At 34.6% G+C, this 144179-nt stretch overlaps 4 protein-coding genes and 2 non-coding genes across 8 annotated transcripts; 4 read left to right on the forward strand and 2 right to left on the reverse strand.

Moving 5' to 3' along the window:
* Nucleotides 1–9015: 9015 nt before the first annotated feature.
* LOC101216081 lies at nt 9016–13014 on the forward strand. Its single transcript, XM_004142494.3, has 2 exons — nt 9016–9479; nt 11090–13014. The coding sequence occupies exons 1-2, from the start codon at nt 9368–9370 to the stop codon at nt 12643–12645; spliced, it is 1668 nt and encodes a 555-aa protein (XP_004142542.1). The 5' UTR covers nt 9016–9367; the 3' UTR covers nt 12646–13014.
* Nucleotides 13015–25232: 12218 nt separating this feature from the next.
* LOC101207174 (probable inactive ATP-dependent zinc metalloprotease FTSHI 5, chloroplastic) lies at nt 25233–98767 on the reverse strand. Its single transcript, XM_004142539.3, has 19 exons — nt 97596–98767; nt 95214–95685; nt 94791–94991; nt 94423–94716; nt 94056–94325; nt 89690–89779; nt 89472–89603; nt 72048–72221; nt 70544–70665; nt 62821–63022; nt 55053–55181; nt 53813–53995; nt 41945–42064; nt 40918–41103; nt 40745–40819; nt 36189–36248; nt 35958–36065; nt 35232–35312; nt 25233–25602 (listed from the first exon to the last, which is right to left on the reverse strand). Exons 1-19 carry the CDS (start codon nt 98609–98611, stop codon nt 25531–25533), a joined length of 3987 nt encoding a protein of 1328 aa, XP_004142587.1. The 5' UTR covers nt 98612–98767; the 3' UTR covers nt 25233–25530.
* Nucleotides 98768–102490: 3723 nt separating this feature from the next.
* On the forward strand, nt 102491–102562 carry TRNAG-UCC. Its single transcript has one exon. It is a non-coding gene; the product is annotated as a tRNA-Gly (tRNA).
* A 912-nt stretch (nt 102563–103474) lies between these two features.
* TRNAG-UCC lies at nt 103475–103546 on the reverse strand. Its single transcript has one exon. It is a non-coding gene; the product is annotated as a tRNA-Gly (tRNA).
* A 12382-nt stretch (nt 103547–115928) lies between these two features.
* Nucleotides 115929–126674, forward strand: LOC101206933 (kinesin-like protein KIN-1). Of its 3 annotated transcripts, none has more exons than XM_031880456.1 (16): nt 115929–116301; nt 116383–116566; nt 116651–116753; nt 117229–117272; nt 117673–117702; nt 117781–117903; nt 118033–118058; nt 118214–118295; nt 118542–118583; nt 118669–118702; nt 118816–118891; nt 118962–119181; nt 119259–119350; nt 119831–119942; nt 120016–120195; nt 126328–126674. In XM_031880456.1, exons 2-16 carry the CDS (start codon nt 116453–116455, stop codon nt 126490–126492), a joined length of 1443 nt encoding a protein of 480 aa, XP_031736316.1. In that variant the 5' UTR covers nt 115929–116301; nt 116383–116452; the 3' UTR covers nt 126493–126674. The 3 variants fall into 3 exon arrangements, with proteins under 3 accessions (XP_031736316.1, XP_004142586.1, XP_031736317.1); XM_004142538.3 differs by having other exon boundaries at nt 116431–116566; XM_031880457.1 differs by lacking the exon at nt 117229–117272 and having other exon boundaries at nt 116431–116566.
* A 15134-nt stretch (nt 126675–141808) lies between these two features.
* On the forward strand, nt 141809–142691 carry LOC101215838 (MLP-like protein 328). The gene is made up of 2 exons (XM_004142493.3): nt 141809–142115; nt 142223–142691. Exons 1-2 carry the CDS (start codon nt 141923–141925, stop codon nt 142483–142485), a joined length of 456 nt encoding a protein of 151 aa, XP_004142541.1. The 5' UTR covers nt 141809–141922; the 3' UTR covers nt 142486–142691.
* Nucleotides 142692–144179: the final 1488 nt, after the last annotated feature.

Consider the following 144179-nt stretch of genomic DNA (forward strand, 5'->3'; position numbering starts at 1 on the left):
GTATAATCCCACCAACTCTAATGGACTAGGTGCTTTTATTTGATGAAGACAAAAAAAAAACCCACTAGAAAAAGTGGATTGTGAGATGTTGGGACATAATGAATTTGAGACATACAATTTTGCATGGAATTTCATTATAAATATGGGCCTTCATTTTGATGAAGAGAACTTTTTGTACTTTTAATGAATTTGGCCTGCTGAATTTAAAACTTAAATAATATAACTCCTCTCATGTCCTAAAGTCCAATCTCACGATAAAATCTAATTTTCTTATTTTTCATATCTTTCTCTCTTTTGATTCCTCCATCAATCAGGTCCACAACCCAATTCTAAGTCTAAAAAACCCAATTCTAAGTCTAAAAGATAGTAGGTCAACTCTAGTGGTGGTTTGGGTTAAGTACACATGAAGATCTTCAAGAAATTAAAGCTACGAAGGTAAATTTACCTTAAACTCTAATTACCATATTACATGTTAATCATCCTAGCAATTAGTGTAGAATTTCGATCCAGTTTACGTTGCACATGTCTAAATTCCCCCAATAACAAATATAAAGTAAATTTGTATCTATAGCACTAATTACCATAATAAATCATCTAACCTTATCCATATATTATAGGTTCTTGATGTTATTTTTGTTGGACACGGTCGACCCGTTTGTCGATATGTCCCTATTTTTCATTCATTATATATTGTCATTGTAGTTGGCCAAGGTCAAATAAATAAAAAAAACAAAAAAGAGAAGAGTATTAGAATAGTCATGAATGTGATAACAACAAGTAAGAAGAAGAAGAAGAAGAAAGGACAAAAATGATGATTAGTTTAGTAGCCGATGGTCGGCCTCCCAGCAGCCGGCCGGCACGGAGAATATTAGAATTCATTTTTGTTTTTCAATAATAATAATTTGAAAGTAAACTTTTCTTCTCAGCAATCGTTTCATGAAAGCATATTCGAAGCATCCAACAAAGACTTCCACTACTGCCCCCACCTTCTACCTTATCTATTATCCAATCTTACTTTATACTTTTATACCTAACCTATGAAAATGCATTTTTAAATGTATATATATATATAACTATAATCAATATAGTTACATATCTTAAATTCAAAATATTAACATGTTTAAAAAATACATAAATATAGCAAAGTTTGATTGACTTCTATCACTAATACACTTTAGATTCTTTAGTATAAGTTTGCAACTTTATTATATTTACAAGTTGTTGTTTAAAATATTGTTGTACACTTAATTATTATTTATTAACGATATAATGAAAGAGTACAAAATAGTTAAATTAAAACTTTAAAATTATTATTTAAATTAAAACTCATTTATAGTTAAAATTTAGTCCATGTCAATTTAATAAATCCTCATAAATGTAATTTGAATTTTAAGATAATTGCAAAATTCATCCCTAGTTTATTTAATTAAGGGTAAAACAGAAAGAGTACAAAATAGTTTTTAAAATATGTTTTTAAAAGGCATATTTTTATACTTAATCCAATTTTTGCAATTTAGATTTGTTTCTTTCTATTTTTATTATTTTTAAACAAACCGTTCTTTCCATTTTTAAATTATAGTTTTTGCCAAGAAGCATTTGAGTCCAATTTTAAAAACAAACCAAAGTTTTTAACCTTCAAAATTTAATTTAGCATTTTAAAATATTCTTTTATAAAGTGGAGATAAGTATAGGAAAATTGGAGATGATAGCATTTTAAGAATATGATATAGTAGTTATAGTATATTGTTTTAGAATTTTGTAAATATGACAAAAATTTTACTTTTTCATCCTAAGTTTGATATTATTCCTAAACTACCTTTCAATAACTTATTTCTATTTCTCTTTTTAATACTCTACTTATTATTTATTTATACTTTCACGTTTTAAGGTCCTAATTATTTGTTTATTCTTATACTAGAAATATTATTTATTCTTTTTGTCTTAATCTTAATTTTAAAATATCAATAGTACAATAATTGTAATATGAATAATATAATATAATGGTTGTTGAATTGGAGTAATTTAAGTTCATTTGTGATTTTTTTTTTTTTACTTTCTTTGATGTGTATTTTGAGTTGAATTTGATTCCAAATAATTTTGTTTTATTTTTTTACATTAATTTTTTGGTTTCACTTTGTCTCAGTTTCGTATGTCGGTGTTGTGATATACTTATATTATATGTATTAGTTGGTTAATATACTTATTACGTGATTTTCATTTTTTCAAATTTTGTGCAGTTCATTAGAGTGTTATTAAGTATATGAATAATGTAACTCAATGTATCATTATCAAGTATATCAACAATATATTGTTAAAGCATATCAGTAAAGTGAATCATTATCAAGTATATGAATCACGTTTATAAGTGTATATCAATAGTGTATCAAGTGTATAAATAGGACTTCAAGTATATCATGTGTATTTAATCAATCAACTGTATAAGTGAAGAATACTAAATGTATATGCAGTGTATCAAACATATATTAGTATGTTTCGGTATCGAATGTATCAAAGAGTATCAGGTGCATCAAATTTATCAATCAAATGTATCGAGTGTATCAAGAAGTATTAGGTGTATCAAAGGGTATATATTAGGGGTATCAGACGTGTATTAGGTATATCAGACATGTATAAGGTGTATCAAACGTATAATAATAACGAGGGCATTTGTGACATTTTACCTCTTAATGTGTGGGTTGAGCTTCGTTTTTGCTATTTTTGTAAATAGTAAAATGTGTGTGCTATGGACTTAATTATTATAACTTATTTTGCAATTTTTACGAGTGTCCCATAAATATATATATATATATATAACTTATTATAGAAGTAAAGTAAATAGTAAGTTTAATTGTTACATCAAAACAATGATTATCAAATGAAGATAGACTATCACTTTTTGTTTTTGTCTTTTTTTTTTAGCAAGGAGTGTGTGGCTCTCTATTAAAAAAAAGTAATTACATTAATTGAGTAAAACTTTTATGCCTCATTAGATTTTATACATATATTTAATATTCTTCTTTCTTTCACACAATTTCACCTTTTTTAAATTTACTATATTATTATTGAAAACTTCAAAATTCATCTTACATTGATTTTTTAATACTTTAAAAGAGTCGGAGATTTTTAAGTATGTAAGATAGAACAATAAAAATATAGCTTAATTAATTAATAAATTAATATCAAGTGTTTAGTATTATTAATTTTAATTATTTAGACTTTAAATTTTTTAACTAATATCTTTGAAATTTATTAATTTATGTTATCTTAACTATTTAATATAAATTATTGTGGCTAATTATCAATATTTTAATTAATTTAATTATGTTTAATTAAAAAGTATTTGTTTCTTATTTTATTAATTCAATGACTAATTAACATAGCAACAATTAATTAATGCTAAACTCCCTTGGCTCTTCCATTTAACTAAATAATTATTAACTTTTAGTTTTTATATTCAAATTATTGAATTGAATAAAACCATTTAACTTTCAATTAATTATCATGCACGTTCAAATTCACACATTAATTATTTCAACCACTTAAATTTTTTATATTTAATATCTATATCCATGGAAAAGTATCCAATTTTTTATATTTTCTATGTATTCTAAACGAAACTATATTTGCAACCATCCCTATTTGAAAAAAAAAATCAATTTTCATGACTTATCAATGTCTCACGATATGATTTGACCATTGAACAACTCGTAAGACTAGACAACACTAATTTTTTTCAATCCTGAATGTTTTATTAAAGTTTAAAGATTATTTGAACAAAATTTAAAATCAAAGAGGGTGGAATGAAAGAAACTCAATTTCAAAATTTAAACTTAAATCACTTTTTGATAACATGTGGGTTATGTGATGAAACTTTGAGATTTAAGGTTGATACTAACTAAGCTATAGTCTTAGCTTAAAAGAAATTTGAAGGATTGATTTTAAAATATGTATAATATGAAAGGAAAGCAAGACATCCTCATGTCATCCACCGCTAGCCTGCTTTTGCACTCCACCGTCTACCTTTACGCTTTCACTTCATTTTTCTAAAGCAAAATTAGTTTTAAAAACTCTATTATGTGCTTATTTACGTTTTCAAAAGGAAATACTTTTGAAACTTTTAAAAACAACATGGTTGAATAATATTTAACATAGTTGGTGGCAACGGCTGGGCACGTGATGGTTGCAATGGCTGAGCACAGTGGTGGCTATGGTGGGTGGATTCGAAGATGACTGGACACAAGGGACTCTTGTTGTAGAAGCACGACAGCAACTACGATGAGTTTTGGCACGAAGAGTTGAAGGCGACTACGACTTTCTTACCTCAAAAAAGGCATCAGCAGACACAAATTTTGACCAAAGGCTCAGCAGCTTTGCCGTTCTATTTTAAGTTTGGCTGTTGTTTAAGCTTGCTTAGTTTTGTAGTATACTTTTGCCATTGTTTTATATCTCCCTCTCATGACACTCGCATATATAGAGTTGTTTTGTGTGTTTCTTTCTGCCTTGACGTGGAGCTAGAGGACCCTCACATTTTTTCGTACTTAATACATTGCTTTTCTCCACAAATAAAAAATTTCAACTCAAATTTATGACTATTGACAATGAATATATAATTTGTACATTTAATCAAATTTGTTCCAAAAGATTCGTTTGTTGAAATGGACTTGTTTGACAAAATAAATTTAAAAAGTAGAAAAAAAACAAGTTTAACCTACGTAATATATAATATATTGATATACACTTGATATACTACTGGTACGTACTTGATTCACTAATAGACCATCGATACACTTGATATATATTTGATACACACTTGATTTACTAAATATTTTTGAATTTATGATAAAAGTATATTTGAAATTTTTGTGAAATGATTGAGAAAAAAAGAATATAGACTATGAATATATATTATTATAAGCAAAATTAAAATATATAATCTACACTATATATGCAAATTACTACAAGAAAAATTGTTTACGACGATAGTTATTTTCTGTTGTAAATAAAATCTGTGATAGTTATTTACAGTCATAGAATCGCTTGTTGTAGAAATATCATTGATGAAAGTTTTAGAAAACTATCACAATAAATGTTTTCATGACAAAAAATAAATGTCATTATTTAATATTTTATGACAACAAATAACTGTCATTATTTATTTTTATGACAACAAATAACTATCATTCTTTGCATACTGACGACAGTTATAAAATGTCACGAATTTAATATAATATGACATTTTTTTCTATTCAAGGATATGTTAATTGTGATAGTTTTTATAAAATCAAATGTCATTATTTCGATATTGGTGACAAGTACAAAATGTTACAAATTCGTATATTATAACGTTTTTTTACTGTCAAGGATATGTCAATCGTGACACAATTTTTATAAAATAAAATGTGATTGTTTCAATATTGACGACAGTTATAAAATGTCACGAATTAGTAGTTTGACATTTTTTTTCTGTCATATATTCCTCAATTACTATACATTTTTTACAATAAAATATATTTTCTATTCTTCTTGGCCGCTCTACCATTACACTAACCAATTCAATCACAGAGTTGTTCTAATACATCACACCGATATGAAAACAATGAGTCAACACTTTAATATATATACATTATTATACACTTTGTAATATTCGTACACTAGGATTGACTAATAACCATTTTTGGTAAATGATAGTTTACATTCATCTTTTGTCACACCCCGTCCTGAGTACATACTTACATGACCCAAAACGTAGCGTGAAGTCCATTGATGTCATTATTCTTCTTAACAACATCAATTGACCCTAACTACTACTCTTTTACAATGTTAAACAACTTAGGTAAATTAAAACTTGTGCAGCAGACATTACGAGAAACAACTTGAACAACTTCTTATACTTTAAACAAGTAGTCGAGGCTAAATTCCATTGATTACAAACTTTACTTATAGACCAAACAAAATTTATACAACAACACTTAACCTTATGCAAAACTATGTACATGATAAGATTAAAACTTACCCTTAATAACTAAACTATCAACAACTTCAATTCACACAACAGTCTAAAGACAACGGTCAGGTTTTCGGATCACAACCTCTACTTGAAAAGTGAAAAACATTTTGAAAGGGTGAGCTAAAAAGCCTAGTGAGTGATGGTTTCATAAAATAATAAAAAATTAAATTAAGAAATATAAAACATATAAATATGAAAGATGATTATGAAAAATCAATAAAAGGAAGAAAAAAACAAAAAAAATAATCGTGAGTTGAACAAGACTAAGAGGAAAAAATATTTTCCATCCATGCATCCCTACCAATGAAACAAATAACAATTAAAAAAAAAGAAATAGAATCAAATAAAATATCAACAGATCTATCTTTCTCGATAGTTTTTCAAAATTTTGCCTAATTTTAATAAACATTTCTTAAAATTTGAAAACAAAAAACAGAAACAGTTATCAAACACATCTATTTCTTAAAATATGAAAAACAGAAACATGAAATATGAAACATAAACGTTATCCTATGGACCTTTAATTGTCTTTAATTAGTTTATCATTTTGAACACTTATGTACATGAATATGTGTATAAGTTCTATTAAGTGTATATTAGTGTAAGTTTTTGCAATTTACTTTAAATTATGTACATGGTTAGAAAATTTTAAGTTCTATTAAGTGTATAATAATTAAATTATGTACATGAAATAGGAAACGTAAATATGTGTATAAGTTCTATTTAGAGGTAAGTTTTTGCAATTTACTTTAAATTAAATCGAGAACAAACTAGATACGAAACAATGTCATTTTGTCCATGAACTAGTCCAAAAAAAAAAAAAATTAAAACCTCATACTAGGTGAAGAAAAACAATAAAAGAAGACGTGTGAAAGTTAGAAGCCGATGAAACTCAATTATTTTTCTTATCTTTTTTTTTAAAAGAAATCAGTTTGCAACGCCTCTTTTTTTTTTCATATTATAAATTTGACAAATATGACGGTAATCAAACAGTAATCTGCTTTTAAATTTGTTATTTTTTATAATTTAAAAAATATAAGTGATATAAATTCTATTATCATAATTTTCTTTCTATTTTTCCAAACTCCCAATTTCTTTTCTTGAAAACATCAACCTACCTCGATAAAGAAGTCCATTACCATCTCTTTTTCTTCTAGAAGTGAATGTTCGGTAATTTCTTCTTCTAAAACGCATCGCGATTACTATCTTTTTGTAGAAGCCAAAGTTGGTAATTTTTTTTTCTAAAATGCATTAACCTACATCAATAAGGAAATCAATTAATTACCATCTCTTTGTAGAAGTGAATGTTTGGTAATCTTTTTTCTCTAAAAAAGATCAACTTAGGCCAATAAAGAAGTTATTAATTACCATCTCTTTGTAGAAACAAATGTTTGGTAGTTTTTTTTCCTCTAAAAACCATCAACCTACATTCAATAAAGAACTCGATTAATGTTCGGTAATTTTTCTTCTAAAAAAGCATCAAAGTCGATTACTTATCCTTTCGTAGAAGCAAAGGTTTGGTGTCGTCACATTCTATTTCTACCCACATGTGTGAAACTAAAATTAAAAAAAGAAAGGCTCAACAACCTAAAGTGTGTATATCATCATCTATTACAGATAAACGATGATATTTTGTTATATTTGTAGATAATTTTAACGGTTTTATAATTTAAAATAAGAGTTTTTTTTTATAAAAAAATAGGGTTTTTTCACTTGAATTTTTTTTTTTTTGCCAATTATTCTACTTTTTATGATTTTTCTTTTAATATATTTTAATAATGTATTTTAATGTTTGTTCAAATTTAAGTTATGTACCAAATTTTAAATTTAGTCATCAAAAAGTTAATTTTCTTGGATATTAGTTAAATAATAATATTTATATAGAAAAGAGAAGTATGAACATAATTATATGATGATAGATTCTACGGATGGTCCTACGGATAAATCACCTGGACCTTATAGATAAATTAAAAATTAGCTTTTATGGTCTAAAAAAATTAGTAGGTGTTATAGCTAAGTTCAAACTTTAAAAAAAAAATCATATAGACTAACTTCTTAAATGAATCGAATTACTTAGTGGAAGCATGTTTACACGTTTGCGAGTGAATTTTGATAGAAGTAAGACAAAGATAAACATTATATGTAAAACAAGCTTTGTATGGGGAGAAAAAAATGAGAAGAACTAAACCTTGAAGACATTCCTGAATTGATCAATGCTTCCTTCTCCGCAGTCCGACGAGCAGCCACAATCTGTTCATATCTTACTCGAACTCAAATCACATTCCAATATTATAATCAACGATGATGGTGTGATCCTTCTCGTTTTATGAAAATTATATTTATTAAACTAATAGTATTGTTTTCAAAATTTATATGGGTTTGAATCACATCATCTAAAAATTCAAACACTCCCTTCAACACATATTTTATAAACCAATTCAATTTGAAAACCATTAAATATAATTTGAATTGCCAAAAACATCATGTTTTGTTTAAAAAAATGAAACTTAATTTTGCCTAAAAGAATTTAGAATGTATTAAAATTGGACCAAAGTTAAAAAGAAATACAAATTACATAAATCAAATTGTTAGGTTTACCCAAAATAATATTTATAAGGTCGTTTTAAGAATAGAACCAAACGACAAAATGTTTACATTCTATAGAACAATTTCAAAAACAGAAAAAGTCCACAAGCTCAAATAAAAAATACCAAAAATGCCCTGCAATTAATTGACATCGAACGTATGATCGTTTAAATTTGGTAAATGACCGTTTAAATTTAAATTTCAACCATTTTTTTAAAAATATTTTAAAATATACAGATAGAAAGAAAAAAACCGCAAAAAAAGAAAAAAAAGACCTATAAGAAAAAACAAAGCTGAAATTTGTTTATAAATAATAAATTTCATAAGCTTTTTTATATTATGACACTCACTCTAAATATTTTGAGTGTTTGTTGTGTTCATGAAAATTAAACTTATTTATAATAATGAAAGAAAAAAAAAAGTAAAAAGGGTGGCAATAAACAATGGAGATTAAACTTTTTCTTTTTTGGAAATTAATAATGGATTGATTTAAACTAACTTATAGTATCTGGGCACAGTGTTCCAAATAGTTTAGAACTCCTTCAAAGTCAGAAAAGAAGAACAATTTCGTTGGAGAAGAGCAATCTCTCTTTTCTCCCTTTGTTCTCTATGTGTGTAAGCCATATGGGTATTCCTCGAAAATAGCAAAGGAGTTGGGGGAATAAAGAAATAGAAGGCAACGTTTGTTGAAAATTCTTTGTGGGTTTGGTCGCTTTTTTCCCTTTTTTTTGGGGGGGAGGGCTTTGAAGGGTTTTCAGGAGGATCAATTGAAGGATGTTTGGGTGGGAGTGTTGGTGCTGGAATGGCGTCGTTGATCCTCTTGACTTTTGCCTTTCTGACTCTCAACCCTTCTCTTTGCCTTCACCTCTTCCAAAATGGCCTCCAGGTATTACTTCTTATTCTTGATTCATCATTTCAACACCACCCCAATTTCCCGAGTTTCTGAATATTCATTTCCAAGTTCATGTTCCAAGTTGTTTGGATATCTGTGTTTTTATACTGCTTTCTTTCTGAGTTCTCTGTTTTGGATTCTTTTCTTTCAACCCGTTGGTGGATTTTTGTTTTTTTTTTATTGTTTTACCTTTCTATTTTAAACACCCAAATTGAGATAGTTTTTGTTTTTTGGGATGAACAATCTGATGTTGAAAGTTGTTTGGATTGTTGGTTTCTTTCTGGGTTTTAATTTTGTTTTTCTTCCTTTTTCTATATTATTTTAGCTTTCACTTTTGAACCAACTCTAGCTAGTTTTTACATGTTGGTATGATAAAACTGATGTTGGAAGTTGTTTGTATTACTGGTGCTTTGATGCTAGTTTCTTCTGGGTACTCTGTTTCGGTGGATATTTTTTCAGCTAGTTATTGCATATTGGAGAAAGTTGTATGGATTGGTGGTATTTTTCTGAGGCTGGTTTTTATCTGGGCAAGTTTTTTGGGTTTTTTTCTTTCAACCCTTTGGTGTGTATATATATCTAAAATATCTCTTTTATTTTAATTTTCTCTTTCTTGTGATGCTTATTATCAAATTTGTAAAGACAAAATGAGTGAATACAAAGTTAGCAACTTCTCCGTAGCGGGAATCAAGAGAAATTGTTGGGCATCCTTTTTTTATTTTTTTATTTTTATTTCAACTCTCTGGCGGATCTACTATGTTGTTTTTCCTTCTCTTTCACTTACTGCATAAAGCCATATCAATTTGTAATCCCAAAACAGAGTTGTTGTTTCTTGGGTTTGAAGAATTTCTCTTTGTTTGGAGATTTGAGAGTAGTGATTGTTATACAAATTTCTTGAGTTCCATCTTACGACTGGAGCCATTAGCTTCTGCATAACTCGACTAGTCAAAGGATTTGTAACCTTCATAAAAAATGTTGATCTAGGTCTGAATCTTCTTTTGTTTCGCCCCCTTATTTGTGATGCTATGATATCGACTAGGTGTTGTACTAAAAAACTTCAAATACGTGGTCAGGATATATTTGATCTTTCATTCTCACACATGTGGACTTGAATATTAATTGGATTCAGAAAGTCTTAGCATATTAAACGTTTATATCAATTGGGGAAAATGACCGTGCAAGAGTTCTAATTGGACCTCTGTAGTACAATATTAAAGTACTTCTAAACTCAAAGGCCTAAGGCTCGATTCACAAATGACCATCATTTGGTTTTTGTTTTTTTGTTTTTTGTTTTTCATACTTTCCTATATTAGTTTTTTGCTTTGTTAGGAGTGTCTTCAAAATCTAAGCCAAGTTTTGAAAACTAAAAAAAATAGTTTTTAAAAACTTGTTTGGAAATCGGTTCAGAATTCAAATGCTTTTTTTAGTGAAAATGGAAACCACAGTAAACAGTGGTGAGAAAATAAGTGCAGCATTCTAAAACCAAATGACGGGGTATTAGCTTAAGATTTTAGGTGGTGTGTTTGAACTTCGACTTTTATATATTCTCTTAATACCATTTATTTTTGCAGCCATGTGAAGCTTCTTTTTGTGAATTTGTTCACTAGGGAAAGGTTTTTCCACCGGAAGAATAAGCCTTGGAGAGATAGAAGTTTACAAGATCTCAAAATTAAAGAAAGTTTGGCGATGCAGCCAGGGTGCTGTATTTTACAAGCCTCAAGCAATCCCAGACGGCTTTTTCTGCCTTGGACACTATTGCCAGCCTAGTGACCATCCATTGAGAGGGTATGTTCTGGTTGCTCGTGGTGCTTCGGAAGTTGATCATGTTGACAATTCGGTCAGGGAATCTCCCGCTTTAAAGCGACCAGTAAACTATACATTAATCTGGAGTTCTGGTTTAAATGGAGTGGATCCTGGCTTTATTTGGCTGCCTAATGCTCCGGAGGGTTATAGAGCCATGGGATTCTTGGTCACTGACAGGTCGGAGGAGCCTTCACGTGATGATATTCGATGTGTGCGAGCTGATCTTACAGAGAGATGTGAGACTGGTGACTTAATTGTTACAATTAAGTCCAAATCTCAATCATTTCAGGTTTGGGAAACAAGACCCTTCGAAAGGGGAATGTACAAGAGTGGTGTTTCGGTGGGCACGTTCTTCTGCTGCACTTCATTGAAAGAGTATCTGAATATTTCCTGTTTGAAGAATCTCAATTCCACATTTGAAGGAATGCCAAATCTGAACCAGGTTCAGGCACTCATTGGACATTACGGCCCAACCGTTTTCTTTCACCCTGACGAGGAGTTTTTCCCATCATCAGTGCCGTGGTTTTTCAAAAATGGTGCTCTTTTGTATCGAAATGGTAATACAAAGGGTGAGCCTATTGACATGAGAGGCTCCAATCTGCCTTGTGGAGGGGAAAATGATGGTGCGTATTGGATTGATCTGCCAACAAATGATAATGCAAGAGAAAATTTGAAGAGCGGGAACATCAAAACCGCGAGACTCTATGTTCATGTTAAACCAGCACTGGGAGGAACTTTTACTGATATTGTGATGTGGGTTTTCTGCCCCTTTAATGGACCAGCAGCCATCAAAGTTAGTTTTCTTAATATCAAACTGAAAAAGATTGGGGAGCATGTTAGTGATTGGGAACACTTCACTCTTCGAATCTGCAACTTTTCTGGGGAGCTATGGCAAGTGTACTTCTCAGAGCATAGTGGTGGGAAATGGGTGGATGCTTCTGACTTGGAATTTATTCATGGTAATAAGCCGATCGTGTATTCGTCAAAACACGGTCATGCTAGCTATCCACATCCCGGGAGTTATCTTCAGGGCTCAGTAGCTGGAATTGGAGTGAGGAATGATGCAGCTCGGAGCAAGTTTTTTGTTGATTCAAGTTTAAAATATGAAATCATTGCTGCTGAATATCTTGGTGATGGCTACATTGCTGAACCAGATTGGTTACAGTACATGAGAGAGTGGGGTCCAACCGTTAAGTATAATTCGAGATCAGAGATTGAAAGACTAATCGATCTCCTTCCTCCATTTGTCCAATTTTCCTTGGAAGATCTTCTCGCTCTATTCCCGACCGAGCTCTATGGTGAAGAAGGACCAACTGGACCAAAGGAAAAAAACAACTGGTTTGGAGATGAAAGATGCTAGAGATATACCATACAGATTCATCAATTAACAACACCACAACATGAATAGCTATCAGTTAACTTTCTAAAGTGGCCATTTCTTCATCAGAACATGGTGAAAGTGAGTAGATAGGTCAAAATATTTAGCTCGATTATTCTGTTACAGTTCTTGCTGATCTCACTGCAAATACAACTCATGAATTCGGATTTTGAGGGGATTGTGTTATTGAGATCAATTGTAGTCTCGCCTCGGCTTGCAGAAAAGAATTGTATTGTATATTTCATTGTAAAAGTATTTAAGTTTATAGTTCATGGAATGAAACGTTTATGAGTTCAAAGAAAAGAAGATTGTGAAAGAATGAATAAAAGAAATTAGGCTTTCTTATGAATACACGATATAATAGTGCTGATACATAGTAATGACCTGGTAAACACACTTGATTACTTTGGTGGTGGTTTACACAATTCTATATGATCCACACAAAAGTTTTCTACTTCTTCATTGGGTCATCAATAGTTTGGTATCAACTTCTCCATTTACGGTCCATGCTCTACTTCACAACAAAAAGTGCCCAAATTACTGGGAAGTATGTACTCTCACTTTATCGTTCAGGGAAAAAGATCGATAACACACTATCCTTTCCTAAAGACCAAAAAATACTCAATTTTATCAAAATCCATAGGGGAATAACCAATTTTATCAAAATCCATAGGGAGTGATTGGTGTCACAATCGTAGCTTTTCAACTTCGAGACGGACGATTGTAAGGAAAAATGGTTACTTGCAAAGAGTACAACTAATGCTTGGGCGGGGATTCAACCGGTATGCCTCCTCTATAGTACATTTTGAACATTTTCAGCTCTGGTAGGTTTGCATATGAAAATGCCGAAACGTCACATTCAAGCTTTATGACTTATAATGAAATGCAACTACCTAAACTAGATATGAGAATTAAAGATAAGATAAACTGGGGGTAATCAGAGCATATAACCAAATGTAAACACACTTTGGAAAAATATGTCTGGGACATTTGGCGCGCACCTTCGGAATCAAATGCTTGGGAATTAAATAACTGTGGGCTAATTTGTTTTTTTTTTTTTTTTTGTCAATTGTACAATCTAAATTTATCATGTACAAAATATTTAATTGATTTTTTTAATATTTTGTGCATATAATTCAACTTATTGACTTATTGATATTTTCATGCCAATAAAGTAAAAACAAAAAAGTTTAAAGTTCAATAACAATATTTTGATTATAGTTGCATTAACATGAACGGTCTAATTAGGAATATTTATAAAATATAACAAGTTATGTTATCAAATGAAGTTTACAAAAATTTCAGTTAAGCAAAACATTAAAAAGTGTCTAATAGCTAGGTTTCAAAATAAACATGACAAAAGGGTCATGCAAAAGCGAAAATCGAGTAGAGTTACATTTAGTGATAGTTATAGTTAGCTTCCTATGATGCATATGCAATGTAATATTTAAACCGCTTTTATAAAAAAATTTAAATAAAAAAGAGTTTTTTTTTAAAAAAAAACATTTTTTTCTTGAGTCAAAAAATGATAATACAAAGATGAAACTAAAGTTTTTGAACAAAAATGCACCATTTTCTATTTTTTATTTGAGTACATATACAAAAACTAAATAAATTTTTTATTTACTCGCTTAAAATAATAAAAAATTACACCAACTATTTTGACTAAAAAATCTTATTTAATACATAAAATACACCATTGTGAACATTATTAGATAAAAATTCTAGCGTCGGTGAAGATTTCGTCTTCTTCATAATTCAATTTCGATTGTTTCTTCCATCAATTTCGTTGTTATCAATATCGTTCTTCAATTTAGTTCTTTAGTTTATTTTAAAATTTTGTTTTATATACAACTTTCGGTTAGTTGTCTTTCTCAATTACTTTATTTTCTTCAAATTTCAATCAATTACTTTCGTTTTTCTTTTCTTCAAATTTCGTATTTTACTGAGATTTTGCTTACACATATATACCACTTCATATATGATATATGTATTCTTTCTTCTTTCGTTTTATACATATACTTTTTTCTTAAAAAAATTGTTTTTTTTTTCAGTTTCGTAGCATATATTCTGGTCATGTTCCTCCTATTTTGGTTCATTTTTTATTGTTCAATTTATTTTCTGTCATGTTCAACATATAATTTTTATTAAATGTCCCATCGTTCGTATATACTATGGTATATCATTGAATAATAAAATTATGTTCTGTGATTTGTAACATATATACTAGTGCATATATTCAATAATACATACACATATTTTTTTGGTCATATTTTGTGATTTTTTTACTGTTTATATATACCAATATATACATAGATTATATATTTATTTAGTATTTCTTTTTTATATTTCTTACATATATGCTACTGAATAATTCATTTATGTTTTGTGATTTGTTACATATATACCACTACATATATTCAATAATACATACACATTTTTTTTATGTTCTGTGCTTTTTTCTTACTGCATTTAACATGGATTATGTATCCGATCAGTATTTGTTTAAATTTTTACATATATATTACTGCATAAAACATATATCTTATGTGATTTGTCACATATATATACTAATTCATATATTTAATAATACATAAATGATGTTATCTTCGGTATACTCAATATACCATAGTGAATTTCGAATACAAAATATAAATTCTTATTAACCTTAAATGAACAATATACACTATAATATACTTGTAATTACTATTGTTTCAAACATAACTTATTATTTATTAAATATAAAATGAATATTTGAAATAAAATACATAAACCAGTTTAACAAATTGATAGCATAACATTTCATTCCTAAAATATTTCATATATACTATTCATAAACCAATTTAACATTGAACAATTTTTTTTTCATGCAATTCCCTGGATATTCAATTCTTTCATCAAAGTCCTTACATGACATACATTTTCAGTTTTCCTCAACATTACATATAACAGAGAACAACTAATGTTTTAATGACATATATTACATATATTCATCACAATTTTTTTTCATTCATATTCATGTAAACATGAACAACTTTCATACATAATCAATATTATTTGAAACATAATGTATTATTTACTACGTAAGATATGCATATTTAAATAAAATACATAAACAAATTGATAATAATACAAAATGAAATAAAGAATAGACACAGAGAAATTGGAAAATGAGAGAGAAATTGGAAGGGGAGAAATTTTGAACAAAATTATAAAAAGAAAACTAGTTAAGGAACAACTTTTATTATTAATATTACTATAATATAATTTAATCACTTACCATATTAACATAAGATATCTAATAAATGCAAATCTTAAATATGGTCCACTTTTTTTTTTAATATATTATTAATAATAAAGATGAGTAAATTAGTCATTTGGCCTTATATTTATGTAAAATATTAGTCGATTTAGGACATTTCTGGCAAATTTATGAAATTTAAGTCAATATTGTAATATGGTATATAGTTTTAGGTCATCTTAGTTAAAGACTCTAAATTTAATAACTAAAATTTAGAAAAAACCTTCCACTTATCCCCACGTCGGCTAGGTCATGGTTTTATATTATGGGTCAAACATGGGCTTGGCAAGTACACATGATTCCAAGCCGAAGGGCTAACCAGCCTCTACTCAGTTTTTTTTTTGCTCATTGTAGCATTGGTTCATTCTCCCACTCTTGTTATATGGTCAAAACCTGACACATTACATACTTTTTGCTTTGATTTAAGAATGAATGCAAAGCCAAATAATGTTTTTTTTTTCTTTTGGGTTTTTTCTTGAATTTATCAATAAATGACTCTCTTGCTCTTCGTCCCAACTCACTCTCCCTCCAACTAGTTCATTCTTGATCTCGGTCATGCTCCAACTCGCTCGGTGGAAACTAGACTCGCTAGGTAACTTCTAACTTTGATTTAAAACATTAAAAAAATATTAATTATATAGATTTTAGGTTAATTTTCATAAATAGAACAAATCGGCAAAATATTTATAACAAAATAAAAAAACCCATAAAAATGACCATTTTTTAAAAATATTCTAGGTTTGCCCTTCTTCTTCTACGATTTTTTTCTTTCCATCATCTTTTTCTCTTCTTCTTCTACATTTTTTTTTTCAAACTGTTATTTGGTTTAAGATTGTGTATCAAATATAAAAGATATATTCTTTTAATTTTTTTTTGTCAAATTGTGGTTGTTCCAAATATAAAAAATCATAAAAAAATTGTTGTATATTGGATAGCCAAATCTAAACGATCGTCTAATCTTCAAAAATTGTTTAAATTTAGGTAACCAAATTTAAACAATCAAATCTAAACGATCGTGTACCAAATCTAATGATCATTTTTCAAATATAAATGATCATTTTTCAAATATAAACGATCATGTACAAAAAATTATGAAAAATATCATTTAGATTTGGATACCCAAATTTAAATATCGTGTACAAAAAAAATATATTGAAAAAAAATCGTTTAGATTTGACTCAAAATCTAAATGATTAAATTTAAACGATCATAAAAGAATAGCCAAATCTGAACTATCATTTGTCAAATATATTACACATTTGATGCCAATTATTCGTAGACATTTTTGATATTTTTCATTGTAGGTTTGTGAGTTTTTTCTGTTTTTGAAATAGTTCTATAACATGTAAATATTTTGCCGCTTTGTTATATTTTTAAAAAAGACCCCTATATTTTATTTTGAAATATATCATATAATCATCTAATTCTTGCATGTCTACAAAATTAGTTAAAAAAAAATTAGGCTCATACTACAAACTTATTTACTTTTGTAAAAATAACATAAAAAGCCCAACCCACGTGATACATCTAATATACACCTGATATACCACTGATACACTACTATATAAACTTGATACACTACTAATATCCACTTTGATACATTTGATACATTGATAATATATACTTTATACACTTGATACCCTTTTAGTAGACACTTGATACACCTGATATCCTTATAAGAGACACCTAGCTAATACCCTGATATATACTTGATATACACTCGATACACGCTTGGTACCTAATACACACATGATACATGTGATATACACTTGGTACAACATTTGATACACACTTGATATACACTTGATACACACTTAAAATACCAAATATTTGGTTTTATGATAAAAGATTTTGAATTTTTGTAGATTTAGGAAAAGGAAAATATATTTTTATTGTAAAAATATAAACTACAAGCACATACTATTACATCCCAAACTGAAATAACTTACACCATAAATACAAACTATTATAATCCAACTACAATAATTTAGGAAGTCACTTCTTGTTTGTAAGCTTGGAAAATCAAATATTAAACTTCTTAAACTTAAGGTGCTAATGCAAGACTTAATGGAAAACCAAACTTTTATTTTACTTTATTTCTCTCATTTTTTTTATAACTTTTTCTTTTTCTTTATTTTGTATAAAGAGGAGGCACTGGTTCGGTGTTTTGTGTGTTTTTGTTCTCGTGTTAGAACAACATAAAAACATTACTTGAGACTTAGTCTTAGTAATCCAACATCTTTGTTCGCAATTGCAATACTTCACTAAGTACGTTCACTGTACATAATGTGCTTGCCATGTCTCTCTGTATTGCAAGGTAAATTATAAGCGATATGTCATGGATCATGATCATAGCATGCGAAGTGCTCACCATGTACCTCTTTATCGCAAGTCATTGTTGAATCCAACTTTTCATACTGCTTGTCCAAGTGCAAGCGAAACAATAGATTTACCTGGGTAACCCAGGGTCAAACATAGGAAATTATTTCAATATATTAGTTCTAGGGTGTTACTCATCTGTTAAGCGTTATGATGATTGCAATAAAAGAAGGTATTAGAAAAACTAAAGTTATTTACACTGGCCTAGAGACTCATGCATAGAAAGATAAATTATGATAAAATGGATGATTAAGTGAACTAACTTGCATGCCAGAGAGATGTGAAGGAAGATCTACACACTATTGGATAATTAAGCAATGCAAGAATCTTGATGCGAAATAACTTGCATAATTAGATCATGATTAAGGCAACATTCTCTCGAAGTGTTTAGACGCCACACTTTCTCACCCTTTAAGATGCAAATGACTGTGCTCAATTAGACAAGATATATCTAGAAGACTTTACTTATAATACTTATAGAACTTCTCGTTTAAGGATAGCAACTTCTTGGTGCCTAATGTCTGCACTTTTTTGCTTTTCGGAATATAAATGTTGGAAGTTATCTCGCTAAGGTTAAGTTTGTTACTAAACTTCTCCTTGCGTGCATTAGTCTTATCCTCGTTACTCGCTCTCTTGTGTAGTTGGTGATTGACATTGCCAAGTGATGAATATAAATCAACTAATGCGATAAGACTTATATGCTAAACTCCTTATTAAAAACTTACCACAAACCTAACTGCTAATAACAGATTGACAAGTGAAAATTCAAGAGATGATGGATTAAAAAGGTACAAACATGTAATATATATATATAAAGAATGGGCCTTAGGCCACCGTACAATATGAACAACATATATTACACAGAAATACAAAAGTGGAAAAAAAGAAAAGTGAGTTGAGATACAAGTTAGGGGAAACGTGGGATGACTTTTCTCCTATGAAAATCTAAGCATTTGCATTACACTCTAATCGAAAAGATGAAGAAGTGTTGTACATTCGGTGGTTAGACTAGTCCGTGCAACCAACTCTCTAGGTTTTTTGTCCATTCAGGGTCTTTTGTATGTAGTGGTCCATTCAGACCTCTCTTTTTGGCCCATGCAGGCCTCTCCTTCTTGGTGAAGATGAGATGCTTTTACAGGCAATTTAGGTGAAAAACATCTAATCTTGTGATCTTGTCAGTGCCGTCTTCGTTCTTATGAAGTCACATCACTCCAACTACCATCCTTGTCTTATAGCAAGCATTTCTCACGTGATGACATGGTTCCTTACCTAGAGATGTTAATTCCCAGGTGAGTTTCCATCATGTGATCTGTGCGTGAAGTGGCCTTTGTGGTTTGCTTCTTTCTTCTTGTTTACTTATCCTACATTTAAGTATGAAAATTGCGTAAAACAGGCACGATACTTATGTAAGATGTATTTCTAAATATTTATGTATTTACAACACAATTTACACATTCTGATCATCCTCTTATGCATTTTGCCTCGTTATTCCAATAAAAAGAGCTATAGTAACAGACACCTCTATGTGTTATCAGGCACAATCTATATAATGTTAACTTTGTCTTGACATACTAACGATGGGGTTCATGGAGGTAGCCGATTACAAGCAACATTTCTTTCAAATGTGCTTCAGCTACTCATTCCTTAAGGACACCTTCATCATAAAAGAAATCACAAGTTACCTGACCGCCCTTGTGTTAGATTTTTTGTCCTAAAACTCATGATTTGTAAATAATAAACTCTTCTATTATTCAATAAACCTGCCATGAAGGTATTATTTAATAAATTGTTATTGAATAAACGATTTGCATGTTATAAACTTTGAATATAATAAACTAAAGTTCATTTATTATATAGTATGAATACTAGAACTTTATGTAGTGACATAAAAGCGGATCAAGTTTGAGTTAATAGCCTACACTAATCGAGTTATTGCTTTACTAAGCGACTTTGACTTTATTAGCAAAATTTCTTGACTAAACAACTCTTACTCAAACATTCTCACTGGAAGAAGTCTTTTTTGTTTATAGTATAAGATTGAGGTTGGGCAACTTGTTCTGGAGACACTACAAATGTGATCTGCTTTGTATTTAATGAAGATGATGTGATCCTAAATCATCCATCTGAATACATGTAAATCATCCATCTGAATACATGTGAGTGGAGGCATCCAATGCAAAGAGTTTACACAAGACCAAACCATGAGATAGTTACTTTTACATTATTTCAAATTCAACAACCTAGCTTACTCAAATTTAAACCTGAGCTAAGTATGAACTTTTGTTTCTTTGAGATTACCTTTATATATGCATAAGGGAAGCTAAAAAATGTTGATCCAATAGACCTCCCATTTCAAAGGTAAGACCGGGTAGATAGTTGGAGACATAGGGTGCAAGACATAGTTCACTCCTTTCCGGTTCCACAGATAGTAGAGAGGTTGCTCCCTTAAGTGTTGAATATAAAACTTGAACAAGGAGCCTGACTCTCTCATTAGCCTAAGAGGGGTCGATTTAGTGGTTAATCCACAAATCAATTGTTTCTTAGAGGATCATTGAGACTTAAAGAACAATTTGTAATTTTGGGAGTAAAAATAGTAGTTTGACCTAGCAGAAATTATGAACAACTTGTGATAGGTCGATGTTATGCGCTGCCTCAATTGTCACTTTATGTGATCAAGTGGAGGTATGTCGCCTAGGCACCCAACGCGTATCACATCGTGTGATAAATGCGCTGGACGCCTAGTAAGTAGAACAACTTCTTAAATCACAATTTTAAATAGCAAAATATGAATATAATGGGACAAAAGACTTCATTGATATTTCAAAATAATAGAGTACATTCGGTACTTAATACAAGATCTCTCTTGAGATAATAAAATACATTGTAACAACATTTAGACTTTTCTCACCTAGCCTCTATATGCTATATATGCCAGTGACCAATACCAAAATGATGCAATCTCAGGGTCCAATAGGCGGTCAAAGCTGCAAGTTCAATGCTTTCACTACCTATAGGGGGGAGGGGAATTAAAAAAAAAACATTGGAAAGGTTAGACAAAAATGTCTAGTGAGTGAGATATTTTATCAACACATTTAATAAATCAAGAAAACATTTTGTCAAATCATACATGCGGTACAATTGTTTTGTGTTTCTATGTCTAATACAAGTCCTTTCAGTACGTTAGGCAAGTAACATAATTTATAATCTCATTATTAACATTTACAAAACACATGGTAGATCGTTTCCTTTTTAAATCAAGTTTAAGACCATATCTCGTAGAAACGCCTTCATTATCAATTATCTCATAATCTCATTATAATGCAGAATCATTCTGCAAGTTAATTACATCTTTGTACCAATTTCCTCAACTCAAGCGTTTTCCACACTCTTTTGCCAAGTTGCAGCTATGCGGAATAATCTCAACACATTTAACAAGTTCCATCAATTTTACTATGAATAAGGCATCTTTTGATGTCAGGTCACACAAAAAGCAAAAGATATCTCATACCAGATCACACAAAAAGCAAAAGATATCTCATCGCATAAGGTACATAAGATTATCTCATTCCAATCTTATCAAATCTCATGCATTCTCTAAAATACATTATTCCATCATATGATTCCAGTTCATAATAAGTCCAATTCATTTTTAAGTTGTATGCATTTTAGGAATTGGAGGACATAAGAGAAACCATATGGTATATATGGTCTTAGTAAAACTATATTTAGGAATTTCAAATACATTTTAGAAATCCTTTTCATTTTGGAAACATTTTATAAACAAGACCACTCACAGTCATAATAGTGAGTTGCTATCCACAAGATCCCTTGCACCTTTTGACTGAGTTCAGAATTGGTTAGAATCTCTAGGAGACCTTGGAAGTTCCCTGTAATTTTTCTTAGGTAAAATCAAGGAAAAAGCAACCTAAAAAAGAATTAGCATCCATATATTTATAGATCCTTTTTAGTGAAGTTTTCCAATAACGAAATGATTACCTTTGCCGACAGTGAGGATTGGTCCAATCCTATATCGCCACGTGCCTCTGTCCATTCCTTATCCCAATTTTGGATTGGGCAAAAAGGTCAAATCAATTGCTGGCTTATTGATGCAAAGCCTAAGCCATGACTTCTTGGTGAAGTAAAACTCAAATCGCCTAACTGCTCATCGCGTCACATCTTCTCAGTGAACATCTTTCATCACATAATTGATAACTTGTAGAAATACAAGTTATTGTAGCCTCTAAGTAAAATAATGAGGTCTCATCACATGAAAATAACAATAAATAGAGGGAAAAAGTCAGCGGTTTAATTCCTCTTTGAGAAGCTTACCTCAAACGAAAATCATGCATGTTTTATCCTGCTTTAGTGTTCTTATCACAGAATATTAAGTAAAGATGAGTGAAGCCCAGAGAAGAGAACATGGTATGTGAGATGATTCAGGTAACCTCTTCAACGCGAGGAAGCAAATGTTAGGTGGTCAAGCCATTAGCAGACAAAAGAGGTTGGAGGAAATGTCAGACAAGGACAATCGAGATAGGCTGTGCAACATAGCTATAACTTTTTAGAAGCTTTAATGGTATGTGTCGGCATGTCAATGCCGCTTCATTTATATAATTAGAGTTTTCCTCCTTAGAAGAGTATGCACACTTTGGCTGGAAAAGCAAGTTCCTCACAATTTCCATTTCCTCTCCATTACTTTGAGTTTTAGGTGAGAGCCGATGAGAATGAGAGATCAAACTTTGTGGTGTTTCATCTTTATTGTATTTCCACTTTTGTGTTTTTATATTGTGTTGCTTTGTAAACAGGATGTTACGGCTGAAAGGTATAAAATATTGTGTATGAAAGCAATGCATTTCTTCTTCCATTCTCCCATCTTTCTTATCTATTCCATATGTATGATTGAATAGTTAGACAACAAGGAATGAAATATTCAATACTTAGAAAGTTATATTGAGTGTAGTAAGAGTTTTGTTCAGTTAAGTGTAATCACCAAATATGTGAGAACCATTTTTAGCTGAGCAAGTGGAGAAGAGAATGCAGCAATGCATTCTTGTTGCTAAACTCATCATTTTCCACATTACAGAGAGGTCAATGTGTGTGGCAAAAAGAACTGAGAGGTGTGTACCTTAAATTGAGGATTAGCTACTGTTACTACATTCACGATGATTAGATATAACACGTCATTTAACATATGTATTTGCATCCCAAAAGGCTAGCAATTATGGTATCGCACTAAGAAGTGCTCGCCTCAATTCGTGGTTGATAGATGTTTGTGTCACCTTTAAGTATTGAAGCATCAATCATTTTATCTAGTAATTCAATTTTTCTTTCCCACCTTGTCTATGATGAGATCATCTTTCACTGCGTCACATTACCATGTTCACCTTGCACTGCTAAGCACCATAGTGTAAATAGCTAGGATAATTCATATGTTCTTCATATGTCTTATTGTACAACCTATACCACATGATTTTGCACACAATTAGATAAACTAGGAGCTTGAAATTCCCTGAGTTTGACCTTGGACTAACCAGGTAACCTCCTATCGCTTATACTTGGGCGATAGAAAAGAAAGCTTGCACAACAATGTTTTATTATCATGAGTAGCAACACACAAACATGAATGAACATTTTATCGCATGACCCTATTCTGCCATCCAACAATCGGTACTTTTAGAGCTAGTAACGATAATCCTCGAATATAGAGAGAACTTAAGCATGAAATGAAACCAAGCAATAATCTTCTCGCAAAATGTGATTTACTTTTTCTTGAGTTTTCTCACACAATATTCCTACCGCATGACCTTCATCGCATAGGTAGTACGCGATCACAATCTCACACTCGACTTACTAATTATGTTTTGTTCAAGTAGAGACAAATATATCTACAGTGAGGAGAGTGAACCTCAAGCTATAGTGGATAGTCCGATTAGTTAAGAAATGTTGGTTAATAATAAAGTTAAATGGTTTAACTGGTTAATATAGAATCGTTGGAGCACATGATATTTGAGCCTATTAGGTCACTATATTAGATTGTAAAGGAAATTAAACTTATAATAATGTGATTGGAAAATAAGAATGGTTTGAATTGAATTAGACCAACTTATTCCATCAATTTAAGGAAAATAAGAATGGTTTGAATTGAATTAGAAAATAACTCTCAACATGAACATTTGCTTTCAAACGGTTCAAATTTCAAACTGCGACTTACATTATTGCCTATGCATAATGCAATTTTCAAATAATCTTCTTTTTTCCTTGGAAGAAGACCAACTTTGATTCATTTAATCAAATCTTGATCCTTTTCCTTGAAATATATATCAACCACAATGTGAAATATTTGAATCTTCTACCCCATATTGAAAAAAACAAAATAAAAAATGTATGTAATATTTGTTAGAGATATATAATTAAATTTACTTTAATCGTGCTTAATTTTTTGGGTAAATGATAAATTAATCAAGTAGGAGAGCAAGTTGATTTAGAAAGTTCTACATACAATGTTTTTCTACCTATTTAATATTAATTTTTATTTATTACGCTTTTTACATGTATTTCAAACCTAGAAGTTTCAGTGTTAGTAATATATAATTAAATTTATTCACTTGCTAGCTTTAAAATTTTTGAGTTAATTGATGGTTTAAGTGTTTTAACGGTGATGCCAAATTGCATGGACATCAATTTCGTAACGGGTGGTTTGGATGAAATCTTCTGACAGTAAAGGGCCAAGAGATTGCAATTCGTATGCACGATTTCTCTTCTGCGCATTGACTTTATTCCACTTCGGAAGCAGTGTTGTTCTGTGGGAAATTAAGTCCCTACGTAGTTAAGGAGGGTTGTCCTCACAAATCAAAGATCGGTCTCACTGAACCTTTAGAAATATAAGAAATGGGTGGTAAAAAGATTAACTTTTCATTCATAAATTATTCCTTTGATATTTCAAAACATCATTGTAGATATTTGAGTTCAAGAAGCGTTACAAAATCCTGTGGCCAAGCAAAAATGGTGCCTCTTCCCACACAAAAACCTTGTTCTGTACACCAATTACATCTCACCTCTGGCCACAGCACATCTAGATTACATCTCATCCCTACTTGAATTAATTATAGGATGAAAAATGGCAATGAAAAATATGAGCAACCCATATTCACCCTTTTTGTAATATATGGTTTAGTTCCAAATCGCACTCATTTTTCTCCTGGACTTGAAAGAGCAGTTCTCGATGAGTTTGCACTTTCAAGAAATCCACCAGTCAATGGCTGCAACCAAAGGAAAATATTTTAGTATATCTGATGAATAATTCAAACGTACGAAGTTTTGGCGGACACCACAAGAAACTTAGAACATTTTAATCAAAAGCCACAACATCAAAGAAAACTGCATACTTCCAACCACCATGATAAGAATACTTGCAACCTTTAATGTCAAAGAAATGTGCATGTACACAATAAAGTCAGTAGATTGCTCTCTCTTAAAAGTCTCTTGTGGCTTATGCAAGAACAAATCAATCAATAGGTGATGGAGAAGGAAAAGAAACACGATAATTTGAGCAGGAATAGTATTCTCAATCAACTCACTATATGACAATATTTCTAAACTATGCGGCATTTTTATGAGATTGATACAACGTAAAGATACATGAAAAAGATTTTTTTATTCCCTATGACAGCCACCAGATTTTCAGTGAGCGAGGAGACGAAGAGATGAAGAATAGGAGGATTGATAAGACTAAAGATAAGATAGTCCAGCAGCCAATAGGAGGGCACGCGTGATGGTACATGATGCAAACCCATTTTGGATATCAACATTGGCCCTGGCTTCACCCAAATAAAAAATCCTGGGCCAAACAGCCCAAATTCAGCACCTTGTTGTCCAATCCATACATTGTCCCTATCCCCCAGACCTTAACATGTGCAACATCTTGAAGCTTCTTTCAAAATTAAAGACGATTACAACAAACCCACACAAATTCAATTGGATCATGATGGTACATGATGCAAACCCATCTTGAATCAACATGTTTGTCCTCAGCAATGTGCTTCCTAGAAAAAATTTGTATGAGATCAAATAACCTAGGACTGGTCCAAACCAGAGTACCCTTGGCTGCAGATTTCTCAGTGTTGGCTACAATTGGATTGGTAGCCCTAACTGATGGATTTTGTTCATGTCCAGTTCATCCAAGTACTATTTTTTTGGAAAGGAGACCAAACTCTTTATTAATGATAAAATCTCAAAGTACAAGAGTTATATACATTGAGAATAATAAAGAAGCACAAAGCAAAAAGCCCTAGAAGATAAGAAAGCCCTAGGGGATTAGAAGGTGCACCAAGACATCTCAACTAGGTTGACACCCTCTTAGTACCAAAACATCACATCCCATATCTAAGCATGTACAAAGCAAAGAAAATAAAATTAGAAAGTACAAACTATGAAAGTCCAGAAAAACAACATAGGCCGAGACTAGGAAAGAAGACTAAAAAGATGATGTAAAAATAGAAACAAAAACTACAGCTGCTGAGAGATACAAAAATGAGGTTGGAAACAATGCTGGACGAAAATTAAGAGGCTGGTTGGGAGAGGAAAGCTGCCCAGTTGAGATAAATATCTTGAATAGAGTAAGCCTCGAACTCCTTGTTTAAGAAAACCCAAGCTGCTGCACTTCTTTATGCAGAGAGGACTTTTCATAACGACTTTTCTCTGTCATGGAATATCCTCTGATTTCCTTCAAACCACAATTTCGAAGAGGATAGCTTTTAGCAAATTTAACCATAGTCTTGGATTCTTGGAGCAGAGGACCCTCTAGAAGATGGAGAATCAAGGAGTGATGAGGGCCATAAAAAACCTAAACAATGTTGAAGATGGAGAAAAATCTGTTCCAGAAAAAAGAGAAAGGGCAAAATAAGAACAGATGAGCTGATGTCTCATTAGCTTTGAAACAGAGGAGGCAAACTTAGGGAAGAAAGCACTTGTTGGGGGCCTTCTTTTGAAGTACATCAGCATTGTTGAGGGACCCAAAAATCATCACCCAAAGCAGAATATTAACTCTCCGGGCTGGAGGACTTCGATAAGGTTTTAAATAAATGATTATCCATTGGGCAAACTGAATGCAAATGGACCGAGAGAGATTTAACCATAAAACAGCCATGGGGTCAATAGACCAAACCTTGTGATCTTCTAAATCAAGAACTTGTTCACCTAAGAGAAGGGAGAGTAATGATTCAAATTCGACAATTTCAGCATCTTTAAAACTTCTAAATGGTAGGGACCAAGAGAGGGTAGCAAAATCCCAATGATCGGCAACTGAGCCTTGGGAAGTAAGGCTATTCTGTTAAGTAGGGAAAAAAGGCCTTTGAGAGGTGAGGTTCCAACCCAAATGTCTGACCAAAAACTTGTTCTACTGTCATTACCAAGTTTAGTTAATGCTAGAGATTCCACCGAACTCCATACCTTTGAGATGCTAATTCATGGGCTCCTTAAATTATTTTCGGACTTTTCCAATGTGAAACAATCAAAAGGCTTTTTACTATGGATGCTACTATTGAAAAGAGAGACAAAGAGTTCACACCAATTTACGTGGAAACCCGAGTACCGGGAGAAAAACCACGATTGTTTGTGTTGTTATTATTTTCTAATGAATAAAGCAATAGGTACAAGGGAGAATAAATAGAGTACACAATGGAATAAAAAAGGAAAAGATTTAGGAAAATAAGGAATACATTCCCATAATCTTTCCATAATTATTCTAGGATTCTAACAAGGAAAAAGCCTAGAAAAAAAGGAAAGAATTCCAACACTCCCCCTCAAGTTGGGACGTAAATATCAATGAGGCCCAACTTGCTAACGCAGAAGTCGAAGTTTGGTCTGAGAAGCCCTTTGGTAAGAACATCAGCAACCTGTTGACTCGAAGGGATGTACGGAATGCATATGCTCCCACTGTCAAGTTTTTCTTTGATAAAATGTCGATCAATCTCAACATGTTTAGTTCTATCATGTTGAACAGGGTTGTTAGCAATACTAATAGCGGCTTTATTATCACAGAAAAGCTTCAATGGTGTCTCACATTCCTGATGAAGATCTGTCAAAACTTTCTGAAGCCAAATTTCCTCACATATTCCTAAACTCATAGCTCTATATTCAGCCTCAGCGCTGCTCCTGGCCACAACACTTTGCTTCTTACTCCTCCAAGTTACAAGATTGCCCCAAACAAAGGTACAATAACCAGAGGTAGATTTTCTGTCAACAACAGATCCTGCCCAATCCGAGTCAGTGTATGCCTCAACGGTCTTTCTGTCTGTTTTTCTAAACATCAGCCCTTTACCAGGTGTTGATTTTAAGTATCTCAAGATTCTGTTGACAGCTTTCATGTGTTCCTCATTAGGGGTCTGCATAAACTGGCTGACAACACTCACAGCAAAGGAAATATCAGGACGAGTATGAGATAAGTAAATTAATTTACCCACGAGGCGTTGATACTGTTCTTTATCAACTGGAACTTGATCATCAGAGTTTCCTAGTTTGCAGTTGAATTCAATAGGAGTGTCAGTGGGACGACATCCTAACATACCTGTCTCAGTTAACAAATCAAGGATGTATTTTCTTTGAGATACGGAGATACCTTCTTTAGATCTGGCCACCTCCATTCCAAGGAAATATTTCAAATTTCCCAAATCCTTGATTTCAAACTCATCGCCCATTCTCTGCTTTAGTTGACTGATTTCTGCCTGATCATCTCCAGTCAAAACAATGTCATCCACATAAACTATTAGAACAGCAATCTTTCCTGTTTTGGAAACCTTTGTAAATAAAGTATGATCAGAGTGTCCCTGCCTGTACCCTTGGGACTTGACAAAGGTAGTGAATCTGTCAAACCATGCTCTGGGAGACTGTTTCAGACCATATATAGATTTCTGGAGTTTACACACATGCTGACCAAACTGGGCTTCAAATCCAGGCGGAGGGCTCATGTAGACTTCCTCTACGAGGTCTCCATTCAAAAAGGCATTCTTAACATCCAGCTGATATAAAGGCCAATCTTTGTTCACAGCAACAGATAGCAGAACTCTAATAGTATTCAACTTAGCAACTGGAGAAAAAGTTTCTGAATAGTCAATACCATAGGTTTGAGTAAATCCCTTCGCAACTAACCTTGCCTTGTGTCTGTCAAGAGTACCATCAGCTTTGTATTTGAGAGAGAACACCCATTTGCATCCCACAGTTTTGTGTCCCTTAGGTAGAGTACAAATGTCCCAAGTACTATTCTTTTCAAGAGCTTTCATCTCTTCCATGACAGCATTCTTCCATTCAGGATACTTTAAAGCAGTGTAGATATCTTTTGGTATTATGGTAGAGTCAAGGCTTGCTGTAAAAGCTCTGAACTGAGGAGAGAGACTATTGTAGGAAACATAATTGCAAATGGGGTGTTTAGTACAAGACCTGGTGCCTTTTCTCAGAGCAATGGGAATGTCAAGAGAGGAATCATACTCATCTGATTTTCCTGTATGACCCTGTTCCGCTTCATTATTACGGGTTTCTATTCTGACCTCAATCTCATCACCACTGTCCTTTTCTTCCACGTTTTCAAGAACAGCAACATTAGACCTGTCATTCTCACTTATCATATTCTTAGTACAGGGTTCAGTAGGGTTTTCCATACCTTGATCTCGAGGAGGTTCAGAGTCTTGGACTGGAGCCGGCGGCTGACTAGTAGGGGAACCGACTTCCTTTTTGTGATTCCTCCTGTAGTACGTTTTCCAGGGGACTTGGTTTGTGGGTAGGACTATGGAATGAGGAATGATGTTAGACACAACACTAGGAGTGGGTTCGATGAATTCAAAGGTGTTGTTAGACTCTTCACTCACACTCTCCCCCTGAAGATGGCTAACGGGAAAGTAGGGTCGATCCTCACAGAAAGTAACATCCATAGTGACAAAGTATTTTCTGGATGGTGGGTGAAAACATTTATAACCACGCTGGTGAGGGGGATACCCAACAAACACACATGCCTGAGCCCGAGGGGTAAATTTGGTTTGATTAGGGCCAAAATTATGGACATAAGCGGTACACCCAAACACACGAAGAGGAACCTCAGAAACATGACGAGTCGATGGGTAGGACTCCTTAAGACAATCTAAGGGAGTTTGAAAATGAAGAATACGAGAAGGCATTCTATTGATTAAATGAGCTGCTGTAAGAATAGCATCTCCCCACAAGTATGAAGGAAGGGAAGTAGAAAGCATAAGGGAACGGGCTACTTCCAGAAGGTGACGGTTTTTTCGCTCGGCCACTCCATTTTGTTGAGGAGTGTAGGCGCACGAGTTTTGATGAACAATCCCCTTGGAAGCAAGAAATTCACTAAGGTTATGGTTTTGGAATTCCCGACCATTATCACTCCGAAGAATAGCAATTTTTTGATGGAATTGTGTTTCAATGGTGTGATAGAAATTTTGAAACATAGAGGAAACCTCAGATTTATCAGTGATAAGGTAGACCCAGGTAAGACGGGTATGATCATCAATGAAGGTTACGAACCACCGTTTTCCAGATGAGGTTGTTATCTTGGATGGTCCCCAGACATCACTATGAACAAGAGTGAAGGGTTGGGTTGGTTTGTATGGTTGTGAGGGAAAAGAGACTCGATGTTGTTTGGCCTGAATACACACATCACAAGATAAGGTAGTCATCTCAACTTTAGAGAAGAGATGTGGAAATAAATGTTTCATATATTGAAAATTAGGGTGGCCTAAACGAAAATGCCACAACATACAATCTTGTTCAGAAGTAGTGAAATAGGAAGATAAGAGGCTAGTCCTAGGAATGCTACTAGAAGAGGTATCGTCATCAAGGAGGTAGAGTCCCCTACTATGCCGGGCAGTGCCAATCATCCTCCCCGAGCTCAAGTCCTGAAAAGAGACAGAATCAGGTAAGAATATTGCTTTGCAGTTTAACTCATGAGTGATCTTGCTTATCGAAAGCAAATTATAAGATAGTTTGGGCACATGCAAAACATTATGTAAGGAGAGCCCTGCACAAGGAGAAATCTTCCCCTTTCCAGCAACGGGGGCCAAGGAGCCATCTGCAATTCTAATTGTCTCGTTCCCAGCACAAGGAATGTAAGATACAAAATGTTCAGAGGACCCAGTCAAATGATCTGTGGCACCAGAATCCAGAATCCAGGGGTTCTTCCCATCAATACTAACAAGACCGAAGGAATGAGGTATACCTGATTGGACAATGGCACCTAAAGTGGCAAGACTGAGATCAGTTTGGTTTTTGTGTGGATCGGATTGTTGAGGAGGTTCAGCAGACTCACTCACATACGCCCGCCCTGTGTTCTGTTTGTCGTTGGAAGGGCGTTTCTTACTTCCTGGGGGACGACCATGTAACTTCCAACATTGTTCTTTGGTATGCCATTGTTTTTTGCAATGCTCGCAGACAGGAATTGGTTTTCCATTATGCTTGTCACTGCTACTGTTAGAAGATCTTGCACTAAAAGCAGCAGAGTCAATAGTAGGGGTTGCGGAAATATTCATAGCACTTGTGCGATCTTCCTCGAGGCGGATTTCAGAGCAAACTTCCATCAGGGAGGGAATCGGTCTTTGACCTAGTATACGCCCTCGAACTACATCAAACTTAGGATTAAGACCAGCAAGAAAGTCATAAATCCTGTCATTCTCTTCAATTCTCGAGTACTGTACACCATCAGTGGGATCACGCCAGACTAGTTCTCTGCATAGGTCCATTTCTTGCCATATAAGAGAAAGCTTATTGAAAAAGGATGTGACATCCATGGTTCCTTGCTTGCATTCATGAACTTGCTTTCTCAGCGTGTATAGACGAGAGGCATTCTGACGTTTTGAGTAAAGTGTCTGGGCTGTGTCCCAAATATCCTTGGCTGTTGCAGCAAACAATAACGGCTTGCCAATTTGAGGTTCCATACTATTGATCAATATGGATCGAAGAATAGAGTCTTCTTGTGCTCTAACATCTCTACAAATAATTGTGCTCCAATAGGCAAAACCTTCCATAGCAAATCTCTAGCCCATTTTGCTAGCAAGGCAAAACTATGAGTTTTTGAGACCCCCACCCTTTAAGGGGAGAGAAACCAAATTCCAATTGACAAGATGATTAAGCTTGCTACCGGAATAACCTTTCCAAAAGAAATTTCTTGTGATTTTTTCCAAGGAGACTGCCACATTTTGAGGGAAGTATAGATAATAAGTTCGGAGGCTTGCCAAGATTGCATTGCACAAAATTTTCCTTCCTCCTCTAGAGATGTTAAAGCACTTCCATCTAATTTCTTATGAATACGATCAATCACCAATTGCCATAACTCTTGACGCTGAGGATAGCCACCTAAAGGAAGACCTACGTATATAATAGGTAAATTCTCTGCCTTGTAGCCAATACGGTTAGCGGTTTGCAGTAGGATGTCCTCGGGTATATTAACTCCACTAAGAGTTGATTTTTCCCAATTAACTTTCTGCCCCGAACACCATTCGAAGGGTCTAATAGCTTCCTTAAGCTTGAGAAGCATTTGATCATCAAATTTACAAAAGAAAAGAGTATCATCAGCAAATTGCAGCAAGGGGAGGTGTATCAAATCCTTACCCACAAGGAAGCACTCATACTAACCACTGAGGTGAAGCTTGTTGATGATGGCTGCTAAAACCTTACTTACAAGGAGAAAAAGGAAGGGCGAAAGGGGGTCCCTTGACGAATACCTCTTGAAGCAGTTATGTGGCCCCTTGGCCTACCATTGATGAAGATGAAGAATTTAGGATTCGACAAACAGCCCATCATCCATGCTGTCCATTTGGGGCAGAATTTTTTCAGAATCAGAACCTTTTCTAAAAATCCCCAATCAACTAGGTCAAAAGCTTTTTCAAGGACTAGTTTCAAGATCCAACCCTTTTTCTTTTTGGCTCTGTAATCCTCCAATACCTCATTAGCAATCAAGATAAGATCAAGAATCTGTCTTCCAAGCACTTTGGAAGGAGCTGATGATGGAGTCCATTACTAATTCTAATCTTTCTGCAAGAATTTTTGCAATCACCTTGTAATAAAGGGTTGTGAGACTAATTGGGTGAAAGTCCTTCATAACTAAAGCGTTATCTTTTTTCTGAACAAGGCATATGAATTTTTTTTGAACGCAAGTGTTTAGCCTTCCATCTCGTGAAAATCATCCAACAAGGACTTGAAGGAGTCCTTGAAAACGACCCAATGTTTGATAAGAAATTCTGATGTAAAACCATCCAAACCCAGAGCTTTATTTCTACCAAGTGCTTTCACTGCCGAGAATAATTCCTCCATCATAAACTGAGAGATAAGGGCTGCATTTTGAGCTGGAGTTACACAAGGCCAATCATTAATATGAGGGATGAATCTAACTCCAGGGATTTTTGTATAGAGGTTCTAAAAAAATCCAATATAAGTCGTTCAACTTCATGTGAGGAATTAATAACCGCCCCTTGATCATTTTTCATTTCTGAGATAAGATTTTCTTCTTCTTTTTGCATTCAGAAAGCGGTGGTAAAACCTAGTGTTTTTTCATCCCCAACAGACAGCGACTTAAGTTTGCTTTTCTGAATGAGGTTGCGTTCTTCAAACTGATAAATGGATAGGATTTCTGCCTTTATTGCAGATCAGATACACACTTCTACCTCATTTAATCCAACAGAATCTGCTGTAGCATCCAAAAACTCCAGCTCGGATAAAAGAAGCTTCTCATTTTCTTTCATTTTAGCTTGCGTGGAAGAATGCCAAGCTTTGACAGCCTGCTTAACCTTCCTCCACTGTTCATGTAGGATACAACCACCCCAGCCTTGATGAATGAAGTTGCACACAGTGGATTCAATTAAATGATTACATTCACTGGAGAGCAGCCAACTATTGCAAAAACGAAAAAGGGGTAAGGCCTCATAATATAGCACCGGCCTCCAAAAAAATTGGGAAACGATAAGAGAATATAGAGCTTCTCTTGAAGCTGAGAATTCTTCCAGAGTTTGCTTGGAACTTAGAGACTTTAAGCCGGCCTCTATCAATGTCTACGTGCTTTTTAAAGAAACGGTCAGCTGGAAAGTTGAGGAGTTCGACAATGGCTTCCTAGAGCCATCAAATTTGGTCATCGGAAAGGGATAGGGTCCTGTGGGCGTGCATGTCTTCAATGATGAAGCAGTCCTTTTCCTTCCAAATGCAGTAATGAGAATGGTTGCTCTTGCAGCTGAAAACCTCCATTCTGAGAGAGTTGGTGGTGGACGGAGGAGTTGGCTGCCGGAGGGGAAGGAGGAGAGGGGAGAGAGGAGAGAGGGGAGAGAACCCTACCTTTATCTTTTATAACAATAATATTCTTCATCCAAGTACTACAGAATATTGATAAATTCTTTTAAGCCTTTTTCAATTATGTTGCTCAATAATTGCATTGGCCTATGTTCATTTGCTTAGAAACCCAAATCAACGTTAAACTCCTAAATTTCAAGTGAAGTTAAAAAATTATTATTATTATTAAAATTAATTTTTTTTTAAAAGAACCCCATAAATAGCAGCCATTAAAAATTAACAATATCACTTGCTTCGAATTTAATGTTGTATTGAACAATGTTTCTGGTGTTTGATACCATAAATCACGTGGATTACATTATTTAAGTGTTGACACTCAGCAATCAACGTTTTAGCAGCAACAATCATACATATCAAGGTGCCCTATTACAAATGCAAGCAAACAAGTCACTTAAAGATAATTCAAAAGCAGAAGGATCAACCATTATAGAGTTGTGAATTTGCAAGCAGAGGAGCACTAAATCCTAAAAACGTAAATCTAGTTTGAATAACAATGCACCGAGAAGAAAAGGAATTAAAATCATAAATAGACTGAAAACAACATATAATATACCTCTCTATCGTAGTATTCGGAAAGAAAAAATGGTTCTTTCTCCCTAATTCCTCCATTGGTTTCAATTAATCTCTCCAAAACCTGCCAAGAGGAAGGCTACTCATTAGTGTAATTGCAATCAAATGTCATCAGCGTCATTCAGAACCATTTTCAGCTGAAAAGCAAATGAACAATTTTTTTATCCAGATTGAAACCAAAAAGATAAATTATAATACAGGTTTCACTCCGTGTAAACTCGAATGAAATTAATAGATAGATAAAAAAAAAAAAAACAATCTCCTGAAGTTGGATCTAGCATAATTCAGATAGCCAATGAACTCACTCACATGACATGAATAGCATCTCAATTTATCACCCAACAGTCAAGAGTGTTGATTTGCATCAATTTAATTATGGCATGAACCTGCCACAAGACTTCTTATGTTTGTAACCTTAAAGTTATTTATGCTTTATAAGAACCGTAAAAATATGTTTTCAATCGGGAATTTAAATGTTATCCCTAGCACTGAACAGTGTGAAGAAAATTTATCATTCAGAGAGCTAAAACAAACCCAGAATTTCTCAAAGAACAACCGATGGTTATACTCATGTTTTTTCTTCAATTATGTGAATATCTTAAACAATCTATTGGGCACTTAATAGGAATGGAATCTAATAGATCAAGAACCCAATTCAAAGAAAATATAAAATAGGATTCAAATAATTATTAGAAGATTGAAGGGTTACCTTCCCAGTAAGAATTTCAAACTCTAGTAATTCTTCAACAAACTTTTCAAGAACTTGACGGTTCTTCCCCAACATTTCCTTCGCTCTAGAATATGCTAAATCATAAATCTAGAAAAGCAAAGTGAGCGTGGTTAATTAAATAATCCTAAGCCAATTAAGTCCCCATGTAGGAATCAAATAAGATTAACTCAGTCAATTATTTGTAAATTTGAAGTACAATTGAAAATATACCTTCTCAACTTTAGCTGCCACTTCATATTCACAGTTATCACCCATACTCAAAAAAGAAACCTATGTCATCATCAAAGGTGTATGACATCACTAAATGAGAGCCACATAAAGACGGTTGAGCAGATAATAAATAACAATGAGAAGCCCGTTGAAAAGATTAAAAAAACAAAAATAGAGTGAACTTTTGAAGAGAACAGTGGCAATATGACATAACACAATGATAACTAAAAATAAAAAAAGGTAAGTTCTCTCTCCCTTTCTCTCTTCCCTCTCTCCTACTTTCTTTCTCCTCCTCCTTCCCTTCAATTTTTTGCCGGTCGATTACCTTATCCGGTAGACACTGCTAGTCATTGCCTTGTTCTTGGACATTACCCTAGCTACCATTCTTACTTTCTCAAAGATGGAACTAAAAAGCTGCAAAATCGAAAACCTATTTTTCTGTATCTGGCATGAAGATAAAGCTTTTCACATTGAAGATGTTGAAGCTAATATTTCTGTCTTTATCAATCCTTCAACTTAGTTGGTTCATCGAAACGGTGAAAGATTTGAATAAGAAATCTACAGAAGATTATTTCTATAAGAAAGAAAAAGTTGAGTGTGGAAGGGTTGAAGCTTCTAAATTCAGATCCAAAAGTGGGTGGGTTCTGAGATGCATTGCATGGCCTCGTTCTGGAGGGAGATCATTTATATCCCCATTAGCGAAGATAAACAAGGGTGGAAAAGTTTCGGAAAAATGTTGGGAGACTTCAAGAACATCCACGACTACAATTTCTGGTTCTCCACCCAATCCATGTTCAACTCCTTTATGAAGCAACCGAACAGAAATACGAAAGGAAGCTATGCAGAGATAGCAAAATCAAAAGAGTCACCCAAAACCTCTTTCTTCCATACCACAAAACAAAGTACAAGCAAATATTGGGTGATTAAAAATCCGGTAGTCTTCAAAGCCGATTTTGATAATCTTTGGGTTGTTTCAAAACTTTTTGAATTTGATAGTCGGGTAAAAATTAATGAGGCATTAGAACTCTTTTTCGACTCAAAAGTTATCATCAACCCATTATTTGCAGACAATGCTTTGATTGAATTGGATCGTGGTCCTTTGAAGGAGTTCATTGAAAATCGAGGCAAATGGCAATCTTTTGGTGTCTTTCATTTAAAGTTTGAAAAGTGGAACAATCTGATCCATGGAAGCCCGTTATATTCGAAAGGCTATGGAGGGTGGATCTCAATAAATAATCTACCTCTTGATTATTGGTGTAATAAAACTTTTGAAGTGATTGGAGCTCATTTTGGAGGTCTAGAAAATATTGCAGCTGAAACTATCAACTTCATTAATGTCTCAGAAGCCAAGATTCAAGTGAAGGAAAATCTGTGTGGTTTCATTCCGGAAACCATTGAGATTTCTGATGAAAGAAGAGGAAACATTTTTTTAATTTTGGGGATATCTCTGTATCCAATCCACCCAGCAAATTTCAAGGTGATTTATTTACTCACGATTTTTCTAATCCTTTAGATATTGTTAGATTAAGCCAAGTTGTGAAGGACGAAGGCTTTGAGGAAGGTTCATTTAGCTCCAAGTTTGACTATCTCCTTCATTCGAACTCCATCCCAAGCACGCAAAGGAACCCTTATGAGTTGTCTGAAAGGTTGTTCAAACATCTTCAACAGAGATCAATACCATCTCTCCGTAACTGCAATGCATAGTCGGATTCTGGGAATTCTTCCCTTCAACATCCGGCTAATGTTAGTTCCGTTAGTAAACAGTGGGCAGACGACAATCGGAAGTCTGAGAATTCCAAGAGCCGTTCAAAATCAGAACCACCAATCAGGAGAAACTCGGCCTTCCCGCCAAAGGAAACTCCTTTAATTTTATTCCTTTTGAAAAATCACTTGTAGGAGACCAGCAGTCACTTATCTATAGGAATATAGATAATAATAATGTTTCTATGATTAAGAGTGCCAGAAAGAATTTAATCTCCACGAAGGCCAATGATAAAAGTAATAAAGTTCAGATGGGAGCTACATTTACTCTGCCAGAAAATGAGAAGTTGTTATTAAAGAAGAAAGAAAAGCGTGCAGAAGACAGCTGTGTTATCAAAGGCTCCTTCCAACGTCTTCTAATTTTGAAAATAAGGCATGTGAAAAGTCAAAAAATGGAGAGCAAAGGTCACCTATCTCTAAAAATAAAATTAAAAAAAAGCAGCTGTATTTTTCCTATTGATAACAGCAACGCCAGCAAGTCAGTCGACAAAGAAATAAGTTCTTCTCCTCCCTTGTCAGCTCGGTTTAACATAGCTACAAAGGTTTCTTGCCCCCCAAAGTTCTACTTGAAGCATTTTATAAGGAAAAAGACCTCCTTCAACAATGTTTGGACTGTTCTTTTCAATTCCGAGACTCTTGGAGCTTGTTCATTCAAGGCTCAAGAGAAGTATTATCAGGGTCATCATTCTTTCAAGTCTTCTTTCACTGAAGCAAATCCAGATCTTTTGGAAGTTTCCAGCTCTCTAGTCCAAGCTACTGGTTGCAATAACAGGCGAGGTACATTTAACTCTCTAGAAAAGTGTGAGCAAAATACAAGTAAGGTGCAATATGGGATTGCTAATCCAGAGGAAAATAGCAGTCTTGAAGATCAAGACTCAGATGTTGAATCAGCCCCAAGTGTCAGTAGTGAGGAATTGGAAGAGATTAAAGAAGGAGAAGAGGTTGAGGATTCTGAGATTTTGGAGAACATAATCAGCGATGTCCGCGAATTGTTTGTGGAGGAAGGTGTAGAAGAAGAACAACCTTCTCTCCAGAAATTCAGAGAAGAAATCCCACAGCACTTGCATGACATCATTGAAGCTTGCGATATTTCTTTCCTTTGAGTTCTTTCAACTTTATCTTCAGCATTGAAAGTAGTCTTGAATGTGATAGTGCTTCGAAAGTACTTTTGGAATAAAAGGGAGCTAGGAGTTGATTAATATAAAATAAAAAATAAAAAATAAAATTGAAAAATTGGTAGTTAGGAAGCAAATTAAGCTGACAGGAGGTTATGGTCTTGCTACGAGTACCAAAAATTGCAGTTTTGATCCAAACTCTTCAAATCCTTATGGAGTTCTATTGTAATTTGATGATTATGAACCATCTGTATAAAGATTTCTGGATACCTAATGATTATGGTCTGTATGATCATAGAGTGATTGTGTATTTGGCTGGAACTTATTTCTTTACCAGAGTTTATTTTGGAGCCTTGATCTTTTGGAGGTAATTTTGTGTGGTAAGCCGATTTTCAGCAGACAGTATGCCATGTGAAAGAAGAAGTTGATTAGATGTATAGCAGAAAGTAGTTTGCGAGGTTTCCAGTTTCAAGAAAACCCGAAGGTTGAAGTAGTGAGTGAGCTTCAGATTCTTAAGGGGCTTTAGTCTCACTGGAAAGAAGGGGTTATAATCAACCAATGTTAGTGGCCGTCGGCTCCTGTTGGAATTTTTTTTTTTTCATTCATTCATTCCTTTGTATTAAAGCTGGAAAATTCTATGAGATTACCGAAGTCTATGTCAATTTGTTAATCTAATTTGGAAAATGGATTTTGATCACGAATTGTGTTTGGGAAGGTCCTAGAGTTTTTTTACCAGGCAAGCTTCTCCACATAAGACCTCGATGGAGTCGTCATCTCTTAGCCTTCTCGTGGTGTTCCTTCTCCAAGGATCTCAAGTTTGTCTCAGCGCGAGTTGATGGATGTCTCCTATAGCTTTTTATTTGTGTTTCTTTATACTTCTTTTGGTTTTGTTTTGATTTGCCTTTGGAAATTACTCCTTTATTTTGGTTTTTAGCTTGTTTGGATATGATGAGGGTGCTATGGGGGTGTCAACCTAGTTGAGATGCTCAGGTGCACCTCCTGATCCATGGTTACCTATGTTCATTGTATAATTCTCTTGTACTATGAACTTTTGTCTCATTATTATTATATTGTTAAAGACACCGTCTCCTTTTCAAAAAAAAAAAAAAATGACATATAACACAAATGAATGTGATTTTGAAACTTTGAAAGATGTATAGTATGGATAAGAGTTACTTCGAGTATAGTTCAATGAATAAGGATCAAATTACCACAAGGTCAATGATTCAATACCCATAATTGATGAATTCAAAAAAAGATATTAATACGAAAAAAGGATTCTCCTTTAACGTTCTTTGGTCATTTAGCATGATAAAGGTTATTGCCGATTAGGCAAGTTGGGTTGAACATTACCAATTGTTTGGGATATTATGCTTATGGTTGAATTGATTATTTGCTTTTAAAGTTATCAGATTTTATATCAAGAAAGTTTGCATTGAGTCTTCTCCCTTCTACATCAATAATAGAACTAGAAGTTGATGAGTTCTTAAGTTAAAATCTAAGAAGTCCCGCTCCCTGCCACTACTGATCATAAGATGCCATAAACCTAATATTCAACACGTGCGGTCATTGTAATTGACAGATCCAATATCTGAAACACTTCGTGGAGGGAACTTTATCTATTCAACAATAATAGAAGAATCACACAATAAGTTTTGGATGTGAAAGAAAGAAATATACTGCATTGTTTCGGCTGTAAATTGCTGGACTATCATCTGGTCCCCAGCCATACTGAAGCACCATTCTTGTTGCAATCTACCACAGAAGAGATTTAGTACAGTGTGTTATGAACAAAAATTAGGTAGCTTATAAGATGACTGACAAATATTCCAAGAGAGCTCTCTGAAACTAACCTCTTGTGCCTGCTTTAACTCATACGAAGATAGGAAATTTTCTTCTCCAAAAGGAAGCAGCATTTTAGCTGCTATATATGAACCAAAGCAAAAAACAAGCTTCTTTTCTAGGTACGATCTTGATTCTGAATTCCCATTAATGGATCCTTTGTCTCTTCGCTTACTGATCTTTGTACATCCAATACCCTACAAAAGAGGCACAAGTTCAAACACAATAAAATCACCATGGTGTCTTCAAAGCTCAAACACAATTCTCCAAGATAGTGCATATTTGCCTAGAGTTCTTTTCTTTTTTCTTTTGTAATATTAATAACTGTAAGTGCACGAGCCAATTGATTGAAAGTAAACTAATGAGAAAGTAGATCTCAAACACCATATCATGCCAAGTTTATCGAATATTTTAATATTCTAGCCGGATGGTAGCCATAACATGCTTTGAACTTCCAACCAGAAAGCAATCAGTGCTTTCCCTCTCTTTGAAATTTACTATTACTTTTGTCTAATGTATTCTAGACAAGCGATCTTCCACAGGCTTTCAATTTTTCCTTTCTGTCCTCAAAAAAGTATAATAATAATCACCATCTTCTTCTCCCACGTATTTTATATTCTATAAATATTCTACGCAAGTAGTATAAAAAACTTTAAGTTGATACAATTTTTATAAAAACAATTGTTCACACGATCAAATGAACTGTAGACCATATGAGGTCATCCTATACCAGTAGGTTGAAAAATACTTCTTTGTTACATATTAGTTGGTATGGTAAATTTCAGGTGGGGAATATCTTATTGTTATCCCTGTTTATGAAATTTTTTTGATTATCGATACATTTATTAATCATTGTAACCGAAAAATAATAAGAAGCAATAATTGTATTACAATATAAGACAGAGGCGTTTTACCCAAAAATGTATGGCTGATGTAACCATACAAGCAGAATACCACATATCTCTTTATTACCACTGAAAACCAAAACTTTTTATGCAGAAGAACTTGTTCAAGCTTTTGGGTAGGAAAATGTCTAACCTGCCAAGACAATGGCTCAAGCCACAAATTATCCACGACATCAAAATTCGGTAATAGAAGGGCAATAAGACCACGACCAGCTGCCCAAACAGCATGTGGAAACTTTGTCTCCCTTGTCCACTAGAGAATAGACTTCATTTAATTAGTTCATATTAAAATGGTAAAACTAATGCTTACAAGATTATGGTGTGCATGCTTATTGGAAACATGTTAAAAGCCAGTACGTTAAATATAATACACGAAGGAACTGTCAAATATCTGTTGGAACACCAGAATGTGTTCGAATTTATTGATACCAAACTAAGAAATACAAAGTAATCAAAGGAACTCAAGACATATCAATAGAACTCTAACCCTCTACCCTTCCTTTCTTTCAAGGAATGTTGCAGCCCAATATCTTCACCAAAATACTTCATGCCTTTCTTCCCTCCTCAACTTCCTATTTGTAACCAACTAACTACCAACAAATCTAATAACCTTTATACCCCTACCCTATATTAATCTAGGTATCTAACAATATCACCATATATACTGGACACCACAAACAAGTATATGTTTTGATTAACACATAAAATAAACTTTGATATCCAATACTGTTAATGAGGAAGGTTCACTTTCCATTTACAAGAAAGGTTAACATATCTTTTTTGAAAATGAAACAGAGTTTTTCATTGATATAACAAAAATAAGAGAATGATTACAACAAGACAACAACGGAACAACAAGAACCCAACAATGACTCCAATAATCAGATACAAGAGCAACCACCCCAAAGTTGAACAAAATAAAAGAGAACCACACTAAATAAGCAGGCCACAACCAATAATTACAACAGGATAATAACAATTCAAAAACAAAATAGAACTAAGACAAACTTTCAACTTCGTAAGCTGCGGAAGGAAAAAAGTTTGATTTTCTAACGCCTGAGAGGGATCATGAGCAAATCTTCAAGGAAGCAAATGTCTTGCAAAATCCTGAACATTCTTTCACAATGGATCTTAGATGAGCTGGAATTTCGGAATGGGGCAATGCTGTTCTATTGGAAAGTTCTTCCGTATCTGAAGACAAAAACTGTTCCTCATAAAACAGAGCATTTAAATCTCCTCCCTGATTGCCTAAAGGCTCCGGGGAATCTTGAACTAAACCTTCCTCGGCGGCAACTAAATCTTCGATACTCACATTAATAGGTGAACCAACATCGGAACCCATCTTCTTTTTCTGGGATAAAGTTGAATGGTAATGGTAAAATGTTGAAATGTAGTGGTAATGGTAGTGTTGAAAGGTACAAAGCCAGATTGGTTGCTAAAGGGTATATGGAGTTGATTATCAAGAAACATTTGCTCCAGTTGCTAAAATCAACTCTATTCAAATTTTTTTGTCTGTTGCAATTAACTTTGATTGGTCTCTCTATAAATTGGATGTTAAGAATGTCTCTCAATGAATTAAAATAAAGCTCTCACGTTAGGAAAGGTAAGTTCTCTCCCCTCTCTCCTCTCTCCTTTCTCCTCCTCTACCATCCTCCCCAGATTAGTTAGGCCTCTCCGACGAGCCCGTCAACATATAAATTGTTAGCTACAAAGTTAATCAATCACATTATTGTGTTTGGAAAGAGAACAAAGACTTTTTTGTTGAAGATGTGGAAGCTAACAAATCCATATCAATCACCGAAGCTCAACTCCGATGGACATTGCATACCATTTCAGATCTCCTCAATAATCCAATAGACTGCTTCTTCCAGAAAGATGGTGGATTTGACAGAGGGCGACTGAAGATCTTCAAGTTCCAAGACAAAACGGGTTGGATACTTAGCTGCGACATTTGGGCTTATTCAGGTCATATTGCCCTTAGAATCTGCTCAGAAGTTAATTTGCGAGGCTAGTCTTCATTCTGTAAAATGCTGAATAAGTATGTAGATATAGTTGACTACTCCAGATGGTTCTCAGATATTTCTACTAAAGCTCCCTTCCAACCTTCGGTGGAAAAACAAAGTTATGTTGCTAAATCCAAAATCTCCAACCAAACAATACCCGGTTCAAGTCTTTCTAACTCCCCTGTTCCAAGGTCTAAATTTAAGGTACCTGGCCAGATTCCTAGTCAAAAAAGGAAGGTTCAAGTGCTAGTCCATCCTCCCCCTTCAAAACAGAAGCATTGGTTGATTAAGAATCATGAAGTTCTGAAGGTCAATTTCAAGAATTTATGGATTATATTAAGATTATTTGCCTCAGACGACTGGAAACTGATCCGTAAGATGCTGGCAGTTCTTTTCCAAACGAAAATTGTTATAAATCATCTATATGATGAGAATGCCCTCATTAGCATTGACCAAGGGTCAATATTAAATCTCATCTATGAGGAAGGAAAATGAAAGGCCTGAGGAATTTTCACCTCAAATGCGAAAGATGGGATAACCTCAAACACAGCCGGCCACTTGTTCAAAAAGTCTATGACAGCTGGCTCAAAATTAAAAACCTTTCTTTGGATTAGAGATGTATAAGTACCTTTAAGGTTATTATGAATCATTTTGGAGGTCTCTTAGATATAGCCTCCGAAACTCTGAATTTAATCAATGTTAGTGAAGCCCGAATTCAAGTTAAGAAGAACTTATGTGCCTTTGTGTCGTTCACGATTGAAATCACTGATCTAAAGAGGGGAAATATCTACCTACATTTTGGAGATTTTGAATTCCTAAATCCTACTAATCCCTTCAAAGCCCCTACCTTTTGAGATGATTTCAAAAACTCTCTTGATTGTTTGAGAGTTAGAGAAGTTATGCTAGATGAAGATATTGATTCTTCCTTCTTTCGATCAATCCAGAAAATCCCAAAATCAGTGTTTGCAACTCTCCATAGAAAATCCCAAAATCAGTGTTTGAAATTCTGAAGAATTTTCTGACCATCCCACCGGCGCCGAAGAAGAAGACAATGACCAACAGTCAGGTTGAAGACGAATTGAATGTGCGGGCATCTGAACCGGCCCCATTTTTTAATTTTGCTAAACCCAAGTCAGACAATTGTTGCAAAAAGGTAGTGGGGTCAACTTTTAATGATTATGCTTTTAAATTTCCGGTAGTCGAAGAGTCCTTCAGTGAATCATTAAATGGGGGGAATAAAGGAAAAAAGGCCCACTTTAATAACTCTTTGAGGGAAAACGATCTTTGCCCAAGTAATTTGGATGACAACTCAGCAGATTTATTGCAAAAAACATTTCAAAACCAGATTCTTCACTTTTTGTTAGTGCAGAAGGCCAATTTTCTTCAGAATTCGGTATTTCCAACCATTTCAAGAGTGCCAAAGGTAGCAAGTCGTCTCATGTTCCAAAAATACTTAAGCATTATATCCGCAAGCAAACCTCCTTCAATTATGTGTGGACTGCCCTTCTAAAATCTGAATTAAATGGGGTTTGTGACCTTAAAATTCCCCCTTTAGACTCTTTTCGGTATCAACCCATCAGCACTCTGTTTCTGCCAATAACCTGGATCTTCTGGAAGTGTACAGCTCTAAAATTCAAGTCCCTGAACATTTATTAGGTCAGTAAAAGTTGATCCTTTTTCAAAGTGTCTCAATTTTTCTAAGTACACCATCTCTAATTCAAAGGCATCTTTTATGTGAGGCTCCCCCTGAAAAGATGATTCCTCTCTCAAAACCCAGCTCGAAATTTTCTCCTGTCAGTGTTAGTAGTGAAGATTCAACCGAACCCAGACCTTAAATTAGACTAAAAAATTGAAGGAATAGACCTAAATGTTTTGTTTAATGTTGAAGGCTTCCCCCCAAAATAAAATTTCCCTCGATTTGCCTAAAGATTTGTTGTAACTAGCAGTGATTGTGGAATTATTCTAGCTTAATTTAGAAGTGCAGCCATCCCTTTTCTTCTTCCAGCTTTTATGAAGATTGTCTCTTGGAACACTAGGGTTTGAATGATTTCTCCAAACGTGCAGCACCCAAGAAGTCCATCTTTAATCTCTCCAGATTTTTCTCTTCGTGTGGGGGGCAACTAAAGCCACTTTGCTGATGTTGATATTTTGAAAGAATTTTTCGAGCCACTTCTGGGTTTCGGACTTGGCATGATAGCTTCGAGATTGCCCATTGCATCTTCTTGCTAGTCTCTAGATTCAAATGTTTTCTTTTTGAGAGAGATATTTCGTTGTGCTTTATATTTAGATATCTTTGTTTTGGTTCTATTTAGCTTCAATTTTCTGTTGGATTTCACTCAATTTTTTATTGATACCCCCATAACACCCTCATCATATCCAAACAAGCTAAAAACCATTGCAAATGAGTAATATCCAAAAGCAAAACAAAACCAAAAGAAGTACAAAGAAATACATATACAAGGACTAAAACATCCATCTAAAAAAGAGGCGACTGATTAGGCTAATCAAGTCTTAACAAAAAACCCTCCAAATTCTTCGATCTATACTCCTTAATTGCTTCATTAGCTATCAAAGCTAGGTCCGAATCTGCCTTCCAGCCAAAAAACCCCCCTAAGCATCAGAAATTGTTGACGAAGCACTTTCCTTAAACAATTAGCAAGAGCTCTAGCCAAAATCTCGTCAATCCTAGCAATGATCTTCTTGTTAAACTGGATATCACCAAAAACCTCTTTATTCCAAACACTAAGTTGACCTTTAAGAATTCTCAGCTTCTCCATTATTCTAAAAGTCTCCCACCTTCCTTGGGTTCGCACATTCCACTAAGAAGTGATATTCCCTATTTCCCTTTAAAGGACGAAAGGTCAAGCCACATATTCTCAAAATGGGAAGGAACCAAACCGCAATTCAACCTACCATTAGTCAACATAAGAGGCCAGTGATTCCAAGTGACTCTAGACCCTCTAACCTGCTTAGGGTTCCAAAACCTCTCAATCCAAGCTTCCGATACAAGGACTCTATCAATTCTCATAGACGCCCTACTATTGGCCCAAGTAAATTTACCTCCAACAAGAGGAAGGTCAAATAACCCACAATTTTCGATAAAATTGTTGAAACATTTTATAGATCTATGAATTCTCCTTCCTGAAGCTTTTTCGTCCAAGGACCGAAGTACATTAAAATCACCTACTACACATCATCTCGATCCACAGTGACCAAGAAGATCTCTCAACTCCTCCCAAAACAAATTCCTACCACTAATCCTTGGGGGGCCATAAACTCCTATGATCCATAACTCTTCACCATCACCATCCAGAAAAGCAATAGTAATGGAATGTCTACCATGAACCACTTCAATGGCAACACACAATCTCAAGTTCCACAATGCCAAAATCCCACTAGACAAACCTTTAGCCTCAAGGACCTCCCACTCCACCCTCCTACGCTTCCAAATACTAGCAATCCTCCAGCTGCAAAACTCACTTCTTTTTGTTTCCATTGAAATAACAACGTCTGGATTCTCTTGTCTAAGCACCTCCTTCACAAGCCTTCTTTTAGTCTGACCCTCTAGGCCCCCAACATTCCATAAAACAATTTTTAACATAACGAACTCGACAACCCTATCTCCTTTTAGGCTTTCTTGCCCCCATAGTTCACCAAACTGTCCAGTTTTTTTAATTCCCTAGACAGATTGTCACTACCCTCCTTACGTTTCAACTTAACACCTCCCTCCTCCACAGACAACTTAATGTCATCCTTACCATTTTTACCTTCTTTAGCCTCCACTCCCTTAATATCCGTTGAAACCAAAATGTCCCACCTCTCATCATTTTTAACTTCACCAAGCAAGGCACCCAATGTTTTCGAGAGGGTTTGATGGCCTAATAAAATACCCACGAAGTAGTCGTTGGTAAGGGCCCTCCACTGCCTCTTGAACCGACACTCGCTTAGACCATATGATTAAGCACTGACCACCTCTCTCCTAAGGAATTGAGAGGCACAAGAAGTAAGGCACAATCCGAATAACCTTAATAAGGATATGGATTCAAAAAGACAAGAGAGGAAAAACATTTGACTCCTAACTGACGAACACCTCCACTCCAATTACCAATTATCGATGACACAAAATTAGGAGAAAAGACACCACCTCCTCTCTTAGACTCTCCCAAACTCCCTGGAGAACAAGAAACCAAAGAAAGAGGACTTACCTGATATGTCCTGCCGCACGAGCTGTCCACCAAATAGGAGTTGGGAGGAAACCCACTTGCCTGACCTGCAAGAAAAATGCATTCCAGAGACGATTCCAACTTCTTCACGATACTAACCTCCAACTTCGACAAGCCCTCTTCACAAGTACACTTTAATTGGCTCAATAAATTTCTTGACAGGCACCGGCAAAAATGAACACTCTCTTGGACCATCCTCATCTTTGAAAAAGTCTCCCAACTCCACCTCTAGAGAATTCTTTCTAACTGGAGTCGACAAAAACAAATCATCATTAGAATAACTTACAATCGATGGGTCCAACGGAAATTTCCAGCGTCGAAACCCGAATCCGATGGCCCAGCTCTGAACTCCTTTTCCAAAAAACCACTAGATGCTCTTCACCTTCCTTAGTAGGTAAATTTCTAGCCCTAAATGCTGATGGATTGGACTTGAACCCATAGAATTCCTTTGAATCTCATCTTGGGACTCAATTTTAGACCTCGACAACCCACTTTTAATATTTCCTTTGCACAACAAGGATTTCTTGAGAGCACCCAAAGAATGATTTGAAGAATAACTCGTCTACTTTAACACGGACAATCTTAAGGTCGCTACCACCTCCTAAATCAACAGTACCCAAAGGCTTGCCTATACCCTTCTTAAGCCCACTATTGGCCTTAAACCTCCACAGGCCTACTGGAATTCAAAATAGTCACATGACTTCCCTTATCCTATTTCAATTGTATCTATTCTTGTTTCAGTTTAAGCAGATGTTCTTGCTTTTGTTGCTGCAAAATCGATCAGATCATGAAATCAATTCATTACGTTATTAGATAAGTGGCTTAAGATGAGAAAGAATGAGATTGTAACCGGATCATGAAATAAAGAAATATGCGGTATTCCCCTTCAGACCCATTCTAAAAGACCAAGGTACTGCTTAGTTTGTACCTCTTTCTGACCTGTTTTGATTTTCTTTTTCTTCTCCCCAACCTACATAAAATCTCACTGAAAAGGAGAACTCCTGGTGATTCACAATGCAACCCACCCGAATAAACTCATCTTCATTACCATTTTCCTTATTCCTTTAACCAATTAGACTTAAAAGAAGATTCTTCGTTTTCAGCAAGACAACCACACCAAGAAGCCGGGGATTCGATAAACTAAGAACGGAGGAACGTCAAGCACTGTGACCCATCCTGCACAGAATTTATGTTTCCTCTCCTTTTCAATCTTTAATCTTCAATCACACGAAAATCACAAGGTTGAAAGGATAAATCTTGACTTTGAAAAGATGACCCAAGCCAGATAAGATCCTTCACCTCTAAAACTGTGTCACAAATTCCCACCACCAAATTTGCACAAAAAATCTTGAATCCACAACTAATGTACGAAAGCTTCTCAAATAGTTACTTCAAGAGTCCCCAATCTGTCGAAGCCTTAAATTTCTTAATTATAATCATTCACAGACGAACAAACACAAAATCCATAACCTTGTCTATATCCTCTATCGCCACCTTAACCTCCTCTTCAACTATCGGGAAATTTTTTTAATATGGTCGACCACAGTTCAACCTGTTGTTCTTTAGATTAGCAACCAGCAACTGAGAACCCTCTTTTCTCTTCCGAGTCGAGCCCTTTGGATGTTGGATTTCGTTACTAGACTTTTGAGTAGCTATGCCTGGACCCAGAAGAAGCGCCAAAATCTCCCTTGCTAATGAACGCCAACCACTTTCTCTACTACCTTCCTAAATGAAAGCCCTTGCTTTCCTTCCCTTAAATGAGTCTAGGCAAATAATAGTGAACCTTCTTCCCATATTCAAAATCTCCCTTGCTAATGAACGCCAACCACTTTCTCTACTACCTTCCGAAATGAAAACCCTTGCTTTTCTTCCCTTAAATGAGTCTAGGGAAATGATAGTAAACCTTCTTCCTATATTCTCCAACACCTGAAAAAAGATGATGCCAAAATCCAGCTTTTTTCTTTGCCAAGAACCCATAGAGAAACTCGCATCCGCAGCTGCGTTTAAACGGTCCTCTACCCAAGTCAATGTTCCCAAATCCAAGTCCAACTTACCGCATTTCCTTCCATTACGTTCCTCAATATAGATCTTCCTATTGCTCCCTACCATTCCGACCTAGAACTCCTCTCTATCAAGCGTGAACTTACACATCTTTTAACAGAACTCACATTTTGAGAGAAAAGTTAGAGAGAGGTAGAAAGAAGGATAATTATTTAAAGGTCCTAAGAGATATAAAAGATTAATTGGGAAGTTTTAACTATTTAACAGTGAACACGATCAGGCATTGCTCATTCTGTAAATGTTGTAAGTCAGTTTATGTCTTCTCTTATAGTGGATCATGGGTTGCAATAGAACAAACTCTATGTTATCTAAAAGTTGCACCTAAATGTGGGATCTTATATAAATATCATTGACATACGAGAGTTGAATGTTTTTCTGATGCTAATTAGGCTAGATCTTGAGAAAGTACGAGATCGACTTCTGAATATTGCTTTTGTAGGAGGAAACTTGGTATCGTGAAAGAGTAAAAAACAGAATGTAGTTTCTCGTTAGAGTGCTGAGTGCTGAGACAATATATAGAACTATGGCACAATCTATGTGCAAAATAGTGCGGATACACCAACTGTTATTTGAGATGGGCTTTAGTGTTACTGTGCTAGCTAAATTATGGTGTGATAATTAAGTTGCACTCCACATTGCATCTACCCTAATGTTTCATGAATGGACTAAACATATTGAGGTGGATTGTCACGTTATTCATGATAAAATACAAGGGTTGGTGTCCACAATATAACGTGAAGACTGAAGAACAAATGGGAGATCTTACCAAAGTTGTAAATGGAGCAAGAATAAGCTATATGTGCAACAAGCTAGACATGATTGACATATTTTCTCCAACTTAAGGGGAGCGTTTATATATATATGGGTGTTTTTTTTTTTTGAAAAGGAAAAAACCTCTTTATTAATATTAATATAATAATAATGAGACAAAAGCTCATAGTACAAGAGAATTATACAATGAGCATGTAGCCATGGATCAGGGGATGCACCTAGGCATCTGAACTAGGTTGACACCCTCAGAGCACCATCATCATATCCAACCAAGCTAAAACCCATAACAAAGAAGTAATGCCTAAAGGAAAATCAAATACCGAAAGAAAGGGTTATAATTGATCAAAGATAGTGGCCGCTGACTCCTGTTGGAAAGGTTGTGTTATTTCTTGATGTAATTCAAGTCTGAATTTAATTTCTCAAAATGAATTCTCTGCCAATTATGGCTAAGATAAGGGGTATTTATTGAGAATTTGTAAGTAGTTACAATTAGTTGAAATAACTGTTTATGAAACAGCCTTAACTGTTAAACAGTTTAACTGTTTAAACTGTTTTACTAACTAACTACAGCTGTTTAACCATAGCTTTATTCTATATTACATCATTTCCTTCCTCTGAATAAAAGTTGTGGATCTTTGTTTGGAATTTCGTTTTTTGGTCACTGTTTATCCCCTTCAGTTTGCACTTATGCTCTGCCGCTGGTGACTCCTTACAGATCCTATTTGCTTTTTCTCAACCATTTTGTATTATTGTCAGAATTGTGCTTTGGAAGATTCCATAGATATATTTAGGGTAAGATTTTTAGCACAAGTCCCCAGTGGAGTACCACTTTTCAGCTTCCTCGTGGTGTTCTTTCTCCAATGACCTCAAGTTCGTCTCGATGCAAGTTTTCGGTCGCCTTTTATTTAGAAGCATGTTTAGTCTTGTATTTGTATTTTTATTTCTCTGTACTTCTTTAACCTGAAATTCACTCACTTCTTTAACATTCAAAATTACTTGAGACAAAATTTCCAAGAAGCTACTTTCTGATAAACAGCTAAACATCTTCTTTCGCAATTCGTACTGACTGCTGGAAATCGTCTTGCCAAACTTAATTACCTCCGAAAGATCAAGGCTCCACAATGAACTTTGATAAAGAAATGAGTTCCAGTCAAATACACCGCTTCTTTATGATCATACAATCCATATTCAAATGTAATTGGTGTAATACCAAAGTATGTTTCTTTGAAAATTTCTCTTATCTTCCCAATGTGGTGAAGATGTTTATTTATACTAGAACTTTACAGTTGTGTAACTGTTTAGTTGTAACAACTTTAACAGCCTTTGGTTAGTTATCTAGGTGGGATATTTAGTTAGCTTATTTAGTTACATCAAATCCACCCCATCCAAAATCAACTCGTCCCTGAGTTGAACTAATCAGCAAGCTAGAACTCATCTGGGGCGTGGTAGGTCTTCAAGTCTGCTTCATTAAAAACAGGGCTGATACGTAGGTTGTCAGGCAGTTCAATTCTGTAGGCATTATCACCATACTTTGCTGGTACTTTACAAGGCCCAAGCTGTCTGTCGTTTAGTTTATTATACGTTCCTGTTGGAAATCTGTTTTTCTTCCAATGAATCATCACTAGATCTCCCTTTTTGAACTTTACTTCCCTTCTTTTCTTGTCTTTATCTTGTTTATAAGATAAAGTAGTTTTACGTAGATGTTCATGTACCTCTTTGTGCAGACTTTGTATTCTTTCAATCATATTTTCTGCTTCTATGTTGATATCTGCATTAGATGGCAGATTGGCAAGATCACACGTAAGTCTAGGACTTCTAGTACAAACAATTTCAAAGGAGCAACTCCCGGTTGATCTGTTTTTCATATTATTGAATGCAAATTCAGCTTGAGCTAGTGCTAGGTCCCACTGCTTTGGCTTTGAACAACTTAGACAACGAATTCAATTCCCCAAGGTTCTATTAGTGACTTCAGTTTGACCGTTTGTTTGTGGGTGTGCTGTAGTACTGAATTTCAGTGTGGTATCTAGTTTCTTTCACAGGATTCGCCAAAAGTGGCTTAAAAATTTCACATCCCTATCTGACACAATAGAAATAGGTATGCCATGTAGTCGTATTATCTCTCAAAAGAAGAGATTAGCAATATAGACAGCATCATTAGTCTTCTTGCAGGGTAGAAAATGGGCTATTTTGCTGAATCTGTCTGCAACTACCATTACGGCATCATTCTGTCTTTGTGTCTTAGGTAGCCCCAGTACAAAATATATTGATAAATCCTCCCATATAGACACAAGAATTGGGAAAGGGTTGTATAGTCCAGCATTGGTTTTTTTATTAGTCTTTTGAAGGACCTATTAAACATAAAGTTGAAGGTTCAAAGACCTATTAGACACCCCTCCTAAAAGCTCATCGACCTATTAGGTAATATTGAAACGCCAGGGATCTAGTATACATATTTTAAACTTTAGAGACCTATTAAACATAAAATTAAGGATTTAGGAACACGGTACACTATTGAGTTCAAGGACCAACTCAACATGATCCTGAAATTCATCCGGGACTAGACTTATAATTTAATCCAATGTTTTTCAGCAATAATATCTCATAAAAAAACGTTTTTCAGCTAATAACTACCATGCAAACAAAAAACTGTACACAACAGAAACCATTTTTCTTTTTAACATAGCTGAGAACAATAAAAAAACTAAAGTAATCCTATACCCTTATCTATCCAAACTCAACTTTTCATAAGTTGACTGTACGTCATTAATGTTTCTTCATCCTTTTATGCATCAAAAAGTAATCTTTAAATACTTGAAAATTTGTAATAGTCAAGTAATGAATTGCAACTGGATATATAAAAAATACTAAACCTACAACTTTAAGATGACAATAACTAACTAACACAGCTAAAAACTTAAAAACCAATGTGAAGTAGTTTCTTACATCAAGAGGAGGATTGAGAAGTTCAATTCCATTGCTTATTTGACCGTATGGTTCCATCAGATCAACCACATTTTGAAGATCTTCTTTAGACAGTGTTAATCCCAGATGATTTACCAACATTTTGTTTAGTTTTTTTACTATTCTGGTTTTCTGCACCCACTCAGGAACAACACCACTGAAAGTCTGTATAACAAAGATTTTACACAGATCAATCAAGAAAAATAAATTCTCAAATAAAAAAGAAAGAAAAATTGAATGAAGTGATTATTTACTTAATGTTAAGCATATTGTAGCTTTCAAGCTCAATGATAATAAATGATATCATCAAGAAAATCGACAGTTGGAAATGTGAATATATACCACTAAAACAATGAAAATAGGAAATACATCTTCTGATTCTTTTTTTCTTCCGCTTGCCAATAATCGTCAAAAAAGTAGCACCATGTAAAAGTATATTGATTAACAGCTCAATTACAATGCATAACGGTTTTAATTGATATATGAAAAATAACAAAATGTTCAATAAACAAACTCTAGAAGAAAAAAGACCAAAAAAATCAACGAATGAAATCTAGGGGAAAGGAAGGAAAAAACTACAAAAAGACCAATTACACAACCAAAAAAAGGGAAGAAGAAGGAACCTAAAATAAGCTACAAAGCAACTCACCAAACCAACCAACCACAAGGAAAATACTAGGACAAAAGTAACAGACACCCACGAACTAAATCTAATCGCCTCCCAAAGCTCCATAGTGATTTTCAACCCCCAAAAGATCTTATTATACACTTAAAGCCAGACACCCAACTCCTCTCAGAATCCAAAGTCTAGAATCCCTTCCCCCATGACGAGTCACCTGGTCAGAAACAAAAGAAAGGCAACAAACATCTCAACTCCCCTCAATTAGTGGGCGGTGACAATAACCCAGGGAAACAGAGAAAAACCTATCAAAATGGGGAAAAAGCAGAGGTTGCCCTCCAAATAAACTTTACCCAACTTAAGTTTCCAACAGCACCATTAACACTTCTTCACTTTGAAGAGAGACAAAGAGACCTTTCTTTTGCTAGAAAAAAAAATTGTCAACAATGACATGATACACAATCGGACAAAGCCAATTATATTTTTTTCTTTTATGGTTTTAAAACATAAAAACACTAGTGAGCAAGAAAAATTAATAAATGTCTCTGGCAATAACAATAATAATATTATTATTATTTTAGTGAACAAAGCAGAAATTCTTACTGCAAACCAGCTACAGTAGCTAATCAGTTCATCGGTGTCAAGGAACTTGCTCCGAAAAGCACTTGCTTCCAAGGCAAGTGGGACACGCTTTAGTTCCACAGGTCGTAAAAGGGCCGTCTTCTCAGCAACCTAAAAGTAAAATATCCCATTTAGTAACCAAAAATAAATAAAGTGTAATTAAGAAGGAAAATAGTCCCATGAGATTAGTCAGTGTGTAAACTCATGGATATCAAGAAATGAAGAAGAAAAATAAAAAAAGTTTTTAAATGACCTTATTGTTGTATATATTTATATGAATATTAGGGCTCTTACACGCATTCACAAACATGTTTTTAAAATCAACCATTATTTTTTAACATGAAACAACTTTTAACTGATTAGTAGATACTAGAAAACAACCTCCCAATAGACACTCGAACCATAATTCTGCGAGGAGAACATTTGACATATTTTCCATATTAGATGTGATTTCTTGGGTAAAATCGGGTCTGACAAAAGTAGAAACACATTAGCACTTAGGGATCGATCAAAAACCCAATCAAAATTGAACAAGAAAAAATCCTAACCTAGCAGGAGAACAAAACGGGGCTGGTCATAAAAAGATGAGGAATATCTTCACTAGCCTTCATACGTAGTGCACAGATCGAAGGAAGGAGGCATTTGTTAGGGGATTTCTTTTGCGATATTTTTGAACAATTGAGGGACCCGAAAACAATAATCCAAATCAAGATGTTAATTCTCTGTGGGCTGCTTGATTTCCATACAGCTGTAAAAAGAAGGTTATTCATCAACGAATCCGTTTATTTTTCAAATGATTCATATCGTCAAGTGTACCCATTCCAAATTTAAGTCCAATCAAATGATCCGCAGCTGCCAATATATCTCGCTGTAACAAAAATGTATTGTTCTCAGGTATATCAAGATTAAGTCTCTGGTTCAGATTTCGTCGACCAATCCTTCCTAATTCACATCTTTGTTGAAAGAATTTCTTTTGTAATTCCTTACATAAGGATTCAGAAAATACCGGATCTCCGCCTACACAAGAAAATTGTTGATAAAACTCCAAAATGGCATTTTCTTTGGGGAGGCAGTTTCTAGGTGAGCCGAAAGAGGCTTAACAGTGAACCAGCCATGGTGATCAATGGACTAAAATCTATTATCGTCGAAATTATTCACTTTTTCAGCCGAGAGGGATAATAAAGATTGACAGTCTCCACCTACACAACAAGCCACAGCCGAGTTTCTTGTTTTTTTCAGGTCCGACCTTTGTACTATGCTGGATGCTTTTATTATTGCTTCTTTATTGTTTTGGTTGGTAATGCTCGGGAAATGATCTTTGGCACTATTGGGGTGTCAACCTAATTGAGGTGTGTGGGTGCGCCTCCCGATCCCTCTAGGACTCCCTTGATTACTACTTCTTTATGGCTCGTATAAATCTCTTGTACATTGAGTTCATATTAATAAATAAGTATTTGTCTCCGTTTCAAAAAAAAGAATCATAACTACATTAGGGTTGCAGATTTTTATGAACTTATAGAGGGCTGCACATTTGGAAGAGTCATTTAAACCCCTAGTGTTCCAGGAGACAATCTTCATGAGAGCTGGGAGAAGGAAGAGGAGGGTTGGACTGCTAATTTAAGCCAAAATAACTCCATGATCATTGACTATTGACATCAAAACCTTTGGCAGATCCAAGGGAACTTTATTTCGCGGTGAAGCGATCACCGTTAAACAGAACATTAAGATCCACCTCTTCAATTTCTGAGTCTAATTTAAGGTCATACGCATTGAGAGTAGATGTCTTCTCAGCAATCTAAATCTAAGAATCCAGTTGGTTTTCTAGATATTGAAAATGGCAGTTTTTCCGGAAAGGAAATCTTGCAATTCTATTTTATTTTGTTGGTAAAGAAATAAATTTTTCATTGATATTTAAGAAATTGCTGCAGTAAAAAAAGTTGATAAGTTTCCTTAAGAGGTTACTAAAAGATGCAAAATGAAATGATAGAACCTACAAATTATCTATGTTCAATACAAGTTGGACACTCCAAGTTTTTGGACACTTTTTAGGCACAATAAACACATGTAAGATTTTTTCTTGTCAAACAGAAACAGTGCTTCTCATTGATATTATGAAAAGAGGGTATTACTCAAGATACAAAAAGTTTGTAAAAGCAAAGAAAAACAAAGGGTCATTGGACGCACCCTGATATCTTATGTAGGTTAGCACATCATTAGTGTCACAATCGTAATCCTTCAAACACGATGTGAACGATTGTGCGACACTTGTTCTAGCTCGACGAACAAGTCAGCCGATCAAAATCCGCAAATCGCGGACAACTTTAACACATGCTTCAACCTCCCCTCACGTTCTTGGAAAATATTTTTAGAAAACGTGAAAGATGATTAAATTGATTGAAAACATTGTTAAAACAAGCATTGAAGATTGTCAATTGCAATAAGAAAGCATAGGTTGCAAAGAGTACAACAAGGCTTGGGCGGGGATTCAACAGGTTTGACTCCCCTATAATACATTTTTAACATTTTCATCTCTGGCAGGCTTGCATATGAAAAATGCCGAAACGTCACACCCAAGCCTATCGACTTGAAATTGAAAGCAACTACCTAAACTACATACAAGACATAAAGACAAGATAAATTGGGGCTAATCGGAGCATACGGCCATAGGTAAACACACCTTGGACAAGTATGTCCGTTACAATTAGCACCCTCATCATTTCCAATTACAAAATACAAATATAAGAAAATCCTAACAAAAACAAAGTTCAAAGTGCAATACGAATTTAGAAACCAAATCCCATGAAACTGATTCTCTCAGTTGTGGGGCACAAGAATAAGGAGTATGGCGACGGCATTATTGGCTAAATGGGGGTAGAACTGTAGAAGTAAATTCATAACGCTGATTCTCTTTGGTGTGAAGTTCTTCAAATCATACATAGAAAAGGCCTTTATACTTGGCACACGTCTGAAATTTTGTCTCATGTCTTCATAGTCCTTGGATTAGTAGACTTTTTTTTTTACGTGAAACAGTCAATTAGAATTTTATTGATTGAATGAAATTACAAAAGAGCAAAAAATTCCATGTGAAATTACATAATGCTATTCCATTCTTAAATACAGGGTTGTAATCACAAGGGGGGGAGGGAAGGGGGATGAATTTGCACCATGTAAGCAACGTATATAAAAGATGATCAAAGAAGCAAGTGATACCCTATCTCTTTATCATCAAAGATATGATGGCTCCCTTCGTTCCAAATGAGTCATAAGTAGGTCTTAAATCATCAATTGACCCAAAAGCTTATGTTGGTAGGTGAAGGTAAATTTAATATAATATCCAACAATAGGCTATGATAACAACTGTCAATAATATCACTTTCTTTTCTCTAAAGAGGTGACAAAGAAGCATATTCAATCGAGTGAGATGGTCACTTTGGGAAGACCATTTGATAGTTGAAGCATAGAAAAGCTTCCTTACTGCTTGTAGGCTACCCAAAAAGCTCCTTATTCCGACAGCCGATTATAGATAAAATTCAAGGTAAACTAAGCAAGTCAAGGAGGTACAACTTATCTCGTGGTGGGCGAATCACACTATGCAAATCAGTCCTTTCCAATCTCCCAACTTACTACATGTCAACTTTCCTCGTGCCAATTTCAGCTTCTAGTACTTCGGAGAAAATCATGAGAAAATTTTCCTGGGAAGGTAACAATGGGGGAAAGTTGAACCACTTAGCTATATGGTCTATAATCACCCAAAGACAAAGAGATGGGAGCCTCGGCCTAAGTAATTTGAGAATAAAAATATGAGTCTTTTATCAAAATGGGGATGGAGATTCATGTCAAAACAGAATTCCTTGTGGCACAAAGTAGTTACAAGTACTCACGATAGTCACCCCTTCCTTTGGCACACTAGCGGGAAGGAGAATTGAGTTTGAGAAGCTCATGGATTAGCATTTCAAGGGAATGGCACAAGATTGAAGCACTAGTCACTGTCAGAATTGGTAAAAGGCGCATCAAGGCGCGTGCCTAGGCTCAAGTCGCGAGGCTGGGACTTATTCGTGAAGAAGCGAGGCGTTTTCAATAAAGCTTGGTTTAGGCATGCGCCTTCTTTGAGGAGCATTAGGCACATTAGGCGTGGACTTTTTTATAAGTAGTGGGCTGGGCTTTAATAAAAAAAATAATTTATATAGGTTTTCTATACCTATTGCGTGAAAGTTAAGAAACAACTCTTCTTCTCCCACGCGGCTTCTCTTCTTCAACAAACATCTTCCTCTACCTCTTCGCCTTCAAAGAATCTCTATCGCCGGCGCTGGCCTTCAATGAATCTCTCCGGCAAGGGCCACCAGCCACCCTTCTTCACACAAAACGTCAAAAGCTTCCCAATATTTGGTGCTGCCATTACTCTGTTTTTTGGTGCAAAAACAGAAGAAAAGAGAAGACAAAGAAGCTTCCCAAAATCATTGCCATTACCGGTTAGGTAAATTTTCAATTTTTTTCAACATAAATACCTTATGTTTTTTTTTTCTAACATGGAGTAAGCTGCTGTTTTTTTTAAACTAAAACGGAAGTGCAGATTTAAATACCTTATGTTTTTTGAAATACCTTATGTTTTTTGAAATACCTTCTACTTTCTAAGGTAGAATTACTTTAGTAGATTACAGCAGAATAACTAAAATAGAAGTGCAAATTTAAATACAGTAGTTTTTACTTTTTTTTATAATATTACAAATCAGTATGAATTACTTCAAAAAAAATCTGATTTATTTTTTTGTTAATTTAAAAAATAATTGTAGTGAATAATTATTTTGATAACTTAGGTCATAGATGGCTGATGAAAGATCGAGGAAAGATCCAGTGTGGAAATATGGTTGATTGCAAAATGCAGATATAAAGACGTTTGTCTGTAGATTTTGTTCGAAAGTAACAAAAGGAGGGGTATATAGGATGAAACAACACCTCGTTGGTGGTTATAGAAATGCCACAACTTGTAGAAAATGTTCGAATCATGTGAATGACGAAATTAAAGAGCATATGTCCAAGAAAAAGGAGATTGAAGAACAAAGAAATTTGGTTGTGAACATTGAAGTATAAGATTATGGTATCGAGGATGAAGATGAAGGGAGTGTTAGTGTAAACAACAGAGCAACACCAAGTGGCCCGAGCTTGAAAAAGCCAAGACAAAAGGGTCCAATGGATGAATTTTTTACTCCCAACCCAGAAACCGTGGTTCAAAATAGAAAGAACAAAGGAAAACAAACTTCGTTGAATGCGGCATACAAGAAGGAAATGAGGGAGCACACCATGCAAAGAATTGCCCGATGGATTTATGATGCAGGAGTGCCTCTGAATGCTTGTACATATGATAGTTTTGCCCCTATTTTCCATCTTCATTAACGAAAAGCCAAGATGAAGGATAGTGGCTTCTAGAGGTATTTGACAAGGAGATCCACTTTCGCCTTTCTTATTCCTGCAAGTCAGCAAAGTTCTAGAAGCTATCATCAACAAGCTGCATGAAAATGGCCAATTTGAGAGTTTCATGGTTGGTAAAGATAGAGTGCACATTCCCATCCTCCAATATGCCGATGATACTATCCTATTCTGTAAAAATAACGAAGCTATGCTTCAAGTTAAAGGAGGCTATCAACTTGTTTGATGGAGCTCAGATCAGAAAGTGAATTGGGACAAGTCTGCACTTAGTGGAGTTAATGGGGGGACGAAGAACTACTTCAAATGGTAGGAAAACAAAGCAGTAAAGTGGAAAAGCTCCTATTTCTATATTTAGGTCTTCCCTTGAGAGGCTAGCATAGGCAAAAAGTTTTTTGGCAACCCATGATTGATAGAGTACACAAAAAATTGGATAGATGGAAAAAGTTGAAACATACCTAAAGGTAGAAGACAAACCTTAAGCACTTCAATCTAGGCTAATCTTCCAACCTACTCCTTGTCTCTCTTTGCCATTCCAGAAAATGTAGTCTCTACTCTTGAAAAGCTAATGCAAAATTCCTTTTAGGAGGGGAACTCTGGCAGCAAAATAAATCGCTTGGTGTCTTGGAGTAAGGTCACACCTTCGCAGCTGAATGGGAGGCTGAGACTGGGAGGTATCAGAATTCAAAATACGGCACTCCTTGATAAATGGGGAAAGTGAAACACCGCACTGAGGAAAGTGATTAGAAGTATCCATGGCAGTGAAACTTTTGATTGGCACACTCTAAGCAAATCAGGGAATAGCTTAAGAAGCCCCTGGATCAGCATCTTAACAGCATGGGAAAAGGTGGAAATTTTGGCATCCTTCAAGCTTAGTAATGGAAGAAGACTGGCATTCTGGGCAGATTCATGGGCTGGAGAAATCCCTTTAAAAATTCAATACACAAAGCTATTCAAAATAGCCTTGCTGCCAAACGGTTCAGTTGCTGCCCACTGGGACAGTGACACAAATTCTTGGTCTATAGTGTTTCAAAGACTACTCAAGAATGAGGAAATCCAAGAATTCCAATTTTTGTTTCTCCTCTCCTCAAAGAGAGTGGCAGAATTGGAAGATAGGAGGGTATGGTACTCAAATTCCTTGGGGCATTTCTCAGTCAAATCCCTCTCGACACATCTCTCTCCATCTTCCCCATTGGAGAAAGCTTGCTACAAAGCTCTTTGGAAAAGCAGCAGCCCAAGGAGAATAAACATTTTAGTTTGGATTATGGCTTTCAGACTTCTTAACAGCTCTATGATTATGCAAAGGAAGCTTCCTAATAAGTGCTTGCTGCCATCGGTGTGTCCTCTTTGTTTAAGGACAGTGAGGATTTACTACACTTATTCATCTTATGCCCCTATTCCTCTAAATGCTGGAATAGCATTTTCTCTATGTTTAAAGTGGTATGGGTTTTTTATGAATCCTTAAGCTCCAATGTTTTTCAGCTATCGAGGGGACCCTTAATGACAGACAAGAAACCGAATCTAATTTGGGTAAATATGGAAAAAGCGCTACTAGCTGAGATATGGTTTGAGCGCAATCAGCGTACTCTTTATGACAAGGAAAGGGGTTTGTTTGACACCGTGGACACGACAAAAAGGAATGCAGCAGCCTCGTGCTCCTTGAACGCTGAATTCAAAGACTACTCAATTCAGGATATTTGTCTCAACTGGACTGCCTTCATTCGGCATTCACCTTAGTGGGGGCTACGGCTTCTTCGAAGTCCAGTCGTTTTTGTTTTGATTCTTTTCTTGGATTGCTATTCTTCAATTTAAATTTTGCCTAGTTTGGCTAGTTTGTACTGCTGTATCTAGTCTTTATATGGTCTTTGCTTTCTTTTTTTCTTTGGGGTATGAAGATGGCGCTATTTGGGTGTCGACCTAGTTAAGATGTCCAGGTGCACCTCCTGATCCTATCTATCTATTTCTCTCTCTCTAGACTTCTCTATTATTCTCATTGTATAATTCTCTTGTACTTTGAGATTCTATCATTAAAGAAACTTGTCGTTCAACAAAAAAAAAAACTCAAACTAAAATTACAAGATTGCCCTATATATAAACAATGCAACAATGACTAAAATCAAATTATGAACAAGAAACCACTCGAATCAAACCATCAAAAATTATGTCTTGAATCAAGCAAATATCATAGGCAAGCAATTAACCAGTTTCATGACCCTCATTATCTGCAACAAGTCCTTAAAGTTTACTGGTGTGAAGTGCCATACAAGACTTCAGTGCAAACACTTACCGTTGACATATTACGAACGAAAGAAGGGTGAATACAAATTACCTTTTTCCAATCTACATAATTAATGAGCTCCTCATCCATGAATTCTTCCGCAGCAATTTGTAGTATTTTCTCTCTTTCATATTGTGTTGGACTTTGAAGATGAAATACTCGATCCATCCGCCCAGGCCGCTGTAAAGCGTCATCAATTTGCTTCAAATTCCGAGTGGTGGCCATCAAAACTACTCCATCTTGCTTCTCAAACCTACACGTAGATCCTTAACATGTTGTAAGAGAAAATAATGTGGCCTGTATAGTGCAGCATTAAATCTAGGAGACTTCTTTACTAAACTCTAATAGAAATTAAAATTTAATGTATTGTTTTTTTGGTAAAAGAAACATTTCATTGATATACGAAATCAGGGGAAAACCCCAAGCAGCAAATGGTGATCATAGAAAGGAGTGCCAATTACTACTAGAAAGATAAGCTAAAATGAGCAAAGGGTACATTGTTTTACACCAAGAAAAAACAGCAGATAAAACAAGCTCAAGAAACAACTAAAAGATAAAAAAAGGAGTTGTTAAAGAGTTGGCGCTTTCTTTCTCCCCATAAGCACCAAAGAATGCACGAATAAGAGAAAATCAAAACATCTTATTAGATCCACCAAAAACTTAGTGTATTGTGTATCATAACGTATCGTGCATCGCACATTTCCATTTGGTAATAACATTAAAATGTTAATACTAATATTGAAGCCTTAAAATAGAGAAATAAAGAGCCATTAAATAGCTTCAAAATAAATATGAAATTATTAACCAACTTCAAAGCCCAAAATAAATATGAAATTATTAACTTCTCAAAACTTTTTGCTTCCGATGATTGGAGATGGATTCGCAAATTTCTGAATCAAAATTCCAAACCAACATTGTTATAAACCCCCTTTATGATGACAATGCACTTATCAGCCTTGATCAAGGCTCCCTTAGTGAATTAATTGGTGCAGTAGGTAAATGGCAGGCATGGGGCAAATTTCACCTTAAATTCAAAAGATGGGACAGCTTGAAACATAGTAGGCCACTGATGTTGAAAGGCTATGGAGGTTGGATTAAAGTGAAGAATCTTCCTCTTGACTTCGGGTGTAGAAGTATTTTCGAAGTAATTGGAGACCATTTTGGAGGACTCGTAGAAATAGCCACTGAAACCCTTAATTTTACCAATTGTAGTGAAGCTCACATTAAGGTCAAGAAGAATCAATGTGGTTTTGTTCCATCAACCATTGAAATTTCAGATCAAAAGAGGGGAAAAATATTTCTGCATTTTGGAGACTTGGAGTTTCTAAGCCCTCATTTTTCCAGAAAATCCCCCAGTGTGCAATATGTTTTTAGAAATTCCGTTGATAGGCTAAGGGTAAGAGAAGCTTTGTTTGATGAAGGGTGTAACCTATCCTCCTTCCCTCCAGTATTAAATGTGCCAAGATCATTTTTTGCTACCTTACCAAAATGCAGAAACCCTTTCCAATCTCTGCAACATTTTCTGGCCACCTCTCCAGTGCAGGAGAAGATGAAAGGTTCCGATTCACAGTTGGAAGCCAACTCCATTGGGAGGAAACCTGAACAGTCTCTACTTTTAATTAATGAAACTCCTAATGAACACAGCTGTATCCGAAAGAAACTGGGGCCCACGCATAGAAATCAAATTCCAATTAATTTGGCAGCTGTAAATCTAAGTAGAGAGAAAAAGGGTAAATCCCCTTTAATTAATATCATGCAGAATTATGAATTTTCCTCAAAGGTAATTAAAGAAAACAATTTTCCCTCCAACCGACGACAGTTTTCTAATCTGGCCTCCTCTGTTCCTTCTCCTTCAGTTTATGGTTTCTGCAACAAGACTAATTCTTCACAAGGTGACAAATCTCTCCTAGTTCAAGCTCCAAAAATTCTGAAGCACTATTCTCGGAAGCATACTTCTTTTAATAATTTATGGACTGCCTTATTGAAGTCTGAATTGAATGGAGGTTGTGACATAAAAATTCCATTTTCAGCCCCCCTCGGAAGCACAACTTAAAGCCTTCTATTTCAGAAAATAATCCTGGCCTTTTGGAGGTTTGCAGCTCCAAAATTCAGACTTCTAATTGTCTTTCCAGGTCAGTAAACTCATGCTCTCCTATCAAGCATTTCAAATACTCAAAACTCCCCAATATTAACGCTAAGGTTAATTTGTTTCGAGGCTCCCCTTGTCATGCTGCCATTGACAAGCCAACCTCCAAAACCTTGAAGTCTCCATTTAGTGTCAGTAGTGAGGAGTCCTTGGGGTTTCCAAATGGTTTCGATTCGAAGAGTAATGAAGAAATTGAAGGGGCTGACCTATCTTCCCTATTTGATGAAGCAAGTGTTGTTCCAATTAAAGTTCCCTCAGAATTGCCAATGGATCTGTTGCCCTTAGTCAATGATTGTGGCATCATCTTGGTTTAATGAAAGATTGATAAGCCGTCTCCCCTCTCATTCAGCCTAATGAAGATAATCTCTTGGAACACTAGGGGTTTAAATGACATCACAAAAAGAGCAGCATTGAAGATATTCATAAAAAATCATGATCCGGATGTTGTCTTGATACAAGAATGAAAAATGGAAGTCATCAATTCTGTCATTATAAAATCAATATGGAGCTCTAGAGACATCGGCTGGGAATTCGTGGAATCATTAGGTGCCTCCGGAGGAATTTTAACAATGTGGGACAGCAGTATAAATTCTGTAATGCAGGTGATTAAAGGGAGATTTTCCTTGCAATAAAATGTCTCTCCCTAAGTAATCAGATCTTCTGGATCACTAATGTTTATGGACCCTGCAGGTATAGTGAAAAAAAACTGATTTGGCCAGAACTGTTAGCCCTTACATCATGCTCAGCTGAGGCATGGTGTTTAGGTGGAGATTTTAACATTACAAGATGGGCTCATGAAAGATCCCCTTTCGGCAGAAACACAAGAAGCATGCATCATTTTAATAAATTCATTGCAGCAGTTAATCTCACGGAACTACCTCTACAAAATGGGAGGTTCACTTGGTCAAGGGATGGTAGTTCCTCTTCCAGATCATTGCTTAATAGGTTCTTTATAAACAAAGATTGGGATGACCTTCTTGAAAACTCCCAGGTCTCTTGCAAAACCCGCATCTTCTCAGACCATTTCCCCATTTTATTAGAAGCTGGTGCCATCATCTGGGGTCCCTCTCCCTTTCGGTTTTGCAACAGCTGGCTGTTGTCCAATAGGTGCAACCTTTTAATTGAATAAACAGTATCCAACTTCACTCACCATGAATGGGCTGGTTTTATTCTACATGAGCAATGGAGAAAGATAAAGGTGACTGTTAAAATTTGGCATTCCACTACGCAGGCCAAGCTTAAAGAAAAAGAAAAATCTCTCCTTGCGGACGAGTGTGTATTCAGATCAGCATTTGTGACGCTATAGCAGATTCGATAGGCCTAAATGAGGACGAGTGTGTATTCAGATCAGCATTACAAGCAGAATTACTCAGTATTTACCATCTTGAAGAGTGTGTATTCAGATCAGCATTACAAGCAGAATTACTCAGCATTAATTGGCTGTCGGTTGGGGATAAAAATTCTGGGTTTTTCCACCGTTTTCTGAATGCAAAGAAGAGGAAAATTTTAATTTCAGAATTGAAAGATACTAATGGGGTGATGACAACTTCTTCTTGTGATATAGAAAGGATAGTGCTGAGCTTCTTTGGTAGTCTTTATACTAAAATCCCAGGTAATAGATTCATCCCTCTCATCATTGATTGGCCTTGTATCACTCAAGCTCAGAATGCTGCACTAATTTCTCAGTTTCCAACAGAAGAAATATTTTTGGCAGTAAAAGCTCTTGGCAGGAACAAAGCCCCAGGGATCGATGGTTTTACCGTGGAATTCCCCATCAAGCATTGGCCTATTTTCAAAGATTCTTTAGAAGCCTTGTTGAAAGATTTTCACAGCAATGGTAGATTGAACGCTTGTATTGATGAAAATTTCATTTGCCTTGTACACAAAACAGAATTGGCCTTGGAAATGAAAGATTTTCACCCAATCAATCTCACTACCCTATCTTATAAGGTAGTAGCTAAAGTCCTAGCAGAACGGTTAAAATCTGTAATGGACTCAATCATCAGCCCTTACCAAAGTGCTTTTATAGAAGGAAGACAAATACTAGACCCTATATTAAGTGCTAATGAGGCCGTAGAAGATTATAGGGCAAAAAAGAAAAAGGGTTGGATCTTGAAGCTTGACCTTGAGAAGGCCTTTGATTGAGTGGATTGGAACTTCCTTGAGAAGGTTTTACGCCAGAAAAAATTTAGTGCCAAATGGACTGCTTGGATGATGGGTTGCTTAAAGAACCCTAAATTCTTAATATTCATTAATGGGAAACCAAGGGGCCGCATTATAGCTTCAAGAGGCATCCGCCAAGGGGACCCCCTTTCTCCCTTTCTTTTCCTTCTAGTAAGTGAAGTTTTAGTAGCAATCATCAATAATCTTCACTTTAATGGGCAATATGAGGGTTTTCTTGTGGGTAAGGATTCAATCCATCTTCCCCTACTCCAATTTGCTGATGACACCCTACGTTTTTTGCAAGTATGATGATCAAATGTTTCTCAAGTTGAAGGATGCCATTAGACTTTGTGAATGGTGTTCAAGGCAGAAGATTAATTGGAGAAATCAGCTTTAGTGGTGTAAATATAAATGATGATGAATTGTTTCAAACAGCAGCCCGGCTTGGTTGCAAGGCAGAAAAATTATCTATTCTCTACTTGGGTCTACTTAGAGGCTACCCTCAGCGAAGGGAGTTTTGGCAGCCAGTCATTGATAGAATTCATAAGAAATTAGACAGATGGAAGCGCTTTAATATCTCTAGAGGAGGAAGGCAAACTTTATGCAATGCTGTCTTGGCCAGCCTCCCAACTTACTATCTGTCCTTGTTCCTTGTTCCTTGTTCCTTATTCCAGCTCATGTGCCAACTTCATTGGAAAAAATCATGAGGAACTTCTTTTGGGAAGGATTTGCAGGCGGCAAGATCAATCATCTAGTAAAATGGAGCTTGGTTTCCCTTCCTTCAAAAGATGGAGGTCTCGGTCTAGGAGGCATTAAAACCCAAAATTCAGCTTTGTTTGCTAAGTGGGGCTGAGATATTCTAAGGAAGATTCAGCTTTATGGAGGAAAATTATTTGTAGTATCCATGGCAAAGATACATTTGATTGGTTTGCTTTGGGAAAATCTGGAAATAGCCTAAGGAGCCCTTGGGTTAACATTTCTAGAATGTGGAGGCTGGTGGAGCATTTAGCTCACCTTAAGCTTGGCGGTGGCAGCAGAATTGGTTTTTGGACAGATTTCTGGGTCGGTCCCTCTACTCTAAAAGGAACCTTTTCCTTCGCTTTTCAAAATTGCTTTATTACCACAAGGCTCAATTGTTGATCATTGGGATCATTCTACCCTCTCTTGGTCCCTCTCCTTCAGAAGAAGCTTGAAAGAAGAGGAAATAGTAGCCTTTGGTTCCTTATTAGCTCTTCTTGCGCCAGAAAAAGTGTTTGATTTTGATGACTCCAAGGTTTGGTCAATTGGACAGCAAGTTAGATTCAGATTCTCTGTTAAATCTCTCTCAGCCCACTTAAATTCTGCCTCCCCAATGGATAAAAAACTCTTCAAAGCCTTATGGAAATCAAGCTGCCCTCGGCGAGTGAACATTCTGATGCGGATCATGCTTTTCGGGTCCCTAAATTGCGCAGAAATTCTTCAAAAGAAATCCCCAAGCAGATGCCTCCAGCCTTCGGTTTGCCCTCTCTGTATGAATGCTAATGAGTCATTGCTTCATTTCTTCCTACTTTGCCCCTTTTCCTCTGTTTGTTGGAATAGTTTCTTCTCCATCTTTGATATTGCTTGAGTATTCGACGCCTCCCTCAGCTCCTCGGTGCTTCATCTATTGGAGGGTCCGCCTCTTCCTTATAAGCCTTGGCTGGTTTGGTTAAATCTATTAAAAACTCTTTTAGCGGAATTGTGGTTTGAATGTAATCAGCGGATTTTTCAAGACAAGAAAAGATCAAGTCTAGAAATTTTCAATTCAGTGCAATGTAATGCAGTAGCTTGGTGCTCTCTAAACAAGTTTTTTGCAAATTACTCCACACAAGACCTTTGTCTCAATTGGACAATTTTTCTATCTCAGTCAGTTTCCTAGAACTACTTCTCAGTAGTATCTTAGTTGTACTAATAAGGCTCACCTATTTTCTGGCCTTTTTTCTTTTCTAGTTTTTGATGATTTTTTTAGTTTTGTTATATTGGCTGGATTCTACTCTCATTGTAATAGGTGGATTTTGTTCTCATTGTTGTAATAGGCTAGTTTTAATGGGATATGATGTTTTGGTGCTAACATGATGTCAACCTAGTTGAGATGTCCAGGTGCACCTTCTGATCCCTATTATTCTTCTTCTTTCACTTGTTTGGACTTCTTTATTTAACTCATTGTATAATTCTTTTGTACATTGAGCTCTTACTATTAATAAAGAAGTTTTTCTCCGTTTCAAAAATAATATATAGATTGAATTCTATTGGAATGAAGCACGGGAGTTATTTCATATTTCGCTCCAACTACAACAAATAACTAGGCAATCTTAACTTTTGAAGCTAAATCATTACAATGGTCACCTTTCTCAAGAGCTTAAGCAGACAATATTTGTCCAAATGCAGCTTGTAGATTGCAATGGAAGCTATAAGAGATTTAGGGTCCGTTTGGATTGAATTAACGACAAAATGTTTTTCAATAATACATTTCCTTTTAAACACTTTTTTCGAAATGAGTTTAAAATTTAAACACTTAATGTTCAGTTAAACTTTTTTATAAGTGTTTATATGTGAATTTGGTTTTTAAAGATTTATTCAAAATAGATTATTTTATAAATGAATTTTTAAAAAATGCATTATTTTAATTTGTCAAACACTACCAATTTTTTCAAAATAGTTTTTTTGACAAAATTAAACACTTTATAATCTCAACCAAACACACCCTTATTATTTTCCTTCTTTGTCAAAAACATTTCAATGAATGACGTGAGAATCTCTCTTGTCAAAATTTGAAAGGGGGCCCAAATGGGTATAAATACCAACAGAATTTTAAGAATTAGAATCCTTAAGAACAGCATACCACAACACGAGGCCAACCTTTTCGCTAAATCTCACACCCCTTCCCACCTTTAGACTTATATTTTCTATTTCTTTCTGCAACAAGGACATGATGAGGATGCTAAGTAGGTATTAACCTAGTTGAGATACTTGGTGCGCCTGCTTATCCGTCTCTCTTTGCTCATGGTATAACCCTCTTGTATTAAGAGCTTTTGTCTCTCTATTTTTAAACATTAATAATATTGGGACTTGTTTTCTCTTCAAAAAAAAAAACATTTGGATATTCAAAGGTTCCTATCAGTCCAAACTTCCCACACCACATGCCTGCAATTAAACCATAGCATTTTGCGTCTCACTTTTGAAGTTACGACTGCATAGAATAGGTTAAAGTGTTCCTGTAGATAAAAGAAAACCCCACATGCTGTTCCAATTTATTTCCTGTTTACAAATAGATTTTCATAAATGCCTTTGCTACATTTTATTTCTCCTATATATTACACTTCTGATTTCTTGTAGTACATAAGTGCCAGTTTTCTCATGGATAGATTTTACTATGTTTGAAGACATCCAGAGGAAGAGAACTAGAACATTGGATGGTCAAAATAACAAAAGGAAATTTAAGCTTACCCATCAAGCTCCACAAGAAGTTGGTTAATGAAAGCCTCGTGATCCTGTTCTTTGGTATGAATAAACTTGCCACGAACTCCAGCAAAGAGGTCAAAATCCTCCACAAATATGATCACAGGTGCCTAAAGATATAACTCTAGGACAAAAGTTAGACATGGAAGATTGCAAAAATTAACCATCTAATCGCTTCTAGCATAAAAAGAAAAGAAAATATTGCTGGTTAAAAAACATTCACACTAATATAAACAGAAAGAAACAAACCCAAATCTGTATACCAATTAAGATTGAATGCATAAATTGTATATTAAAACTTGAATGAGAATAGGGTAGATTATTTAAAGGAAGGAAAATGGCGGTAGGAATTTACAAAGCACAAAGCAAAGGCCCTAAGGTTATCAGAAAACCCGCCTATTGACATAAAGAGCCCCAAGGTCAAATCCTTCTCCTATCCATTGAAGATCCTTCTATCCTTCTCAAGCCAAACTTACAGCATCGATGGCTCTAGTAGCATTAGCACAACAGACTTTAGCATTCCTCTCTATCTAAAGAATAACTGCACTAAAAGATATGGAGGCTGCCTAACATTCCTAAAAGATAAAAAAAACAAAATGGAAAAATGGAAACAAACTTCTATATTAATAATTAAAAATCTCAAGAGAGCTATATAATGAGCATAATAAAAAAGCCTTGGAAATGAAAAGCATGGGGATTAGAATGTGCACCAGACATCTCAACTAGGTTGACACCCCTTTAGCACCAAAACATCATATCCCAATTAAAACTAGAAGTAGAAACTGCCAAAATACAATAGAGACATAGTCCAGCCTAATACAGAGAGCTGAAAACAGAAAAATAAAGAAAGGGAGCTCGTCGGAGAGGCTGGCTAACCAGGGAGGAGGGTGGAGGAGAGACGTGAGATGAGAGAGGAGAGAGGAGGGTCAAGGTGTGTGCTCAAGCGAAAAGATCAAAATTAAGGTATAACAACAGGGAAACTTTGTCCCAATGTGAACAAAATGCACTCGAGGAGAATTTTTAAATTACTAGTTTTTTTCAATTTTCCGGACCAATAAGAGAGCCTTTTTAATTTTCTTCGGAATTGTGCATCCTTCTCATATATCTTCCTGGTATTTTATAGAAAGTTCTAGGGCAAGGCTATAGCCTTTTTGGTGGTGGTCGCTCGCACAATCCTTCAGGAAATTTTGATTGCTAGGATATAGAACATTATTTTATAGCCTTGAGAATGATATGATGAGAATGCTGGGGGATTTTTTTTTTTTAAAGGTTCCTCCTGATGTCATTTATTTTATAATAGCTTTATATTTCTTTTACTATTGCCAATTGGAGAGCTTCTACAACACTCTAGGCTTGGAGTTATTCTTACCTACTGGACATTCATTTACTAATGAAATTGTAAATTATCAAACGAATAAATATTATAATATATCTACCAATATGAGTAAGTCAAGAAATGCATATTTCAACAGTAAAGATTCAAAAGAACAACCAAATCTCTTGCAGTTTGGAATAATTCCCGGACATTGGATGCACTCTGCCCAACCCATAGTCCAGGCTCTAATTCTTGGGCTTTAACTGTAACAACTGGTACTTTTGCTTCTGCAGCTATGGCCAGTGCAAGAGATGTCTTTCCTGTTCCGCTCTCACCAACAATTAAGACCCCCTGCAATAAGATGCTCAAACCATGAGGAGATATAAGAATTGTTTTAGAAAACACTGCAACTGAACATGTGGTATCCAAGGATAGAAAGAGATCTGATTGATAAATCAGAACAAGAGACGGCTCAGTCTATTCTTTGTTGACGCCTCTATCTGAAATTCTTATATTAAGAGACTTGCAATCTCATGTTTGTTTAAACAAGAGAACGTTTCAACGAAGCTAATGAAATTACAAAAGTAGGCATTTTTGCCCTTTTGTAATTTCATCATATCAATGAAATTATTCATATGTTTCTCATAAAAAAAAGACATTAAAAATCACTCTCCTATTGTAGACAGGATGGAGAAGTTACCATAAAGAAATGATAATAAAAGAAAAATAAAGGCAAAATCAAATTGAAACCCTTAGAATTGAGGCACCAGGAGACAGCTGAAAATAAAATAAATTCCCCAATGAAAGCACTATTCTTCTTTTTTATTTTGATCATCTTTTTTATATCCAACTCCATTTCCCAGAACAGAGCACAACAAACATAAGACCTCTAGATTTTCCTTTTTGGAGATCAATGACCACGACACTCTAGGCTCAGCTGAAGGCTTTTTCTTGGTATTCTTATAAAAAATTTACGCAGATTATTTGTTTCATGATTTATGCTTAAATTGAAATGCTTTTATCTTTTTCTTTTTTTTTAAAGGAAAGCAGCATCTTTATTAATTATAATAATATAGCTCAAGTTACAGAAGGTTTATACAAAAAGCTAAACTAAAAAGAGACCATAGGATCAGCAAGTAGACCCGGTATTCTTAACTAGGTTGACACCTCCTTAGCGTACTCATCATATCCAACAAAAATAGAGCCTAAAAATATGAAATAAAGTATTTCTAGAGTACAAACAGCATGTGCTGTAAAGCCAAAAAACTACAAACAACATGGAAAAAACAGCAGCAGTACAAAAGAGTAGACGATGAATCTTTCAGTGGTGGCTGCAGAACATGATTTGCAAAGAAGATGGCTACTAGTGACCTGAAAAAATAAGGGCCTGCCAATTGAGACTGATTTCTTGAATGGAGAATGCTTCAAAGTCTTTGTAGAGAGTACACCAAGCTGCAGCATTCCTATTAGCTAACTCAAAGCGGTCTAACCAATGCATTTTCTGATCATAGAAAATTCTTTGATAAGTTTGCCTAGACTAGTCTCAGTTCTTTCTTGCCTAGACTAGTCTTGGTTTTTTCTTTAACAAGGGCCCCAACAAAACTAGCTGTACGTTTAGTCTAAAAGATTCTCCAAAAACCCAACCTACTTCAAGAAAAGAGAACTTCCACCAACAATTTGCAGAGTAGGAACAAGTAAAAAACAGATGCTGGAAATCTTCTCCTTTTTGCTTGCACAGTGGGCATATTGAGGCTGATAAGCAGCTGTTTGGTAACTTCCTTTGCACAGTGGACAACCTTCTCTCCGTGGTGAGTAAAAGTCAGAATTAAGTTTAAAAGTCAGAATTAAGTTTTTCCAATCTACTTCAGTTATACCAAGAGAGTATAACCATTGCATTCCCAATATTGCATCCACACCTCCCAGCTCCAGCAGCAAAAAATCATCAATCACTCTCCATTCTCCAATCATCATTTCAATGGCTTCACAAACTCCCTTCCCTTTTATAGCCGTTCCAGAACCTAATATGACTCCATAATTTGTAGTACTTTTCGTGCTTATCTGCAGCTCCTCAACTAAACTTTCTGAAATGAAGTTATGTGTTGCTCCGCAATCTATTAACACAATGATCTCCCTTCCTAGTAATTTTCCTTTCACCTTCATAGTTCCTGGATTCGATAATCCAACTACGGAGTTTATCGACAATTCCACCACAGCATGCTCTTCTTGGATAACTTCAGCCACATTCAACTCTTTCTGTTCTACCTCCTCCTCTTCAATGATTTCAGATTCCTCATTCTCCCCCATTACTAACCAGCATACATAACTCTCTCTGTTCCTTCATCTTACACTTGTGATCATGAGAATATTTCTCATTACACCGAAAACAGAGTCCCTTCTCCTTTCGTGATTGAAATTCGGCATCAGATAATCTTTTCGTTAGGCCTATTTTTCGTACCTCTTCGCCAGCCGTTCCTCTCAACGTGCTGGTTCTCATTGGCCAATTCCAATTTCGCTTACTTTCTCCAGAATTCCCCACTGTGCTGGTCTTGTTTCCACTTCCAGAATTATTCAGTTTCGTTTCCGAATAACCAGGAAGGTTTGCTTCTCTTCTAATATCTTCTCTGTTTTCTACCTTCTGCGCGATTCTCATCATTTATGATAATCCTTGAGGTTCACAGAAATCCATCTCAGCCTGTATCCATGGCTTCAATCCTGACATAAACGTTTCTTCTACCACTTTATCGGCCAGATCCGACAGCGGTGCAACTAGTTTATCGAACAGATTTCCGTACTCTTCCACCGTAGTTGTCTGTTGTATGCGCAAGAACCGTCCGTACAAAGAACCTTCCCGTGTTGATCGAAATCGGACCAACACTCTTTCTTTTAGGTTCGCCCAATCGACGAATTTATCTCGCTCTTCTTGAGACCGATACCAGTTCAGCGCAGGTCCTTCGAAGCTAATTGTTGCTACAATCATCTTTACGAAATCAGTCAGTTTATGAATTTGAAAATACCTTTCAGTGCAGAACAACCACGAATCCGGATCGTCTCCATTGAAGACTAGCATCTCCACCTTCTTGAATTTGTTGCGATCGCCATTAGTGTCCTCATTCGTTTTTATTTCCTCCTTCGGTTCGTTTTCGCGAATGGAAGATCCTTCGCCGTCATCGTTGTTCTTCATTGGAGTACTCCGTATCGACAACTCTGTAATCTTTTCGTTCATCGTGGATCTCTCCAGGGCGGCCGATTCCATGAATCGTATCATCATTTGATTCTGTCTCTCCAATCCTTTCGCCAAGTCGTTCAATGCTTTCTCTATCGCTGGTAATTTCCCGATCTCTTTTTTAATTCCTTGAATCTCTTGATCAAACGTTTCCATTTTGTCCTCCATTCTGGTCTGTACCATCTTCTTCTTTCTTGCCCTGAATCGATGCTCTGATACCAATTTGATGGAACTCGTAGCAAATTGTATAGGAATTCAATATTATTGAATGAAATAACAGAAAAGAAACCAATCTCTGTTTCCCTCTCTCTCAAGGAATAACAGAAAGATTCAAATAACCAAAAAATACTCAATACCCCTCCCGCCCTTAACAAACTTATTTATATACCTAACCACCCATCACTCACACGTGCCTCACCCTCACGTGTTACTTTTTATTTCCTCTCCTCCTGTACTGGAATAATATTGGAGGTCTAACAGTATTCTCGTGGTCGGAAACTCTTCCTCCACGAAGAGAAATCAAACACCACATCCATTTGAAGCAAGGAACTAACCCTATAAATGTGCATCCCTATCATTACGCCTATCAACAGAAGGCTGAAATGGAGAAATTGGTTGATGAGATGCTAATTTCAGGAGTAATTCGTCCGAGCAATAGTCCTTATTCCAGTCCGGTTTTGTTGGTGAGGAAGAAAGACGGAAGTTAGAGATGTTGTGTTGACTACAGGGCATTAAATAATGTCACAATCCCTGACAAATTCCCCATTCCTGTTATTGAGGAGTTGTTTGATGAACTCAATGGGGCAAAATGGTTTTCTAAGATCGACCTTAGGGCTGGATACCATTAAATTCGGATGCGAGGTGAAGACATAGAGAAAACGGCATTCCGGACACATGAGGGACATTATGAATTCATGGTCATGCCATTTGGGTTGACTAATGCTCCATCTACGTTGCAGTCATTGATGAACACGATTTTTCGACCATATTTGCGGAAATTCATATTAGTATTCTTTGATGATATTCTGATATACAGTCAGGATTTAGAAGAGCACCTGCAGCATGCGTTGGAAGTTCTAAGGAAGAGTGAACTGTATGCTAACATAAAAAAATGTAGCTTTGCGAAATAACGGGTGGATTATTTAGGCCATGTCATCTCTCGACAAGGGGTGGAGGTAAACCCGGAGAAAATCCAAGCAATCAAAGAATGGCCCATACCGACGAATGTGAGGGAAGTTCGGGGGTTCCTTGGATTGACAGGGTACTATAGGAAATTTGTACAACACTATGGATCTATTGCAGCCCCGTTAACCAGCTAATGAAGAATGGAGGATTCAGATGGACCGAGGAAACAAATGAAGCCTTTCGGCATTTGCAGGATGCAATGGTGACCCTTCCAGTCTTGGCACAACCAGATTTCAGCTACACTTTTGAACTCGAAACTGATGCTTCGGGGTATGGGATAGGGCAGTCTTGATGCAAGCCAAGCGACCTATCGCGTATTTCAGCCACACTTTGACTTTGAGAGATAGAGCTAAACCAGTGTACGAGAGGGAGTTGATGGCAGTAGTATTAGCAGTACAGTGATGGCGACCTTACCTACTAGGGAATAAATTTGTGGTCCGAACAGATCAAAAGTCTTTAAAGTTCTTGTTAGAACAATGAGTCATACAACCGCAATACCAGAAATGGGTAGCCAAATTACTAGGTTACTCCTTCGAAGTGGTTTATAAACCACGTCTGGACAATAAGGCAGCTGACGCTTTGTCAAGAATATCTCATACCATTGAACTATGCAATTTGACAGCACCGGCATTGGTGGACATAGAGGTAATCAAGAAAGAAGTAGAGGAAGATGAGAAGTTGAGCAAAATGTTGATTTAATTGCAAATAGAGGAAGGGGACAATACGAATACATTCTCAATCCAACAGGGGATGCTTAAGTATAAAGGAAGATTAGTGCTATCTAGACAATCAACACTAATTCCAAACATACTGCATACATATCACGATTCTGTATTAGGAGGTCATTCGGGATTTCTGCGAACGTATAAGAGAATGATGGGAGAATTGTATTGGGAAGGCATGAAGGAGGATGTTAAGAAGTATTGTAAGGAATGCATAGTTTGTCAAAAAAATAAAACATTGGCTCTGTCCCCAGCACGGTTGCTAATGCCTTTAGAGATTCCAAACAGTGTTTGGAGCGATATTTCTATGGATTTCATTGAAGGTTTACCAAGGTCGAGTGGATTTGAAGTGATATTTGTAGTGGTTGATAGATTCAGCAAATACGGTCATTTCCTACCTCTTAAATATCCTTTTACAGCTAAAACAGTGGCTGACTTGTTTGTGAAGGAGATCGTATGATTGCAAGGATATCCTAAGTCCATTGTATCGGACAGGGATGGAGTTTTCTTAAGTAGTTTCTGGAAGGAAATGTTTAAAATGGCGGGTACCCGATTGAATCGAAGCACAGCTTATCACCGGCAGTCGGATGGCCAAACTGAGGTGGTGAACAGAGGAGTTGAAACTTATATGAGGTGTTTTTGTAGTGAACGACCGAAGGAATGGACAAGGTGGTTGCATTGTGCAAAGTATTTGTACAATACAACGTTCCAGAAATCGTTAGGGGTTACCCCTTTTCAAGCAGTGTACGGCCGGATGCCCCCTCCATTAATATACTATGGTGATCATAAGAGTTCGAATGCAGCACTGAATGATCAGTTAAAGGCACGAGATGAAGCTTTGGGAGCATTAAAAGAGCATCTAAGAATGGGTCAGGACAGAATGAAGAAGAGTGCTCATTTGAAACGAAGAGACGTGGAGTATGCTGTGGGAGATATGGTATTTTTTAAAATTAGACCATCTAGACAGATATCACTGCCGAAGAAACGAAATGAGAAGTTATCTCCAAAATTTCTTGGCCCCTTTAAAGTAGTAGAACGGATTGGATTGGCATCCTACACATTGGAATTGCCTACAACATCATCCATCCATCCAGTTTTTCATGTGTCGCAGCTGAAAAAAGTGATAGGTAATCACAAGTTGGAGCAGGCTGATGTGATGTCGTTTTTGACGACAACTACGAATAGGTAGCTGCACCAGAAGAAATATATGGGTACACAAAAAATAAGAAGGGCGATTGGGAGGCGTTGGTTAAATGGCAATGTTTACTTCCTCAAGAAGCAACGTGAGAGAAGTATGAGGATCTTCAATTGAAATTTCCAGATTTTCACCTTGAGGACAAGGTGATTATGGAAAGAGAATGTTATGATAGACCACAAATCCTACATCAATACAGTAGAAAAAAGAAGAAGGAACAAGGGACTACAACAGTCACCGAAGATGAAGGAAACAGAATTTGTGAGCAATTAGTTGTCATTCTGGTAAGATGTTAGCATAAGTAAATGATGAGCTGTCAATTGTTAATTTTATTATTATTAAAAGTAGAAGAATGTTAGGGAGAGGAAGGTAGTCAAAAAAGTAGTTAGAGATATTCTTGTGATTCCTTGAAAGAGAGGAAAGCAGAGTAGGGAGAGAGTTTCGAATTGAGACCTTCTCAATTCGGTTTACTTGTATTTATTCCATAAGATTGCATAATAAACTTACTTGATTCCAATTGGAGTTCCATCACCATGATGAAGCATTTAAATAGGCATACTCAAAACGATCGGATACTGAAGAAGTATTATGGAAAACGCGTTGATTCCTTTCAAACCAAATTTCTACTAATAAAGCCTTGACTGCATTGCACCATAGTATTAATGAGGTTTTCTTTAAATTTGATCCAGGGAGAATTTGTAGTACATTACCACTAAAGCTGCCACCAACCCAACCGAGATTAAAAATTTGCAGCAGCTTACTCCAACAGTTTGCTGCATAAGGACATTTGGAAAAAAGGTGCTGAATATCTTCTTGATTCATACAACAAAGGTGGCACAGATTAGGAGAAAGGCAATGAGAGGGAAGCTTTTTTTGCAGTGTAGAGGCACAATTTAAATTCCCTTGAAGCATAATCACACGGATATGTTGACTCTTCTAGGGCTCTTAGTTTTCCAAAGACCCCTGAATAAAGAAACATCAATGGGAGAAGTAACCAAGGATTTAACAGTGAAGTAGCCACTTGGTTCTAGGGACCAAACTTTCTTGTCTTGATTAGAATTTACCATTTTCCCATTTAAGGAAATCATCAGTGATTGAAAGTCAACAAACTCCTCTTTCAATAAACTTCTAAAGTAGACCATCCAAGACCTAGTTTGGCTATCCCAGTGCTCAGAAATTGACCCTCTAGGCAAGAGCGCAATACAGAATAATCTAGGGAACTTGTTGTTTAGGAGAGTATTATCTATCCATGGATCATTCCAAAAAAGCACTCTACTGCCATTACCAATTCTAAAATTTGTTATAGCTTCTATCGTGCGCCATTCCCTTTACTAACCCACGAGCTTCTCAAACACAAAGCCTCCTTCCCACTGGTGCGCCAAAGAAATGGGTGGCTATCGTGAATACTTTTAACTACTTTCCACCACAAAGCCTTCTGTTCTGATAGGAATCTCCACCCCCATTTTCATAATAGAGCCATATTTCTTATTCTCAAATCACTTAGGCTGAGACCCCCATCTCTTTGGCTTTTAATTATTGTAGACTATTTAGCTAAGTGATTTAGCTTTCCCCCATTATTACCTTCCCCGAAAAAATTTCTCATCACTTTCTACAAAGAATTAGACACTGAAACTGGCATGATGAAAGTTAACATGTAGTAAGTAGGGAGATTGGAGAGGACTGATTTGCATAGTGTGATTTACCCACCACAAGAGTTCCTTGACAAGAAAGGCACTCATAGCAAATCGGCTAGGTTGCAAGGCAGAAAAGCTAATGTTTCTATATTTAGGTATCCCCTAGGAGGCCACCCTCAGAAAAAAGAGTTTCAGCAACCAGTTATAGATTGAATCCACGAGAAACTACATAGATGGAAAACATATAACATCTCTAGAGGAGGTAGGCTCCTCTAGGCATACCTTGTGCAACTCAGTTTTGGCTAGTCTTCCCACCTATTATCTATCTTTATTTTCAATCCCTGAAAATGTGGCTGTCTCTTGGCAGAAAATCACAAGAAACTTCTTCTTTGGAAGGCTATGCTGGTAGCAAAATTAACCACCTAGTAAATTGGAACAAGGTCTCATCGCCTCTAAAAGATGGGGGTCTCGACTTAGGTAGAATTAAAGTCCATAACACTTCTCGATAAGTGGGAGTGAAAATTCTCAAAGGAAGCGTCAGCTCTTTGGAGGCAAATAATTAGAAGCATCCATGGTAAAGAAGTTTTTTATTGGTTAACAGAAGGAATGTACAGTAACAGTCTAAGGAGTCCTTGGGTAAGCATTGCTAGAGTTTGGAGGTCGATAGACTCAATAGCCTTATTTAAACTTGGTAACAGTCATTAGACGGTTTTTGGGCAGATCTTTGGGTTGGTAATGCCCCTCTTAAGGAGCAATCTTCCAAGCTCTTTAAAATTGCTCTTTTGCCCAACGGTTCGATTGCAGCACATTGGGACTGTGAAACTTCATCTTGGTCCTTATCCTTTAAAAGATGTTTGAAAGATGATGAAATTACAAAATTTCAATCTTTACTATCCCTCCTCTCTACTGAAGAAGTGAATAATTCCGACGATTATAAACCTTAGTCCATTGATCACCATGGCCAGTTCACCGTTAAGTGTCTTTCGGCTCACCTAAAAACTGCCTCCCCGATGAATAAACATCTTTTTACAGCTATATGGAAATCAAGCAGCTCACAGAGAATTAACATCTTGATTTGGATTATGGTTTTCAGGTCCCTCAATTGTTCAGAACTCTTGCAAAAGAAATCCCCTAACGAATGCCTCCTTCCTTAAATTTGTCCTCTATGTATGAAGGCTAACGAGGATCTTCCTCCCATCTTTTTATGACCTGCCTCGTTTCATCCTCCTGCTGGGTTTTCCGTTTAATTTTGATTGGGTTTTTTTATCGATCCCTAAGCGCTAGTGTGTTTCAACTTCAGTCGGGCCCGTCTTTACCCAAGAAATCACGTTTAAGATGCGAAAATATGTCAAAAGCTCTCCTCGCAGAAATTATGGTTCAAGCGTAATCAACGAATTTTCCATGATAAAGCAAGACCAAGGGCAGAAATTATACGTTCAGTAGATCTTAATGTTGCAGCTTGGTGCTCCTCAAATAAGGAGTTTGAAAATTATTCCATTCAAGACATTTGCCTCAACTGGACTGCTTTTCTCTCTCAACCTGCATGTTAGTTGCTGATTCAATCTTTTGTTTGCAGATTACTCAGACTGAAGCTTCTTCACAGCAAACCTCCTTCGACGTTCTGAAGCCCTGGCAGATTGCTCCTTTTTAGCCTTATAACTTTTCGTTTTATATTTTTTGGCCTTCCTAGTTTGTTAAACTTGTTTTTGGTCCTTTATCGTCTTCTGACCCCTTATATTAAGCAGGACATTATTTAACTTTTGCAAGTTTTGGTTTTGTATGCTCGAGATATGATGATTGGCGCTAAGGGGGTGTCAACCTAGTTGAGATGTCCGGGTGCGCCTCTTGATCCCCCAAGTTTCCCTTGTTTTAGACTTCTTTATTGCTCTCATTGTATAATTCTCTTGTACTCTGAGTTCTTATTAATCAAGAAGTTTATGTCCCCGTTTCAAAAAAAAAAAAACCTAAACTACACATCAGTCCTTCAAAGAAAACTCCCTTCCCATGCTTTGTCATCACATATTTGCCCCCTTTGTCTAGACGATCAGGAGGATATCCAGCACCTTTTATTTGACTATGTTTATGCAACAAATTGTTGGTTCCGACTCCCCCAAACCTTTAATATTTGTTGGGTTTTCGATAGAGATTTTAAGAAGAATGTGGTCCAAATCATTGCTGGTCCAGCTTTGAAGAAGAAGACAGCTTCTTTGCTGTGGGTTAATGTAGTGAAAGCACTATTAGTTGAATTTTAGTTTGAAAGAAATCAGGGGGTTTTCCTTGACAAGCCTTTGACACGGATGGACCATTTTGAATCTACTCGCCTGAATGCAATATCTTGGTGTTCCTTATCCAAAGTTTTTACTCCTTTGCAGGATTATTTTGCTGCACTGGCCAGCATTCATAGCCCCTCTACTTTGAAGTCTAAGACAGCATGATTATGAATAGCCTCCTACTTCAACTGGATCTTAGCAGAATGGAGGACTGCTTTTCTAATGTATCTCTGATGTTGTTTTGGTTTATGTTTTGTATGGAGCGACTATTTTATTTTGGCCTTGTATTTTGGCTTTGTATTGGCTACTATCAGCCTAGAGAAATGATCATTTTTATTTCTTTCCGTACTATAGATATGATGAGAGCGCTAGGGGGGTTTCAAACTAGTTGAGATGTCTAGATGCACCTATTGATCTGCCTCTCTTTTTCTTTGCTCGTTGTATAACCCTCTTGAACAATGAGCTTTTTGTCTCTATTTTTAATCATTAATAATCTTGAGACTTGTTTCTCCTAAAAAAAATTATTCATTTCCTCTTCTAGAGTGGAAAGGCTTCGAAAAGCTAGAAAACAATTTTTGGTGAATCCTGAAAGTTTCAATGGATGTGTAAAACAATACACATGATTAAATTAAGACAACTAAATTGAGGAAGTAGTAATTATATGTGTGATCTTGGACGCAAAGGCTAAAACTCCCTCTTTCAAGGATGTGCATGGCACATATAATGGAAGTTTCAATGGAAAAAGGTAAAAAATACAATGGAATACAAAAAGTGAGTTCCCAAAAAGAAAAATGAAAGAAAACTAGGAAAAAAGACTCAAAAATGGTAGATTGAGTCAGTTAAAGGCTTCGTGTTGGTAATTTGTATATTTGGTGGGAAAGGTATCCAATTTTTTTATAGAATGAAAGTTTTCGTAGGAAAAGATATTTGACTTTTTTTATATCCGCGAGTGTCCAGGTCAGCTTATACACAGCTCAACTAATCTCACAGGACAACCCGTCTAATTCTACAATATTTGAGTGTTCAATAAACCCATAGCATGATTAAATCCTAAGTAGGTGCACCATGAATTGAACCCATGACTCTGTAAGGCCCCCAATTATCCACACATATAGGAGGAGGGGTAGAAAGGTAACTGCATAGGATAGTATTAATGAAGGATGATTGGAAGGAAGATCGTGCAAGGTAGGGCCCACTGGGCGGAAAGATAGGTGAGCCTGTAAATAGCTATTGTTAGGTATTGGGTAGCTAGGGTATTTTTTATCTTCTTTAAGGTGTAAGGTTGTAACCGCAAGGGTCTCTTTCTGTCAAAAGAGACTGGTATGTTCTTTTCTTTGTTGTTCTTTGTTGGTTTCGTTTCATATTGTGACGTAATCATTTTGGCATATATATAAATAAAGTAAATGAGAGTACCGCCTCTATTTAGCCATTGTTGTAGTGTTTTCTGTCCAAATCAGTGTTAGTAGCCTAACATTTGGTATCAGAGCCCGAAAAATCTGGGGGTGGTTACAAGACTAATGGTGCAAAGACAAACAAAAGAGAGTTGATGGAACAGAGAAGGAGATAATGGGTCTGAAGGAGATGTTATTAGAGATGAAAAAATCGATGGAGAGAATGGTTGAGGATCTGAGAGAGAGCCATAGCTACAAAAGTAGAGAGGAGTCTGGGACCTCCGATGGATCGGTCATGAAACTGAAGGTGAAGGCCGAGGAAACCGATACTACCAATGAAGGGAACTTGACCATGATCGACCACAGCAAATACAAGAAACTGGAAATGTCGATGTTCTTGAGAGAAAATCCGAAATCTTGGGTCTACAGAGCAGAGCATTTCTTTGAAATCAATAATTTACCCAAAGCAAAAAAGGTCATGGTGGCAGTAGTAAGCTTTGGACAAGATGAGGTAGACTGGTACAGATGGTCACATAATAGGAAGAAGGTGGAATCGTAGGAGGATTTGAAGGAAAGGATGTTTGAATTCTTTAAAGACACAGGCGAGAAGAGTTTAGTGTCGAGACTGATCAAAATTCAATAGGATGGTTCCTACAACGATTACGTAAAGAAATTTGTTAATTATTTGGCACCCCTACCCCACATGACAGAGAGTGTATTAAGAGATGCGTTCCTGACCTGGTTAGAGCCGACTCTCCAAGCCGAAGTGGTAAGCCGCAATCCACAAACTCTGGAAGAATGTATGAGATAGGCACAGTTGGTCAACGATAGAAATTTAGCCATGAAATGGTCAAAGGCGGAATGGGGAGGAAGGGATCACAAAAAAGGAGAAGGAAGCACGGGCAAAGGTCCAGAAGGAGTTGAAAAGGGAATAACCAGGAAAACAGAATTTCCTTTGAAACAGGTCACAATTCCCATTAGAGGCAACTACTAGAAGAGTGAACCACCAGTGAAACATTTATCTGATGCAGAATTCAGAGCAAGACTGGACAAGGGTTTGTGTTTTAAATGCAATGAAAGATATTCACCAAGACATCGATGCAAAATGAAGGAAAAACGAGAGTTGATGTTGTTTATCATGAATGAATAAGAAAGTCTAGAAGAGGAAGGCAGAACAGAGGAGTCTAATGAGGATGTGTTAGAATTGAAACAGATTAAATTGGAGAAGGGAACCAAAATTGAGTTGAAAGCAATACATGGACTAACAAGTAAAGGAACCATGAAGATAAAGGGTGAAATCAAAGGGAGGGAAGTACTAGTACTGATTGATAGCAAGGCCACCCACAACTTCATACACAACAAGATTGTTGAGGGAATGGGATTAGCACTAGAGAAGGGTACTCCATCCGGGGTCACTATTGGAGATGGTACGAGATGCCAAGGAAGAGGGGTGTGTAAGAGATTAGAACTGAAACTAAAGGAGATCACAATTGTGGCGGATTTTTTAGCAATTGAAGTCGGGAATGTGGATCTCATCTTGGGAATGCAATGGCTGGATACAACTGGAACTATGAAGATACATTGGCCATCCCTAACCATGACATTTTCGATGGGGGAAAACAGATTACCCTCAAGGGTGATCCTTCACTTATTAGAGTTGAATGTTCTATGAAAATCATAGAAAAAACATGAGAAGAGGAGGATCAAGGCTTCCTATTAGAACTACAAAGTAATGATGCAGAGAGGGATGAGGAATCTGGTGAAGAACAAAGGGTGAAGAGCGATGAGGAGGAATCCCAATAAGCAATACACGGATTTATTTGAGGAACCTAAGGGGTTACCACCTAAAAGAGAAGTTGACCATCGTATTTTGTTGTTGCCCGGACAGAAACCTATCAACATGAGACCCTACAAGTATGGTCACACCCAGAAGGAAGAAATTGAGAAGTTGGTAACCAAGATGCTCCAAACTGGGATAAACCGACCCAACCACAGCCCTTACTCTAGTCCCATTTTGATGGTTAGAAAGAAAGATGGAGGGTGGAGGTTCTGTGTTGACTACAGGAAATTAAACCAAGTAACCGTATCTGATAAATTTCCAATACCTATGATAGAGGAATTGTTAGATGAGTTGCACGGGGCTACAGTCTTCTCAAAGCTGGATCTAAAATCAGGGTATCATCAGAGTTGAAAGAATGATAGTCCCGTTTTGCTGGTTAGAAAGAAAGATGGAGGGTGGAGGTTCTGTGTTGACTACAGGAAATTAAACCAAGTAACCGTATCTGATAAATTTTCAATACCTGTGATAGAGGAATTGTTAGATGAGTTGCACGGGGCTACAGTCTTCTCAAAACTACATTCAGGACCCATTAGGGACACTATGAGTTCTTGGTCATGTCGTTCGGCCTCACCAACGCACCAACTACTTTCCAATCATTGATGAATCGGGTATTTAAACCTTTTCTAAGATGTGTATTGGTTTTTTTTACGATATACTTGTGTATAGCACGGACCTCACAGAGCATGAGAAGCATTTGGGCATGGGATTTGCAGTAATGAGGGATAACCAGTTCTTTGCCAACAAAAAAAAATGTGTGATGCCTCACTCGCAGATCCAATACTTGGGACATTTAATATCTAGTAAGGGTGTAGAGGCAAATGAAGAGAAGATTAAGAACATGGTAAATTGAACCCAGCCCAAAGATGTAACTAAATTGAGGGGGTTTTTAGGCTTGACTGGTTACTACAGAAGATTCGTCAAGGGATATGGGAAGATTGCAGGCCCTTTGACCAAGCTACTGCAAAAGAACTCATTCCTATGGAATGAAGAAGCAACAAAGGCATTTGATAAGTTGAAGTTAGCCATGACAACCATACCCGTGCTAGCCCTACCGGACTAGAACCTACCCTTCATCATTGAAACGGATGCTTCCGGGATTGCTCTAAGGGCAGTTCTATCTCAAAATGGCCACCCCATAGCCTTCTTTAGTCAGAAACTTTCATTCAGACCTCAAACCAAATCCATATACGAGAGGGAATTGATAGCAGTAGTCCTTTCAGTACAAAAGTGGAGACATTACCTTTTGGGAAGGAATTTTACAATCGTCTCGAATCAGAGAGCCCTCATATTTCTTTTAGAACAAAGGGAAGTGCAACCCCAGTTCCAAAAGTGGTTGACTAAACTCCTAGGGTACTACTTCGAAATACTTTACCAACCAAGGTTACAAAACAAAGCAGCAAATGCCCTCTCCCAAATAGAACAGCCACTAGAAGTGAGGAGTATGTGCACCACGGGTATTGTTAACATGGAAGTGATTGAGAAGGAGGTCAAGTTAGATGAGGATCTCAAGAGAATCATCGAAGAATTAAAGAAAAATCCTGATGAGTCTAGTAAATTCCAATGGATTAATGGAAACCTACTGTATAAGAAACGAATAGTTTTGTCCAAGAGATCCTCCTTGATTCCCACCCTGCTACATACGTTTCATGACTCAATTTTGAGAGGCCACTCCGGATTCTTAAGAACCTATAAAAGAATGTGTGGGGAACTTTATTGGAAGGGCATGAAAACGGATGTAAAAAAATATGTAGAGCAGTGTGAGGTATGCCAAAGAAATAAGTTGGAAGCAACTAAACCAGCTGGAGTTTTGCAGCCAATTCCAATCCCCGAAAGAATTTTGGAGGAATGGTCCATGGACTTCATTGAAGGATTATGTTAGACCTCCAATATTATATCAGTACAGGAGGAGAGGAAATAAGTTTGTTAAGGGGGGAGACACGTGTGAGTGATAGGTTGGTTAGTGATAGGTTGGTTAGTCATATAAATAAGTTTGTTAAGGAGGGAGACACGTGTGAGTGATAGGTTGGTTAGTCATATAAATAAGTTTGTTAAGGGCGGGAGGGATCATGGATTATTTGTTCTAGTATTTGAATCTTTTTGTTATTCCTTGAAAGAGAGGGAAACAGAGAATTGTTAACTTTCTGTTATTTCATTCAATAAGATCGAATTCTTAGTTTTTGCTACGAGTTCCATCAGATTACCTAAGGCAGAAGGAGTGAATGTGATCTTGGTAATAGTGGACCGGCTAAGCAAATATTTGTATTTCATCACCATGAGACACCCCTTTACTGCCAGGCAAGTGGCCGAAGTGTTTATTGACAGGGTAGTGAGTAGACATGGAATACCCAAGTCAATCATATCCGACAGAGACAAAATTTTCATTAGCAATTTTTGGAAAGAACTATTTGCTAACATGGGGACACTCCTAAAAAGAAGTATGATGTTTCACCCACAAACGGATGAAGTGGTAAACCGAAAGGGTAAACTGCTGCGTAGAAACATATTTGAGGTGTTTTTGTAATGAACAGCCTCAGAAGTGGAATAAATTCATTCCTTGGGCAGAATTATGGTATAACACGACCTTTCATGCTTCCACAAGATCCAATCCCTTCTAGATTGTATACGGTAGACAAAATCCCCCCCCCCCCCCCCCCGATACCATATGGCAACAACAAGACACCTCACAATGAAGTGGAACAAATGCTAAAAGAGAGGGATTTAGCCCTGAATGCTCTAAAGGAAAACTTGAACATTGCGCAAACCGAATGAAGAAAATGGTCAACACAAAAAGGAGAGAGCTTAAGTTCAAGGTGGGAGATGAGGTATATCTCAAGCTTCAACCATATAGGCAACGTTCGTTAGCACGGACGAGATCTGACAAGTCGGCTCCTAAATTCTATGGACCATATAAGATCGTTGAGGAAATTGGGGAAGTGGTGTATAGACTACAATTACCTCCCAAAGCCTCTGTTCATGATGTCTTCCACATTTCCCAACTTAAATTGAAATTGGGGAAACAGCAAGTGGTGCAAATCCAACAACCAGTCCTGCCAGAAGACTTTGAACTACAATTAAGACCAGAGACTATGCTGAGGATCCGTTGGAATACTGAACTAGGGGCCAATGACTAGCTGGTGAGATGGAAAGAGCTACCCGAGACTGAGGCTACATGGGAAGCAGTTTACCAAATGAATCAACAATTTTCCACCTTCCACCTTGAGGACAAGGTAAACTTGGAGCCAAGGGGTATTGTAAGGCCCCCAATTGTCCACACAATTATCCATACATATTGTTGCAAATATGACAAGTAACTAGATATATCATACGGCTATCAAAAGACTATCAGATGTGTATCAAAGGGTTATCCGCATTTAAATTTGCTACTTCTGCAATTTAGAAAATATAGTGACATGGGCCTTATTATCATCAAAAAATTTGCTATTTTTGCAAACACCCCTTTATTTTATTAAATAGCTTGCAGCTTAAATATTTTTGAAATAATTCTTCCCCCTGAAATTTTTCCCATTTGAAGTTCTTTACTATGAATTTCAGTTTGATTCCTCATTTTCTTTTCTTTTTTTCTTTTTTTTCGAAGCTGAATTTCATTGGAGGAAAATGGAAAAATCAAGGGCAAGGGCATCCAAAAAACCAAGCACACAAAAGAGAGCCCTATTAAATAAAGGGGCTTTAATGAAGAAAAATAGGACATAACAAATAATTGAGTTTGAGATGTTAGTTTGGGTGGGTTGATAGTCTTCTGATTTTTTTATTATTAAACTGGATGTAGGAGACCCTTGTTTCAGATGTTATTTTTGTAACTTTTTCATGAAAAGTTCTGTTTGTTTTCCCCTAAGAAGAAAAGACTGAAGAACGGGGAGGAAATCCCCTCTAAACACTTCGACAGTTTTGGTCTTCGTAATGACCACACAACTCACAGAAGGCACCAAATGGTACTGTAATCTAATGAGTAAGACCATTGTCCAGTAACATTGACCACCAAAACATTACTCTTTCAAATTCAACTATTAAAAAATAAAATAAAAATAAATATAAAAATAAAACTGTTGAGGTAGAGAAATAGAAGGGAAATATGTCCGAGAGGAATTTAAAGAGAAGCCTATCTACCATCAGTTTAACATACCCGAGGGGCACGTGCACCCATTTCTTGGAAAGCACGAGGATTTTGTAGAAATGCCACAACTTCATTGATCTCCTCTTTCATTGACTCAATACTAGAAAAATCTTTCAAAGGTATTGGTGGATTTTTTACCCTCTGCAAACCACACACTGATCATAAATATATTTAAGCAGTTAATTATCAGAAGAAAAACAGTAGAAACTCTAGCATTTGTCTCTAACCTTCATTCCATCAAATGCATGTGTAATTGGATCAACACCAGCTCGCCTCTTATGTTTGATGTTCCTCATCCTACATTTAAGATAAAATTTCTGCACAATAGCACCAAATTAGAGTTGTCGACTGAGTTTCCAATTGCAAACACCAACTTTTTGCAGTACAACTCTAAGGAAAATATTTGAAAGGTCATGCAGTACAACCAACTCCGAGACTATAAAGGTTAATCACACAAAATTTATCATCACTCATTCGTGTAATTTGCATGCAGCAAGTAAACTTCAGTATAAACTTGGATTGTAGTACACAGACCCGTTAAGTTGTGGTCCAGGATCCACAGCACCAATAAAATCCATGAAAGAGAACTTGTTAATAGCCAGCAAATAGTTAAAGTTAAAACAGCCATAAAGTGAATGTTTGACAAGTGGTCAAAAAAGTATGGTACTGTCCAACGTAGCAGGGTATGACCCAAATATCCAAGCCCTTAATGTGAAGGATATCAATATACTTGACATAAAAGATATAATGGCATGATTCCTAGTCTTCAGTGCATTGTCAAACAAAATGTCATAAAAACAATTATGATACTCTTCATAGAACATAAGCATTTAAAGATGTTAGAATTATTGGGCTTGGCCAAAGGAAGGATTCACCGTAATTTTCTTTGCTTGATTAACATTATTTTCCTCTTGTATCTTTTGTTAATATGAGAAATTAATAAGAAAGTCAAATCGTGGTTTTTCTAATCCACTTGTCAATGTATTCCAAGAACCCGGTAACTTTGTTCCCTACTTTGTCCTCAAATTATATAACTAGTTCTCTAGCACCATTTACAAGTGTCTTTCCAAGAGAGAAGTTGAATGGCCTGAAGTCCCAGAACTATTTTTCCTGGTCTCAAACTATCAAAATGTTTCTTGAGGGACATCACCAATTCGATTTTCCGACAAGGGAAACTCTTCGCCTCCCACCGGGTGATGCCCAGGAACATTTATGGAGAGAAGAGGACTCTCTTATTCGATCCATGTTGATTGATAGTATGGAACCACAAATTGGCAAGCCTTTGCTTTATGCAGCAACTGCGAAGGATCTATGAGACACTACTCAGAAACCTTATTCGAAGCGTCATAACGCTTCTCGCCTGTATACACTGAGAAAACAAATCCATGATTGCTAGGAACTCTGAATGTTACTTCCTACTTCAATAAACTTTCCCTACTCTGGCAAGAGATGGACCTGTGAAGAGAGGCAGTATAGGATACTCTAAATGATGGCATACAATATGCTAGACTCGAAGAAGCATATCGGATTTATGACATCCTTGCAAGTCTCAACCCCAAGTTTGCCATTGTTTGTAGTCTGGGCCAAACACCCCATTCCTCCTTAATGGAAGTGTGTTGTGAAATTCATCTTGAAGAAGATCGTACGAAGGCCATGAGTGATCTAACTACTCCTGCTACTAACTCCGCTACCTTCAATTCTAGATCCTCTACCCAAGATAGTGAGAAGAACAATGGGAAACTGGTCCCTATCTATGAGCATTACAAAAAACAGTGGCACACTAAGGATTAGCATTGGAAACTTCATGGTCATCCTCTTGGAGGAAAGAAACATTTCTCAAATGATAAACAGAGCATGTTTATATAGGTGAGTCTGCTGGAACCTCTCAACCATCCGGCCCTAAAGTAAACCAGACCGGTCCCAGCCCCCCCCTCCTCCTACTGTAGGAGCCATTTCTCAATCAAGTATGCCTCTGAGAATTTTGTTTCTTATATTATGTGAGCTAGTAATGAAAAGATCAAAATACCCAATGGTTCCTTAGCTCCAATTGCTTAGAAGGAGAAAATCTTTCCCTTTGAGGGGCTATCCCTTCATAATGTATTGGATATGCTTAAGATTTCCTATCATTTGCTATCTATAAGCAAGATCACTCGTGAGCTAAACTGCAAAGCTACTTTCTTACCTGATTTTGTTTCTATTCAGAACTTGAGCTCGAGGAGGATGATTGGCACTGCCTAGAATAGCAGGGGACTCTACCTCCTTGACAAGGCTAATTGTTTTGAGTTATTTAAGATGCCTCTAGTGTTCCACGATATGACTTTCATGTTTCTCTTATTCAGATTTTCCTCAGATAAAATCAATTCCAAAAGCAACAATGAAAGGGACTAATTCTACAGGAAAGCCTTCTGCCAATTCTTTACAACAAGTTTGGGTTCAGGGGTGAGAAATAACTTAGGAAGATCTAGACCCAATGCATCTCCAAATTATTTGCCTCGAAATCAGCCAACGCATCATCTCTCTCCTCTAAATTAAAAGGTTCTAATTCTTCACTGCTAGTACTGATTATGGAAACTTCATCATCTAATTTTTCTTTTCCAGAATTTGTAATATTTGATCCTGAATGTAGAGAACCTTGCAAATGCCCAAGTCTGAAATTTTAAAAGGAGATACATTAAAATTTGTAGAGCTGTAGAGAACCTTGCAAAAGATTAATGCCCAAGTCTGAATTTTTTAAAGGAGATAGATTAAAATTTGTAGAGCTGTGAGTTTTATTTTCTGACCTTTTGCATTCTAATCCAAAAGTTTGAATTTTAACACAACTTTCCTCAAGTAAATCAGAATTCAGAAGGGCAGTCCAAGCATTTTGGAGTGAGGCTCTTCCTTTGATGTAGAATTTCTGGTAATTCTTGAATTTCTGGAGGTCCTTAACCACTCTTTGAACAGGGGACTTTCTGTTTGGTCCTTTTTTCCTTTGTACAGGGGAGGCTTTCTGAGTTCGAATTTTGGCACTTGTTATGATCTTCTCCTTCTCCTTTGGAAGAATTAAAAATATTGGAGCTGCAAGGTTCTTGGAGAACATCAGGACAAAAAGGATAATCTTGGTGGGACCAGGGGCAGAATGAAGAGGGAGTTATTATAGTAGCAGTGGGCAGTTCAGAAGTTGGCTGCTGAATTGGGTTGACCGGAAGCTTAATTAATGAGGAGGCAGGATCATAATTACTCGTGGAAGTAATTAGGGAGGCTTTTGTATTTTTTCTCTCTCCTGTTGGGTTGTTAATAACTGTAATAATTGGGTTTAAATTAATTTCAGTGGACCCTATAGCTTTTTGGATGCAGTTGTGCTTCAGGGATTAGTGATTGGCAGAAACTGTTCAGATGCCTGCCCATCTGAAATTGCAGCCAACAGTCCACCGGATTCTTTCATCTTCTCCGACACCAGTGAGCTGGCCGGAAAAGACTTCTGAAAGCTAAACGGATTCCTAGCCCTGGGAAGAAGAGCAAAAACTGATTTTGGAACATTAATGATGGGGGAAAGAAGATAAATCAAAACCTTCATCATTCAAGACTTCCCTTATGCAACCTGTCAATTGAATTGCTGAAATTCCCTTGTAAACTGGGGGCTAAGCTTGAGTTAGGTGGACTTAAAAACTCAATATCCCCGTAGTGCAGAAATATGTCGCCTCTCTTATGATCAGAGATTTCAATTGTTGAAGGAACAAAACCACAAATATTTTTTTAACCAGAATAGATTTAAGGTGGTTTCTATGGCAATGTCGCTTAAACCTCCAAAGTGGTCTCCTATAGCTTCAAAGGTGCTTCTTTGCCAGAAATCTAAAGGAAGATTATTTTAATCCAACCTCCAAAACCTTTGATTACAAGGTCCTACTATGTTGAACTGAATCCCACTTTTCAAATTTAATGTGAAATTTGCCCTGAGCTTGCTATTTCTTTTCCTCTCCAATGAAGTCCATGGGTGGTGTTTTGTCAAAACTGATGAGGGCATTATCATCGTAGATGGGGTTAATTACAATTTTTGTTTGGGAAAGCAATTCCAACTACTTGCGAATCATCCTCCAATCATCTGAAGCAAACAGTTCTGTAAGAATTCAAAGGTTATCCCCTCGAGCCAATAGATTGCTAATGTTCTCACCAAGGGACTTCTCGGACAAAGCTTTGATTCATGTGTTAGCAAGTTGGGTCTCAATAATATCTACATCCCAACTTGAGGGAGAATGTTAGAATTATTGGGCTTGGTCCAAGGAAGAATTCACCTTAATTCCTTTCCTTTTTTATCATAAGCATGTTGTCTATTTATTTTTTCCCTTGTACCTTTTGTTAATATGAGAAAATAATAACAAAATCATCTCGTGGTTTTTCTCCAAGTACTAGGGTTCCACATAACTCGATGTCTATTTTCTTTACCGCTTTTAATAAAAGATAGTGGCAAGAGATATTGGCACCATGCTATGCATCATTATGATGAAAAAGACAAACAGAAAGAAAATTTACAGCTCCACATGTTGCCTTAACCAACATCATGTCGAGATCATCAGCATATCAATAACTAACAGTCAATAAGAAGCAGTAAGTTACCACTCTTCCCAACATCCGCAAATTTGGATTCCTACGAACAGGACCATAACCAAGAAGCCTTGGTACTTCTTTCCTCGTAAAGGATAAGATATGGAACAATATATATCCACATATAGCACTTCTAATCATGAACAAAAGAAACCACCAGTTGCCGTTTCTTTTTCTAGATCTAAAACTCAATTCTGCCTCAGATTGGCATTTCAAGTACCATGTAGAATCAACAGTTTGATCTATTTCCTCTGGCCATGCCATCCCTAACCGGAGTCTTATCTGTCATAGAATAATAACAATAGTTAGAAACATAAAACAAAAATAAATTTCTTGAATAACAAATAGTCATCGACAATTAGAATGAAACATATAATACCGAATATGGGACTAAAAATTCCACAGTAGGAAATACAATCATTATCATGAAGTCCGCGAACACATTATTTATCTTCTCGAAAACCCGACTTCTCCAGGACGAAAGAAATCTAGTCTTCCACAATGCATTCAAGCAACCCTGAGATATCCTTAAGACCAGGGTGAACTGTTGATAGATGTCCAATTCCGAGAATGGGATCCACATCAGGTGAACAGTAGACGGTATGCCACAGGCAAGCATTTTCATATATAGCCCATCAAAACCTCCAAAATCTTCAAATAGCATGTCAAATTCCTGAAGAAGATAGCAGGATTAGAATTAAATAAAAAGAAGTAACAAATAAAGATCATACTGTATCTGTGGATTGCCTTAATGTCCAAGTAAAATTCCTTGTCATCCCCTTTTAGTGTAAAATACATGACAGCCCAATCATGCCGTATTCGGGCATGATCTACTAGCCTCTTTGACACAGCATAGGGAACAGCCACTGGATCAATTTCCCATCGTCTCTTTTCTTCATTGTACCAAGTATTTGCCACAACTCTATCTCGGTCAAGAAGAATACGTTCCTGCAATTAGAATATAGCTACTTACTTGCATTTTTTTTAACAGAGACAAGCCTCTTTATTAATAATAATAATTGAGACTAATGCTTACTTGCCATCTTTGTCAAGAAAGAAAAAAATATACCATAAATGTTATATTTTACAGAAAAATAATGACAATATAAAGTTCTATTTTGAAATACAAAGATCCCAAACACATCCATTAAGTAAATGATTGAATAGTACCTGTCTCTCGGCCACATATGTTTTACCAAATTCCACATTTTCTAATAGGTTTCTTTTCAAATCTGCCTTAGCTTCTTCACGCCATTTCTTCCAGCCATGGTATAACTGGAGACTAATAGCTTTAGGAACCACAACTTCCTTATGGCCAAACATCCACTTCAACTCAACTTCTGGAAAACCCTTCACCACCTCATCCTCCGGAGTGTTAACAACAAAACGTTTTTCAGCACCAAACTTCTTCATGTTCTTTCTCATACGTGCCTCCATGTCCTGCTGCAGCCTCCTAGAATGGTTAAGACCTTCACTTATACGTCGAGCAAAATCAACTCCTTCTTGATCTAAAAAATTTCCAAGACTGACACCGTCCACAACAGTTGGAAGAATACTCTGCTCCAACCTTTTTCTTTGCGTACTTTCCAATTCTTTTTTAATATAATCTTTAGACAGCTTTGTCAGAACTTGTTTTGGCATTCTACAACAAAGAAGCAAAAACTGGTAATAAAATTTGAAGTCTTTTATTTTTATGTCAAAAAAGTTGCATCAAAAGGAAACACAAGTACCATAAACTTCAAAAAAGAAAATGAAATCATGTGACAAGGATCAATAAGACAAAAGCGCATATTATCATACAAAGGTAGCCTGTTAGATGGTTAAAAATCATGGAAAATGTTCAGTCGTATATACAGTAACATATTGCTCATATATAAAGCATTTACAATGCAAAAGGAGCATTGTCAATTCAAAAAAAAAGTTATGATGCAATATTTTTCCAAAAAAAATTCCCCGAATGCAAATTTTTCTTAGAATTTTCGCAGTTGAAAAGAGTTCAATTTTTGCCACCAAATCTTACTATCCCAGACCACCCTTCTCTGTTGCTTTTGACACACTAACGTTCACAAAAAGTCATTCATGATCTTTTGATTATTTTATATTGAGCTTTAATCAAATCAAGAATCCTAAGCAGAAAACGAAAATGAGGCAGGACACTCAAGACCAGCTTTGTTAACATTTTTTATAATAAACCAGACTTCCATTGAGATCAAATGAACCCCCAGAGCCCAATTAACCTAACAAAGGACTCCAATCAAACATAAAGGCCCAATGGTTAATTAAGAAAAGCTTTTTACACGTTGAGACCCACAGAGAAGTATGAAATCTTACAAGGATGAGGACCACACCTCTCTCCAAGCCCTCTAAATTTTTTTTTTTTTTTTAATAAGGAGACAAGCTTCTTTATTAAATAAAACTCAAAATACGAGAGAACTACACAATGAGGAAAAATAAAGAAGTCGAAAAAAAAGGATCAGGAGGCGCACCCTAACATCTCAATTCTCAACTAGGATAGTACATCAAATATTACATAGCAACCCCTACTAAAACGGAGTAATTCTCTTGTACTTTGAGTTTTACATTGATGAAGAAGTTTGTCTCCGTTTCAAAAAAAACAAATAATCAATGAGAAACATAAACGTTTCCCCCCACAATCTGAGACCTTCAATACCTTTCTCTTGCATCCCTCTTGCCCGTGAACAACTTGGGATGTTAACATTTTTTTTTTTAATAGAAGACATAAACTTGGGGTGTTATCAATTATGATGAACACAATGCGAAATTGAGAATCTTTAACCATAGCTTATTGCCATCAAGAGAGCAGATCATCCATACTAAAATGGTGCTATTGTTCCATTGTGGGCATAGAACAAGTCAATTTTTTTCTCTACTTGTTTCAATTTGTAAGTTTGATTCTTCAACCAGCAGTTTTGCAGTTTTGATGAGGAAAGATCTTTTAATTTCATTTCCTTTTATTCCTTTTAATCAGATTTTTTTTTCCTCCTTTTTTTTTTTCTTTTTCTTTTTTTCTTTTTTTTTCAGTAAGAAACAGCATTTAAAAGAATCTCTAAGCTGATTATATTCCCCTAGAGTCACCAGTAATCAAGATAGGAAGACTCAAAGCATCGAACAATGTCCCACTCCCACGTCCCGCATTTGAAGCTAAAATGTTTCTTCTAGAGAACTTTATCCAAAAACTCCCAACCCACATGGTTATATGTTTTTCTCAAAACCAATCTTAAATATTCATCCACTATCAGTATTGTAATTCATAAGAAAACTGAAAATATACAGAAAAAATTAATGGTCAACTCCTTCTGCAATGCGGCAGAAGGCTATCTTGACGAGGAAGAAAAAACCTCAATAAGAAATTAAGGTAGAATATCTAGTAATTAGGTTAAAGATGTGAAGGGATTTGCTCCGGGACAAGTTTTTGATTAAGATATCTGCTAAGTAAGTAACCAGTAAAAGTTACAACACACTTCCAACACATGAGTTCTTTGAAAGTATTAGAGGGACAAACATCACATAAAGTGAAGTTTGCGGTCGTACCTGTTAGTATCCTTCCCTCTGGCTCTCATTTCCCGGGTAAATCTCTTCACCAGTTGGTCACATTCCCGCTCAATGAAGCATAGCTCCCTCACCCCAAAACTCAATGCTACGGTCTCTCTCCTGAAAATAATATCCCCAATCTCCCCTACTCTCTCCCATATCTCATTATACTCCACCTCCAACATTCTCATTATCTGCTCCAACCTGGCCATCCTCTCCCTGTCCATCCTCTCCTTGGACTCCTTCCTACTAGACCCCATTTTCTCCACCAACCTCTCATACTCCCACTTAGCTTCCACCACCTCATTAACAACCCCCTCCAATCTCCTTTCCAAACCCACCTTCTCCCTCTTTAGATCCCTCAGTTGTGTATGAAGATAGTTCAAAATTCCTTCTTGCAGTTTCACTTTATACAACTTCACAGTCTTCAATGCCATCTCCACCTGTTCTACACTGCAATTACCCTTTCTAGCCTCTTCTATACTCATCGATACATATGACACCGCCTCGAGCAACTGCCTCGTGAATTCTGAGTACTCATGACCCCTCAAGTTTGATTCAACCTCCTCATAGGCTTTCTTGTCAAAAACCCTGTCCGCAACTACTTGAGCGGCAATTGCAGGAGCTTTAACTGTCCTAAAGGGAACAAATCCAACAGCAATACAGAATAATGTATACACAACTGGCTTGGCAATACAATTGAGCATAGACTCATCAATCTTGTTATCATGTATAGACAAACTAACGAAATTTGAGACACTAAAGTCCTCGGAAATCGATTTGTCAACTACTCCACGTTGTTGTAAAGCCTTGGAGCTTCTGGGTCCTGTTGGGAAGCCAAGAAATTGTAGCCGACTCCCATTTGAGACCAAATTGAGGCATTTTCTGGTGAATATGAAGTTGCACCTGCGAGGGCGGATTGGGTACCTGGTTCTGAAGGGAGTAGAAAAATAAGGGGATAAGAATTGAGAGTGGGATTTGTTGGGTAATGGGAGAGAAGCACAGATGAGGTCCATAGGAATGGTTGGGATTTAGGAGCAGAGAAAAGAAATGAAGAATTTTAGCATTTGGGAGAGTAGAGATGAATGAGTGAGGGAGGGAAATGGATGAAGAAGAAAGGTTCAAAGGGTTTTTGGGTTTATGGATTTCCGGTCTTCGCTATCACCTTTGTGTTTCTCTAAATCTATTTAAAAAGTTTAAATGAGGATAGTAATTCTTTTTTTAACTTTTTTATAGGAACATCACATATTCTTTTGCTCCGTAGTAGATAAAAAGGAAGTGTGTATTCAAAAAATAAGTAAATAAAAAGGAAGTGTTGGAATACTTGTTTAATACTAAATATATCATAATTTTAATTTACACTTTACACAAAAATGTAAACCCTCGTTTTAATTGCATAAATATGATTTCAACAGACAAAAAATAAACACTAAATGTAATTGATTGTCATTTTGAATAATAATTAAGAACATAGTCACATTCGAATAAAAATTACAAATATAACAAAATTAATCATTGATAGACTCGTATGGTCTATGAGTGATAGACCTCTATCATAAATAAAATTTGATAAATTTTGCTATATTTTTAAATTTTTTAAAATGTTGTTATATACTTAATTATTTTAGATCTAATGGATAAATCTGCAACTAACGTAAAGAGGTTCTCTCAAATTATCCAAACAAACAAATTTGGTTGAAAACCACCCCATGGATTAATAGTGTGGTAGATTGATATCTCTCTAGTTCGTTTTTTATTATTATTGTTTGTATTGCAAAAGATACTTGAAGTTATAAGTGAATTTAACAAAAAAAAAGTTTCCCATTTATAGTTTTTGTGTAAGTTTAATTTTATTATCAACTATAGAGATTCCCCAACGGCTACAACCGAAACCAATCTCCACAAATTTCCTAAAAAATGAAAGAACTTCTGATGGACCTATATTGTGGATTGCCTTGTTGGTTGATCTAGAAATTTAAGTCACATTTACTTCCCATAACATACAAAGTGATATCTATTTAGAACCGGTTTAGATTGTCTATTAAAAAAAATTCTTTTTATAAAATTAGTTTAAAATCTAAACACTTACATGCTTTGTTTGACATCTTTATAAATGTTTTATATGCAAAATTGAGTTTAGTAATTTGTCATATCCTAACAATGTTTATATTTAGGTTAAATTACCACAAAAGACTAATAAAAACATTATGATCTAATTTCATAAGGAAGTACACATTTGAATCTTCTTTTCATAAATATATTTAAACTTAATTACATGTTATCGTGAAGTTATTAATTTTTTAGTTACTTGAAACTATACATTAATTTATATATATATATATATATATATATATATATATATATAATTTCTTATGGACAATTCAATTTTGGAAGCACAAATACCTTAAAATATAAATACATAAGCATAAAAAAAATCAATTTCTAACATCAAAATATAAATAAAATAAATAATTTTTTCGAGACAATAAAATATCAACTAGACAAAAAGATGTGCAATTCGATTGTGTTCTTCATTCATCTTCATTTCATAAACCAAATGATCATATTCTTTATTGACGTTCTCATGATTTCTTTCACAAATGTTTAGACAAAGTAGATTTAGCTTAGAGATGAACATTTATAAATCTCTATATTTAAATGTATATGATCACACATTGAAAAAATATTCAAAGTATTTAAAAAAAAAAAAACAAAAAGAAGGATGGAGTGAAAAGTAGATAGTAAAAAGGATAGAAAAAATAGGTATTTGAAAGAGATTCCTAGTTAAACACCGAATAAACATTTATTCTAAAATTTGGTTGCATATGTTTTGTCTAAAATGATTTATTTTGTAATCTCATTTTTCTAAAGATTATTTTACACCAATATCAAATACCTTGTCGAGTATAAGATTTCCATGAAATTTTGTCCCACGTGCTTTTTGTTATTCCAATGCTTAACCAAAATACTTATTCTTATGTTTCTAATTATTATTATCCAAGCACATTGTTGTCAAAATACGTGGGTTGTGTTTGACCCTTTGGAGTTTATTCAAATTGGAGAGTTGTAGATGATGGAATGCATTATATCGATACCTCTTATTTTTAAGCATTCAACAGAAAGACCTAAAAGTATTTCATCAAGATACCGTAGTTGTGATGGCAACAGTCCCTGTTTTAGGACTTGTAAACTTCGTCAAATTAATAAATGATGTAATCATTATACTTGCATTTTCCTTTTTTTTTCAAATTGATTGATATTAGAATTTACAGATGTCATTTTTTCCTTTCATTGATTCTATTTCTATAATTGAGTTTGTAAATGAATAAAGCAATCTCTTCAATAAAATTTTCGAATGTCTTTGTTTATATTCATCTTTGAATTGAAATATATAATATACGAACTTATACCCATTAATACATTTTCTACCACTGATAGATATTGATATATTTGTAACGACCCAATTTTACTACTAAACTAAAGTCATTACCACTTAAATAAAAATAGACTTTTTATTGTTAAATAATAGAAAATACTAAAATTTAAGGGAATGTTGTAAATATTAAGTTAAAATAAATAAACAAAAGTATATAAAGAAAAGATAAAATAACTAATAAAAATACTAGTTTGGGCCCCATAAAATTTAATAAAGTAGAAGAAAAACCAAAGATAAACATGAATTCTCAAATAAATTTTTGAAAATATAATTACTGGAATCTAAATGCGAAAGAAAACTGAATTATCCCATACGACGAACCAAGGTCACTTTTTGTCATTCGCCAACTTGCCTTTACCTCTTTTTATACCTGTAAAACTAAACGTTTAAAAGAATGAGTATAAATTTATACTCAGTAAGGGACCCATTGTTAGTATAGCTACGTGTCTCCCATTAGAGTCCTATATAAAGTATGACATATTGTTGTATTGTTGTGCCTTTGGGCTCTCGATGAATCCGAAGGAATCACCTTAAAAGAGAGTCGGGCGGTAAGTAATCCTGTCAAATCACACATCAAAACTAGCCACACATACATACATAGATGGTGATCCTAAGGGACACCTATATGGTACGACTTAACAGAACACTATAGCCTATACATAAATATCATAGCTCAATAAGACATAACTCAAACATAGCATGCCTCAATCATATTGTATCTCAATCATAACATGGTTACCGAAGTAACCATTTATAAGGCCATCTTAAATAGTCATATTATATCTCCCTTAACTACACTATTGAGTAATACATAACATATATGCAATTTCAAAGTGGGGTCTAATAGGAGAATCTCTTACCTGGAGATTTGCTAAAGATCAAATCCTCTCAATACTCAATCCTAACATGAACAAAATTAAAATTAATAATTTTGTCAACTATCACCCTACTGTTTAATTAGGCAACCAAAATTATCGAAACTTACCCCAAGATTACGGTTTAATCCAACGCAACCTTAAATGGAAAAATTCACAGCCTCAATTTCTCAAATTTCACTTGAACATTCAAGCAATCACAAATCAACTTATTCCAAATACAATTTCATTTAAGATCCAAAAATATTTTAATAGTAATAATAGTAATAATAATAATAATAATAATAGTAATAATAATAATAATAATGGTATTAATAATAATAATAATAGTAGTAATAATGGTAGTAGTAGTAATAATAATAATAATGGTAGTAATAATATTAATATTAATAATAATAATAATAATAATAATAATAATAATAATAATAGTTTAGTTTTAATTTAAGAAATGATAAGATAGTATGTGAATATATTTTTAGAAAATAGAAAGGGACTACTAATACATTTTAAGTTTTCAAAAAGTTCAGGGCACGGTTTAAAATATCAACATTAAAATTTAAAATAAATATGTATTTGTATATTCAGCGTTTGTAGTCCAACGGTTAGGATAATTGCCTTCCAAGCAATAGACCCGGGTTCGACTCCCGGCAAACGCATTTTTCCATTTTTCACGTTTTAAATAAATACATTAAAATTCTGAAACTGAGATCTTCCTTTGCCAAGCAGAGACTCCAATAATGAATCAACCATTATTATAGTATATAAAAAATATATATATATAAATATCATTATAAATTGGGATTATTTTAAAAATAGTTTTGAAAACATAAAAGAAAAATTGCAGAAGAAACAAGATGGAAATAACTTGAATATTTAGAGAAACTTGAATATTTAGAGAAAAGAGTAGTTGATTTCAAAGATTTCAGAAACTTTAAAGTTTTGATCTACAAAAGCAAAACAAAGAGATATACCCATTTAAGATAAAAGATATAATAAAAAATAAAGTCATTTTACTTTCTCATTTTTAACTAGAAATATAAAAGAAAGATATAGTAGAAAAAGGATATTGATGAAAATTGTTCATTCCACTCATTTATATAACTAAACAAATAACAAAAATAAAAATAGTTTCAAACAAATATGAAATAAGATAATATTTTTAAAGAAATGAAAGAAAATATTTGTATAGATCTTTAACATTAAAGAAATAAATCTTGACTTCTTGCATTTTTCTCTCCTAATTAATGATGCGATTTTCTAGATTCACTATTGATTTTTATGTTCTAATCTTTTTTTATCTCATTGCACTTCCCTCTCCACTTAACAATGATTTGTCGAAAGAAATATCATACATTTAAATTGAATAAATTGGTAGAAAGTATGGGTTAGAGAATTTTAAAAGGCTTAATTTATTATTATGTGTATAAAATTCTTCCATCTCATAATCCCAATTTACAATAATATTTATATATACTATAATAATGGTTGATTCATTATTGGACTTGGCAAAGGAAGATCTCAGTTTCAGAATTTTAATGTATTTATTTAAAACATGAAAAATGGAAAAATGCGTTTGCCGGGAGTCGAACCCGGGTCTATTGCTTGGAAGGCAATTATCCTAACCGTTGGACTACAAACGCTGAATATGCATGAAATCATATATTTTAAACTTTAAATTTTAGTTTAATGACACCACATCTTTTGAATATGCAAGAAAATGTTAAAACCAATAAACACAAACGAGCAAAAAGGACCTACTTCGGCATGGGATATTTTACTTTAATAATGTTTAGAAAAATGAGTCAGTTTTCAAACTAATTAAGACGTTGTTCAGTAGAACTCATCCTAATTTATTAAAAAAAAATGAATATTTCACTTAATAAAAAAACAGGCCGAGTATTCAATTCTTGACTTGCTATCTACACCTACGCATGCTCTTGCCCATTCTGCCATGGCCATGGAAGCTTTAAGCTTCAGTCACATATCTATATTCGTTAATGGCAAGCTTTCTAGAACGGGAATACAAGTTTTAGGCCTGAGGTGTGGAAGATACAAGTTTTAGGCATAAAAATGTCTCCTCCTCCATTGATGGTAACCTCTCAGAGCTTAACAAGACTCGCCCTACTTCCCCTTTTAAATCTTCTTCCATTCTCATCCTTCACACTATAACAGTATTCCAAAACCTCTCGTCTTCTTCTTCGCACTACCTCTCGTCTTCTTCTTTGCACTACCTCTCGACTATATCTTTTCTTCTCCATGATCTCCTTATTTCCCTTTCCTCCATTCCCTCATCATTTTTCTATCAAAATCTTAAAAGGGATTTTCCCAACAAATCGAAGGATTTGTGATATATTATCTATTTTTGTAAATTTCATATTTTTCTAAATTATTTACATAAATTTTGACTAGATTTTTATTTTATAGATATTTGAAAAAAAAGTAAACATGAACCAGCATATTTTCTTCTAACCAAATCTCTTTGAAATATATATATAACAACAAATATATCATATTTTCATGTCATTTACGATCCTGTTGTCTTGAATTGACAAAAAAAAAAAAAAAAAAAAGACAATAGCAAAACCGCCCTTCAATTTGTAAGTTGTTCATTAACTAAAGTAATTGTATTAGTATTTTATTCTAAAAATTATTTTTTGGTTATATGTGTGATATGTATATTATGCTTATGTTTATAAAAAAGATTACATGAATTTAATATAGGTGTTAAAATGTCATTTTATAATAGTGGGATTAGTGACCAGATGGATGGTGGACTCATTACTTAGACGAGATTATAATATACTATGTTTTGTAGAGTTAGGTTGGGATCATTTTGTAACCTACTTTTACTAAAAATTACAAAATAATTAGAACTAATTATACGTAATTATAAGTTATTGATTATAATTATAACTAATTATTGATTTAGACAAGCAAATTAAGTTTGTATGATTGGTTAGAAAGGAAAACTGATAATTAATTGAACATCATCTCCAAGTTATCTTGTTTTAGTTATTTGATATAATTATAACTTAGTAGATGACAGATTTATGCTTTAATACCACACTATATAATTAAAGTTTATTAGATAATCTTTTAGGTTTTTTGTTTTTTTGTTTTTTATAATTTCTTATTTTTAATTAACATGAGTAAATTAAAAAGAGAAATCCTAAATATTAGATTTCTTATATTAAAGAATAACTAAATATTACATTTTCATTAACATAAGAAAAAAAGACCCAAATATGAATAACTATTATCATTTTATCGTTAAATCCTAGTTCGAATAATTTCTAGATCATGGTAGTAAGTTTAGCTTATGTGATTTATGTGATTGTATATTTCTTTTGTTGGTTCAATCTAATTGATTTTTTTTTTATGCTTTATGTGATTTTATCCTTTTTTTTTTTATTTTTCAAATTTATTCTAGTGTCTTCTTTAAATAATTAATTATGTATATTGTTTGTTCTTTTTTATATATTGTAGAAAATGATAGAAAAATATGTGCATTTATGTTGTTTACAAATGGCAATATGATTGGCGGTGTCAATGGGGTTTATTATAACCAATCTCAATGTGAAAATTTTAATATAAATGTGAACAGTGGCATTGTTAACGATTACTCCAAATGGTTGGATTATCACTTAGTGTAGATATGAGTTCAAATCTGACAAAAATAATATATAAACACCCTAATTTAACCTCATCCTGATCGATAAAGTTTATGTCTTTTCCTATTTTGAACAAACAAGTAGTGAACACCACGTTTTCAATTGTACCGCTATTTTCGAACATGGTGCATTTGTATGTGCATTGTGAGTATGGTAGATTTGTGTATAAACTTAAATGTAGAACTGTAATATGTTGAAGAATATGTTGATGTTAATGCGCAATCAGATGCATAACCAATGTGCGATGAAGAAGAAATGGTAGCTACCAATGAATACAAAGACTAATGATGAATTCAAAAAGATGAACTTTGATAGTCGTGAATACAAATTTTCCTGAAATACATTCACTGAGTTGGACATGAATGCAGTAGATAACGTTCGAGAACACGATCTAATTATAATTTCGGTGGTGATCGACAACACAAAATTGTATAAGGGAATGATATGTGAAGACAAAGAAACACTACAACATATAGTCAAATGTTTTTCTATTGAGAGTCACACACCATATGAAGTAGTAGAGTGAACACCACCAAAGTGAGTCATTCGATGTAAGAAGTTGGAAGAAGATGCAGATGGAGACTTCGTGCAATAATGAAAAAATCTCTTGGTTTATATATTTGAGATCACAAAGTTGTCCGACCAAAATACATGCTTTTACATGCTTTTACTCAGAACTTAGTCAAAGTCATGTGTAATTGGATTCTTCAATGATTGCACGAGCATTTTGTGAATTTGTTAGAGAAAATTGTCGATAAAATGGAGCACAACTACAATCCATGATCAAGAAAAAGTTTTGCTACCATTTTCCTTACCATAGGGCATGAGAAGGTAAAAGAAAAGTAGTGGCCATAAAGTGCTTGGCGATTTGGATGAGTCATACAAACTATTACCTAGGTGGTTACACGTGGTGAAACATACCAATCCTATAACATTTGTTGAATGGAGGGTCCAAAACACACCTACGAAAGGAGACGTTAGATTATCATCAGTATTTTGGGCATTTGATCCCTGTACAGAAGCCTTTAGTAGATGTAGGCCATTTATTCAGATCAACGACACTCGTATGGAAAGTATCAAGGGAAGTTATTAATTTCTACATTTACTTATTCAAATGGACATTTTCTACCATTAGCATTTGCCATTGCTAAAAGAGGTGAGGATTATTTTTACAAACACCTAAAAAAAATTGTGAGCCACGATGAAGTATGCTTGGTTTTTTATCGACATGCTGACATTATATCGGTGGTGAACAATATGGAGAATGGGTGGACAAGATCGAGATGTCATCATAAATGTTTTTTACGCCATAGTCAACAATTTCCATAAAATGTATAAATTCACACCATTGAAGAACTACGCTTATCGTGTCGAGTGTCAATTCTATATTTGAAATTTTGAGAAAGCAATTCAAGATCTAATGAGAATAAACAACAACTGTATGATTTGTTTTTAATGGCATTCATATAAAGTAGTGAACACATGCATATGACAGAGGATTTTGGTACGAGTGGATGACGACAATTCTATTGGAGTGCATAAATGAAGTCCTTAAAGAAGGATTTCGATACAAGTGAATTACTTTGAAAAAGGAGAGAGGAAATAAGAGTTGCATCAGAACATTGAGATAAATATATAAGGTATGGATTTTTCAACTTTATAGTAGTTAATAGATTTTTTTATATGCATGTTATGCTAATTGCGGCAATGTTGAGGTACGCACTTGAAATTCTTTTTAAAATGGACTGCAAGGTCTAGTAAGCATGATATACAATCGTAAGATAGATTCCAAGGCATTTTTCATGTGAAAAAATGATGTCACGACCTAAATTCTAAAGGAGGAAACATCCAAATATTACGACTAAGTGCATATGAGCGATACTGTTCGTGTAACAAGTGGAAAAGCTTTTGTATTCCATGCTCAAAGTTTATGGCTGCACTACAAGGAATCAAGGGTCTCCTGATGCGATCAAGCGTCAACATATATACCCTAAGGCATCGGGAAAAGATCTCCAAACATACATGCTACCACCGGGAAGGAAATCAGCAGTAGTACGTCAGGGGAGGGATTCTCGACGCGTAAATGGTAAGGCATCGAGAATGCCTTACTTCTGACGCAATCAGTGCCGACAGATGGAGCACGTCGACAATAGGGGATTTTTGACGTCCCCTGCCTACGTTGGGAGAAAGGTACTCCTGATGCAACGTCGGATATGGTTGCCCAGATGCGGTTCACAAGACATCGGGGCAAAGGCATCATTCCCAATGCCTATTGTGCGTTGGAAGATATTTTTAATATATATATTTTTTCAATTATTATATTTATTTTTTACCGTGAGGTACTCTTTTGGGTTCCAATTTGATTTAATTTCAATAAAGTTGTGAAAGACAACTAACACAAAATTAATAAAAATAAAACTACTAACAAATAAAAAACTAAGTTTTCAATATAAACCCCTCCCCCCGCCAATTCAAATGCAATATTAAATCCTAAAACTAATTCAAAACATAAATCCGAAAACCAATTCAAAATTTAAATCCTAAAACTAATTCAAAATATAAATCTAAAAGTATTTCAAAAAATAAATCTAAAACTAATTTATTAACTAAACCAAATCCAAAACAAAACAATAACTAAACACTTATCGAAATGAGTGACGACGACAGGCGATGATGAATAGTAGAAATGGTGTTCGACCACGAGCACAGTGACGACATCGAGGTTCTCATCCCTCCTTGTCCCTCTCTTTCTCTCGCAATTCTCTCCTTCTCTTTTAGATATTTGAATTAAAGAACTGAAAGAGGATTTTTAGAGGGAAACTTGTGAAACTCACTTCTAATTTAAGTAAGGAAGTCAAATTTGGCTAAGTACTAAGAAGTTGGCGTTTGAATAAATTCGCGAAAAGGATTAAGCGATAAAATCTTTTATGGTTAAGTATACGTTTTTGCGATTAAGTGGGTAATTCGCAAAAGAAGTTATGTGATAAGAAGAGCAAAACTCTTCGCATACGTTAAGAAGTGAAAGTTTTGACAGTGTTAGACTAGGCATTTTTGGTGGTCTGCATGAGAAGAACCAAGTGTTTTGCGGAGAAGAATTTTGCAAGAAAGCCTTGGAGTTTAAGTTCGTGATAAGAGTTCTATGCGAGTAATAGTTGGTTAGTTCGCGTGGAAGGTTTCTTATAGTCAAAATATAATCGTGCGATAATGTTATTCGTGAGAAATGGTTGAAGCTATTTGCTATTTGGGTTAAGTGAGAAGCAAGGTCTGGTGAAGAAAATGTCAAATCTGATTTGATAGGGGTTAACGTGTAAGATTAAGGATTTAAGCATGACTAGGTTGAATATTAAATTTACACATGTAAAGTTTTAAGCAGGAGCTGTCGAGCTGAGAAGAGTTTATGCATGACTAAGTTAGTTTAAGGGCTCTTTTATAAGAGAATTTAGGTAACTGAGGAGGAGATGATTAGATTTTTGTTGAAATTTTGAAGTGCTGGTGGTAGAGCCACGCAAGAAGAAAAAGGACTTCTTTAGTAAAGTTTTGTGGGTGCTTTTCTCTGAAATGAATTTATGTTAAAATCTTTATTATGATTTATATTTACTGATTTGAAAGAAGAATTCAAACGAGAATGTTTCAAAGAGATTTCTATGAAAAGTTATTATTTCAAGCATGATTTATAATGTTAAAGTTCAATTTGATGATTATGATTTCAATACGATAAAATGGTTTTCAAACTATTATTTGTTTCTTTGAGATGATGCTAACTTTTAGGTGTACATAAAGAGTCAATGCCACCATGAGTTGTATGGGATACATGGTGATAAGAAACTAGCTTATGCGTTGAAAGAAGCATATAAAGCTTAGCGGCCTAAGCAACAAGAACAAATCAGTATGTTTTCGGATGTTTTGATACAGTAGTCTAAACGCGAAGTAATGAGACCAAGCATAGAGAAAGATTCAGGATCCTTGGCGAAATGAAATGATTTGTTAAGCATAAAGAATAAGGCTGAAAGATTTGCGGTGAGGTGATTAAGATATTTTGGAAATGGTTAAACATTGGTTATTTGGTTAAAGTATTGTAATAATGTATCAAACATCTGTTATTAATAAAATATATGTTTTGGTTTGTATTTATTTTCTTGGTGTTACATTGACCATCATTGGGTTTTGAGTGGTGTTAATAGTTTAAAAGGAGTTGAGAATAAGATTTGCGATAAGAAAATTTCAAGGTTGTAACTAACTCGAACCCTATTCTCACTACTTCGATGTTTTGGTCATAGTGCAATTTGGGGCATGACAGAACTCCTGACATATAACGAAACTATCGAAAGAACCCATATATTTCTTATGAAATTAGTAACGCTTCGGGAATGTACACCTCTATTCTTGAAGTCAATTGCATGGCGTTCCATGAAAAGAGAATTATTATTAGATTGTTTCCCTTTTACTCGACAGTGTGCATGTCCACGCCGGACATAGCTGACCCATTCCCGATGTCTATATGCATGGCGTCAGAAACAAGGAAATAATTAAATAATATTTTTTTGACGTGCTAAACGTCCGTGAATAGTTGCACCAGTTCTGACGTGCATATGCATGACATTGGGAAAAAGGGAATTATTATTTAATTATTTTTTTCTAATGTGTACGTGTACAACGTGGGTCATGTTTTAAAATTGTTAGAATTTGTGGATTATATTTTCACAATATTTTTAATTGATTTTGTCAATTTTATATTTTTTGAACATATTTTTACTACTATTTTAATAAGAATTAAGTTTATCTCTTCTCAAGAAAGTGTCAAATGTTATTTTATCTTTTGAGTAGTGACCTCAACTTAGTCTAAAAGTTTGGATTGCTCCGCTAACACATTAAACTAGACTCATATTGGGGTTTTTTTCAACCGTAATTAATTACCAAAAACATACATGTGAAATGGGTTAACTTCTCAAATTTGCCTTATATATTGGTCCTTGTATGGCTGCCTTAAGACACCACCTTTTGCTTTTCATTTTTTAATTCTTTGCATGTCTAGACATCTAAAATCCACTCCACCGAGCACCATTAGAATGCCTAGAGTTTCTCTTGATCACATGACATGTCATATCAACTCGCAAAACTTTCAACTAAACCTTACCGCCTAGCTATGGGCACATGACTTGTCTCAACTTGTTCTTTAGAGGTTTTTGTTCTATATTCCAATTTGATCAGGATTCCAAGCTATTTTTCATCTTAGTTTTCTTAAGATTTGTAAGATTTTCTACTTTTGTTTAGTTTCCTTGTGTTTTGTTTGCTGGTTGGTGTAGTTTGAACTTTGACAAACCTTCTTGGCCTTTGTTTCATTGTGCAGTAGTCCCTTTTGTCTCACATCATTTTCATCTTTTATTATAGTAAAGGATTAAAAGTAGTTAAGGTGTGCCAAGCAACGAGTCAAACACGATTCAAGGCATTGAAACATGAAAATGGAGATCATCTATTCTATCTTGTCGATTCAGAATATTCAAATATATCAGGATATTGCCAATCAGATTTGGGCAACATTTGAATGATAAATACAATTTTATATTTATGTTATTCTTTTTATATGTGTTGAGACTTTTTTTTGTATAAAATGATATAAACTTTTGATAATTTTCTTTTTTATGTTTAATGCATAACATATATTTTTATTTAATGTTAATTAAATTAAATGTGAATAAAATAAAATAAAATAAATAAAATAAAAATAAATATTGAAGAGAAGCAATGGAATGAACTATTAAAAAACAAGAAATGATTATCAAACACATTTTCTACTTCTTGTTCTAAAAAAATAAAAAATGAAAAATAGGAAACGGAAACGTAACTAAACGGATCCAAAGCAACCGATCAACTTTACTGAAGCACACCAAAATATGTTCCTAAGTTGAATAAAGCATTCTATATATGGTCTTAAGCAAACACTACAAGCCTGGTTTGAAAGACTTAACTCAATTCTTTTCTCTTTCGGTTTTTTTGTTGTTCAAAAAGTCATCCTTCATTATTTTGTAGATTTACATACACTAGAAAATGTTATATACTATGTTGATGATATAGTCATAACTGTCATTTCGAAAACATTTACTAAAAAATTTATAGATCCATTGAATGAAAAATTCTCGCTAAAAGATCTTGGGCATTTGGCATATTTTCTGGGTATTAAATTGTATTATCCATTATTAGAGGCTTATTTTTGTCTTAACGAAAATTAAATATACTATTAATCTTCTTCATAGAGCCAAGATGTTTGAAGCAAACAATATTTCTACTCCAACTCTTAGTTCTCTTACAACTTCAACTACTCAATGTAAGAAATTTCAAGATCCTTGTTTTTAAAAAGTATTGTTAGAGCTCTTTGATACATTACTTTGATCAGATCTGAAATTTCCTTTTGTGTGAATAACGCATGACAATTTATGCATACTCCTACACTCTCTGCATTGCAATATTTTAAAAGGATATTGATGTCACACCTCGCCTTGGACACCTGCTTGCTTGACTTGAGACGTGATATGATGTCAGCTGAAGCCGTTCACCTTCGGGACAACTTCAACTGACACATGACATGAGAATGTGAAACTTTCAACAACGGAAGTCTTTTAACTTAAACTACTTTTAAAAGTAACCGTAAAATCATAGTGTGACTCATCTTGAAAGCCTTCTCACAAATGTAAAACATGAAATATATATACTTTTAACTAAACAGAGTATTACTTTGAAATAATCTCTTTATTTCATAATTGAAAACTAAGTTGGCGTGGCAACAATATGTTCAGCAACAATATGTTCAACATGCAGAGATCCACAATCTGTACCTAAAAAGTAGGAAAACATTTTTGAAATGGTAAGTCGAAAGACTTAGTGTGTAATGGTTTTAGAAAACATGTTTCCATAAACAATTTTAGTATAAAACCAAAGCTTAAATACATTTATCAATAAACAGTCATTTCATAAAATAAAACTTGAAATATTTGCATACCTTTTCGAAGACAGTCATCCATAGAAACGGGTAGTATTTACCCCTTCGTTCGAAGACGGAACATTCGTTGGGTAGCTAACCTTTCTCTTTTAAGGCATAAAAATACACCATTCGTGATGACCCATAAACTATAGGCTCGTCAACCCTACAATTAGTATGGAGTTAACCACGTGTATACAATAGATCTCATGAAATATTTGGGCATGGAGAAAAAAATTAAAATTTTTGAAAACATTCCCTTGAACTTGATTATGAAATCATTCAAACATTGTATAACTTGAACATCAGTTCGTAAACATTTGTCTTAACTTGAAATAATAACTTGAAAATCATGCTTTATAAATCATTTCACAAGCTATTGCTAATATAACTTGGAATCATGTTCAATAAATACTTTAGAAATCATGGTATTACCCACCGTCACTTGAATAAAGCCTTAGTTGTGAGATTCCTCCCAAGCTTCCTTGATCTAAAAAAAATCATAATTTATCCTTAATTAATTCCTTTAACATGAAAATATAAAAAAATTCCTTTAAATTTGCCAAAAACATCACAACAGCTCAAAGTAGTCTAAAAAACAGCCCAACCGTGCCTAATGATATTGTGGATGGGGCTGACCTCGCGCACATGGCTTGGGGCCTTGTAGTTTGCTAAACTTACAATTAGGTTGCCACACACGTTCTTGCCACCTACCCAATATGTCCATCGCGTGCCTTGCGCGCGTTGTGCTCCCTGCATATTGTGCATGCTAACCTCTAACGCAAGGTCATGCCACGTAGCCTGTGCGCATGCGCTCGAATGTGCCATGGTCTTGTCATGTGCGTGCAAACTAACCAAAATAACCTATATAACCAAAACGCACGTCCATCTCGTCTACACATGCAAGCCTCTCGGTTACTACCCATAACACTAGTTTATTTCTAGAATCTTAACCCCATTTTCAAAAATGATAATTTAAAATCCATAACTCTTTTGATAAAACCTCATTCTATAAAGTTTCTCTAAATTGTTTTAAATTTCTCACGTCAAATTTGCGAAAGAAAATTTTGAGAAAAGAGCCTCATAGCCCTCTAGAAGTGCATCTTGCTCATATTCTCCTGGAAAATGACCTCCTCGCCTAATCTTGATCCAATCACCAACCTTCTTGAATCCAATTTGAACAACAGTCCTCTCTCACAAACTAGACGCAATTCCTAATCTTTCAAGACTAATTTGAGTGATTTTTGACAAGTGAGTTGTGGGAAATTCATTATTGAAATTGCCTATTTATAGAAGTTCGTGCATGAGATTAATGTGACACTTAATCTTTGCTTAGACTCACCTTTTAAGCTCTTATTTACACCTCATCATCTCTTTTTGTGGTAAAGTCATCACGAGGGAAAAATACATTTTTCAAATATTCTCTTTTCTTTCTCCTAGATTTAACTATGAGAATTTGTGCCCTTTTAATCCAGTCACCAAACAAAATTCTTTCAGCTCAAATTCTGCTATGTGTCCACTGAAGTTGAGAGCAAGGACATTGACCTTTTTTGTATGACATTGCTTCCTTATTAAGAAATTCAAGAATTGTGTAGGTATTTTCGCCATTTTAATGTTAAGGAACTGGCCAAAAGGGTTATTCATTAAAAGTCGAGAAAGAATTTTTTGGTTTATTTTTTATTTTAGCTGATTTAATGTCTCTAAACTATAGTACACGGTAATTCTAAATTTTTTGTTTTCATCTTCCATAATAAAGTAATTTGGATGGTGTTTGACTCGTTGAAAAGAAATAATAAGCGATATATTATAAATAAATGGCTAGTTCTAACAGATCCACAAATACACAACACTATTCAGATTGATATTGACAAAGATAGAGCAATTAGACAAAGATACACAAATATAGACAAAGATATAATACTATATAGACAGATATTAACATTCTATTTTGTTACTTTCATTTCTTTTTCTTTCTTAATTTTTTTCTTCTGCATTTCATCTAGATTTCATTGATTTGCTACTTGATGTTGCTTGTTTCTTGCTCACCATTTATTTATTAAAGAAAAAAAGTTAGGGTTAAGTTACATAGAATAATAATGATTATTCAACTAAATATAACAAATATAAATTCAGACCTGTTTGTATGGTAGATAGATCGAGATAGATAGAGATAGATGATGGAGATAGATCATGATAGATGGTGATAGATTTGGTTGTGAAACCAAAATATTGAGCAATGACAAGAATGCTAGAATTTTTTTTCAAAGATATCGATGAGAACAAGAAGTGAAGAACAAGATAAAGAAGAATTTTAGAAGTTTTGTCGAAGAAGGTACGAGGAAATAAATAATTTATAAAGAAGATGTACGACGAAAATGATATGAAGAAGATGAAGGATGGTAAAGAAGAGGAAAAGTCTGAGCAAGTGCCTTCTCCTTTTTATAGCACATTGGTTTCGATAGTATTTTTGTAATTATGAGTGATTGGACTTGGCTTCTCGATCGTTTATACTTACATACATGATCATACGTACATAGCAATGATCGTTGAAGGTACTCTACACGATCGTTATTATCTAAGGTTTTTTTTGTCATCATTGAGCATTTATTATCTGATCATTTATATCTATGATAATCTAAAAGATTGTGTATCAATTGTATCTTTGTCTACACGATAGTGTATGATGATCGTTTTGTAAAATATTACGCGGGGGCATTTTTGATATTTTGCATTGTGGGCCTGTGAGTTTTTTTTTTTTGCTTTTGAAATTGATCTATAGAATATAAATATTTTGCTGTTTTTTTATATTTTTTTAAAAGATCCCAATTAATTATGATAAGTTATTAATCAATTAATTTAAAAAAGAAAACGTTCTAGATATTAATTACTTATTATTGTTTGTTAAGATAACTTAAAAATATATTTTTATTGTTTAAAGAAAAACTGTTTAGTATTAATTATTAATATTATATATATAATGGAAAATTACATTGGGTGACAAATTAATTTAACTATTTTGTAAAAATGTTTTTAGGTTTATGATTTTGCAAATATAACAAAATTGATCAAATCCATATTTTTATATGTGTGGGCTGAAACTTTATTGTTTGTTACTTTCGTAAATAATAAAATATGTATGTTATAGACTTAACTACTTATTATTATTTTGTCATCTTTGTAAGTGTATATATAAATTTTGTAATGAATTCCGAGTCTAATTCCATAAGTTTAGATTAATGATGGAATAAATTCCATTTGGTGAGAAGGGTTTAGATTTTGTAAATGTGTGTTTTTGAAGTTTATGCCTTTTTGTATATTAAAGATTAAAGATATCAAATATTATTATTATACTATTAGTAATGCATAATGCATTTTTGCCCGACCCGAACTTGCATTTCCCGCCAAACAAACGAAAGATCAGACGTTCATCTTCATCGCCTCCTCCTCTCTACTCTCTCTTTTTTGGTAGCCGATGTATTTCTCAGAGACGTAGAAAGAAAAAACCGGCAATCACTCTTCTCAACTACTCCAAATCGGCACATTGTGATGCACAATTTGCTTATCATTTCAAATACTAACTTGATTCAAATGCTTCTGCAGTTGTTGCTTTTTCTTCAATGAATTTTATAAAGCATTACGAATTTACAAAGTCCTCTGCACCCTATTTGATTGCTTGAAAACGCATCAACCTTAAAGATTCCGGAAATCGAGGCTCACATTTTTAGTTTCTCCGAGATTTCGAATATAAACTGTAAGTTTCGAAGCTTATTTTTCTTCCGAATTTTGTTTGGCTATCAAAACGATTGAACGACGTTTTTTTTTTAATCTCAAGCGAAACTGTAAACTGAAACACTGAGAGGACCGCTCCGTTTGCATGCAGATTCCACTTCTAATTCTGTACAATGTCGAACATAACTGTTTGCGCTCGATTTCGGCCATTAAGTTCAAAGGAAAGACGAGATCATGGAGATGCATTGTGCATTCAATATGTGGACTCTGAGACATTCATTTTTAAGGTCTGTTTGTATTTATTTTGTTTTTGTTGATCGTAGTTCGAAAATTTACCTTTGCTCGGTTAATTTAATCTAACTTTATTGTAGGATGAGAAGGCTGAAGAACTTACATTTAGCTTTGATAGAGTTTTCTACGATAAATCTGAGCAAATTGATGTCTACCGGCATCTTGCTCAGCCAATTGTACAAGGTATACTGTGATCTTCGGTGCAATATCATTTTATGACTTGAATTCTGCATTTTCTTTATGATTCTTAGGTTTGTTATCGAGTTGAGAACTGATTGTATAGTTCTTGGGGATAAATTAGTGTTTTCAAAGTGCAATGCACTCCTAATCATCTAAGGCAAGAGGCGATAAAAACTTGTCGCCTAGGTGAAGCGAGACACATATAATAAAACTTAAAATACTAAATACAAATCACAGATAACTATTTTATAGGTAAAAACTAAAAAGTTAAATAATTAATATTGAATATAGAAAATTAAGAACAAAACTATTTGATATTTAAATGAAGTATGGAAAATGTTTATACTGATTGTGTTGGATTTCTAATATAACGTTCTCTTAGATGGTGGAAAATGTCGATTGGAACCTTCTTAACTGCATTACCTTTCCTTAACAAAAAGAGGATTCTAACTCACATTGTGCTTAATGTATGACACAGATGCTCTTAATGCTATCAATGGGACAATTATCACCTTTGGACAGGTGAGATACGTTAAAAACTTAAATCCAAACTATTGTGCATTGTTCTGTAAAGAATAATATGAACTATCTTGTGTTTAGATACACCCATACATAAATCCTCTTTTTTCTTATTTAAAATTTAATCTACCATGTCCTTCTTCCCTCTGCACATGATGTACCATAAACTTCAAAACAATATTTTATACTGTCAAAACGAGAGAGCTTAGTTAAAGATTATTTTCGAAATAGAATTTTCATTTGGAGTCACAAGCTCTTTAGAGCTCAATTGAACTTCTGCAATTATATTCTACCTTCTATGTAATTGTTTTACAATTCTCTCCAGGATGCAATTGAGTTGGTTATCCAACTAACCAACTTTTGTTTCAATTATATTAACGTATCTTTCCTTCTTCGGTGACAGACTGGAGCCGGAAAGACCTATAGTATGGAGGTATCAGACTATGCTTTCAAAAGAGTTGTCAACTTAAACTATCATAAGTTATATTTTCTGGTGATCTTATTTAATCAGGGGCCTGGTGTACTTGAATGTGACGCAGTAAAGAAGGGTTTACTTTCTAGAGTGGTAGAAGGCATTTTTGAGTGTACTAAATCTTCTGATGACACGAGCAAGTACTCAATCAAGTTGTCTATGGTATTATTTACCCAACCTTATGTTATTGGCTTGAATAAATCCTTTTTTATCTTTAATTAACTACCAATTACATTGTTATTTTATTTTATTTTTATCTTATCATTGCGTGTTTTATTTTGGCTCTTTTAGGTTGAAATCTACATGGAGAAAGTGAGGTATAAATATATCTGCTACTGGTATGATTATTTTCCAGCAATTAGAACTTCCCGTGACCAAATAAGCAGAAGCTAATCATAGAAAAGGAAAGAGACTAAAATAGTGAACAGCATTTTTGCAGCTGAGAATTTCCAAATTAATGAATTATTTTCAGGGATCTTTTTGACTTATCAAGGGAGAACATACAAATCAAGGAGACTAAAGCACAAGGGATAATGTTACATGGGATGATGGAGGCAAGCTGTCTTCTCATCAACTTATTAGTCAATATTTCTAACCAAAAATTTTCATTGAATCTGTGTTTACATGCTAGTTAAATATTCCAATCGGACACTTGTATTGATAAAAAAAGTTATCAATAGTTCTCGAGGCTATTTCAATGAAAATAAAGCAATGCCACTCATGTGCTTGGATGAACTTTCAGCTGAGTTGTCTAAATTCCATGCTTTTAAATGGACTACTATTTTGGTTTCACTTTATAGATGGCCATAAAGGACCCTCAAGAAGCATTGCTGACCTTATCTGTAAGATGATAAGAAATTCTTCTTTTATTTATTTTCTTTTAATGCAGTTCAATGTTCAATTTCTCATGTTAACTGCCCACTGCAGAAAGGAATAGCCAACCGAGCAGTAGGAGAGACCCGTATCCAGCTTTCTTCTCATGGACTTTATTCCTGAACTTCTACAAACATGATAGATTCCATATTCTTTTAACTGTTCATGGTCAAATCTTGGTTTTCATCTAAACATGGACAGAAATGAACATCGCCAGTAGTAGGAGCCACTGTATTTACATGTTCACTATTCAGCAAGAATCAGCCAAGGACAAGAGGTAGTCTTTTTCAACCATTTCTCAAGTTCTGAAAGGAATAATCCATACTGAATCTCAATTCCTTGAATAGGGCCAGAACTGGAAAATTGAATCTAGTGGACTTGGCAGGGTCTGAAAAAGTGGAAAAAACTGGTGCTGAGGGGAGAGTTCTTGAAGAAGCCAAGTCCATTAACAGATCGCTTTCAGCTCTCGGGAATGTAATAAATGCTCTAACATGTGGACCAACGGGGAGAGGAAACCACATCCCATATCGTGATTCTAAGTTGACACGGATTCTACAAGATGCACTTGTTGGTCACCTCTCTAATTTCCAGCATAATACATGTTCCTCAACTTAATTGATCAATTTAGTCTTCTCACATTTCAGGGAGGGAACTCACGTACTGCTTTATTGTGTTGCTGCTCACCCAGTCCGACAAACTCCTCTGAGATTCTCTCAACCCTTCGATTTGGTGCAAGGCATGTCTGATAATAAATCTTTTTCATACTGCTTGATTGACAGAATACACGATAATCTATGTGGCCTTTGGCAAGTGAAAATTCTTGAAGTTCACTTAGTGCTAATGATATTTCGAGTAACTACATGACGATCTAGTAAAAAGTGATTTTTGTTCAACCGTAAAAATCTTGTCAATGTGGGTGATTATATTTTCACATGTTAGTGGTCGTTAGAGTTCCATCATTTTTCTATCAAGGCCGTGATTATTATTGTTATGATTATTTAGCAATGCAAGAACTTTCTCTTACCTATATATTTTTATTATAGTGATATCATGGCATTGCGTTGTATATCCATACAAAGCAAGCACTCATACACTCCTACCTGATTTCTTTGTCTCTTAATTTCCTAAGTTTTGGAGTCTTTTGCTTAAAATTCTAGATTAACATCCTTAACTAAAGATCTATATAAGCTTGTTTTATCTTTTGGTCAATGTTCAGGGCAAAGCATATAAAGGCTTCTCCTCTTGTCGCAATTGAGGATAAATGTATCAGAGAACTTGAAGTTTTCACTCCAATCAAAAGGGAATCACGTGACAAACTTCTAAATGAGGTGAGAAGCAAGGAATGAATGACTTTATTTATAGAAGATGAATTTGGTTTTATGTTGCCTCCATTTGGTATAGTTGCAGGAGAGCTTGGATATTGAGCATGTTCAAAAACTTGAGGAGCTGTTCATACAAGAAGGAATTCTTTTTGATCCTTGCTCCATTGAAGAATCGGAATTGGCCTATGAAGATGTTACTTCACAAACTATTTCTTCCTTGCAGCTAGCTTTGGAAGAACTCTTGAGGACCATTGGAGAGGTATGTCAACATTTTTGAACTCTTTTGAAGTAGATTCTTCTTCTATGTTATATGTACACCCATAGCTTTGTCCTCAGCCACCCATGCCTTAACCAAGTGTTTACTATCAAAAGAAAATCTTTCTCGATAGAGATTTACTATTCTTCGCATGGGTCTGGCTAACAAAAACCTCTAGAGATAAGGCATTTTCTATCATGATTTTGTGAGGCCTCCTACTATGAAAGAACGAAGGGCAAGAAGGAAAATGAATGAGCAAATTGGTTGGAGGACCAGCTGAAGGAATGTTGTACGTGTGGGGACAAGGGGTTGAGGATCAATGTGAGGTGGGAATGTTTTTGGGAGTGAGAACTTACCTGAGGAGAGACAACTCTCTTGAATAGCCGAGAGTTATTCTTGTTGTTTTCCTTGTTTTGGTATTTTACTCGGTTTTTGGATATTTTAGCTTGTTAAGCATTACACACCAGTGTATTTCTGTTGACATATAGTTGTAGAACACAAAGGAGGTGGATATCCCCTATTTTTGTGGAGTTTGGGTGTTTCCTTGGAAGTGTTTGTGTTTCTTTCTTTGTTCAGGGAGTTAGGATACCTAATAGATTTATTGGAGCACCTTTCTTGGATCATCAAATCTTTCAAACTCCTCCTCACTGCTCCTCTGGATCATAAATTCTTCAAATAAAACAAGGCTGATTGTCCAATTGTATGGATTAAATAGATATTTAGCAAGAAAGGTTTCTCCGCAGAAATAGTCCAGCTCGACTACAATGGAGGAAACTGATACCTGCTGGTGGAGAAAGAAAGGGTTGTGATTGGATTGGTATCGGGAGTTAATTGGGTACTAAGGGCATAATAGTAATTAGCTAAGGAGTTTGTTAGCAACTTATAAATAGAGGGGAGGGGAATGGAGAAGATAAGCAATATTTTTGTGAGAGAAATTAAGGCTTGAGAGTTATCTTAAGATTGGGAGGGTCCAAGTACCTCAAACATTTGGGTTTATCTTGTATTTCCGTTAATTCTATTTATATCAATATATCTGGGTTCTATCAGCTTGGTTTGCATTTATAGGTCTCATCACTTTTTACAACTCAGATGCTACCAACACCATTAACGTTGGCCAACAATTTTCTTACTAAGGTTACTAAGGTTGCCCCTCGCATCAATGGAGTCAAAACAAGAGACAACAATAGGTTGGAAGAAAGGAAAACTTTGTGAGAGAATCCTTTTACCCCACTTTCTACCCCTTCATGGCTAATCCAAAAGACATGGGTAGCCCTCAACCCCTCGTCAATTCTGCGACATGCAATATTATTGTTCTCAAGGGATTTCCATGATGTATGATACGAAATACCAACAGCCATTCAAGCAGGTTATAACTTACTATTTGTTAGCTTCCTTCCAACCAAACAAGGCCATTATGCGCTATGGAGATCACAAACAGGTAAAATCCCCTTGGATCCTACAAAGGATGACAGAACGTTGGCTCCTTTCATCTACTATATTCCCCCATGAAATCATCAAGAGTTTCAACGGTGTGTCACCTGGTTGAAGTGGGACACACTTAATAAAATAATGAATAATATTATTATAGATAAGAAAATTCTTAGGATTAGAAAGAAACTAACTCAAATATCTTTGAGGAAGAAAAAGAATATTGTAAAAATGAAACATAAATTTAGGACTGGAAATCCAAGGAACATAAGTAGAAATGCCTTTTAATAGGTTTCTTTTAGAGCCCTCCAATGATTAAAAATCATCAAAATTTCAACTCTCCTTCATTTTCTTCTTTTTTGATAAACTACTAATGAATGCTTGAACAACAACGACAGATGGCATCTTTGATAATGTTTAAAGTTGGAAAGGGTGATAGGATTCTGTTCTGGTTGGACCCGTGTGGATAGAGTTGCTTTGAAGATTAGTTATCCGAGATTATTCAGCATTGCCTTCAAGCTGAAAGCTTCCATTTCAGATCACTGGGACATAGCCACTTCCTCTTAGTCCCTCAATTTTCGTAGATTGTTGAAGGAGGTTGAGATTTCAGATTTTCAATTACTCCTGGGGTCCTTGGAAAGGAAGTTTATCCAATTTTTCAGATAAAAAAACCTGGCCGTTGGAACTTTTTTTTCTGAAAAGGATATGAGTCTCACTATTATTAATATTGAAAATGGAGAGACAAAACTCAATGTACATGAGGGACATACAAAGAGCAATGGGGGAGGGGGAGGATCAGCAGGCGCACCCAGACATCTCAACTAGGTTGACACCCCCTTAGCGGCTTCATCACATTCATAAGTGAAAAAAAAACCCACATAGCAGGTTAAATAAAAGCAATACAGCAAAACAATAACAAATTAAAGGCCACAATACAAGTCCAAAAAAGATGATAAAGCAAGGTAGCAAGCCGAATACAGAGCAAAAATAATAATCCTTGATTGAGCAAAAACTGATTGGAGCAGAAGGCTTGATCTGGGAGACAAGATAAACTAGAACTTCAAGGTGGGGAGGCTATAAAGGCTGACCAATTTAAAACAATCTCCTGCGAAGAATAATCCTGAAAAAATTTGGATAATGAGCACCATGAAGATGCATTCAAACGAGCAGAATCATAGCGTTCCATCCAAGTCGATGATTTATCATGGAAGACTCTTTGGTTTCTTTCAAACCAGATTTCAGCTAAAAAAGCTTTTACTGCATTTGCCCACAAACATTCAACAGTCTTCTTCTTCAAGTTTGGACCAGCAAGGATTTGAGACACATTGTTCTTAAAAACACGATCAAGAACCCAACAAAAATTGAATGCTTGGAGAAGGCGGAACCAACTTTTAGAAGCAAAGACACAGTCAAATAAAAGGTGCTGGATGCTTTGCATGTTATAAACACAAAGGGGGCAGGCATGAGGTGAGAGGGCATGAGAGGGAAGCTTTCTTTGAAGTACGGAGGCACAGTTTAAAATTCCAAAGAGCATAATCCATATGGAAATATTTGTCCTTCTTGGGCTGTTAGATTTCCAAAGCCTTTTGTACAAAGAACTTTCCAAAGGAGAAAATGTCGAAAGATGCTTAACCAATGATTTTACCGAGAAGAAGCCTGAGGTTTTAAGGGACCAAAATCTTTGATCTGGAAAGGAGGCTGGCTGTGAAGAAGAAATCTGACTCAGCAAGGTCTGGAAATAAAAAATTTCCTCAACATTTAGCAATCTTCTGAACAAGATGGACCAAGAATTGGTTGAAGAGTCACAATGATCTGAAACAGACCCATTTGGATTGATTGCAATCCTAACCAATCTTGGAAATTTACACTCCAAAGTGATAATGTCCATCCAAGAGTGCTTCTAAAACAATATTTTGCTTCCATCGCCTAATTTGAAAAGAGCCAATGAGTCAATTTTGCCCATTGCCTTTATATGCTAATCCAAGGACTTTTTAGACTCACAGATTCTTCTTCACTTGAATGCTAATTGAAAGTGCTACTTCCATGAATGCTTCTAATCACTTGACACCAAAGGGAATTTTCTTCTTTTGAGAAATGCCATCCCCACTTAGACAATAAGGACTGATTCTTGTGCTTCAACTTGCCCAAACTAAGTCCTCCATCTTTGTAAGATTTAATTACAGCATCCCATTTTACTAGGTGGTTTAGCTTTCCTCCCTTGTTTCCTTCCCAAAAGAAATTTCTCATGATTCTTTCCAATGAACTTAGAGCAGATTCTGGCATGAGGAAAACAAACATATAGTAGCAGATTCTGGCATGAGGAAAACAAACATATAGTAAGTGGGGAGGCTGGATAGAATTGATTTGCAAAGTGTAATCCTCCCATCCCTAGAGAGATTGTATCTTCTCCATTTATCTTGCTTTCCATGGACTTTATCAATAATGGACTGCCAAAATTGAGCACTTTTTCGATGACCTCCCAAAGGAAGACCGAGATAAATGAAGGGGAGACTTTCTATCCTGCAGTTTAAGATGTTTGCTGTTGAAATAACCTTGCTGTCCTCAATATTTAAACCACAAATAGCTGATTTTTCCCAATTAATCTTTTGACCAGAACACCATTCAAAGACTAGTAATGTTTTCCTAAGATTTTCCATCATTTTCTCATCAAATTTACAAAACATAGCGTATCATCTACAAATTGGAGGATAGGAATGTGAATCCTATCTTTTCCGACTATAAAGCCTTCAAACATTTCTTTCTTATGAAGGTTGGAGAAGAGACGGCTCAAAACTTCATTTTGGAGTCTCTTTTATTTATGTCCAGCAGCTGATTAGCTTTCTCTTTGTACTGTTTTTCTTTCAGTATATCTCTTGGAAAAACTCCCCCTTCCCCTACCCCACTCCACTCATAGACTCCTCTCCTTCCTTTTTAACCACCCTTTCCTTCTTATATAATTGCAAGACCTAAAAATTGTAAATGTAAAATAGTCCCCTAGTTCACCCTGAGATTGTCTTGAGTTATTGCATTAGAACTACTCAATAACTCCCGACTTCTCTTTCTTCTTTCTCCTACTATATTCTAGTATTATGGGAGGTCTAACATTACATTCCTCCTCCATAACCACCTTGTTCTCAAGGTGAAAATCAGGAAACTGGTGTTGGAATTCATCACAATTTTCCCAAGTGGCTTCATGCCGTGGAAGTCCCTTCCAGCTAATTAAGACTTCTCAATTTCCTCTGGAAGGATTCTTTTGGTATCCAAATAGTTCCTCTGGTGTGACCATCCATTCATGCTTCTCAGATATATAAGGAATCAATGGATGTGCTATTGAGTGCTCTCTTATCACCTTCTTTAGTTGGGAGATTGATGGAACTCCAATTGGACTCAAGTAAGAAATCTTCTTATTACCTAATATCCATGAATGAATATAAAGGATCGAATTGAGAATCTCTCAATTAGGAACTCTCTCTCTCTATTCTGCCTTCCTCTCTCTCAAGGAATTGCAAGAATATCTATAACTACTAACATTCTTCTACTTATACTAACATCAATAGTATGTGAACGGCATGACAAATTTTCTTGGCCCCTTTAAAATCATGGAAAAGATTGGCCTGGTAGCATACAGATTGGAACTGCCTAAATCATCATCCATCCATTCAGTTTTTCATGTGTCTCAACTCAAAAAAGTGGTAGGTGATCACAAGTTGGAGCAGTCTGATGTGATGTCTTATTTGACTGAAAACTACGAATGGATAGCTAAACCAGAAGAGATATATGAGTACACGAAGAATAAGAAGGGAGAATGGGAAGCATTGGTTAAATGGCAAGGCTTGCCTCCTTAGGAGGCGACGTGGGAGAAATATGAGGATTTTCTCCATGAGGACAAGGTGATTTTGGAAAGGGAATGTTATGATAGACCACCAATCATATATCAATATAGTAGAAGAAAGAAGGAGCAAGGGACCACAACAGTCACAGAAAATGATGGAAACAAAGTTTTAAAGTAATTAGCTGTCATTTTGTTAATCTGTTAGTATGAGTAAATAATGTGTTAATATGTTAGTATAAGTAGAAGAATGTTAGGAAGACGGAAGGCAGTTAGAAAGTAGTTAGAGACATTCTTGCAATTCCTTAGAGAGAGGGGAAGACATGATGGAGAGAGAGTTCCGAAATTACAGTTTGTCCCTAAACATGTAGATGCTCTTACATGTTTAGGGACAAACTGTAATTTTTAGCCTTACATTCAAAGTTTCTATTATGATTTTTTTTTAAAATTGTTTTTAGATACTTATAAGGTGGTGCTTATTCCACCTATTTAATTGATAGTTTAAAATCTAATAGAAACTTTGAATGTTCAGTGACCTTGGTTTAAAATATCAATGCCAACAAAAATATCAAACTCTCGATTTTACTAGATTTGGAAATGGCTAAACATTTTTATGAGTATTAAACAAATTAGCATGTTTATTATTTATATTTATATTTACACTGAGGACATTGTGTTTCTTATATTTTTTATGTTTGATGGATTTTTGTTTACAATATAACATTTTGGATGCCGAACCCAAAGGAAAATTATTTAATAGTATGTGATCGTGTTTGTAATTGGTAAACTAAGTAAAAAGGAAGTAGAGAGCATGGTGTTTGTTATAGCAATAATGTAAAAGTTTTGAGGTTGGGTTGTGTGCTTTGATGTTAATGCAGCTTAAGAAAGAGAATGAGAAGCTGATGAGAAGATTATCAGCAGCTGAACTCAATCATCACCCCATCTCTAACTCCAGCTTACTGCTTACTATTTCTTCCATTTTTTGTCTCTTTACGGATTGCTTAAAATCTCTTTTCCATTTCCCAATCAACCATTATAATTAGTTTCAAATTCAAAACCAACTATTTTGTTTTTTTTTTACTCCAACAAAATAAATTAGTCTTGCAGAATTATAAATTTCGAGTTTGAACATTGTAGCAATTCCATTTCTTCTGGCTCTATTCTTTACATTACATTGGAGACACTAAGATATCAAAGTGATTCGAATATTTTTAGTGGACTTTCATCTTTTGTGTCCTTAATTCTACATTATTTTAAGGCTAAAAATTACAGTTTGTCCCTAAACATGTAGTGAGGATTTAGTGTTTTGAGTTTTGTTGTGTAACCATTAATTAACTTTCAATTTTTTAACAATTTAGTCTATTAGACTTAAGTGACTAACAATTTAACAACTATTTGATTTTTAGTTTTTGGTTTTTGAAAATTGAACCTACAAATTTCACTTCCAATCATTGGCTTCCCAGTTTTGTTTGCTGCATCTTGAAAGTGTTTTGAAAACTAAAAAACTAGTTTTTGAAAATTTGCTTTGTTTTTTAAATTTGAGTAAGAATTCAACTTTTGTACTTGAAAATGTAAGAATATGAGAGGAAGAATTAGTTTAATTTTCAACAACCAAGAAGAAAAAATAAAATGGTTGTCAAACAGAGCCTTTACTTAAAAAATTGTAATGGTCTACAATTATTTAGTCTTGGGTTAGTTAGGTCTTAGCTACTTTCCCTTTTGGGTAGTTGGCGACTTATGTTGGTCAACCGATGAGAATTGCTCGACTAACGCGATAAAACTTATAAGTAGTGCTTCTTATCAAGAACTTATCATCTACCTAAGCTATGAATAACACACTAACTTGTGGAAAGTAAATGAATGTTGAACTGAAAAGGCATAAACATGTAACATATACAAAGAATGTAGGCCGTAGGCGAACGTACAATATAGACAGTAGACATTACAAAGAATACGAAAATGGAAGATAAGACAATAATGGGAAAGTACTACAAGTTAGGGGACAAAGGGGAATGACCTTCTCTACCCAAGCTCCAAGCTCTTACTCACAGCATGTCTAGCGAAGAAGAAGAAGATTGAACTCTTTACACTTGTGGTTCATCTAAACCCTCTTTCATGGTCTGTTCAAAACTCACGCTGGCCCATGCAGGCCTCCTTTTCTTGGTGAGGATGAAGTACTTTTATAGACAGCTTTTAGGTAGAAAACTTCTATTCCTATGAGATTGTCAATGTCGACTTCGGTCCTCTGAAGTCACATCACTTCAACTACCATTCTTTTCTTTTAGTGAGCCTTCCTTGCATGATGATGTGGTTCCTTGCCTGGAGATGTTATTCGTCAGGTGAGTTTCCATCGTGTGACCTCTGTGATCAGGCGATGACTTACGTATTTAAGTTTTTTTTCCTCGGGTAATCAGGCGTTGATGCCAAGTAAGGAAAGGTAAGATGGGTTGCTAGGCGATCTAGGGGAGAATAATAAGAAAGGGATTCTTATACTCCTAAACAAATTGACGCAAAGAGTAGCATTCGAGCGGATGAAGGACGGCCTGGAGCTTAAAGCTTAGGTTTTATTTAAGTGTCTTGCGTGGAAGGAAATGTAATTGTAAATTAAGTAATAAAATGAGAGCTGTGTTTTTTATCTTTCCACTGTGTTGTGTTTATTTTCCTGTTGTGCTTATCGCTTTGTATAGTTAGTGAGTTTCAGGGTTGAAAACGAGACGATTAAGCTAAGTTGGTTGTTTTAGTGTTTTCCATTGCATTGGATTGTAAAGATCTCATGAGTCCAAAGTTGGAACTCTGCGGTGGAGACTGGTTTGAGAAGTTATGCTTACTAGGCGTTCAACACGTCATCTTGCAAAGAGGTACACGTTGAGTGTCTAGGCGGCATGCCTCCCTTTGGTGGCATGAAGTGGCTAAAGGGATGAGGCTTGACGATAATCCATAATATTTTCCTTTGTTTTTTTTCTTTTATTTATATTTCTTTTTTTTTTTTATAGTTTTTTCAAAGAAAAAAAACAATTATATTTCTTCATTTTTATTTATTTATTTTCTTATACTTCTTGATTTTTTGTATTTTTCTTTCTTTTCTTATATTTCTTACCTTGTTTTTCTTTTTCCTTTATCTATTATTTTTTAGAATTACATATTTAATTTAATTTTGAAATTTAAAATTTCAATATTTAGATTAATGTATTATTTACTTTTTACTTTTAAATTTTCTTTTATATGTAAATACATATCTTTTTTATTCTGTATTTATTAACTTTCGTATTTCTATGTTTAATTTATTTTATTTAAATTTATATGTCATTTGATGTTCAATATTTAAATTTTTAAAACGTTTGTTTAAATATTTTCTAAAATTTAAACTTTAAATTTTGCAATATGCATGTTTATATGTTATTTAAAATTTAAATTTAGTGTTGTTAGTACCTTCCAAATTAGTTATAATTTTACATTATATCTATCATGTCATTTACATAATAATATTATACAAGTGAGATGAACTGAAATCCAAATCCAAATGAACTAAGTGAGAAATAATATTTCAAAGTAAAATTATTTAACATATGCATGATAAAAACAATTAGATTATAGTTACTGATTTTGCATCAGAACTAATGCGTAATTTATAACGTCAACATTTTATAATCATTTTTTATATTTGAATGAGTGCTATATATATTTTATCTTTACATAATTAAATTATACTTAAATTATAAAAATAAAAGAAAATGTTAGAAAAATAATACAAGAAAAGAAACGAGAAACAAGTAAATGAATATCAAACAAATTTGTTTTGTTTATTTTTTAAAAATAAATAAGAATTAGAAAATAGTTAACAAACATATTTATAATTCTAGTTATTTAAATTTAAGAAACAAAAAACAAGAAATTCGAAACGAGAAACGGAAAGTTTACCAAAGAAGCTTATCGTGAACAATTTTATTTCATAAATATTTGAAATAATACTTAGACCATTGAAACAAAATTAATTTTCATTTCAATACTCTATATATGATTATGCAAATGTTCCACATTTATCTAAATATTAAGATGTTAGACAAAAATAAGGAAAAAACAATAAAATTGATGGGAATTAGGGAAAAAAAACCAAATAAGGGAAACAACAATATCATAAAAAGTAAAAGAGGAAAAAAACAATTGAAGAATTGAATACAAAATTTTGTATAGTTAATTGTATATGTAATAAAAGAAAGATGAAGGGAAGGAAGAATGTGTATAAATATGTGTGTAATAACCCATAACCGATAACCCAAACCAAATAAAACATAATACAAAGAAAGCAAAGAGTGTACGTAGAAGCCTTAGAAGAAAGAATGCCTTGGCCGTCATACCCTCCATGTGTTAGTGGTATTTGCAAAGACTCTGCATGTTGTATTATAGGTCGAGGTGGGTCGCGTTCTTCACTCACTATCTCTAAATTTTTATCTCTCACTTTCGATTTTTATTTTATAGTTTTAGATTCTACTAAATTAAATTTTAATCTTTTATTTTGCAAATTTAGACTGTAGAATTATATATATCTATATGTATATACATAAAAAGATAAAAACAAAAGTAAATATTGCATTTTATGTTATATGGTATATTACATTATATGATATATTACAAAATAATAATTACACAATTTTTAAGTTTAAACAAGTTCATAAATTAATTACTAATATTTTGCATTTAACCTAATATTTAGTGAACAACTCTCTAATGAGTTTTATGGTTTAGAAATAAATTATCAAACCCATTTTTTTTAAAAAAAGTGTTTCAATTTGAATTTATTTCAATGAATCTATGCTAAAAAGTATACCTAAAAACATGAAATCCACCTTTGTTTTTCCTTCCATGTTTGTTTTCTAATTCTCTATTCAACAAAACTTTTGTGTAAAATAACAATTTAATTTTTTGAACTTTGGTGAGAAAAAATCTAATCTGTACCCTTTAAATTTGGTAATAATTGAGTTCTCCAATTTATTAGGTAACAATTAAGTTTTTGTACTTTCAAAATTTTACAATTTAGCCACCACACATTGTTTGAAGTTAAAGTTCTGTTCTTGTAAAAACAAGACTCTAGTTTTTACAACAAGAACTAAGTTGTGATAAATTTTAAATTACATATTGAATTGTTATTGTATGAATTTTTATAGAAAGTTAAGACTACACTGAGTCTAAAACAGTTGATTGTTTATTTATTTTATTAATGATAAAAGAATCTATCAACAGCACATCAATTTAGATGGCCAGAAGTAGTTGGAAAAAGTGGAGGAGAAGCGAAAAGAATAATAATAACTGAGGCGCCTTTCGTGACTGCTGTTTTTATTAAAGAGGGACAGGGTCGACTTACTGATTTTTGTTGCAATCGTGTTTATATTGTGCTTGATCCAAAGGATAATGTCGTCGATGTTCCATACATTGGTTAAAAATTTGAAGCATAACTTTGATCTCTTTTTCTAATTATGCAATTGTACTCAAATATTTAGCCACCACACATTGTTTGGAGTTAAATAAAGTCTTTACCTATTGACTATCAACAATTTTGCTCTCTTTTCGTTTGTGTGCGGCTACAACTATGCATGTTATTACTGGTTAGGTTTCGTCACATCTAATAATTAGTCAATTACATATAAAAACAGGTCAAATTAAACTTAGTTTAGTTCCATCATAAAGGTGAGATATTCAATTTTTCATCATCATAATTGTCGTACTAAAAATCTGTAAAAAGTAATAAACAGATTGTTATTTGATAACCATTTTAACAAAAAAAAAAAGTAGAATTGTACATTTTTTTTAAAAAAAAACTTCACTTAACTTGGTAAAATTTCCTTAAAAAGGAACAACATGCATGATATTATTTTTATAAAATTTCTATTGAACTTGGTAAATAATGTAGAAAAATGAAAAATACTCAACTGGCTCGAAATAGGTTTTATGTTGAGGGCAGAATTATGCCTCAATGACATTTTTGTAAGTCATTCAACTTCCTCTTCAAGTCTTTTAATTAAGCAAAGGAAAAGAGGAAGAAATGAGGGGGAACAACAGCAAAATACAATAGAGAGAGGGGAGTGAAATTTTTCTTGCAAACAAGAGAGGAGAAGAATGTGTCCGATGAGTTTGACGAAGAGGAAGAGCATTTGGTGACGGGTCTTTCGGGTGTGGGTTTTGAGTGACGACGGGGTGATTTTTTTGACGTCACAAAGGGGTTTATCCGAGTGATTCATGAGCAGTTTTTGGTGTTCTCACCGGCGCTCATTAGGGCAGTGTTTCAACAGTGAGTTCCAAAGTCAGAGGCAACGGGTTTAGCTATGGTTGTTCTTCTCGATAGTTGACTCTTCTTGGGTTTGCAGTGGGTGTTCGATACGTGTGTCTCTAGTTAGAGGGGACAGTTTCTGATGGATTTTGGGTGTCGATATTAGAGACAACAACCGGCATGTGGGTCTCTCAGTTGCTTGGTGTTTGATCGACGGTAAAGTCGAGTTCAACGAGAAAATTATAGATTGCTTATTACTTGTTGATATCTGTAGTTTGTAACTTGTGTTTCCTTTTAATAAAATCCCTCCAAGATGGTTCTCAAAATGGATGTAGACCGAATTGGTCGAACCACTATATATCTTTGTATCGTTTATTCTTTTATTGCTTACTTTGTGATTATTTGGCTATTGCGTTTTGGTTAGTTTGGCATTGTGTTCTCTGGTCTAGTATAGGAATTTATACCAAGTGGTTGAGAGCTTGGTATAAACATAACAAGTGGTATCAGAATTTGGTGTATATTCCCAACAAATAACATGCATGATAGTAAAATATCTTCCTCTTCTTTTTCTTTTTCCTCCTCTCATTCCTCTTCTTTTTCCTCCTCTTCTTCTTCATATTCCTCCTCCTCCTCCGCTTCTTCTGGCGAATTGAAAAGAAAAACAAAAACTTTAATGTCTGTTCTCAACTAGTATTAAAGATTAAAAAATAAAGCGAATCATTAATATTGGTTTTCGACTGACATTATGAATCAATTTAAAAGCCTTAAAAAAAAAAGAAAAAAGAAAGAAAACATATTCTTTTTCACCTCTCCTCTTGTAATTGCTAACTCCTATCTATTGTAATAAATGCTGGAGTGGAAATTTGAACTCAAGACCTCTTGTCCACAAGAACATACATGTGCCAGTTGAGCTATGCTCATGTTCCACATCATCTTTTTCTTCTTCTTTTTTTGTGAAACCTCTTCCTTCCCACATCATCTTCCACCTCTCCATCTCTCTTTGTTTACAATTTCCATTCAACTCACAATTTTGTCAAGGACTTCACCATCTTCATCACACATCATTTCATTGGGATTCACTCGAGGTTTATTATAGCCCCAAGGTTTCTTAACTTATTTACCTGCACCAGTATGTTTTTATCCACATATCTAACTTGTATCTTCTACTCGTTCGAAAAAGTTTCACAATAGTGTTCTTACTTTTTTGATAGGCTCTGACATTGCCCAAGCTTTGGTTGGCTTCAAATCAGTTTACCCATATTGTCTAAAGTCAATATATGCAAGTTCGTATGCTTTGAGATAGCAATCAACAAGATTTATAGCCTCTTACCTATGATTAAGGATTATTGCTTTACTTCTTTTGAATTGGGTTTAAGTGTCACACTCGGCTCTACGTACGCCCCTTGCTTGGTATGCTAGATGCAACGTGACTTGAGTATCTTTGACGCGTTAAATGCCAAAGACGCTCAGTCATAGGGTCCTTTAGCTTTTCTTAATCGCCTAGTGACTTTCCTTCGTCTTAATTTATAAATATCAAATAAACCTTTAATTGATTCACGTAAAAAAAAAAACCCGTTATTATAACCCTTTTTGTTAGAATAATGAGGTAAAAACGCATATAAAGATAATCAAACACATACCTGTGTTGTAAATGCATAAGCACTTAGAAATGCAACTTACACAAGCATCATGTCTGTTTTATGCGATTATCATGTTTAAATGCAGGATAAGTGGACAAGAAGAGAGGATTAAATCACAAGGGATATCTCACGCACAAATCACATGATGGGAACCTGCTGGCGAATAACATTTTCAGGCGAAGAACCACATTATCATGCAAGGAAAGCTCACTAAAAGACAAGAATGGTAGTTGGAGTGATATGACTTCCTGGGGTCGAAAACTGTTCTGACAAGATCAGAAGAGCAGAGTTTTTCGCCTAAAGTTTCCTATAAAAACATGTCATCTTCACCTAGACAATGTGGCACCTAAATGGGCGAGATGACTAAAAGGGGCGAGAGGTCCGAATGGACTGTCACACACTAGAAGGCAAAAACCTAGAGAGCCGGTGGTATGGATTAGTTTAGCCACCGGATGTACAATACTTCTTCATCTTTTTCGATCAAAGAATAATGTGAGAGCTTAGACTTGGAGAGGAGAAAATTTCATCCCCCGTTCCCTCTAACTTGTATTATATTCTCTTTCCATTTTATTCTCTCTGTAGATTGTAGTCAGTTTTATTGCACATTGACCGGGGGCCTTTATTCTTTAATACAATGTAACTCTATACACTTTTCAATCCATCCATACTTTACTATTCATCTATCTTTATGTCATTCATAGTTTAGTCTTATGACGAGTTCTTGGTAAGTAATACTCATTTATACTACTTAGTGTGTTAACTGAGCTACATTCTACACTTCGCCATTGTATGGTGCCAACTACCTGAGAGAATGAGTAGCAAGGACGTGGCTAACACACGTAAGGGAGAGTTTTCTCAACCTTGTAGGAGGGCTTCTTCCATTTGTATTCTGAAAGGCGAACAAGTGTGGACTAAGACAACGAGAGGTTGTTGTTCTTAATCGCGAAGCACCCTAAGTAAAATAAATAAGTCGTACCAGATGTAAACAGTTGTTTATCTTAGTCATTTGGATCCTGAAAGGAGACCAAGTGTGGTATTCAATGACTCCGAAAGGAGCATGTCTTAATCATAAGATAGGTTGTTGAGTTATATCGCATCGAGGTAGTCATATGTCTTATTCGCCTGATAGCATGAGACCTTCCTTCTTTACCTTCCATATGCAAGTTAGTTTGCTCAATCTTTCACCTTGCCATAAATTATTCTCCGGTGTAGTCTCTAGATGTAAGTAAGTAGTTTTGATTCTTTCTATATTCATTTAACTCAATCATCATAACACCTAAATGATGAGTAACACCCTCAAACTAATATCTTGAAACAATTTTCTGTGTTTGACCCTAGATCATCCAGATAAACCTACTATTTCGCTTTACTTGGACAAGCAGTAGGAAAAGTTGGATTCAACGATGACTTAGGCTTTAACGCTATAAAGACGTACATAGGCAGCACCTTGCATGCTTTGATCATGACCCATGACGTATCGCTTAGAGCTAACCAATGCAATGCAGAAAGATATGATGAGCACAATACGAACCTACTTAGTGAAGCGTTGCGATTGTGTTACACAACAATTAGATTACTAAGACTAAGTCCCAAGAAACAAAAATACATCCAAACCAACAACAACTTAAGACATAAGAATAACCTCAAATCAACAAACTTTACAACATAATAAAACTCTGAAACTTAGAAAGTAAACTCCTTGGCAACCTTCTCACCTAGCAAGCCCTTCATTTCTTCCTCACTTGGCCTTAACGCCTGATTCCTTGAAGATTAAATTTAAAAACATAATTCTAAAAAACTCAGTGAGGTTTTTGAAATCCTTTTTGCGAAATACCTTTTCCAAACACTATTTCGCGAAACATAACATATCATTTTAAACATAATCATATCCTCTCACAACATCACATCATTTGAGTAAAAGTTTCATTTCGCATAAACATTTACTACACATAAACACACACTAGTTATCAATCATTCATTTCTCCAAGAATCCCGAGTCATCCTCTATGCCAAGTCTTATTACTACGTGTTTAGACTACTATAACAACAACATCCAAGAATATACAGATTCTTCCTTGTTGCTCGGGCTGCTAAATTGATCAATACACTCCTTTCAACATATTAATCAACAACTTCTTATCAACATGTGGTCCTTTCATCCCATGGTTGCCTTGGCTCATTATGTGCACATAATAGTTAGCTCATTTGTAGAAAATAACTAATGGTTTGAACACCATTTCATAACAAGTCATGCTTTGAAACACAAAAAAACATACTTTAAAACATATACGTTTTTCAATCTCTTATAAAAAAGTTTGAACTGAAACCACCATTTGAAATTAATAAAGACTTTATTAAGGAAGCTTGAAATCATATAAATATTTTGAAGAAACCACTCACAACACTTGATACTTATACACAAAATGCCTCTCTTTCACTTCTTCTCGCGTAGACACTTTGGTAGTACCTCGGTCCTTCAGCTTTTCTTGCAAGTAACAATAACTAATAGTGTGGGTTGTGTTACCATGCGGTTAAGGTCTTTCACGAGAAGAAAGATTTGGCAAGTAAGGAAAGTTCACAAAAAATTTCTAAGTATGATTAATAGACCACATGTAGAGATTAAGTTAAGCATGATTAAGTTAAATCTTAAGCTTACACATGCACTACTTAGAGTAGGAGCTGACAAGCTGTTAAGAGTTTAAGCATGACTAAGCTTGTTCAGGGAGTGATATAAATAGAGGATGTGAAGATTTAAAACTTTTATAAGAGAGTGATGTTGAATGTTGTAATGCTTATCGAGCAGAACTATTCAAGTTAAGGTCAATTTTGTTGTGGACAATCAATGATTTTTTTGCATATGGTAACCTTAGTGGATGTTGTGTGAAAGGGTATAAGACATGCCCAATTTGTGTAGATAATAAAAACTCTATAAGGTTAAATTATAGGTATAAAATAACATGCCTAGAACATAAAAGATTTCTAGCACGCAATCATGACGACATAAGAAGTTATTTACGGTAAAAAAGAACTTGGTACAATTCCATAACCACTTTCTGGGGAGGCTATTTATTTAAAATTGAAAGATCTTGTTTTTCCTAGTGGGAAGAAGAACTATAAGAAGTTGTCGATGAACAAAAGTGAAAAGATTTGTTGGAATATGTTATCTTCCTTTTTTGAGTTGACATACTGGAAAGATCTTCATGTCAAACATTGTTTAGATGTGATGCACATTGAAAAAAATATTTGCATGAATATTTTAGGTACACTTCTTGATATTCCAGGGAAAAGTAAGGATTGGTTGAATGTTAGGCACAATTTAGTTGATCTAAAATTTTAACTAAAGCTTGCTCCTATCCAGAATGAAAAGAAAATGTTCATTCCTCTCGCGTGTTATACTTTTACAAAGGAAGGAAAACAATGTGTTTTGAAGACTTTATCTGAAGTAAAGGTTTCCGAAGGATACTTTAACAGTTCCTGCACTAATTAGAGGCCCAAAACTTTAATTAGGCCCAACAAAAATAACTTCCTCCCTCTCTATCACGTAGAATAACTTTATTTAAAATTATATTAATATAAATTTAAACTATATTGTATCTCATATAATATTAACTTTATATTATACCATATGTAATATAACCAATAGTTTAGATCTTCTCATAATGATCTATAATTCTAATATGAATCAAATCCATATTAATTTTAATCTATAGCTTATTTATGAATCTTATTCATATTATTATTATGATTTGAATCATATTCACATATTAACTTTTGTTATAAAAACTTTATATTATAGTGTATCAAATACATTATACTAATTGTATCCTATAGAATTTATTTTCTTTAATCAATTTGAACAATTCAAATTAAACCAAAATAAATTTGATTTTCATTTATCCTTATTGAGCTAACAGGAGAACCTTATGGACCTACAAATTGAAGCTCTGATGATGTGAGATTAATTAATTAAACTCTTTAATTAAATTAATCTCTATTCATTAACTATAAGACAATCCACTAAAGACTAATAGTTGCACTCTTCTTACTATAGATATATTTTTGTATCAATTAGATATAACCAATCAACAGTGCAATGACCATTTACAAATTTCTCGTAAGTACAGCTAGGCTAAAAATTACCGTTTTATCCCTATAATTACATCTAACTTCTTAAGTACCACCATTCTTCTCATGAACAATAATTATAGTCCCACTCTAACTCAACTCCTCTTGAACCAAGAGAGGGTGTGGGGCCACATTGTTCAAGCCCTGGAATCATCCTTTAAGAGAGCAATTTCTCTACTTACTCTATCTAGAGAGGAGTGAATTCCTTCTTGTGTAGTTGTGTTCCCAACTCCCTAATCAAATAAATCCACAAAATGGTAGGCCTATTGAGTCAGCGACATAAGCCACTCTCACCCATGCAAATCAAAGGACTGCCTTCATAGGCAGGAGTTTCGCAACTCACTCAGGATTCAGGTCAAGTCACCTATGGTCATCTTGGTGAAATGTAGTCTTAACTAGTAACGATGTTAATAAGAGAGACTATCCATTTCATGGTCCAATCTTGTACAAACTTTTTGTATAGAATACCCCTGCTCTAATATTTCAACATGAATGATTATGATCAAATCATTTGTAAAATTTTAGAACAATTGTAACAACTACAAAGAAGGCCGTATTCGTATTGTCACCGGGATAAGGTATGCAACCTTATCCATCTACTACAAATCATTTAGGTTATCACTTAAACATGATCCACTTGTATGTCTCCACATACATGTTTAGGTTACAGAAGATAACATTTGATGTTATTAGTTTATTGGTTTTGTGACTTCAATGCAACTAAATGTCAAATAAAATAAAACACTAGTGTTTGTATAATATAATATATTATACAATTTATAATATATTATACAATTACAAGTACTTCATTTATTAGATAAAAAAATGTTTGTATAATATATACAATTACAAACTATCAAACCAATAGATTTAGGGCATCAACCCCATAACCAGAGACACCATTTAAGGGAACACTCATCTACTTATCCTAAAGTAGAGAATGAGTGAATTTCATCTTGTGTAATTATGTTTTAATCTCTCCGCTCGGTCTTTTCTCCAAAATGATAAGCATATTGAATTGACGATCTGGTCACTCTCACCCGTACAAATCAAAGGACAATCCCTCACGAACAGAAGTTCATAATACACTCAGGATTAAGACTAAGTTACCTAGGTCATCATAATGAAATAGAAACTCAACTAGTTAACAAAGTTATATCTAGTGGTTACTATTTTGTGGTTTAGTCTTATGAAAACTTATTGCATAAGATACCCTCACTTGCATGTCACTTACACGAACGTGTTGGATGATTGCGTTTGTATCAAATACAAAGTGAGCCGTATCCATAATGTTTCTAGGATAAGGTACCTTGCCTTATCCCTATATTATAGATGCTTTAAGCTGATCTCAAATATTGATCCCTGTATGTCTCTACATACTATTCAAGACTCATCAAACAACTTAGTATGTTAGTTTATTGGATTTGGGTTATTAAGATAACAAATAATATAATCAATAACATTTATTGAAATGATAAGAATAACACTTTATTAATAACGGTCAATTAATTATATTTACAATCTATGAGTTTTAGAACATAAATCTCAACAATTTCACCTTCTTACTAAGCACACAAATGAAATTTTCAAAAGAAACTAAGGTAAAAATAAAAAACGAACAAAGGTAGCAAAATTGAAATAAAACACTGACTTCATGTTTTTAATTAAAGTAGTTTTTAACACGTGCGGTGCACATGATATTTATGTTTCATTTTTATTTTATTGCATAACTTGATTTTGTCTTCAAAACACGTTTTTTTTGTTAAGTTTATTCATTTTCAATTGGTTAATTTTCCTCCCAAATTTTGTTTAAGATTAAACTCATAAACCGTTCTTAAAATGCTATATGATTGCTAGATAATTCTACTTTGCAACGGTTAGAAAAATAAATTAACTATACTACATTAGTTTACCATACTAAATTACATAAACTTTTTAGAGAAGAGAGTTGATGAATGAATAAAAGGTACAAATTATGAGAAGATGGCAAACTAACTCAAAGTTTTTTTTCCTTCTTATATACATATATATTTAGATATTCTTAAAGATGTCAATTGATGAGATATTTTTTTTTATAAAAAAACATTAACTTCGTAAATCACATACTATCAATTAAGAATATATTTTTCTAATTTCTATTGTTGTTTGTATCGTTATTTAGATATGCTTTCATTTTTACCAATTTTTTTGCATTTCTTGGATTAAAGGCAACAACTTCTCGATTTGATCAACCTAGCCCCTAGGTGATTAGATCGATTAAACAGTTGACGACTAATGGAGATGTTCTAAAGGGCATATTTTATGTATAAATTGAAATTTCGATGAAATGTAAAAGAATTTCAAAAGATATATATTTAAAATAAACACATTTAGAAAAGCATAAAAAACCAAAAAAGAAAAAAGATTATAAAGAAAATGAACAACCCACGAAAACATGCAATAAAATTAAGATTTTCCTTTTTATTTGGAAGGCTATCCAAATTGTGTACAAATTGATGTAGAAAAAGAGCTTTTACAAACATCCATATTTAAGAATTTCTAAAGGTTCATTTATTATATTTTTTTATAAAAATTAATAATTAAATGAATTATTAATTATTTCCATTGACAAGATGAACCTTTTGACCTCCTTATATGAAAGTGTTTCTTAATTACAACTTTAGAGAATTTCTAAAGTTTTATTCACTGTACTTTGTATAGAAATTAATAATTAAATGGATTATTAATTATTTTAATTTATAAGAGAAACGTTTTGACTTCCGTGACGAAGAAAGTGTTTATTAGTTACAACTTTTAATTATTTTGAGCTTTTAGAAGTTGAAAATACTTTTGATTTTGATTTTATAATTGAACTATTAGTTATTCATAAGTTACGATTAATCTAATAAATTCATAAAATATCTCATTTTTATTTCTATTAGCATAAAGTTAGAAAAGAACAACATTGTTATCTACCTAATTATGGAATCTACTAGATCAAAAATGAAAAACAAAAAAAATTGTCCTCATTCAACCTTTTATATATACTATGTCTAATAAAGCAAATTGAAAACGCTTGTAAGCACTCGTCCATCGATTGTCTCCAAACAAATGCTCATTTCCTTCTCCCATTTTTTCCTTTTGCTTCCACCTCCTGCTTCCCTTTATTTTGGTGGCCACTCAAAATCTATTTAATTTACTTGTCAATTTCAAGTTAATCTTAAATAAAACATAAACCAATCTACCTTGCTTCACAAATCTAAGCACAACTTAACTTACTTAACTAAATAATTTACTACTATCATACTTAAGCGGAACTCATAGATGACCATGGTTCACTTTAGAAATTTCCACAAACGTTCCTTTGCCAACCAACAAACATGCATTTTTATCCTTACCAACTTATGTTTAGAAAAACTTCCCCTCAAAGGGGTTCCACCTTCGAATTAATTGTTTAATCTCAACTATGTGTTTATATTATTCAAATACAACGACAAGGCTGGGTTACATTTAAAAATTAGCTTCTTATAAACTTAGGTAATCAAAAGGATAAAAGATCTAGAATTTACAGCAACAGTACTGGCTGGAGTCAGCATCGGCGACGGGTGGTGCGGCTGCGGAGTGGAAGTGATTGATCCGGAAGGAGTGGAAAAATTGAGGGGAAGGAAAAGAAAGGTAGAAACTTGTGGGTAAAAGAAGAAGGAAAGAAAATTTGGAGAAAAAGAGGGAAAAAGATAGAAGGGGAAGGAAACATAAAGTAAAAAGGAGAAAATTTCCAAAATTAATTGTACTTAACGCCTAAGAAATGATCAGAAAATAAATTTAAACTTCTAAATGGGAAAAAAATGATTTTTTTTTGCCACAAGTCTGTTTTTATTAATCTTGACGTTTTTACCCTTCTTATTACATAAAAGCGTTCAATAGTTTTAAATTGCAAGCGCCAAATAATGTTTTTACCCTTCCTTTTACATAAAAGCATTAAGTAATTTTAAATTGTAAGCGCCAAATAATGTTGATTACGTAGTATTTCTATTAAGTCAGTATATCATTAACGAATACTAAAATATATGTAAGTTTTGGGATATTTATTGATTCTTTTGCATTGCACTGTATAATTGCAGTATATGTAAGTTTTGGGATATTTATTGATTCTTTTGCATTGCACTGTATAATTGCAATGTTTACGTATGTCTCATATTATACAAGAAAAAATGGAATCTTGATTAATGTGTTTACCATAAAAATATTGTTTTATTTTGCGTAATATACAAACAAAAAAGCAATAATGTGATTCTTTTAAAAAACAAAGAAACAAAAATGAGAATAAAACAAAAATAAAATAATATAAAAAAGCCCCACAAAATATAGTGAAATAAATGGCGAGTACTAGCCAGTAAAGAGTATAAAAAGGGTGGAAGGCAAAAGGTTGGGTTGTGTGTGGATTTGTTTCAAAAGGTTTGTGAAACAATGTCTCTAGTTGGGAAACTTGTGATTGAATTTGAAATAAACGCATCTCCACAAAAGTTCTATGAATTCTTCAAAAATCAAATTTATGAGATTCCCAAAGTTTCTCCAAACAACATTCAATCAATCGAAGTTGTTGGAGGAGATTGGAACAGCCATGGCCATGGCTCCATCAGAATTTGGAATTACACGACCGGTACGTATGAACAATATTCACGACTTCAATCAAGATCGACCACGATTTATTTTTTGTATCATAGGTAATTAACTGATTTACTTGCATTTATGTGTAATTTTTGTAAGATGGAAAAGCTGAAGTTTTTAAAGAACAAGTGGAATATGACGATGAGAAGTTGGCAACCACTCTAACTGGATTGGAAGGAAATGTTTTCAAGTACTACAAAACTATGAAGGGAGCATTTCAATTTGTGCCAAAAGGACCTGAGAATAGCTTGGCAGTTTTGATCCTCGAGTTCGAAAAGCTTAATGATGATTCTCCTTATCCTTACAAGTACCTTGATCTCATGATAAAAATCCTCAAGGACGTTGCATCGCATGTTAAATAGTAACATTAACTACACTTTCACTCGAGCTTCGTCATCTTTATTATATGGCTATGTGATCCAGTTCATTGTAACAAAGGTGTGTGTTTTGCTTTTGTAATCATCTTTGAAGCCTTGATGTGTATATCTTTGTTGTTGCATGTATTATACTTTTCAAATGTTGTGTGTATTGTGTGGGCAAAATGAATAAGAGATATCTCATTGTAATATGGATGAGTTCCATTGTGTTTGTTAATTAAATATAAATGCTAAAAAGACAAAACAAGTTATAATAATTAAGTTAATAGTACACAAATTTATTAATGTTTGCAAAAATAGCAAAATCAAAACGCAACCCACACATACAAAATGTAAAATATCACAAATGTCTTTGTTATTGATATACATCTTGATACACTTGGTACACGCCTAATACTAATATCCATTGATACACCTTATATCTCTTGATTCATCTGATACTCTTTGATACATTTGATATACATTTGACACTTCTGGATAACATTTAGACCTTGATATACACTTGATACACCATGATACTATTTGATACACTCAATACCTTTTGATACACATGAAACACCTTGGTATACCCAAATACTTCTTGTTACATTTCATTCTTCTCAATACATTTGATACCCTTTAGGGCTTGGTACACTTAAAGGTTTCACTGATGAGTTTGATACACTGCTAATAAACTTGTTATGTTTCATTGTTACACTCAACAAATTTGATACGCTTGATGTCCATGATATGTTTGATACACCTGAAGTATTACAAATACACTTAGTATTCTTCACTGATACATTTGATTGATTAAATACACTTGATATCTTGAAGTCTTACTTATACACTATTGATATACACTTGTAAACTTGATTGATATACTTGATAATGAATCACTTAACTGATATGCTGATATACTTTAATAATATATTGTTGATACACTTGAAAATGATATACTGAGCTATATCCTTCATATACTAATAAAAGTTAAAAAATGAAAATTACATAGTAATTATATCAACCATCTAATATATATAATGTAAGTACATCACAATACTGATATAGAAAACTGATACAAAATAAAACCAAAACAAAACCAACATAGCAATCAGCGGTCAATCGACAATTACACATTTGAAATGTGAGAATTTTGGACAATCGACCTTTGATTATTATTATTTTTTTAAAAAAATTACATAAAGAACAACCGATAAAACATTAATCGTTAGCACACTCTTGAGTTTGGTAAGATATGAGATGTTTGGGAATCTCACGTTGATTATTTTGTAGGAAGCTGGATGGCTCTAAGTTTATAAAAAGGAGCACACCTCCCGACCGAAATTTTCTTTTGTATTTTCTAATTTAAGAGTCAAAAATGGTATGAGTAGTACGTGAAAAGCATTGTGTTGTTCCATCACATATCTTTTTTTCCATGTGAATGTGTAAATGTACGTGAGAATCTGAAATAAAACATTATTCAAATATGTAGATGTTAATTATTTAGACATTTGAACTTTCTGAATAACAAGAAGGAATAAAATTATTAATCATTGTATTGCCAATTCTAATAACACACATCTCAAATAATATAGTTTGATGAACCAAAATTTGTTATGATCTCTGACTAGATAAATGACAAAACTTAATGTTCACTTTTAGACAAATAGCAAAAAGAAATTATAATTATAAATGTAATG

Source organism: Cucumis sativus, chromosome 1, assembly GCF_000004075.3.
Source record: "Cucumis sativus cultivar 9930 chromosome 1, Cucumber_9930_V3, whole genome shotgun sequence".
Taxonomy (NCBI): Eukaryota; Viridiplantae; Streptophyta; class Magnoliopsida; order Cucurbitales; family Cucurbitaceae; genus Cucumis; species Cucumis sativus.

What these genes read in the sequence shown, in the direction of transcription:
- LOC101216081 (XM_004142494.3), top strand. Translation starts at nt 9,368, where the DNA reads ATGTTTGGGTGGGAGTGTTGGTGCTGGAATGGCGTCGTTGATCCTCTT. An exon ending in TCTTCCAAAATGGCCTCCAG is followed by an intron (nt 9,480 to 11,089) that starts GTATTACTTCTT and finishes TTTGTTCACTAG; the next exon opens with GGAAAGGTTTTTCCACCGGA.
- LOC101207174 (XM_004142539.3), bottom strand. Translation starts at nt 98,611, where the DNA reads ATGGACCTCATCTGTGCTTCTCTCCCATTACCCAACAAATCCCACTCT. An exon ending in ATGCATTTGATGGAATGAAG is followed by an intron (nt 89,604 to 89,689) that starts GTTAGAGACAAA and finishes TGTGGTTTGCAG; the next exon opens with AGGGTAAAAAATCCACCAAT. An exon ending in TTCTCAATCCTCCTCTTGAT is followed by an intron (nt 42,065 to 53,812) that starts GTAAGAAACTAC and finishes TCTATTCTCTAG; the next exon opens with TGGACAAGGGAGACAAAGTT.
- LOC101206933 (XM_031880456.1), top strand. Translation starts at nt 116,453, where the DNA reads ATGTCGAACATAACTGTTTGCGCTCGATTTCGGCCATTAAGTTCAAAG. An exon ending in TGTTACATGGGATGATGGAG is followed by an intron (nt 118,296 to 118,541) that starts GCAAGCTGTCTT and finishes TTCACTTTATAG; the next exon opens with ATGGCCATAAAGGACCCTCA. An exon ending in TCTTGAGGACCATTGGAGAG is followed by an intron (nt 120,196 to 126,327) that starts GTATGTCAACAT and finishes ATGTTAATGCAG; the next exon opens with CTTAAGAAAGAGAATGAGAA.
- LOC101215838 (XM_004142493.3), top strand. Translation starts at nt 141,923, where the DNA reads ATGTCTCTAGTTGGGAAACTTGTGATTGAATTTGAAATAAACGCATCT. An exon ending in AATTTGGAATTACACGACCG is followed by an intron (nt 142,116 to 142,222) that starts GTACGTATGAAC and finishes AATTTTTGTAAG; the next exon opens with ATGGAAAAGCTGAAGTTTTT.